Here is a 144,179-nt window from a genome sequence, read left to right on the forward strand (position 1 = left end):
GCGTTGATGCCATGTGTGCATATGGGCAAGCACCCAACACTATGTCCATACAAAAACAGAACAACGGCAAGTGAAGTGAGAAATGACACCGGTGATAAATACTAAATAGTGCTGATAGTTACTCATGATTACAGATTTGAGTTGTTTTTAGCCACCTTTTCAGGTTGAATTTGAAGGTCAGATAGTTGGAGGTCTCTCTTAATTCTGTAGGGGGACTGTTCCAGTGATTGGAGGCTCTAACAGAGAAGACTGTTTTACCAAACACACTACGTCTGATTGGCACTTTACAGTCCCCTCTGGTAGTTGCCCTTGTTGTTCTGTCACCACTGTCCCTTCGAAGTATGAACTGTCTAGGGTCAGTCCGACCCCATCCACCCACATCATGGACTGTTCACTCTGATGCCTCCTGGCAGAAGGTATCGCAGCATCAGGAGAAAAACTTTGTCCCCCAAGCCATTAAACTTTTAAAGTGCAACCTTTATCCATATATAAACTTTTAAAGTGCAATATCCCCTAACCTTTATCCCTATTATACAGTATGCTGCTAAGGACTCCTCTTGCCAATATCTATGTCTCCTATATGAACTGATGGTGTTTTTATAAGTAGATTTTAGGATTTTACTAATATAGTATTTTAGCATCTCTTTTAACTAGTAGATTGGAAGCCAGTGAAACAAAAAATTGTTCTCTTATGCATTTTATGTATCTGCTGAATGACAATAAAGATATCAATCTTACACATTTTCCACCAAGCCTCACGAGTTGTACAATAACTCTGAGCAGTTACGTTTTGTTGTTCAAAAAACATTTTATTTCCAATTTATTTATGGTAGTGATTATAATTAATAGTAGATCTTTGAATGTTGCATTCTTCCATTTGTATAACCATGGGTCTTCATGTCCATTTCAGTGAATCCATCTCAAGATGGACGACAGAGTACAGCATCTTGCAATGGGTCTGGTCCACAAGATTCGCTACAGCACCAAGATACCCATGTACCTGTCACCCACAACAAAGTTCAACAAACCATGTGCAACCCAGATTCGGCACAAACAAGGGGCTAAATTAATTTAGCTCCTATGCCACCAAAATGTGGAACGCCCTCCCAACAGTCATTAAGACATGCGGATCCCTTGACTCCTTCAAAACAGTTTTCAAAGGGCACCTACGGACAGCTGCAATTTGAAACTGGCTCCCGTACAATCTGAATCCCCCACACACCCTCACTGTATATGTTCCTTTTCCCTTTTTATCTCCTCTATGATGACTTCCTGTTTTGACTATATACGTCTCTAAATGTTTTGATGAATTGAAAATGGTGGGCCCTATTGTAAACAAGTGTAATGCTTTATGGTGTCACAGTTAACAGTTTTTATATATATATTTTAATATACACAACAAAAAACAGTTGACCAAAGAAATAGAATTTATTAACTATTTTTGTTGTTCGAAAGTTAACCCTGTCCCTGACATAATTACCGTAGGCACCGCCGATGCGGCGGAGGAAACACCTTCTCTGGCTCTGCAAACTCCTTCTCTTCAAACAAATGGTGCCTCAACACCCCTTGTACGGATTCCTTTGTCTTGTAGTTTGAATCAAGTTTAATTCTATAACGATCTGCTATTTTAATTAGTTGGTCTTTGGTGCATTGCATTAACAGCTCTTCAGAAGGACAAGGCACAAAGGTCTCTAGCGTAACCATCCTGGCTATGTGCGCTCAGAAAGTCCCCCAGCTGGTTAAAACAAAGAAACATTTACAAGTGCCCCTCTAGACTATATAATCCCAAGCTAAACTCCACCCGTCTTCATGCCGGTTTGCGGAAGGTATTTATGCACTGAAGGCCACCGCAAAGGCCTAGCTGATACTGAAAGGCAGGGAGGGCAACCAGAAACTGGCGACCCGCATGCACGTCTCAGCTGTGCCCCCGAGACGACCGTGCGTACGCACAGCGGCTACAGCCGCACCTTGCACCTGCTAAACCACCCCCCGGCCTAGACCCAGCGAGCTACTTTCTATACCCAGAAGCTAAACGCACCTACCAGAGACACTCGTAACCATACAAAAGACAAAACCAGCAAGGCAAACTTAGTTTTTGTTGTTTTTTAACTTTAGCAGCACAAATTCCAGGAAAAAACCTCCCCACTAGCACAAACTTAATCAAATTCCAATTGCAAATTAACTTGAATGTCTTAACAAATTCAAATTCCAATAATCAAACAAATCAACTGCATCTCCCAAAGTCCGAGTACACAAGCGTGTACGCTGAAGTTGAACCACATGAACAAGGAAACCCCCGGAATGGTTCCCAAATGATTTCACTCAATTCACAAAACCACGGTGCAGACGAGCCATTAATCAAGGCTAATTGACTACCGCAGCGCAGAACAAAAGGCAGAAGGACGAGTCACTTGACTCTCCAAACTTACTGCACAACTATTCAAAATTCAAGCGGACAGAGCCCCCATTTTGTTATGTACCTGGCCTAGGGGGTGCCAAGATACACAACAAAAAACAGGGGAGACACAGTTGACCAAAGAAATATAATTTATTGATTAAACAAAAATAGTAAATGTAAGGAATAAATCATGATTGAACAGATGAAGTGTGGAGATCAGTATTCAGTGGTGTAGTGCGTGTATGCATGAGTGAAATGTATGTGTGTGCGTGTTGCAGAGCCGGACTAACAATGGAACTAGGTGGAGCTTAAGCGCCAGGGCCCGAAGCTTGCAGGGCCTGGTACGAGACTATAGGTACAGCTGTTGCTTCTTTCGAAAAATATAACGCAACATAAGAACCCCCGCTAGTGTTTTTGGTCTTCTCGTCTGACAGTTTCTGTAGCAGTTTTCGGGAGGGGGGGGCAGCCTGTTTGGTGGGGTTCCCGACGGCTGTGCGTCGCTTCCTCCTCGAGGGGAAGCGAGTAAGCGACGCCGTCAGAAGCCCCCTCAATCAGGAAGGCCCCCTCACTCAGACCGACCAACGTGTGTTGTTGCGACAATAACATACAGCCTATGTAAGAGGAATATAAGACCTTGGCGCAAAACTTCATATTTACCCTGCTCTAATGCAACAAAAGTGTGTTCTTACATCCTCCATTTCACGATTCCAGCACTCGTGAGTAAATTAATTTAATTGCTATTCTGAAAGTTTTCAGTGACGTTGCACCCACCACAGGTTGCATTGTCGTCAATAATTAATCTGTTTTTAAAACGTTCTAATATTAATATAGCATATTGGCATTGTCTGTTGGTGCACACGTTATATGGACCATGTAACAACATGGTCAACAGCACTGTTTGCAAATGTAGCTACATGTGTTGGCCACAAAGACAATTTAGACAAAACATGCTGCTGCCTGCTAATGGAGCTTGTATAGATATAGGCAAATTATTTTTCGGGAAAATTGCAGTTAGTTTAGCAGAGACTGAAGTTGGAAAGGCTGTGCCCAGTGCCCAGTGCGGCAGTTCTACATGTGTCTTGTGTGTCAGCGGGCAGCGCAGGCAGTAGTGGATATGCGCTAAACGCATGCATGTTAATTAATTAATTAATTGACTGAATCTGTAGGGCCTTTTGATTTGGTGAAGCGCCAGGGCCTTGAGAGGGGTTAATCCGTCACTGGCGTGTTGTATGTATTAACAGAAATGTTGAGAAATGTGCATGGTGGAGTGCAGGAGGCAAATGAAAGGAACAGATCTGGGGAAGGACTGGGGAAGCAGGCATTTATAGGGCGTCGACACCCGGGCCCAGGTGCGAGCCACTTAGGCTGATCATCATGATTAGCTCTGCTCCCCAATCCTATTGGATACAAAGAACAGAGGTTACTATAGGGCAAACAGTAAACACAACATATACCTAAACCAGACAACCTAAGAGTAATAACACACAATAACACACAATATAGGGAACCGTCACATAGCCAATTAGGATGGAATATGACATATCGGACAGATCCGTCTTGAACACATGACTATCCACACTTTTCCTGGGCTGTGTGTGCTCCAGTTCCTGTCGATTTGATCCAATGAAAGCCAATGAAACTCGTCAGATGACCAATGATATCCAATGAAATCAACAGGAACTGGAGCACACACAGCCCAGGAAAAGTGTGGATAGAGATAGTGTGTAACAATTTGCGGAATTTTTGGACAGAATCTGTAATATCCAAAAATGTGTTTTTCAAAAGTCAGCTTCCTGGTGGCGCTATAACAGGCCGTTTTGGAAAATTTGGGGAAGGGGTTAATCGGCATCCAGGGAGTGCGTGTGCAAAATTTGGCATCGACCGGGCACGCACGCACGCGCGCACACACCTCTTCTCCCATCATGTCTCCCTGTCAGGGGTGTGGAGGAGCGGGGTTCTTTTGGTTTGAATCTTTTAATTATCGCTATCTTCAGTTACAGAGCGGACCGGAGGAATGAGGAGCACCTGAGGTACTGCTTTGTGCACTCATCCGTGCCTGAGCAACACAAACTGCATGGCGCGCACACACGCACACACACGCACACACGCACACACACACGCAAAACAGTGTGAAACTGGAGTTGAAGAATAGCAAACACTTTAAAGTTCAATAACAAGATATAGATTGGTCTTGTTCATTATGTCTTCTCAAGGACCTTGGGAATTTGGGATACGATTTTATGAATGCAGTTTGGACAAGCTTAAGAGAGCAAGTACATAAAAAGCAATAACCTCTTTGCCAAATAGTGTCTATTGATGGGCATGTCATGACGATGTCCTTGTTCCAAGAACAAAATAATGTAAGCACTCACAAGAATCCTTCTATCCAAATTCAATAGGTACACATTCCCTATTCAGACTGTGTTCTGAGAACTCAGCGAACTCAGTCAAAGCTGTACAGGAAGAAAATAATTATACAGGTGTGTATAATTATTAATTATACACTCCTGTACACCCATGAACTCCCTGTACACCCATGACTGCGTGGCTCTGTTCAGCTCAAACAAAGTGATAACGTTTGCAGACGACGCCACAGTCATAGGCTTGCTCACAGACGATAATGGAACAGCCTACAGGAGTAGAAGTGGATAACGTGGCACAATGGTGCCAGGAGAACAACCTGACCCTCAATGTTGACAAAACAAAAGAGCTGATCAGGGTGTTCAAATTCCTGGGGGTGCGGATCACTGAGGACCTCACCTGGCCAGCACAGACAGACAGCGTGGGGGTGAAGAAAGCACAACAACGCCTCTACTTCCTGAGAAGAACCCAAGAAAGCTGGCATGGGCCCCAAAGTCCTAAAAGCTTTCTATACAGTACAGAGGCACCACAGAGAGCATCCTGACTGGCTGCTTCACTGCCTGGTATGGCAGCGCCAGCTACACCGACCTCAACCGCAAAGCAATGCAGAGGGTCGTGCGGATTGTGTTCAGCCAAACGCATCAGCGGATGTGATCTCCCCCCCCCCCCCCCCCCCCCCCCCCCCCCAAAAAAAAGCAAATAAGCTTCTTTCCCCTAACAATCAGATACAGTACATGAATGAACTGATAAGAACCACCAGAGCAAAACAGGGCAAAGGAAAACGCTAGCCGAATTGAATTGTATTGTATTGTATTGTATTGCATTTGTGAAGCACTTTGGTACAATGAGAGTTGTTTTTAAATGCGCTATATAAATAAATTTGATTTGATTTTGCTACTACAGGGAAAACATTTTTTCGATTGCTCTTTCTTGCAATCTGTATTCTAACCCTTTGTTTGCTGTGTTTTAGTTGTTTTGAATGTTCTGTTATCTATGCTGCTGCATTGTCTAAAGTACAACCTTGAACATTTTCTTGGCACGGGTAATAGGACAATCGACCAAAAGTTTGTTAGAAAAGTTAGAAAAGCACAGACAGACTTAACTTAGGGTTTTGGCAGACCAGATGTGTTCCTCCGGGCTGAAACATTATGGCTTCCACTGCTGCAGTTCAGTTCTCAAAAATTCACGTGCACCCCCTCATGTGCACCCCCCTCAACGTCAGATCCGGGGGACCCCACAGCGTCCAAAAGGACCTTTGCGGTCTGTAACTATCTGAGAGAATGTGCAAATGGACTCCTTTTGTACAATTAACGCTAAAGATTACATTAGATTAGGTGTAGAGAGTGAGGTCCCAGAGAAGTAATTGAACTTAAAGATGGGGTGAAATGGCTATTTGGAGCATTTTATTTTGTAGTTTCACTCTCAAAAGGGAAAGAACGTTGCATCCCTCCAGACTATGGGACGTTTCTCTGCTACGTGCGTGATGCGTGTATGCACATGCAGAGAGAGAGACAGGCAGCAAAACTCATGGCTTAATTCTGACCTAAAACGTTTTCAGATACATATTTTAGTGTAATGATTATACGTTTAAAACGAGTAATGCACTGTCTGGATGTCACCTTGAATGAGATTGAATGAGAGTATTTCTGTAATCAAAACCACCTGTGTTTGGAGGACGACGCAGCAATGGGAATAAAACAGGTGAATGTAATCAAGATTCATGTGTGTCTCGACACGTCATCACGCAGCACGTTTTCGTTCAAAGGAAGTAATTAAATTTGTATTGACTTTTGATACACTTTTCGCATGCATTGTTAGGTATGCTATGACAACAACGGATATGGTCTAAAAGTGTGAAAAACGTCTTTAAAGAGAGAATCGCTGATTTAGTGTACTTCGGAGACAACAGAGAAACAGCCATTCATCCTCATCAACCTACAAATTGCTTTGGAGGGAGCATCCTTGTCATTGAGTGGGCGTCAGACCCGGTATGGTGAGATGAAGTTAAGGCGAGCAAGGGGGCGAGAAAGAGAGGGCTCCAGCACTAACAAAGCACTGCAACACACACCGCCAGAACACACAATACCTAGCAGTAGCAGTATTGGACTGGATTGAGACAGACAGACAGACAGACAGACAGACAGACACTTTGTACAAAACAGGCTACTCCTGAACACTTTGGAAGCCAATCTTAGACAATCAGGATGGAATATATCAGAACTCGTCTTGATCACATGACTATGGGGATTTGGATAAAATCCGTATAATAATGCACAGCAGCACAGAACACAAATAAACCAGGTTTCAAACCACACAGGATGCAGTTAATGGGTTTCACAGACACCAACATAATTATGTCCGCAATGCATTCTCAACACTGTACAGACAATGTAGGCAACTTTCATTCAGTATGGCTTTATAATCACACAGCTTAGTTATTATGTTTTACGCACACACACACACACACACACACACACACACACACACACACACACACACACACACACACACACACACACACACACACACACACACACACACACACACACACACACACACACACACACACACACACACACACACACACACACACACACACACACACACACTTCCTAACTAAACAACCCCAACCCTTCCCCGTTCCTTCCTAGTACAAGAAACTTTTCAATGCATGATTTTCTTTTGACCATGATCATCTGTGCTACAACATGAATAAAAAAAATGTAATGGCATTTCTATCTCTGGGACCCCAATGTATATTGTAAAATCAAAGTTAATTTAACTCTGAGAGTGTACAAATGGAACCAAATGGACCCATTTGTACATTTTTCTAGCCAACTCTGATGATTCACAGAGACACTGCGTGATTGTGAATCAGTTTAGCCGGCGCTTATTTCAACCACCGCTGCACTTACATTTCTTTAAAAACTCCCGGTCCGCTCCTTTGATTCCTTTCATCACTGCTACGGCATTTTATATAAAGTGCCTGTGATTGCAGAGATAACGATCTTACTTTTAGCATTAAATCCTTTAAAACATAGGTCATGGCTAACCGTGCTGCAAGGAGCATTTCTCACAGCTTATTCTCAGCATGGAGAGAAAATTATCCGAAACATATTCATGAGAATATGAAATTAATTGTAACCCTTGTGCAATGCAGATAGTTAAGATTTTTATGTAAAATGCACCTGAAGTTTCTACTGTATATCTCCGTGTGTATGTACGTATGTCTGTATTCCACGTAACTCGGGAACCGTTCGCCCCGCCGACTTCAAATTTGACACACGCGTTCCACACCGCCACAGGGAGCGCAGTGCCCCGTGTCGAGGCCGTCGGATTGCCGGTTGTCCAGAACCGGCACAAAAGCCTCTGCCCGGGCTCCGGACAGGGCCCAGATCCTGATCACCCCTAGATCTCCATATATGGAGCTGACCTGTTCTGACATCACACGATGTTCTGACATCACAATTATGCGCAAGCTCTCCCTTTAGCCAATTGATCACACCTGATCACCCCCCCAACGATGATCACTGTTCTAGTGACCATCATTTAAAATCACACCCGTGTGAAGTGAGGGGCGCTAATATATTAAAGTCTAACTCATGTTGATTAGGTGATGTAATGGTGATGTCAAACAAACGGTGCCAACACATTTCCGGGTTATCAGGGAGGTGGGGGCTGTCTGTTATGAGGAGTCATCGTTAGCATGAGCGCACACGCTTTACCTCTCATCAGAAAACGGTTACATGTCCGGAGCGATGCAAGACAAAGTCACAAATGAAATCCGATTATCGGGCTCGAAGCTTTATATTAGTGATACAGGGCTTTGGAAATCTTGCTTTTAATGGAGATTTGATTGGCTGAGAAAAGTACATATTGACGATAAAAGTGAGGGCGAAAAAATTTAAGATGCCAAAAGTGATTGGCCGGATTGACATTTGTGATGATTGGCTGAGCACGGAATGCAATGATGTATGGTTTTTGCATAAAATGATGAAAGATACAAGGTTCTGCCTGACAGCGATGAAATTCTCATGCACTTTGATTGCTCCAATGGTTAGGATTGCATGTACAGTAGTCCTAACAGTCAAGAGTCGAGGCATATTTCAAGCATGCATGGTCTCATTTAAGGTTGAAATTGGTGCAGATATTATGCATCATGGTTTCCATGGAAGAAATATTACTAAGACCAATTTGTATATGTGCAGAAATGTCCATGATAGTTAGCCGTTTGTAACCTAATTTGATTCACTTTTTTATGGCTTCCACAAAATTGGATAGCTGTATGTGAAAGAACTCTAGACTAGAAAACCAAAGTATAGACAAATTAAGTCAAAATAGCATGCTCGACAGACAGCAGACAAACTGTATGCACTTCTTTGTGCGACGCTGAGGTTTTGTCCCCTCACTAGTCCAAATTTAACTTTGAGCACAACAAACAAATGCGTCTCAGGGAGACAAATTAAAGCCTTTCAGTAAAATGTTATATGTACAGTATGCATGGAGCGAAGGGAGTCTGACTTGAAGTGAGAAGTCGTATCTATTATACATACTGCAGGGGTGAAGGATGCTTCTGACGGTCAGACCATTATGGTATTGACGCTGTGCAACTCCTGTCCTCGTGCTAATAAAGAATCTCTCATGTGATTAACGATATCACTACACTCTTCAGTGTTAAAAATATGGAAGAGTATATAATTATTTCTATTCGTCAGCTATTGTTGAGGAGCATAGAGGATATTTTGCGCTAATTCATGTAAAAGCGCCACATTTTGCACAGATGTAGCCCAGGGCATGCTCTAATGATTTAGCTATAGGGCGCCCCCGAGTCTGCAACCTTCGGGGTCGCCAAAATATGGCCACCATTGACAACCTATATAAGTCAACATTTTCTAAATGTCATTACGCTTTAAGTAGCATGTGACGTGTCAAACTAGGGGGTTTTCATGATTTTAAATCCATTCCAAGCATTAGTTTTGCCCGAAAAACTACTCCTTCGGCTAAATTCAACCATAGCCGCTTGCCCAAATGTGCCCAAATTTGCTGACCTCATCACATTTTGCGATGACGGCTATGGCCGTTTTTGGCCGTGTTTTTCATGCAAAACTAATGCTTGGAATGGATTCCGGATCGGGGAAAACCCCTAGTTTCGACACGTCACATGCTACTTCATAAAGCATAATGAAATTTTGAAAAATGTCGCCTTAATTGCCACAATTGTCATGGTGGTAATGTGGATTTGGCCACGGCTTGGGCGCCCTAGTTAAATCATTAGAGCAGGCCTGTGCAAGGTCTGTGCAAAATCTGGCACTTTTAGACAAATTAGCTACGAAAACCACTATTCTCTCTCTCCTACGAGTGGATCACTAAGATGAGCTATTCTCAAAAACAATGTTGATGAATGCTGGAATCTTTTCTCTCATGGCAGTCGCAGGCACAACATATTTTCCATATCAATTTGGGGGTCGTCGACAGGAAAATGTTCGAGAACCACTAGTAGTAGTATCCTAGCCAAGCCATTCTGTCAGACAGCTGAACATTGGAACAGCATGTTCTGTAATGTTTCAGCCAGTAACGTGTGGGGAGACTAGACGAGACACCACTCCTGAGTCAAATAGTATAGAGTCAGCATTTAACGCACTGGCTGGTGTTTGCCACATCACGAAATGTTTGGAGAATCTCTGGGATGTCTTTCATAGTGGTCAGATATAATTGGAAAATATGCAATATATAATCAACTTTGGGTGATTTACTGCATGGCATTATCTGAATTCTATTGACATAGTGAACTCCCATCTGTAAGGGGGTCAAAATTAACAAACTAACAGAATTATGGGCAGAAATATGATGTAGGTATCATAATAGGCTAGCATGGACCTTTTGTTGGTCTGTGTGTGTGCGCGCGTGTGTGCGCGTGCATGCGCATGCGAGCATGCGTGCATGCTTGCGTGTAATTGCGTGCATTTGCAAATAGTTTCCTGCAAAATACTGTAGTTTATTTTCTTATAAACACTAAGATTATTCAATGTATGCTAATCACTGTACCATTTTTCTCAATTGTTTGTTTTCTGAAAGCATATCCATCATTTTCGGAACATTATACAGCGTAGTGCCAGAGTAGACTGAGAACGCTACAGATGTTGAATCAGTCCGTAGTGCTCTTCTCTTTGCGATTGGACCGAGTGGAGATGCATATATAGTGAGGAAGATGGCCCGCTATCATGGACAACCACTCTCACAATGAGATGAAGGCAAATGAGCTCCTAGGAGCCAGCTGGGGGAAATGAGAGATTAATCTAAAATCTATACCTCAATTTAGGGTTAGACTGTCTTTTTCAGTGGTGGAAAAAGTACTTAATTTTTTTTTACTTAAGTACTGTAAAAGTATCAATACTGCGACTTAGACATTTTCTGTTTACAATTGTAAACAGAAAATTTCTAAGCCTGGAATTCAAAATGTACTTGAGTAAAACTACAAAAGTATTGGCATCAAAATGTACTTAAAGTATCAAAAGTAGAATCAAATGTATTAAAATCTTTTGAAAATAGCTGAGCTTGTAGATCGGCTATTTTCAAATGGCCGAAATGTATATAATGTAGGACTGAAGTGGTTAACGTATGTTTTGCAACAATAATCCAAATCTACAAGTAAATACTGTAGTAACTAAAGTATTAAAATAATATTTTAATTTACTCCACTACATATATTATATGTAGTGGAGTAAAAGTACAATATTTACCTCTGAAATGTATAGTGGAGTAGAAGTAAAAGTCGGAAATTGGAAAAAAAAAAAAGTACAAATTCCTCACAATTGTACTTAGGAAGTTAGGAACATTACTTATGAAGATGTAACACTGGTCTTTGCCGATAGCTATGAAGACTTAGAATGTTGATTTCCTCGACAAAAACTAAGACGAAAAATGTCCGTCGACTACCTTTTTTCACTGAGGAAAACTAAATGGAGACTATAAATGAAAACTAAGCTATGATGACTAAAACTAAGACTAGATATATTGACAATTTCGTCAACAAATAAAAAGTAGAATAAAATGTTAGGAAGTGACTAGTGGACAAGAGATCCAGCTAAGTCATTACGACGGCATCAAGGCCCGCCCAAAATATATTTCAGTCGACTAAATCAACTTTCGATTTAGTCGACTAAAACTAGACTAACACTAAAACATTCCGGGTGACTAAAATGTTGCTAGAACTAAATGAAAACTATTCAAGAGACTATGACTAAAACAAAAAATCACACCCGTGTGAACTGAGTGGTGCAACATTTAAACAATTTGAAGCTGTAAACCATTAAACTAAGTCCTTAGTTAGTCCTAACAGTGCTAACCAAACAAACAAGTGGTGGCGGTTTTGGTGACACTGTTTGCGTGTTATTGAGAGGCAGGATTTTCTCCTGAAGTACAGTACATTTACATTTATAGTACTGTACATATCAGCACGATTCCTGATAAACCTAAATCTCCAATCAGCCCGGGGAAGGTACGTTGTTATCTGGTATATAACTTTCCACCAACCAGGGGCTGCTCTGATTCACTGATCACGCACATTTTGGTTCTTTATCTCCCTATACTCCCCATTTCTCAATTATTTTCAGCCTGAAGATGGGAAATGCATGAGTGTAATATGCATGAACGGATACAGTACCACTGCTACAGCTGGCCATGGAGGATGGCAGGACGCATGCTGAGGCATTTCAGGGCACTTTATGCATTACTTTATGCATTACTTTATGCATTACTTTATGCGTAAGTTTGCCCGCTGCTTGGCCATTGAGAACAGTGCCTGATGCAGTCTTTTAGCCAGACAGGAACCACAGACAGGATGTAGCCTAGTTATTTTTATTTTGTTTAGTTTTCTATTCTATATTCTTTTCTTCCCCCCCACACTCATTTCATTACAAATTCAACATCATCCAATGTTTAGACTTTTCGTGGGGAAATAGCTTTTGTTGTATATTTGTGTTGTCTGTGTGCGTCATTTGAACAATTGTTTGATGAGCATGCGGCTGGAAACAACAATAATAATGATGGATCTATATACCGAGTTGTTTGTTTGGTTGGCATTGTTAGGACTAAATCACAACTTTAGTTTACAACTTCAATATCCAATGAAATCAAATGTACCACTTCACAGGCGAGCAAAGGCGTTTGCTGAACACATCCAATATTACCTAATACCTATAGTCCACAACATCCAACAGATACAACTATTTTGGATTAGCCCCATCTGTGACCTCCCCTGGCTCTGGTTGGCTCCGGGACTCGGTTACATAGCACTGACATCCAGAAATGGGCGTCCGGGAAAACTGCCAATTTTTTTTTACCCATTTCTGAATGTCTGAATCACATGCACCCGTGTGAAGTGAACACTCAACACTGGCCATTCAATCAATGTTTGTGTTAGGACAATGTTTGTGTTTACACGAACCCTCAAAGCTGGACATATATATAGGAGGGGCTAGAGGAAGGGGAAAAAAACCTTTTCATGTCAAGGACCCCCAAATTGACACCAATTGGCCCGCGGACCGTGTTAAATTTCAAGGACCCCCGGTTTGACATGCATTAGTCTACGGGCCCCCATTTAACCCATTCTGACCTGAGATCAGATTCATACGAGGTTTCCACTGGACACACACTGGTCTGATTAACCCATTCTGACCTGAGATCAGATTCTAAAAATGTCAGTCGTTCTTTGATTTTTCAAAAATAGCAGACCTACAAGCTCGTAGCACGCCACTCGGTGGCTTGTCGTAACTATCATTTAGCTGGGGACCCCCTGGAACTCCCTCAAGGACCCGGCCCTGGGGGTCCCCGGACCACACTTTGGGAACCACTGGTGTAAACAAAGATTGGCTTGTCACCCTTGTCAGCGATGATTTGATTGGCTGGGCAAAGTACATATCGAGGCTAAAAGTGAGGGTAAAAAAGTGAGGACGCAAATTGTGATTGGCCAGAATGAGATGATGTATGATGATAAGAGCCCCCGCTGCGCCCATCACTTCACACGGCTGTGATTAACACGCTCGTAGAAGAGGTCCATCGAGAGACAATGAACAAAAACGTACGTTTAATTAAGAAAACTAGAAAGACTAATTAAATCTGTTGAGGATTAAGGTTTACAGACTGTGGCGGGTTCATGATCCATGTCCATGTTGAATTTTGTTATCTCAGTTTTATTCCTGGTGAGTCTCTAAGTCAGTCGGTGTTTGTGTACATTTTGTCTATGACCCGTTGCCACAATTTCGTCTTTACCTTTAGTCCGTTCTGCCGAGGACGCATGGAGGAAACGACGTGAGGTGGGGCATCGTATAGTGGGACCCTCTGGCAAAATCTTGTTTGTCCCGATCCCTCATTGCTAGGATGGGGTGTGTCGGGGTTTGGATCCGCTGTTGGTTGATGGCGCTACACACAGCTGTGTGTGTTATGTCTGTTTGAGCACGGGATGGTGAAGGAGTCAAACTCTGAGCGGCGCTACACACAGCTGTGTGTGTTATGTCCGTTTGAGCACGGAATGTCCGTTTGAACATGGAATGTCTGTGACATCATGTTGTGATGAAAGGCACTGCTCACTTCACACGAGTGTGCTGATTGAATCCACATCCCCTGAGGGTCACCCCAAGGAAGCTCTGAGAAGGAAGTGAAGTGGTCACGTGACTGGGCTGCGCCATGACACTTTCTTGTGAGCCAAACTCACACAGGAAGTGCAATGAATACATGGCAGTGAATGGAGCCGGCTGGACCAGCTCATAACAATCACTTCTGGAAAATAACAGAAGATATATCACAGGTTGTTTTCTAATCACTTACTTTTCGATGTGCACAGAGTGCACAGTATATAATTTTATCTGAGGATCTAAACAGCAGCAGGTATCGTTTCTGGCTCCGAAGTATCGCGATATTTGGCTGCCAGACAGTAAACGGTGGGAAGTCTCGCGATACTTGGTGCGTTCAGAAATGTACTTTGTACTTTATGGTATCTCTATTTTTATAGAGATACCTCTATAAAAATTACAGTGTACACATCGAATAACAACACAGCAGACAATAATGTGTTACATGTCTTCTGTTATTTTCCAGAAGTGATTACTTTACAAAAGGTCTCAATTGTTCATAAATAATGTTTGTTCATGAGCTGGTCAGTGAGCTCTCATTGACTCCAATGCATTCTGCCAAACTTCCGGGTAGTTTGGCTCCCATGAAAGTGTCCATGAAAGTGTCATGGCGCAGCCCAGTCACGTGACCACTTCACTTCCTTCTCAGAGCTTCCTTGGGTCACCCTGAGGATCTAGTCCCGACTTCATCGTCATCACCATCAGGTGTGGTCAGTAGTCGTCATCAGGCGGCGCTCTCTGGCAGGTGGGGCTGGGAGATGACAGATGCTTATCTTGAGGATGACCGATGATGATGTGCCTCTCTCCGTCGCTGGATCGCGCAGTGTAGCAGTGTGCGTGCGCTTGACGCGGCGTGCCCTGGAGCTGGCACGGCTGGAGACGATGGTGGGAGGAGGGGGGGCATCAGAGGGCCTTCCCCTTCTCCTTCTCCACGTTGGCTTCTTTGCCCAGCTTTATGCTTATCAGCACCTTCTCCTTCTCCACGTTGGCTTCTTTGCCCAGCTTTATGCTTATCAGCACCTTCAGAGTCGTCATCCCCAGGTAGAAGAGCAGCACGCACACGAGGTACAGAGGGCCCTGGATCTTCACCGAGCTGTTGACCATTCTGATCAGCATCACAGCCAGAGGAAGGGAAACGAAGCCCATCCTCCTGGACACCGAGTCACTGTAGTCGTTCTTCTGCCAGCTGCTGACCAGGTCGACGGCGAGGCAGGCGCGGTACTCTCCGTACACGTCGGCCCCGATGTTGTTGAACTTGGTGATGAAGGTGTGCTTGACGATGTCCACGACGACCTTCGAGACGATCACCATGACGACGTTGGGGAACAGCACCCACAGGTGGTCTGGGTTCCAGGAGAACTGCTCCATGTTCCTGAGGCACACAATGAGCAGGCGTAAGTGGTTGGTGAACCTCTCCTTTATGTCGTCGTTGGAGATCTGAAACAGGCCGTTCTTCTCGAACTTCTTGAACACGCTCCCCTTGATATGCACAAAGTTGCTGGACATCATGATGGCGAGCAGCGACATGTTGTGCATGTTGAAGGCCACGCTGAGGGTGGTGGCCTGGACCATGATGAGAATAGCATGAAGGAAGACGTAGAGGATGGCCATGAGCAGGTGGGTGATTAGACCGCGAGCGCCCTTCTTCCGCTTGGTTTCCGTGGCCGTCCAGTAGAGTGCGTCCAGGATGTCCTGGCCGGCCGACGAGAACAGGCGGTCCGCCACCTCCAGCATGTTGTACAGGAAGTACAGTTTGATGACGGACATTGTGTGACATTTGATCATGTGGTACATTATGGCGTAGTCCACGTAGCCGACCATGCAGTAGCACACGACCAGGATCAAACATTTCAACACGTCGCACACCTGCGCCGGCTGCAGCAGCGAGCGGGAGCTGGCGAGGAGGCGGGGCAGCGCCAGCAGGACCCTGAGGGGCAGCAGAGTGAACACGTACAAGAACGCATCCAGACACAGGAAGGAGGCGAACGTCATCAGCTTCTCCAGTTCCACAGGGACGCGGAGGCAGTTGTAGACCCTCTCTCGGCTTTCGCTGTACTTGGCCTCGTCGTGCTCGAGCAGGTACCCTCTCGTCAGCTCGATGCGGAGGAACTCCACCACGGACATGTCGGAGAGGTTTTGCCATGTAACCCCTAGAAGGGACGAATATATAAGCCCCGGTTATGATGTCAGAGAGGCACTCCGTTCTTTCGTAAAACTCCCCCTTAGTGAAGCTATTAGCTTCACTATTCGTTTCCCCTGGTCAATGTGGCTGTGTCCGGCAGCTCTGGGAGCTGGATTATCCGGGCCACGGGCCGTGCACATGTCCGACTCCCCACCTGCACTACAGCCGTTCTTACGCGGCCATCTTCGCCTGGTATTGCCTCTGTCACCTTGCCCATCTGCCAGTACGCCCTCGGGAGCTGCGGGTCCATCACCAGGAAGTAAGCCCCCTTGGTAAGGTTCTCCCTCTCCGCTATCCATTTCCGGCGTGACTGTAGGTCGGGCAGGTAATAGCGGACAAATCGGCGCCAGAATTGGTCGGCCAGGATTTGGGAGTGTCGCCACCTCCGGCGGCTGAGCAATTCGGCTTCGGGGTAGATGACCTGCGGCGTCGAGGCGTCGGGCCTGCCCATGAGGAGATGATTCGGCGTCACCGGGTCCGGGTCTGCTGCGTCCGAGGACACATAACCCAGGGGCCTGGAATTCAGGATGGCCTCGATCTCGATCAGCACTGTCGCCAGTACCTCCTCGGGCACAGTTTGTGCGCCCAGGATCACTCGGAGTATAGTTTTGACGGATCTCACCTCTCTCTCCCAGGCGCCCCTGAAGTGTGGGGCCCCTGGTGGGTTGAACACGAAGTCGACCTGTAGGGGGGCCATCTTGGCTTTGAGTTCCGGCTTCAGATGTCCGAAGGCTTCTGTTGGTGACGTTGTCTGTGATGTCATCTGTGAAGTCATCTGTTGGTGACATTGTCTGTGAGGTCATCTGCTGGTGACATTGTCTGGGAGGTCATCTGTGAAGTCATCTGTAGGCGACGTTGTCTGTGAAGTCATCTGTGAAGTCATCTGTTGGTGACATTGTCTGTGAGGTAATCTGTGAACTCATCTGTTGGTGACGTTGTCTGTGAGGTCATCTGTGAACTTATCTGTTGGTGACGTTGTCTGTGAGGTCATCTGTGAACTCATCTGTTGGTGACATCAGACAGTGTCAGAGTGACAGAGTCTTCCATCTTCGCCCTTTTCTTATCTCTCAGCTGTGAGTGACAGCGGATCTAGCCGTCATCAGTTTAGGAGAGGAGAGAGATAGTGTTTTACAGACAGGAGAGGAAACTGTGTGTGAGAGTCTGGTGTGTGTGGCACGTGCAGGAGTTTTATTTTCCTCAAGTTACTGCTGCAGGTAACGTGCAAGTGTGATGTGGGGTGAATTTTGAAAACTGGATGAAAAAACAGTGTAGTGCAAAATATGCAGCATATAAATTGGGCTTTATATAAGTGATTATATAAGCCTGTGTGCATCGCTGTTGAATACGTATACAAAGCAGTAATGGGCTACTTTCAACGTCTGTCTCCAAAGCACACGGGGGAGAGAAATAATATCTTCTCGTAAACAATTAATTATTCAATTGTATTGAATTATTCAATTCAATACAATTAATAATTCAGACAGAGTAAACTACATAACTAAAACATTGAGTGGTTTATTATTGAAAAACATTTGCAACGCTATGCAGTTGTTGAAGGAAGCAGATAAATTAAAGCTCTGCTGAGCAACACCGCAAACCACAAATGTATGCAATATTACACAAGAGGGTGCATTAATGACGATAAAGCACGACCCTCAAGTGTAATATTGCGATTATACAACAGTTATACCCTTAAAAAAGACATCAACTCAATTTCATTATAACTAAGATATATTCGCTGAAAGAAATCATCCATATAGCCCTAATGCCGTTGCTGCTGTTCTGTTAGAGCAGGGACTTTCAATGAATTGCCCTCGAATGAAATGCAGACCAGCCTCTCGACTTCTGCTAAAATGAAAACGTTTTCGCTACTCACCAATACAAGGACGGTTTTGGTCATTAGAAACCTACTTTCCCCCGGTGGATGCACTCTGAGCCACACCACACATAGAAAATTATTTTTTTGTCTATGGCGATATCGATACAGTGGAGTAACTAAAAGTATTTTTCTTCTGGTGATTTTTTTTTTCAGCAGTAGTTATTCTATCCTACATTTTCCCAACCAGTGATCCTGTGCTGCAGCCAGCCAAGTTTTGTCATCAAATCGCAATATCGCATGGCTTCTTCTGTTTATTTATTACTGTCTGCTTCTCTTAATTATTTCCTTCCTTTTAATTTGATTTGCCTTCTTGTTTATTGTTATTTGTTTTCTATCTTTAAATAAAGTACAACATAAAATCAAATATATTGCATATAGCTTCTGATGTTTGGTACTTTGGTATGCATGTGGAATGATTCATATCCAACTCAATCAACTCAAAGTGCTTGGCCACCATAAGCAACAAAACAGATGAGGGGGTATTAACAAGAGGGATTAACAAAAGCATTAAGCCTCTGTAACCGAATTAATGTCTGCCCGGGCCAATGGTCGAAGACACATTCTGTTTTTACATAATGAGACATAATGACTTGACTAACAAATACACACTGTGTAACATGCATACAGTAATTCATTCAGAAATGTCATTGAATAATCTAATAATAATGAATTGAATTTTTAAGTGCTCAAAGCGCTTTACAATGGTTCATTCATTCATTCATACATTGGGAGGTGAAGCGTCGAACAGTCGACGCCAGCGTCCTCACATTCACACACCAATGGTGGCAAGCTCACACCGACCAACTCATTGGAGGCAATGTAGGGTTCAGTGTCTTGCCCAAGGACACTTCGACATGTGGACAGGAGGAGCCGGGATTCGAACCGCCGACCCAGGGATTATTGGACGACCTGCTCTACCCCCTGAGCAACAGCCGCCATAAACCTACAGTCACACTGTCCTCACTAAATGAGCACAGAAGTCACATGGGGTACATATTCTGTCGTTTTCATGGAAAGTATAGGAAAAATACCTTAATGACTATTGTTTTAACTTATATAGTAGGTTAATATGTTTAGATGTTGTACTGCATTTATTTATCTATTTTACTTTCACTTATGAGCCCTTGTGGGTCCATTCTTATTTGGGGTTGAACCAAGACTTGCAGTGTACTGTACACTGCAAGTCAGAAATCATCATGTCAGTGCCTTTGGACTGCCCCAATGCATGTTAAACCGAGCATTGATGATCAATGATCAATGATGTGGAAATCCAGAGAGTTGGAGACAGGGGTTTCATGCCCTCGATGCACATTCAGCTAGATCCTATAGCTGTACTAAAAATAAGAGTTATTTCAGTTCCAAATCGTGGAATATATGTTTCTTTTTTTAGCTATACAGCAGACTAGTGATACAACTTTCCCGAATCATTTAGTGGTGCAGTGGCAATGTGGCAACATTCCATGTTGTTATATTGATTTCTTTGGAAATAAACATAGGAGTCAGGCACACATTTGCACAAAATGCATTCATTTTAGCAAAATACCCCCCTCTCTAAACATATATATATGGGCAAATGTTAAGGTTGGCGAACCCAAACACTTATAGGCTGACTGACAGCCAGTGATGGAAAAAGTGCAGCATATAAATCGAAGAACGACTGACATAGAAACATAGCTTTTTCAGAAAACTTGTCAGGTCAAAATGGGTTAACTGTATTTGAAATAAGTGGTTTATTCATAGAAATCCTAGAAATGTAGTGTAGTCAAAAGTACAATATTTGTCTTTGAAATGTACTGAACTAGAAGAAAGATGGGGACACCCGCACACCGCCACTTGCTGGGTTCACGTCGAGCATTTATTTCATGAGCAGACCGACGTTTCGGTCTTGCGACCTTCCTCAGGCTGAGGAAGGTCGCAAGACCGAAACGTTGCTCTGCTCATCGTTCATCTTTTATTCAAACAGGTAGTGCTAGCAAAAATAAACTACCGAAATTGATTAATTATGTGGAGAACAAAAACAATGCGACGCCAACTGGAACCCACCACCGGGACCACATTATAATTATTTATATTTTCTAAACAGGATCACATGGGCCAGTTTAGAACAAAAAAACAGGCTTTCCTCTGCGGTGGAAAGGCTGTCCACCACAGTTGACAAACTTATTCCATTTCCTTTTTTGCATTTATTTTTGCTCGCACCTCTAAAACAATGGCTGCCATGTCCCAGGTGACTCCATTTCACGGCTGACCCCGGGTCAGCTCAGTCTTATGTACATGGTATATGAAAAGCAAAACTTTGATTGCCTTGACAGCTCACCCACTCACATGTCCCAGTGGTATATAAGCCAGAAAGAGAATAAAGGATGTGTCTTGCTTTAGAAACCTCAAAGGACTCTGTGATGCTCCTGGAAAGACAGAGAGACTGTGCCGGGAGTGACTGACTGTGCTGTCATCATTTTCTGTTCGCCGTCGGGCGCAAAACCTGTATGTGTCGTAACTGTTACTTTTCAGGAATGTGTGCTCCTCGGAGCCGACAAGCTGGGTTGCCCAACCCAGGGCCCGCAAACTTTGGAAGGCAGTCTTAGCCAATTGGAATATGGGATCTGAACATTCAGACTTGTATATCTTGATCACATGACCCCAGAGGTGGTGTGTGTATAACCATTTTCTGTGAGTTTTGGACAAAATCTGTAGGAATAGTAGCAAACAAAGGAGATTTGTAAATGTCGGGATTTGGCTTTTAGTGGGAACTAGAACAGTGCCCGTCGGGCACAGTACTGTCTCTTGCCCAAATATGGAGTCTATATGCAGATGTCGGAACATAATTGTGATGTCAGAACAGGCCAGCTCCATATATGGAGATATAGGGGTGATCAGGTCAGGAGCCCGGGCAGAGGCTTTTGTGCCGCTTCTGGACAACCAACCGACCGAATTTGAAGTCGGTGGGCGAGAGGAAGCCGAGACGAAATCGCTTCAACGAGTAATCAAAACTGCAGAGGGAATTATTGGATCGGATCTCCCTGCCATGGACAAACTCTAATCTATACACACAGTGCATCCGTAAGGATCCATGTCAGCACAACCCTCCGTTCATGTGGAGGGACTCGGGATACAATCGAAGACACCACAGGCCATGCAGAGAGCATCTCTGCCCACAAGACACCACAGGCCATGCAGAGAGCATCTCTGCCCACAAGACACCACAGGCCATGCAGAGAGCATCTCTGCCCACAAGACACGCTTCATTAACATTAACATTAACGTGCGGGTACTACTCACATCCAAGTGACAAAGAACAGAGAAAACCGGGTCGCACATGGGGGAGGATTACAAATGTGTATCAATGACAGAGCCAGTATAACCTTATACTGTATACAATGTGTATCAATGACAGAGCCTACAGTATACCGGTATATACGCATGGCCAGACCAGGCCATTCTACCCGAGAGCATGTATAACTAACAATGATGAGTATGTTTTATTGATAATGAACCCCAAGTGAGCATGGTAAGCTGGGTCAACCACATGAAGACACTTTTCAGAACAAAGTATGCATATCATCAAAGTCCAGTACAGGTAAAAAGAAAAGAAGTGGCAGCAACAAGTCGCTGTATTACAAAAATAAAAGCACAATAATTATATTTGAGAAAATATCAGCTATCAGACTTTACAATTTTGAGAATTTGAGGAGGGTGGAGGATCTTTTGGCTAGCAGGACTCAAGACATTTCCTCGGAGAGGACAATCTCAGACAGAACTAATTGGGTCTGTCTGGATATTGATCATTTGATTTTCTACAGTCACAATGTCAAAGTGATGCTGTGACACAGCACTCACTACGTGAGCAGTGCGTGAGCGGACAGGCATTTACGAGGATTCCCAAACTACGTGGGAATTCATGGCCATCTCCGTGAACTTGACGGTGACATTGGTTGGTCGGAAACACATAGCCGCGCCAGCTCTCATGGTAGTGTAAAGGCCATACGGCTTTAGTCTCACTTGGCACACGCTCGCATTCATTATGACATACACCTGCGTACCCGTGGTACACACCCCTCTTTGAATTGCAAGGGGAAATTCCGTAGCTTCATCGGATATCGGATGAATACGATATCGTTACGCGTCACCTTTACACTGTGGCGTATTTCTCCTTTGTGAATGAGGACCCAATATCTATATGCCTTGATTCTCTTTCTTGTATATTAGTTCAAGTCATTGGAGACATACTCGAGAATGCCACAAATTTGGGATTACATTTTATCAGGTCATGGGAAAACTTGAGCTTTAACCAATATTTGTATGTACTGTCGGTCCCAGTTGTTACTCTGGAACCAAAGCATTGCACTTTGGCTCACTTGCTTGGTGCCCAAAACGTATAGACCTGAAAAGAGATAAAAAATACAACACCACACACAAGTCATTTGTGTTCAAGTGTTTGTGCATTAATATAGAAGTCATACTATAGTGACAAGTTAGGGCCACTGACCGAACTGCAGGGTTCCCTAAAGTTGCACTCCCAACTTGTTATAGATTGACACGTCCGCCAAAAAATATTTATGTGAATACAGGTGTGTTTTTTTTAGAAGACATCAGGACAGGTGTGTTTTTTTTAGAAGATAGTGTGTGTGGGTTATTTTTTTTTTTAAACCTATCGACACACTTTTTATGTTCCTTTTCATTCCTAGGACATAGACATAGTTTTCTCATGATGCCTCTGGAAAACATTGTTGTGACATGAATGCATTAACTAACAACTGTACAGTGTGTGTGTGTGTGTGTGTGTGTGTGTGTGTGCGTGCGCGTGCGCGTGCGTGTGTGAGAGAGAAAGAGAATACATGAACATACTGGTACTGTACCTGGTGAATGATGACAGTATAGTATTTTAATAAGGCAAGTTCCACAGGCTTCTTATTACAAGCTGGCAAGTGAGAGGTAAGTGAGGTAAAACATTTTTACATCTAGGCTTCTGCACTGCAGCATCTTTGCATCTGCAGGGGCATGAGGCTGTACACGCTGTTTAAGAGCACTACTTAGACACAATGCTCTCTCCCACAGAGACTGCTGCAAGACACCGATTAAGGTTTTACATGGGGAATGTATAGTGTAAGTAACTGCAACAGAGGGCACTTTATCCGTTAATGCTCTCGAGTATGATTCCACTCAGTGTTGCAGTTAAGAGGAAATCTCCAACTACACTATACAACAACACCACACACAAGTCTTTGTGTGTGCGTGTGTGCCTGTGTGTGTATATTATTCTCACTTTAACGGAGTGTTCTTATCAAGACCATGCAATGGAGCCAGTATGGACATTTCCTACATATTGTTGTCCGACGTCACATTTGGCGTGTTGTCCGACTACTAACCTTACTGTATATACTAACTTATAGTTATTATACTAACCTTATTATTACTAACCCTTACCCTAGGTCTACTTGTTCATCTAACCGCGTCTCATTGCTGCTGCCGGAGAATGCACTCGCTGCTTCTGGTCTTAACCGGCCACGTAAGTAAACGTATATCATGTTTTTGCTTCATCGGCAGTCATTTCTCTTCCGCATTTCCTGCCCATCGGGCAACTGCAGGTCATGTTCTACTTGCCCAAAAAGTTAATCGTCCATTATAAAATGACAGGTAAAACTTGAATTACGTTCAATTTAACGCTTTTTCTTTCTGGGGCTGTGCTGAAGAAAATGTCATACGTCAAATTTGTCAAATACCTACATACTAGCTATGAATATGATTATGGGTTCACACACATTTAACATTTTTAAGTGTAGCAACAGTGAAAAACTGCATATTATAGGTAAACAGCGCTCTTATTTGACAGTCTACAGACCAGAAGAAGTTTGTGTTAGTGTTTACAGACGGTTGCGTCCCCTCTCAAACAAGAAACCTGAAAGCAAACTCTACCTGCCTTAATATTTACTTGCCAGGGGCAGGTGGGCGACCCTCAGTGTCAACGCCTGACCAGGCATAAATGGAAGGATATTGGAGCAAAATAAATGTGGTACAGGGAAGCCAACTTTAAAACGTTAAATGCTGCTTATAAGGGTCCCCACGACTGAACCAAAAACAGTTTTCACGTCAAATTGACCACATCAACTACATATCTGCCAAACAAACAGGCACAACACAGAGAGCACACTATAGCTTTATTGAAGAGACGCGTTGTAGCCACGGGCAAACACCCCAGTCCATTTATGCATAGTTAACAAGGTAATCCCAACAGGGGTTCTCCTGGTCCTGTTTGGCTGGGAAGGGAAGCTTGAAAACTTGCCCAAAATGCTTCGATTAATACGGCGATGATAGAATCAACATGCTAGTTCTAGCCTGGCAGCGGTGTTGATCTCATGAATATTTACATGCTACAGTACAGTAGTACTATAGGTGTTGCAGTGACACCACACCTCCACCAAGAGGAAATGTTGAGCCATAGAGACTTACAGTATGTCACGTTGACACTACAGTACATCATTTAAGTTCTACACACAGGTACTCTGCAGACTCATTTTTTTAAATTATGCAAATGGACCCTGTAACAGTGTACAAATGGACCCATTTTGTACACCGAGTTAAATTAACATTGAATTTACAATATTAATTGGGGACTCAAGAGATAGAAATGCCATCAAATGGGGGTCCGCAGACTAATGCATGTCAAACTGGGGGTCCTTGAAATTAAACAGGTTTGAGAATCACTGCTAGAGCCGTAAAAGTCCTTTTATGGTCCGCAGGCTAATTAGTGTCAATTTGGGGGTCCTTGACATGAAAAAGTTTGGGAACCCAAACAAGAACTATAGAGGCACGACTCTCTCTCTCTCTCTCTCTGTGTCGATTAAAAAAATACATTATAATAAATCATTGAAAACATTTATCATATAATCATACACTTCAAGGCAATTTCCTATTTGAGGTTATACCCTACACTGGATATCCAAATCATCACCTGGATCGAATTAAATCATGTTTTTTGTGATTATCTTTGAGTGATAGGTGATTATTATGTCCTTCAACCGTTCATAAATCTAATCTAGTCTCATTTGGGTTTGTTTATTTACTCTGGAGTGCCAAGATGAGGGATCTTATTCTTAATATGGATCAAAAGAGATAATTAAAATATTGCCTCTCTCTTTAGACAAATCCTGAGGTCAAACTGTGACCGTACATTGAATGAGACAAAGGTTTATTCGTCACCTTCCTACTACTACAAGTATTGAGAGGTTTGTGCGTTTGTGTGTGTGTGTGTGTGTGTTCTCCCCCATGAGAAAATAAGTGCAGTACTGAAAGCAAAGCCATAACCACACCAAAGGGTCACCATGCAACTCCTTGGGTCCAAACGGTTGCAAGGAGTTGACGCTAAAACCGTCTTGACCCTTTGATGTGGTTAGGGCTTAAGTCAAAGAAATAAATGTCCTTGCACCCCTCTGAGTTTTCCCTGGTTCCTTCTGAAAGGTCAGTGCCCTTTTGATTGGAAACCTTCTTCTGAGAATAATTACTCTGAATATGGCTGAGGCAGAGCACACTGAGAATGGTTACTTGTTCAGCACTCAAACACAGATGTATTTTTAACTGAATGGCTTCCCGTATTGCTCATTCAGTAGCTTTCTCTGAGCAAGATCTACTTTAAGTGCTATTGTCTGCAGGGGATCTGTACCCCCCTGTGTGCTATATAATAATGTAGCATGACTTGGCTTTTTCTTCTCTCTTTTTTTTATTTTTTGCTTGAATGACACACTTTTCTAGTCGATACTGTTGTCACTGTGTTGTCATTGCTGTTGTCTAACACTGACTCACCTGCCAGTGAGGAGCCCCCACAGGGAGGACGTATAGTATAGGGCCTTCGTCAGGGCTGGACTGGGACAAAAATTCGACCCGGGCATTTTCGCGTGAATTTGGCCCAGACCGGCCCACCACAACCAGCGCACAGATAGCAGAAACTCTACCGCCCGCGGCACACACAAACAAACAAGCCCTAATACCACCACTTTTACAGAACAACATGATACAAACCAACAGACAACTACACAACCCTTTGTAGAGGGTTTATTTGTCACTCACTGATACAGGTACAGTGAAATTATCATGATGGCACTGGCAGAATGGCAGCACGCCCGGACCTTTCCTGGTGGCCTGCCGCCTATTGGCCTGCCTGCCTGTCAAAAAAAAAAAGTTTGAATCATGGCGGCCCCCTACGGTCGCGGCCCACGGGGAAAATGCCCGTTATGCCCGGTGGCCAGTCCAGCCCTGGCCTTCGTCCTACTCCTCCTGCCCACTGCTCCCCGCTGATGACATGTGCCACCCCAGTCCGACCAATATCACCTTACCTGGCCGGCTTGACCTCCCCCGAACACAGCACAGGCCAACTGTGTTCGCATCTGAAGGTCGCTTGTTGGCTAAAGAACAATTGGCATCGTTATCGAGTTGGAGCCTTTCCTAAATACATTCCATGCCCAACAACAAGCAAGCTATACCTGCCAAAATAGCCAAACTGAACAGGTCTCACTTGGGGTGTTTCACGAGCTTGTCCCTGCAGGTTTTGGTCATGGCATTGTTGTTGCTGCAGCCTGTCCAGGGCAATCACCTGATGGACTCTCAAGGGGGGGGGGGGGGGGGGGTTGGCTGTGTGTGCTATGCAAGGCTTGATCCATTTATACTCACTGACTGACAGACTTTCCATCTGTGTCTCTATGTAGGTTAAGTCCCATGCAGCCAGGAGTCTGACAAGTGCAGTCATGTGTTGTTTGAGAATAATGAGGAACAAACTGCAGTCTTTGCTTATTATTCTCGAGCGCACACTAATCTGATGATTAGTTTATGCAACGGTGTCCAATCCTATCCACAGAGGACGAGACCAGAGAGGGCCCAGGCTTTCATCGCAGCTAACCAGTTGCAGACCAAGCCTAATGTATTAGGTGTGTGGGTTGTGTTTCCTTTCGCGCTGCAAAAAAAAGGCTTGGCCACGCTGTATGTTTTCAGAAGAAATTAGACATCTCTGTTCAGGCACCAGTAGAGCTACAAAATGACTGGGACAGGAGTGATCCCGTGGTTTTGCCATTGAGCAGATATGGCCTGTGATGTGACGAAGGTTTGTCCAAATGTCTGCTCTGCTTATCGTCATCCCACAACAGTCCACACAACCATCAATGGAAATCTATCACAGTCCTGAAGTGACCCTCTCCTTGCAAATTGCCACTGACAGCTTATGCTAATAATGATCTGCCTTGCTTGGCACGAGGCCTACGCTGTAAGATCCTGAAAGTAAATTTAACTCTTGGGAGGCGTCAAAATGGAACCTTATGGGTCCACAGTTAACGGTTAACTTCGATTTTGCGGTTGCGTGCAGCCACTTTGCCAACAGTTTAAATGGCCGTTTATTTGATATGCTGTCCAGGTAGATTGGGTTTTAACCCTTTTCAATTCAATTAAAATGCCCCCGTTCGGCTTCACATATATTCACAAAGCAATGTTGTTAACTTTGCTTAAATTATCCTTTTAGGGAAAAGGGAAATCTCTCAACTCATTCACTATTCATATTCACTTACAAGTCTTCCTCCTGTTCGCTACGAGCCCGGAAATCTCTCGACTCATTCAGAATTTACCATCCTAAAGGCTGGGGCTTTGAACGCTTTACAGACAATCTGGACGGAAGCCATCGGAAGTATAGAAGAGTGCACTTGGGGCACAGACACAGACCCAAGGGATGGTGAGAGTAAACGTTTGGGTTTGCTTTGGATCGAACATGGAAATGACATGCTTATTTTTTACACGCATAGGACCGCATATAGAGCATGTGACGCACGTCGGTGTGCCATGACAAATGGATTCGTCAGAGCGTGTCGTTTGCTTACAAACTACGGGTTGAATGAATGTCAGATTAATCAAAAGACGTGAGTGAGCCCAGTCTCCTGCATGTATGAAATACCAGAACAAAAGCAAGCTGTTGGATATGACTTCTGGCATCAAACAAAAAAGAGGAAATGAGAAGCCAGTTCCATATAAAGTAATAATGATAAAACTGCAGCTTGTAGATCGGCCCACAGATTGAGAACCAGTGTGTTTGCTCTCAGATCAAGCTCGTCGCGACTGCAGGACCGACGTAATCAACCGTGACCTCCGCAACCTGTAACCTCCATTTATTGGGCTCGGCAAGCTGTACCAGAGACACTGGAGCGACCACTCCAGTTAATCCACTCAACGTGTAGACACAGCAGCCTTGTATTGGATCAAGCAAGTGATTATTCATTCTAGCGGGCCTATATATGCAGTGACCTTATTAACGGCCTGGTGCAGGATGCAATTATGAAGCTTTCAAGCCTGGTTGTCCATGAAAAGACTATTTAAATCAGCCAAATGTTTTTTTTTTTAGTGCTGCAACCACTCCAAGGAACAGCAATGTCCGTCCTATGTGACTGTTTAGAGTACCAGTAGAGGCGCTGTTGTGCCAGAAACAGAGAGAGAGAGATAGTGTTGCACTGTTGCCAGCTAAATAAAGAGAGAGAGAGAGGCAGGGGGAGAGGGGAGTTGGAACACTCAGTTCACACAGGTGTGATTTACTATGATCCCAGGAAGCTCCAACAATATTCGTGAGCATTAGTATATAATATTCGATATAGATTACTTATTCGGTTTATTGAATAATCGTGTAGCATTTTTTAACGAATATATAATATACAAAGAGTGTATACAAATGTGGCACACAAACATAGCCAAAATCAATTAAATTGATTAGTTCGATTAACTATTGCACCATAAAAAAAAAAACTCGTCTTTCCCAAAGCTTTCAGAGTGCGTGTTGATGTTATCAGACTATGGTACCTTCTGGAGTGGCTCAATCACAATGAGCCAGGTGGATAATGGGCATTTAATAGTTGATGTTATCATTGATGTTTTGATTAAAGCTTAAGTTGAATAAGCTTTTACATCACAGCTTGTAGAAAGGACCTTCCTCAGGCTATAGTAGCCTGAGGAAGGTCACAAGACCGAAACGTTGCTTCTTAACCCATTTAGGCCTGACCTCAAAATTGGAAAAAAAAATCTTCTAAATCCTCCAGTTTTCTGAAATAAATATTTTCACTATTTTTCAAAAATAGCAGACCTACAAGCTCGTAGTGCGCCACCGAGTGGCGCGCTACGAGCTTGTAGATCTGCTATTTTTTCATTAGCTAAATTATAACATGATGCTTAAAGGACAACTTTAGTTTTTTTCAACCAAGGTTCATGTTTTAGGTTGTTATTAGAGAAAGTAAAAGATGAGTGTTAATTTTTTTTTCATTCTCTGCTTTCTTTCGTTTTAGTGATTTTAGCTGTTTTTGACAGGGGGCGGGGGCATTCGAGCATGGGGATAAATATGTATTTTTTTTACAAAATGTTATAGCAATTTATTACAACCTAAAACATGAACCTTGGTTGAAAAAAAACTAAAGTTGTCCTCTAAAACACCAAAAGGTGTTCCCAAATACTCTGAACCTAGCAAGTGGCGGTGTGCGGGTGTCCCTCCTTTCTACATTGTATATGCCTCGTCATCATTGCACCTGCTCCAAATTACCTACCGGGTGTGCGGATTTCATCTCTCTATATAAATACATCACAGCTTGTAACACCAATTGTAACCCTGAACACACAGAACCTCAATGCCCCGACTTTTAGCATTCTTTTGTATAAATCTGTACCACTGTATCTTTTTTTGCAAAGTGTTAATAAAGTAATCAATCAATGAAATTGCTCAACTCACTGCATGGTAGAGAGTAAGGCAAGCAATACAACTATATCACATCTGCAGTGGTTAGATCATAGAGTTATACGATCTAGAGCAGGCGTAGACAACCTTAGGTACCAACGTTGGTACCCGTTGGTTATTCTGCATGCAAATTACATCCTGCACATAATTCTACATTCATTCACTCCTAACTCTGACTGGAGAGGGAGTCATATCTGGGAGATTGAGAGGTTGAGTCTAATGATCATGCATCCATCCATCTTCAACCGCTTATCCATAGTCACTTTGCGGGGGCAACATCTCCACCAGAGAGCTACAGACTTCCCTCTCCAGAGCAACATTAGTAACTTCCTCCTGGGGGATCCCGAGGCGTTCCAAGGCCAGTGAGTCGATGTGATCCCTCCATCTACGCCTCGGTCTGCCCCCGGGGATCTCCTCCCAGTGGGACGTGTCTCGAGGACCTTCTCTAGGGAGACGCCCGAGAGGCATCCTAACCAGATGCCCGAACCGCCTAAGCTGGCTCCTTTCCAGGCCAAGACGTAGCAGTGACTCTACTCAGAGTCTCTCTCTCGCGACTGAACTGAACTTCTCACCCTATCTCTAAGGGGAGATGCCAGCCACTCATTTTGGCCGCTTGTTTTTGCGACCTTGTTCTTTCGGTCATGACCCACACTTCATTACCATGGGTGAGAGTATAGGAACGAAGATTGTCTAATGATCATTACATCCTGATCCTGATGGAAGTGCTAACGAGCATTCCATGTTAAACCCATAGGGTTAGATCATTGGTTCCCAACCTTTTTATACTGAAGTACCACCTCAGAAATTATTTGGCTCTCCATGTACCACCAACTGAAGGAGCGTATACCTGCCCTTTTTGTTCCATTCCTAAGCCAATAATGCTGCTGCTCTGACAAAACTCTGTCTAAATGACTAATCACTCAGCACATATTTCTAATGTGATGGATCCCTTCTCAAATCTTCTATTAACGGTGTGCTGTCACGCTCATTTCAGCCAAATAAAGGCTCATACATAGTCTGGATTTTCAGTGGTACAACATGACGTCACAAGCCACGGTGAAGAGCAAACCACCGCCACCGCTCCAGCCCTTCTCTGTTTTTACTCACCACTGCTCAACGTTATTTCAGCTCCGGTGGGCAGCTCACCGCCAGAGCGGTGGTCACCTCACCACCGAAAATCCAGACTATGAATGAATAGGCCTTAAGGCTGACCAAAATAAGGCGTTTCATCCAGCACGCACTCTGGGATAGCATTGGGGTGTTTTATTCTATAATTTTTATCCCACGACACCCAGTGTCAATTATCTGCTTCCTCTGCAAACCTGGGGGGGGGGGCAGCAGACTGACCTCATGCTTCCTTCTATGCATGAGAAGTCCAAGCTGCTTCTTTTCAGCTGACAGGGAGGGGGGGGGGGGGGGGGGGGGGGTTCCGCGGCCGGACGTAACGCGTGGAAGGAACACGTTTTTCCGACCAGTTCCGACCAGTTCCCCGACCAGTTTCCCCTCCATCAGGCGCCCCGGCTGGCCAGGGGGAGTTAGTTTAGAGACCAGGATTACTGCATGTTTTTTGTGAGGGTACCTACCCTAGGGGACACAGGGAGAACATGCAAACTCCACACAGAAAGGCCCTTTTGCCAACCCCGCCTCGGGTATGGAACAGTTTCCTTTTTTCCAAAAACTGTGTTCCAACTGTTTTCCATATGCGGTACATACAAATAGTGTGTGTGCGTGCGTGCAGTATGTGTCGGCATTGCATTATGAAATAAGTATGATGATTAAAGCATAACATTGCCTCATTATACGTTGATGTAATTTGTGCATCTCAATGGCAGGAAGTTGCCGGAAGTTATCAAACTAATTAACTCCATTTGCAATCACATCTCTCTTCATTACCCTCTTCCCTAATAAATCAACCATGTTTGCATAATTAAAAACACAGATATGAAAAAAGAGACAACTGGCAGGCCACAGAACATGGCCTCGATGTGCAGAGGAACGTACACACAGCTAGCTTCCAGACAATGGAAGCTTCCTTTGTCTTAAATAGAAGCACAAAGGCATGGCCTTTTATAGCACTCATCCTATTGTTGGCCGCATGGTGGGTGATGGATTGGGTGATGGATGGAAGGGGGGGTGGCACGAGATGACACACAGTGGGCAACGCATAAAAAGGGCCCTGGCATCAAAGGGCCACAACACCACCGTAGCCGTAGCCTCTCTCTGTGTCACGTCTAGTACCCCTCCAGTATCTCCTGAAAGCTTCTCGCCATGGCTCCCAAGAAGAAGGAAGAAGAGAAAAAGGCACCGGCCAAAGCCCCGGAGCCCGAGCAGCCCAAGACCCCAGACTTTGACCCCGCTACAGTGACGGTAAATGATCGTTTCCGTTGTAGAAGCCTTTTTTGATCGGTTTGGGTTCATTTGCAAATCTACTGCATGTCTGGTTGAGACATTCTGCACACTGTGAAGGAAAACACGGAATCAATGTGTTTAGTAGTAATAATACTATCATTATTATAATGATAATTTGAATGGCTAGTGTACAGCAGATCCTAGCTAATAGCCATGACATCAGAATTCTAATTAATTTAGTTTGTTTTTGTTTCCTCATATAAGTCTGCAGAATTAGGCTGGTAGTCACATTTGGTTTCAAGAGCATCAGAGACCCCATGTGTCAAGAGCAGGGCGGTGCATGCAAATATGAAAGTCCAAGAAAAAATTGCTTTGATATTGCTGGGAACTTGCATGTCAAATACATACAGATTAGAACATAATATAGTCCGCATCTTGATGTCTTTAGTGCTCTCAGGCATGTATCACAAATTATGAAATGCCTTCGCTGCAACCTGGCATCTTTGTCAGGCTGGAGTTGGAAAGGCACCAGTTGATACAGGACATCATTGGAAAGTTTATCTTATGCTGAGTTGGCCCCTTCTCAAAGGGTCAATGTTTTCCTGGTTGAGGGAGCAGCCATGTTACAATGGAGTGAGGTTGAAGCCACACAAAATGAAAAGCAGACCACCCACACCACTATTTTGAGGGCAAGAAGGGTGGGGGTGGAAAAACCAGGAGGAAGCAAAATATATATAATTACGAGTTACACTATCCAACTTTAAACATGCTTGGGTAGGCTTTTTGATAATATTGTTACAGTTTCATGACAGGGCTGGGTCTGTAGATATGCAGAGACAGTAACTTACGAGACTGTCTGAACTGAGTCCAACACAAGCATACTGAATAGAACCGTTTTTATGCAAAATAGTGGATTGTTGTTGTTGCAGAAAGACAGTGTAGTTACTTTTGTGTTCTGGTTTGTGAAGAAAAGAACCTCCAGGTTTACTTGAGAGCTATTTTTACTAGTCCAGTTGGTATACGATTATGACACATGGCGACGTGATAGAACAGGTCTGCTCAAGTCCTTATAATATATTATATTATTATATATAGAATATTAATTGTTTTCCCTAACAGTATCCCAAGACTTTGGAGTTTGCGCATCTTCATAATTGTTAAAGTTACAATTCAAAGTTTATATCACTGTGAATTTAGCTCAAATTGTGTACTTGACATTTTGTATCACTTGATGATCTACCTTTTACGTTTTTATAATTCATGTACCGTTGAAATACCATAATTATGTAAAGTGCCCTCAAGTTAGCCTGGTTAATAAACCAGACCGAATCAGCTGTTGGCAAAAAAAAATTGCCTACCGGCGGATTTCGGTCTGGAGAGGCTCAATTTTACACCCATTTCCTACACCAGAGAATGTGGGCGCCCAATAGGGACACGGTATGCAATATGGGCGGGCTTTGGTACAGTGACGTTCAATGCTTGAGACCTTTGACTGACAGTAGCTCTGACCAATTGCGTCAAAGAGAAAATGTTTCCCTGGAAATGAAATCCAAGCTGAGCCTCCCCAGACTAATATGCCGCGGATCCGTGCGATATTAGTCTGGTTTATTAACCAGGCTACCCTCAAGTAGCATCATGTAGCAGGGAGGTCATGACCATGCTAAGTGTCTTAGTGCAGGCAAAGCCTCTCTCCTTTTACGTGACCAAATTAAAGTGCTCGTGTCAGATGAAGGTGGCCCTTACGGCGTTATGATGAGCCTGAAAGCATTGTGCAAAGCAGATGGTGTTGCTCTCAAGGCCAAGGTTAAACAAAGCAGACTAAAGACTGGATGGGATGCCGTGAATAAGCAGAGTGTAACGGGAGCTGTGGAATGAGACAATGCAGGACGTGTTGAAAGGGTCCCCGTAGTGAGGTTACGGCGGTCTGAAAGACCTCGTCACAGTGGAATGGGGTCATAACGCGGCGTGTCAAAGTTCCGCTAGGTAAATCATACGCAACTCTCACTTGTTCAACCGTTAAGTTGCTCCGGGTTAAGCATTGGCTAAATGCTTCCAAATCCAAGGTCAGGGGTCGCACTTAACACTTTGCCACCTGCCTTTAAAACATTTTCACTGTAAACAATCCTGTAAAATGAACTTAATGTCTGATCTTTTGGACAGCCTCACAGAAAATGTAATCATTTACATCACTTTTTCTTTTTGGGTTTTGTTTGTTTTTTCAGCTGGAGTTTACCCCTGAACAGATTGAGGGTAAGATTGTTATCACAGTTGTCACTTGTGTTGCATGGACTGGACTGCACGATATTTATAGATGCAATGACTGTTTTGTACTCCAAGTACCAGTCTGTTAGTGTCAAATAGAGAAATACACATCCTCAGCTGATTATTATAGTAGTTTAGGGATGAGCTATATTCACATAAAAAGTAGTAAATAGTGCTTCGGACAAAACCTCTTAACTCCATTGGACCCTCAAACTGTCTGCTAAAGCAACTAAAGGCCTATTCATAGTCTGGATTTTCACCACCGGAGCTATAATAATGTGGTGAGCGGTGGTGAGTAAAAACAGAGAGAAGGGCTGGGGAGAGTGGTGGTTTGCTCTTCACCGCGGCTCAGTGACGTCATGTTGTAGTTCGGTGGTCACCTCACCACCGAAAATATTAGACTATGAATAACGCTTAATTCCACCACCTCTCCCCCAGGCAAAATATATAAAGACAACGCCAATTTTGACGAGGCAGTATTGCTTTGTTAAAAAAAAAAATCATCTCCTGATCCTTTTGAAAATCGTGACGCATTTTCGGACAATCTACAAATAAAGTAACTAGTAACTACAGTTTTCAAATAACTGTAATAATATTAGCCTCGGGGATGCAGTGGGGTAGAAGTGAAAGTATTGAAAATACCTCAAAATTTTACTTAAGTACTTAGTAGTAAGTATACACTACATGAGTAAATGTACTTAGTTACTTTACACACCACTGCTGGGAGTATACTGAGAACAAGTCTCTCTCTCCCTCTCTCTCCCTCCCTCTCTCACAGACTTCAAAGATGCCTTCCAGCTGTTCGACAGGACGCCAACCAATGAGATGAAGATCACCTATGGGCAGTGTGGGGATCTGATCCGGGCACTGGGACAGAATCCCACCAATGTAGAGATCACCTATGTTCTTGGAAAGCCCAAACCTGAAGGTTGGTATATAAATCAATTTCCAATTGACAGCCCATTCATCCAAACAGAAAAGTCCCATCTGATTGTACAACGTCAAACTCACCAACATTACTGCTGTACGAAAAGCGTGTCAAGAAATTAGTGTTGGAGTTTGGAAGTGCTCGTTATCAGCAAAGCAACGTTCTGCTGCCTCCTGGTACGCATGGGCTGAGTTTGCACTTCCTAACCCCAACACTTGCACTTGCAAGTAGCTCATAACATATCTATGATGGACTTTTATGAAACAAACACTTTGCAGATTGAAAGAGGATAATTCAAGCTTTTCGTACAGCTGCAATGTTGAGTTTGACGTTGTTTAATACAATCAGATAGGACTTTTCTGTTTGGATGAATGGGCTGTCTATGGGAAGTTGCACCTACTGTATATTATATTCAGGGAGTTACTTCCTACTGGCAGCTTACACAAGAAATATGACGCTGATCAGTCCAGTGGTTTGTAAGATTAACCTCTGACTGGACAGAGACACATACTGTGCACGAACGCACGCACGCCATGGCATTAAGAAAAATAAGGGGTACAAGTCATGTTGAAATATGCAACACATTGTGATGTCTCTCCAGACATGCAGAACAAGATGCTGGACTTTGACCAGTTCCTCCCCATCCTCTGCCACATCTGCAAGGCCAAGGACCGCGGGACATTTGAGGACTTTGTTGAGGGTCTGAGGGTGTTCGACAAGGTGGGAGATGGCACTGTCATGGGTGCTGAGCTCAGGCACGTCCTGGCAACACTGGGTGAGTCCGAGAGCTGACCCCGTAAGCCTAAATGTATACTTTGCGGGGTCGCATGTCGGGGTCACGTGTCAAAAACAGCCGAGTCACAAGCTCACAGATGCAACGCGTTGTGAGCTTGTAGGTCTGATGTGTTATGATTCCAATAAGAGATAACCGTACCGTCACTGCACTGCACCCGGAGAGAGGCCTCCCCATTGAGATCTGCATGAGACCACATTCTATGTTTCTTTATCAATGGTTCGACCCCCATCTGAAAATATGTTGTTCCAGGCACCCCCCCCCCCCCCCCCCCCCCCAAAAAGCAAAGATAATGAGTAAAAAATGATCGCTGTGAAAGAATATTATATTCAAAGATTTGCATACGTTTTCAGGATAAAAAAGAACCAAACAGCAGATCTACAAGCTCATAGCCGCGCTACGAGCTTGTAGGTCTGCTATTTTTCAATAGCTAAAGTTTAAAATAATGGTTAAAGTGGTTAGAAACTAAGGTGACACAGATACATTCCAGATCTTCCAAACTACACCAAAAGGGTCGAAACGGGACGGCGGTGTGAATGTCCTGTTGCACGTCGACCCAAGTGATTCAACTGGTTCAATTCAATGGCCCAAACCACACCAATGGGTCGCATGGCGACCCGATTTCTAGTTGCAAAAAACGGATTTCAACCTTACTACTAGTTTGTACTACTAGGACTTTGCAGAGGAAATTATGTGGAAAAAAAAGAAAGAAAAAAAAAGAAAAGTTTTATGCAAATGTTATGCACATTTATAATAATAATTATTATTAAAAATAAAAAAAATAAAAAACATTTGGGGGATATCTTTCACAAGAATAAATGTTCTAGACATTCTAATGATCACAAAAAATATATATAAATTACAGGCATTTACTTATATTTCCAGGGTTAAAGGTTAAGAATTGTCCAGAGATTTTGAAGTTGTGTGAATTTCTGCCTCTGTGGAGGGTATTTATATGCAAATAATGACCAATGGCATTGCAAGACTAAACAATGAACATAAATGAGGATGTTTACTGTTTAGGTGAAAGAAATACATTATTAATTAATAAATAACTACATTGGGGCTTGCAGGGTTAAAGCTGAATTGGTTGTGTGCATGCCTTGTGGGCCACAGGTGAGAAGATTCATTGGTTGTGTGCATGCCTTGTGGGCCACAGGTGAGAAGATTCATTGGTTGTGTGCATGCCTTGTGGGCCACAGGTGAGAAGATTCATTGGTTGTGTGCGTGCCTTGTGGGCCACAGGTGAGAAGATTAATTGGTTGTGTGCGTGCCTTGTGGGCCACAGGTGAGAAGATTAATTGGTTGTGTGCATGCCTTGTGGGCCACAGGTGAGAAGATTAATTGGTTGTGTGCGTGCCTTGTGGGCCACAGGTGAGAAGATGAAGGAGGCTGAGCTGGAGCAGCTCATGACAAACCAGGAGGATGCCAACGGATGCATAAACTACGAGGCTTTTGTAAAGCACATCATGGCAAATTAAACTGGTACGGTATACTGGATGTATCTGGTGCTGCTTGCCATGCGTGTCGGTATTGCATTATGAAACGGTGACAATGACATGAGTCTAATGACTTGTTTCTCTTTCACCAGGACACGAAAACACTGAATTGTTGACCTCAGAATAAGTTTGCATTTTGTGTATTATTATTATTATTGTATATTTCCCTTTTCCACGTGTCCCTGATGGATCAATATTTCAACAAGTTGCAAGCACATTTCAACTATTCATTGTTTTTCTATCATCCCTTTGTTGACTCTATATAAACTCTATACTCTAATAAACTAATTGATTTGCATGATGTTTTTTGGGAGGTGAGTTTTATTCAATGTTTTTATGTTTTATTTATTTAGACCAGAAAGCAAAGGTATATAGGAACAGAGATAACATCAAACACATGTCTTGTCCTTGTATTTTCTTTGAAAGGTGCAATATAAATCTAAGTTATTGTTAGTATTATTGTGCTGTATTTCAGAGCCTAGACATGTTGAGTGGCATCTGCAGTTATATAGCCTAATCCTGCAGATGGCATTGCAGAAAAGACCCCTGGGAGATGGATTGCTGAGGTGGAGCGCCACAAGTTGGGTTGATGTTTTACCAATTACCTGTGAAATGGTCGTTTGACAGTGCAGGTAGGGCTGTGTTGTTCCAGCTACAGCCTGGTAAACTAGTCCAGGCCACACAGACACCCCCGGGAGCTCGTCACTTCATCTTGAGACTGGACATCGTGAGTGGAACAGGTGCAAATGGCAGATCTGAACTTCCACATTATCAGACGCCCTTTGCTTGACCTAAAAATAGAATAGAATCAAACATTAAAAATGAATACATAGATAAGATAATTTTGCTAAATTAATGGGTTGTCGTGTCGTCATGCATAACTCAACCACTGGCATGTGTTGTTGCTGAGTTTATTATCTCAGGATGTATTGAATTATTAATCAACTTCACAATCACGGCAACCTGTTGCACCGATGCAACTGTGATGGAGAGTTGGAGACTACTGGGTGTCATTCTAGAATGGATGGGCAATGGGCTCCATGCATGCATACACACCATTTTGGAAAGAACTTAGAACCTACTTCCTTCACAGGTGATATTACCGCTGATACTAATGAACAGAGTTGTCTATGCTAATGAAGGCTCTGTTCCATTCTGGTACAGAGTCAAGGTACTGCTATTGTGCGTTTTCCTACTCTGCTACACTGCTTACTTTTTGGTTCTCAGAGCTCCAAAATTGGAACGTTAATTATGAATTGAGTGGGCAAAACCATTCCTATATTAGATTATTATCACCATGAAACTTCCCCAGTTGATTACTTACACGAAGACAATGATTTATTGTATTACAAAGTTTACATTTTTACATATGCAAATGAGGCATTATGTAGGAAAATATGCTAAATAATAGAAAATATGAAAAGCTACTACAGTGGAAGGGTTATCATCAGGCCCGAACGCAATATGCGGCCGCGGTGTTCCGATGAAAACTCAGCGGAATTTCCGAGGATTTTGAACACGTTCATGTTGTAGTTTACTTTACCCAGGCCAGCGTAATATTAACCAGTGGACGCATCCCGCCCTCATTCTGTGAGCTGGTCTGGAGGCAATATAACTTTATCAAAAGCTGTCGGAAGTCCTGTCGGGTTTACTGCGGAGGAGATGACTTTTATTCAGATGGGGGGTGTTGTTTCTTGTTTGCCAACACTCATGGATTACCTAACAAATGTTGAGCGTCTGAAGCAGCAGGAGTGCCCAGTAGCATTTATATTTAGACTACCATAGTAGCCTATTTGCTAGCTGGTTTGGTTAACATGCTGAACTAAATTAAAAATAATTGGGCAGCTTTTCGATCGCTCCGAGAGGCGAGAGAGAGCTGAGAGAGAAGGAGAAAGTGTGTGTTTGGAGAAACTGCATGCGATGTGCGTGCGAGAGAGAGCGAAAGTGTGTGTGTGTGTGTGTGTGTGTGTGTGTGTGTGTGTTTGGAGATAGCGTGCGAGAGAGAGAGAGAGATAGAGAGAATGAGAGAGAGATTAGTAGTATGCAACACTTAACGTATTCTCATCCCTCCAATATGATTAATATATAATTAATCATGTTAATCATTATTTTCTCTGACATGCGTCATTCCATTTTCAGCACCATGGACAGTGAGTGGCAGGGTCAAAGAGCAGAAGAGTGAAATAAACCATGGATCTTTCTCTCTTTCTGGGTTTTTCATTCTGATGGATAATAAATTCAGTCATGCAGTTACGATGCTGTTAAAGTTTAAATCAATTACACATAACAACAAGGAGTGCCTGACAAGCAAATCAATTTCACCGATTCCCTTCATTAACCAGGCAACAGTTGAACAGTATACATATCACATGAATAGACAAGATCCACAGTTAAAAGTCCATGGAATACGTTTTCACATCATATATGACAGATGTAAACACAAAATAATCATTTTTCGCGTGATTGAATAAAAGAACTAGCGATAGACCGGCCGTGCGGGTAATACGCTGAGGAACGCTCGATAATGTTCCAGTGATCAATGGATTATCATCATCACATTACGGTAACAACATGGCTTGGGCCGAATCCGCCTTGAACTTGTCTAAGTTATTAACCCACTTTATGATATATCACCTGCAACAAGACAAACAATGCTGTCCACGGTGTCCAGCCTGCATTATCATTCACACTCATATAGTTCACAATCAAGATGCATTGGTTTACTGTTGACGGACAGCGTGAATCTAGTTTGCGTCCGAGCATAGGCATGGTAAGCCTCCGATTGGCCTACCGACACTGCCCGTCTTGACTGTCCACAGAGGTAGATATAGCTATGCTGGATAGTCTGATGTGAGGTTAGTCCTTGGTGGGAAATAATACAAGTACGGTATGATACAAGAGAACTAGGGATGGGTATCGTTAGGATTTTTTCGAGACCGGTACCGATTCCGGTTCTGCTTATCGATTCCGGTTCTTAACGGTTCCCTATTTCGGTTCCAAAATGGTATAAAATAACTTAAATAAGAGGTCAAATGTTTATTTAACAAAAAAGCTCAATGTCAATTTGAGTATATATATAATGTACAATGAATAGTGTAACATCCTCTCCTTTATTGAGCCATTTGTGGATAATATAGTGATTATTTTAAATATAATATATCTATTCTGTATTTACCCAGGGCAATAGTGTTGTAGGCTACTTCTCTTACTACTAACTACTGACAATGACAAATAAAAGCATGTCTGAGATCTGAGAGCAACACACACACACACACACACACACACACACACACACACACAAATTAGCATCGCTAATGGGGGGGGGGGGCATCTCCAGCCGATAGGTGAGAACGGTGGTGGGTTGATATTGATTCAATGCTGTGCAGCGCACATGCATGATCATGCAGTGAGGCAACTCAAGCCCACCACACACCGGCTGCGTCCGCCGCGCGGCGCCGCGCGTCGGACACAGCCGCCTCCATTATTTTCAATGAACCTAACGCACACCGGCTCCGTCCGCCGCGTCGCGTCGCGGCGCCTGGCGCGCCGATAGAACCCAGTTCTATTTTCCAGGCGGCGCCGCGCGGCTTCGCGCAGACGGTGTGTGTCTGGCTTTAGGCAGCAGAGCACAAGACTCCTGTCCCCTCTCTTAAAAGTTGCCTCGCATAAACTTCACTTGAAAATTACGTTTAAGAAACTTTAATAATGATGTTGCTTCAATGCTTCTCTGCACCGTGCGTCTCTCTGTCTCCACTCCTCGACAACTCCATGCAGAGAAATAGCCCCGCCTCTGCAAGCCACAAGCCCACAACGCGTCGCTGATGCAACGCGGTGTAGGCTTGTCGATCAGCTCTGTTCCCTGCGCTTCTATTAAAAGGGTAGAAAATAAATAAATAGCGTGTGACCGCGTGTCTGTGAGAACCGATAGAGAGAACCGAAATTGAATTATTGTAATGGGTACCCGGTACCCAGGCACGTTCGGTTCGGTACATACTTGGTCCCGAGTTTCGGGACCCACCCCTAAAGAGAACTGTCTGTAACTTAGAAGAGGCAAACTAATATTGCTTATGCCGTTTGTGTATGAACCATTCATAAACCATGCAAGGCACCAAACAGCACATCAGGAGCAATTAGGGGTTCAGTGTCTTGCTCAAGGACACTTCGACACTAACTCTGGGGGAGCCCGGGTTGGAACTGGCAACCTTGCGGTTACCATCCGGCCACTCTAACCCTGACCCACCGCCGCCTGTAGAACATGTTACCGTCCATCTCTAGATTTAGTAGGCTACTGTAGGCAAGTTCCAAAGGTTTTCCCCCTTTCAGAGAAGTCTGAATGAGTTGTTACACCTGGGAACAATAGAGCATCGCAGTCCCGCCCCCCATCATGACGACGCCAGGCCCAAGGACTGTATAAAGAGGACAGGAAGCGAAGACCGTACGTGCGCCGCCATGTTGCTCACATGGTGCTCCATGGAAGGAAAGAAACATGCAGTTGAGACCAGGAAGTTGGACATGCATATGGCACAAATGGCCCAGCAGATGGCGTGAGGTGATTAAAGACCTTGCTGAAAGTAGGACGCTTGTATCTCGCTCTTCTGCCAGCCTATATGCTGAAGCCAGCTTGGCTCAGTGCTCACCATGAACGGACTGACTGAGACAGCCGTGTCATGATCAGTGCAACTATAATATCTATATAATTTTATGTAATACAGTGGTTTTCAACCTGGTCTGGGGACCACCAGCACCCTTGAGGGGGTTTCAGCTAGGTAGTCCCCAGCTTGGTAACCAAATGGACTCTTATAGATCTTTAACTCTTGAGAGCGTAACCCGTACATGTCCATTTGGTTTCATTTTAAACTCTCAAGAGTTCAATTATTGTTAAAGATCTGCATAATAAGTCTACACAAGATAATGTAAAATAATTGTTATTTTGATCAACTTTTGCCTGTTGTCTCTCCTTAAGTACCATCATCAATACACATGCTGTATTGATGATGGTACAAGGAGAGATTGTGGTCAAGATCTTATTAAATGAAAAGGTTTTGGGTCTGAGAGGCTACATCTCATAAATGGTGGTCCATATGGCTCAAATGCCCAATAAATAATGGGACTTGATACAAAAAGGTTTGAAAACCACTGATATAATAGAAGAATCAATTAAGGCACAAGAGTGAACCAAATGTTCAAAAGTTATGTTTAGGGTTATATAAATTATTATATAATTGATGTTCAGTATGCCAATCCCGGAAGATGCACCCATTTCAAACAGAACTGTATGCCAGATGAATAAACTTGAATAAATAGTGTTGTTGATGAATAATGGCCCATAATTGTAGCGTATTGATTTAGGCTATTTTATGTCCCTGAAAAGTGCTGAATTCGCCCATATAAAGCCTATTCCTTAATATAAAGCTCTGATGCATTGTTGTCTCTATTTGACAAAGCAAAAATAACGGTGTAGGCTATAGGTCTATCTGTCTGTCTGTCTGTCTATCCATCCATCTAAGACATCAATGAAAATGGCTGTTGAAATGGTGAAATATATGACTTCCCGACATCAAAACATGACAATATTGATTATGTCAATTAACCTAATCAATGAATGCACTGGTTCTGATTTAGTAATACACACTAAGCCAATAGTCACTGCAAAACAGGGCCGTGCAGAGAGCACTGAGGGGGCAGGGGCTCGATCTCCAGAAAAGGGTACATGTGTATGGGCGCGCACAGCGCGCGCCGATTTTTGGGGGTGGTCTTTTTGTGGAGTCCGTCCCTTGTGCCATTTCATTATTATTTAATTAATGAAGAATCATGGAACCTGTTTTCTCTTTCAGAACAAAATGCTGTCACAAGTGTTTAACGAAGACCAGATCAAATTCCTTGAAAGAAGGCAAGTATACATGTATGCCATGTACGCACATGCATGTGCACATGCACACAAACACATAAACCTCCTATATATACAGTATATATCCTTTTGCTCAACAGGCTTGTTCCCACCTGGCTGTCTTCAAGTCACAAGTGGTCAGCAAAGACGGTTTCAAGCTGTCTGGCTCTTAGGTTGGCTGTTGGATGTGATGGATACGAGTTCCTGCGAAAGGGTAATTCTTGAACGTCCATATTCTATATTATACTGTGTATGTACGTATGACATACACACATACATATAAACGTCCATATTATAACGTCCATATATACTTATACTATGAGCAATGCATTAAATATAATTGTAGTTCTAAACTATGTCTTCATCTTTCCAAGACATGAATTACCCAATTCCATCATATAAGACCATCAACAAAAGACTGGAAGGACTTCAGTGTGTCCCTGGTATCCAGTTAGACATCCTTGATTTGGTGGCAGGCAAACTGAAGTCCCTTCCCAGTCACGCACAAATGGTCGTTCTGAAGGTATGTCCCATTTGTAAAAAACTTGAAATCATTTAATTTTTAACTATCATAATCCTTTCTTTCTGATCAATGTTCTAGATGGATGAAATGTCTATTGCGACTGGCCTACAGTACGACTCCGCCACAAAGTCTGTGTTGGGGGCGGTGACCATGCCCCCAACTCCAGACAAACAAAAACATGCCAAAAAACTTCTGACCTGCATGCTGGACTGTCTTACTGTTCATTACAAACAGGCCGTAGCCTATCATTTCACTGGGTCCTCAGTGACTGGCAGAGCTGTGGGAGCTTGTACAAGCCATTATCATGGCTTGTGGGGAGCGTGGAATCAGGGTGGTTGCTGTGGTAAGAATAAACATATTATTTCTGCTAAATGCCTCAAACATAGATCTCCTTTAATTTCCACAATGTTTGTCCACTTTTAATTTAGTGCACTGACATGGACTCAAGCAATCAGGCTATGTGGCGGGCTGCAGGTCTCAACGGGGGGGGAGGCCATGGATAGATCCTTTATCCAGCACCCATTCTATCCTGGTGGCTATCTGTTCTTCTCCCCTGATCCACCACATCTAATAAAGGTGATGAAGACTGCCCTGTGCAATCACTGCTTCCAGCTACCAGCCAGTGTTGTCCAGAAAAACAACTTGCCAAGCAACATGGTGAGCCACACAGTTATACAATGTATGCCAAGAATACTATTTGTTGTCAGTATGAATCTCTACACATTTGCTTGTTCTGTGTTTGCTGTTCAAAGGTCACACTCAAGCCAATACAGAAAGTCATCGACATCCAGGAGGGAAGTCCCGAGAAGTTGGTGCCTGGAATTACATTGAGTGCAATCTCCAACAAGCAGAGCTTTGAGAAAATGAAGGTATGGAAATAAAGATTATATTTATTTTGGGCAACCATAAGATGCATGTCTACACAGCACGGTCATGACTGCAATTTGTGCTTATGTTATTTCTTCCAGGTCTTGGGAACATAATGTAGCCTTTTGAATTTTATTTCCTATGAAATATATCATCAGTTAAAAGGTTTTCCAACTGTCCACCCAGGTCGCCCCTGCATGCAAGGTGTACTCGAAGTCGATGGCGTCCGCCATTCGTCTCCTAATTTCGGCAAAAGTCCTACCCCCCGAGGACGAGACAACGGCGTGGTTTCTGGAGCTGGTTAATGATTGGTTCGACCTGATGACATTGCGGCGTCTTTATAATGGTAAGCCGACCAAAGTGACAAGTACAACCATAAATGGCATTAGCACTACCTTAAGTAGGATTAATGTGATATGTTGTATTGTCAGTGAGCTGGGAATATAATGCCCTAACCCCCCACCTCTTCCTCCCCACTCACAGCATTGTCATCGCCAGACACGACCATGGCACGTGCCAAACTGGAGCGACTCCAGGAGATCCTTGTCACATGGACCCAGACACGGTTCCTGTCTGTAAAGACAGGTGCCATCGGTAAATGGAAACCGAGCCACACCGGGGTTCGCATGGTAACCTGTACATGTTGGTGATGGTTCATCCCACCAAACCCCAACTGGTTGTCACACCTGATGGACACTGGTTCCCTGAACATGCCCTTCCTCTTCACTGGGCGTGTGTCAACTGATGCAAATGAGAACCTGCACTCACAGCTGAGAGCTAACAACAACATGCATCCTCAGGCCAAGCAGTGTCGTGCACGGTTGAGACTGATGATACTTGCCCAGTTTGAGAAGTCTGGCTCTGATGACGGTGCGTTACTGATTGAATACAGTGACGACCTGAGGAGCAAAGAGGAAGGACTCAAGGAACCGGTGGAAATCGAGGATAGATGTGACAACCCGGTACCCCCACTGCCACTGCCACTGGTTACATCCCAGACATTATATTATCTGACAGGTTGGGCAGTATTCAAGACGTTGAGACGGGGCTCTTGTCAGACCTGCAAGGACTTCTGTCTGTCAACTGCAGGTTCCATCTCCATAGACCACAGCTATGCCACTACGCACTGTGATGACCCATCTTTGCTGACCATAATTCACAGCAATGGTGGTCTGAAACATCCCAGCAAGCGCATGCATGAATACCATCTTTCACTTTATGAGTTAATGCAGAGGTCTTTGCCAACCCTTTTACAATATGATGACCCCATCGGTCAAGTGATGACCACTCTTGACAGAGACACCGAATGGCACCCTGTCTGCCACAGGATCTCTAAGAGAGTGGTTAAAAGGTTGGCAATGTTGAGACTTCATATGCTGGTCAAAGAGGCATCAGCTGTGTCTGTGGCTGTACAGCATGACAGCAGGTCTGCCAAAAGAGCCACGTCAGTCAACTGAAAGGTAATATAATGGTCAATGGGTATTGCCTTATGGGGAATGGACATGTGCCGGTTTCTTCTTGTGGATCTCCCCAGCTATGACGCCCACCAGCCCCAACACGCAGGGACCCGGCACTTGCCCCTCCTATACCAGCTATTAGTGTAGATTTTTGTGGTAGGTGTGTGGTAGGTGTGTGTGTGTTTTTTGTTTTGTTTTTTTGTGTCTCCTCTTATGGCCAGCACTAAAGTGTTATTTATTTATTTATACACATACATTTATTTTACCATTTGTCAATGGTAGGCTACCTTTCCAAGTGTCTCCCGTTATGGCACTATTTCCTATTATGGCCAGCATGATTTTCGTTTAAAATAATTATTTATTTTGACTGTTTTTCCGACTATCCTTGGGATTGTGGGTGGGGGGTGGGTGGGATAGGGGATTGAGTTATTATTGCTACATATTTGATATGTCTACTCTGTTTAATACTTGCCCCTGGGTTTGTCACAAAAACTTTAATAAAATATTTTGAAAAGAAAAGAAAAGTGCCAAAATGACTGAATTCTGTGCCACGTCAGCCTACTTTTATTTATCTGTTTGGAAATGTGTCTGCATTTATCAAATAAATGACTGGATGTGCCACAAGTCCCTTTTCTGTACTTTTATGTCCTACGCAATATAGGCCTACATGTTGTATGGTCTACTCTAAACTCTAAAGGTTTCTCCTAAAGTCCACGAAGTGCAGTAGGCTAGCTGAATGATATTATAAAGGCAATTATTAGGGTTATGTGCTCTCAAACTATTATAGGCTTCAACTCTATTCCTTACAATGTGATGGTAGGCCTATAGGGCTTCTTGTATTTTCTACTGAATGCCATGCAAATGATACCATGCCAAGCCTGAATGATCACACCGTGGTGCCCTTGGGGAATCCAGGCACATGCTACAGGAGGCTTCAATTATTTTGTACAATACAATGGGCAAAATCAATTTTACATGTTGATTTATTCATCGGGCATACAGTTCGGTTTGAATAGTGTGTCCGGGACTGGCCTACTGAACATATTATATTCCTAAACATACGTTTTGATTCACTCTTGTCCCCTTAATTGATTATTCTATTATATAGATATTATAGTTGGGAGTTGCACTGATCATGACACGGCTGTCTCAGTCAGTCCGTTCATGGTGAGCACTGAGCCAAGCTGGCTTCAGCATATAAACTGGCAGAAGAGTGAGATACAAGCGTCCCTACTTTCAGCAAGGTCTTTAGTCGCCTCACGCCATCTGCTGGGCCATTTGTGCTATATGCATGTCCAACTTCCTGGTCTCAACTGCGCATGTTTCTTTCCTTCCATGGAGCACCATGTGAGCAACATGGCGGCGCACGTACGGTCTTCGCTTCCTGTCCTCTTTATACAGTCCTTGGCCAGGCCCAGGAAATAATTCCCAATGCATTTTTCCCATAGACATTTCAAAAAGTATTTATTAAAGACCTTTTAAGCGTCGTACAAAGCCAACTCGAGTTGTGACAAATCATGACAACAAACACAATATTTTGGACCAAACAAATAATTACAAAGAAGAAAAACAAGAAAAAAAGTGTAACCTGCCGTTTATATTCTTCTTTCTAATTATTTGTTCGGCCCGAAAAATTGTGTTTGTTGTCATGATTTCTCACAACTCCAGTTGGCTTTGTACGACGCTTAAAATGTCTTTAAATAAATACTTTTTGAAATGTCTATGAGGGAAATGAACGGGGAATCATTTCCTGGGCCCTGGACTCTCTATACAGTTACCGCAGCTGCAGCTGCAGCAAGGTCAGACACATCTAAAGCATACTGTATAACCAACATAAAGCATTACCTGCACTGAAGTGTACAATAAGTGTGCAAACTTATAAACATATTCAATCATCATCAATGATCAATCAAAAACGGATTGCCTGAACTGCAGCCAGTGAGCCAGGAGTCAGGACACCACATTTTCATTTTCACAACAAGTTCCAACATTATAATTATACAAGTAAGACTCGCAAACGCGGGAAGCGAACGCAGCTCGTGTGTGTGTGTGTGTGTGTGTGTGTGTGTGTGTGTGTGTGTGTGTGTGTGTGTGTGTGTGCGCTACAGCTGCGCCCTCTGGTGGCGGGCGTGTGGTGTCACAGCGAGACAGACACACAGACACACACACAGACAGACATGATCTGCAGGGTCTCATAGTTAGTGCTCACTGTGTTCGCAAAAATCCTGCATCTGTCAATGTGGCCATGGCGGAAAAACTTCATGGCTCAGAGGGAGAGAGAGAGAGAGGTTGACAAAGATAAAGAAAATAAAAAAAGCTACAGCTACAATGATACAAAAAATAGAATAGATTAAAAAAAATGAATTAATAAGCCTTAAGCCTATAGCATAGGCCTATAGCTTTAAAAATAGCCTGTTTCAGACAGACATGACAAATAAAACCAGCAGAACAAAATAAGCCAGCTAAATTCCAACTTGAGTAGAGTTCCAGGTGTGTAGGCTACCTGGCAATTAGTAGGCCTAGGCCTACCATGACATTTCCGACATGGAAAGCAAAAGGCAGCACCATGCAGCATTGAGCAATCACTGAATATTCAAGCCACTGCCACTCCCGTTCATTAAACCAGCTTCTGCTAAATTAGCGTGTTTATTGTAAAATATTCTAGTTGGGTAGGATTGTAGCTCCTGGGCTGGCTTCTCTGTCCCCAAATAAAATCAACCGGCGGCGGGTGTGGTGGTAGGCTTACCGCGGGGCGATGTGGAGGGCTGTACGGGAGGAGAGGGCAGAGCTTCGGTCTGAATCACGCGTGGGCTCGGTGTTGCTATTGTTGTCAACTTGTCAAGGTCGCCATTACTACTGCTACTTAATTAATTGCCTCCGCACGTACAGGTATAGTGTCACAGCTAGTGTTTTCTTTATTATAGGCCTACTACCAAACCACTTTCTGATGTCCATACACTTACGGTAAGGTAGGAACCGACTGGAGCGAACTTTGTTTTGATTTGTTTTGCGCGCTTTTACTTCCCACAACAAAACAAAACACAGGAGTAGGTGTCAGGACGAGGTGTAACTAGGGTCAAAATTCAAATCACTACGGCGCGTTCGGAAATAGTGCACTGAGCGCACTGTGCAATGCAAACTAATAGGCGAGTGCGCTCCCGGTGCCCATTTCCGAACGCACCCTACATCACAGGAAACGCTTCCTCAATACGGAAAGCCTTTAGGGTAAAAAAGAAAGTGTGTGTGTGTGTGTGTGTGTGTGTGTGTGTGTGTGTGTGTGTGTGTGTGTGGTAGTTTGTTGTACAAGGTATGTCCAGCAGATGTCAGCATAGACGCTCATTTACACCCAGGCTGCCCTACAGCTGTGCCAAATAAAATATGAATGAAGTGTTCGTATTCCTGGAAAAAGTACTCGATTTGTTTTACTTTTTTTTTTTTTTTTAAACATATGTTTATTGATTTATTTTACAGTACAAAGAAGTATTTTCAAAACAATTGACATATATTCCCCCCCCACACATCCCCATGGCAGAACAAATACAAATAAAATATTATCACGAAATGTTTTGACAATAATAAATACAGAACACAAATATAAATAAATAATGACAAAACGAAAAATAAAACGAAAATAAAACACATTACATACAGTTAACCAAACAAATAATTTGTTTTACTTATTAGTTATTAAAGTATCAATACTTCAATGTAGAAATACTCTGTTTTAATACAAATACAAGTCTGTAATTCAAAATGTACCAAAAGAAAAAGTATTAATTACTCATCATGCAGATTGCAGAATGTCTCATTTCAACAAATCTATTGAAAATAGCAAATATACAAGTCACATTGTGAGCTTGCAGAGGCTATAGCTTTAGGATTTATAAGTCGTTTTTAGAATCTTCCTCCTCAGGAGCATATCCACGGCTTCCCAAGCCGTGCATGCCTATTCCCACTATAGGCTGAGGAAGAAATGCCACTTGACAGTTTTCAAATCAGCCTCATGGTGGCGCTACAACAGGCCAAGTTGCGTCTCTCTCACACACACACACACACACACACACACACACACACACACACACACACACACACACACACACACACACACACACACACACACACACACACACACTCCAAACATCACACACTCTCCTATTAGTCCTATCCTCCTGGTGGAGACCTGTTCCCAGAACGGGAATTTTTCTAGTTCATTTCTGCATCTCTTGGGGCCCATTTAACCATATAATGCATTTGGATGGCAAAAAATGGCAGATCTGCAAGTTCAGTGCTGTGAGTTTGCATATCTGCTATTTTCCAGCATAGGACCGTTGCACAGTGAAGTATAAACAAGGCTAAAAGAGCTGCTGTTTTCAAATCGCTAAAAGGGCTGAATTAAGTGGTTGATGTACGCTTTGCAATAATAATCAAAGTAGCTATAGTAACTATATTAACGTGAGATTTGCATCACATTATTGCAAGCCACTGAAGCCAGACTGGCTGATGTGCAATGCTTTGTACGTATTTGTACTTTGAGTATTTCCAATTTCCAATTATTTTACTTCTGCTCCACTAGGCCTACATCTCAGAGCCAAAATGTGCACATCTACATATTGCAGTATTGATCCTACTTAAAAGGATCCCTGGCTAATAAGACAAATATGCCTTAAAGCATTATACTTGCCCTCTATAACTAAAAATAAATAAATAAAAACACCTTAAATATTTTATTTCTTTAATAATTAGAGAATCTTTCACTCAATAGGAACGGCTCCCATCGTAATTTGATTGATTGATTGATTGATTGAAGTATGGGCCGTATGGGCATATGACATCGTCAACTTGGAGTAGGAGCAGTTCCTATTGAGTGAAAGATTCTCTATTTATGAAATAAATAAAATATTGAAGGTGTTTTAATTTATAATGTTTTTGTTGTAGAGGGCACGGGCACGTATAATATTTGGCTTATTTGTCTTATTAGCCAGGGATCCTTTTAAGTAAAACATGTGAATACTTTTTTCCACCACACTGCCCATTCTACATATACTGTGAAATAAAATCAATCAATCAGTCAATCTCCTCCACGCACCTGTGTCGCCCTTTAAATGCAGTCTCGTGTTGGTGACGTGTACCCTCTCCATCCATTCACTGTTATCTGCTGATTCTGCTCCTCTATCTGTATCAGCTGAGCTGAGTGTCCTGTGGTCCCAACTCCCAAACCGGCCGCTACAATAATAATACCACAGCGTTTCTGTAGCCTACAACTGTTTCTGTGAGTACATTACATTCCACATAATATTTATATATACGGGTTTTGTTTGCGTAAAGGGGCTTCGATTGGTTGGGGTCGTGTTTGTAAACGCGCTCTGTTAAGAGTCGATTCTGCTGCTCCAGATTTGCTGTTGCAACAAATGAATACCCATTAACTTGTTATAATATCAAACCGGTTGCCCCGAATTGTTAACTCGCGCTTCGGAGTCTTTGTGCAACGTATTAGTCTGTATTTTCCCAATATGAAAAGTGTTTTAATCACGTCTGTGTCGGATTCTGTCGGACGCTCCCCATATAGTCTTCAATGGGCGGCGGTAACTCGAGGGGGCGCTTCCGGTGAAGCCCGGAATTACACGCAATGTAAACGGGAAGTAAATGAGGGGGAATAAACTTTGTTCGGCCACAAACGAGATTAAAACTCATACATATTAAATAATATGGACTAATACATTGCATAAAGACTCCGACGGCCGAGTTATCATTTGGGGGAACCGGTTAAGCACATAATCATATATGTTTTTGTACATACACGGAGAATCAACGGGCTGTACTGGTGACTGTGCACGAAGCACTGGCGGTGCAGGCCAACACTACCGCAGTTACGAAAGTAAAAACTCGATAAAAATGCATCTATAATGCATTATTTGAGTGTCTTATCATATCACCAAGGCTAGAGGCGGACTAGAGCACTGGCATGTCGTTTTGGGTTTGATATTAAGCAGAAACTCAGCGTTATTAGTTTAAGTTTATTTTGAACACAATTCTGACGTTCTAACCTGCATTTTGTGTGTGAAGTGAACCGCTGCCGGTGTAGGCATGTAGCAAGCCAAGCTGTAGCATCATATAGCTCTGGTGGTCCATAGTAGAGTGGTTCTCAACCATGGACTGTAAAAGTTCTCAACCGTTGGTCAGTCCAGTGGTCCGTGAGGGGGTTTTAGGTGGTCCCCAGCTAAATGATGGAGAGTTTGGTAACCAAATGGACCATTATAGGTCTTTAATTGAGTCTCGAAAGCGTGAAATGAAGCTCATTAACCATCAAGAGTTAAATTATTTCGCCATTTGAAAATAGCCGATCTACAAGCTCAGTGTTGTGATGTGGCACATTGTGCTTAAGTAGATCTACCATTTTCAAAAGATTTCTATACATTTGAAAACTTCTGAAACAGAAATGGGACATTCCTCATAATGAGTAGGCTACTTAATACTTGTGGTACATTTTAGTGCCAATATATTGTACTTTTTACATTGCAGTAGGCTATTCATACTAAGGACTATATATATATATATATATATATATATATACCTCCCCTCGTAAGTAAGACATGAGTTTTTCCACCACTGGTTTTTAACATGTTCTAAAGTGTTTTGTGGTTGCACTGCTTGCAGGTGTAGCACCATCGCCATCTCATCATGGCCTCCTCGCCCTCCTCCACCTCCACCCCGTTCACCTCCAGCGGCCGCTCTTCACGCTCCGCTCCCCGGTCCTCCGGTGGCCGTGCGTCCTCCCATTCCTCCCCGTCCGCCACCGGCACCGGGGTCAGCCCGGCTCGTCTCTCCCGAGTCCAGGAGAAGGAGGAGCTGCAGCACCTCAACGACCGCCTCGCCAACTACATCCAGCGCTCCATCGAGCTGGAGAGCCAGAGGTGAGATTGATTGAAAACTAGGGTTGTTCCGATCACCCAAAAAAAACGTGATCGGGACATCCGTAGTATCAATATTATACATCCATATCATGATATTAGACTGGATATTGTGATTTTGGATATTGTGATATGGCATAAGTATCTGGATCGGGAGCAAATTACATGTGATCAGGACATCCCTATTGAAAACTTTACTAACAGTTTGCAGAAACGGGCACAGGAAAGTTCAAGTCTGCTAAGATGATTAAAACCTAAGAAAGCACTAGGCTTGTTTCCATTGTGGTCCTTCATATTCAATTCATCAGAACATTTAATGACAAATATACAGTACTATGCAAAAACAACACAAACTGTTGGAAATCATTTACTTTTATTTCTACAGGGGCTAGTTTTGAATTGCAACCACCCATAAGGGCTCTTTGAGAGCCGTTTTGAAGGAGAGTAGGGATTCTATACACATCGCTCTGTTTTTACTAAAACTACCGTTTCAGTGGTCACCTTATCACCTAAAACTGGAGTATGTACAGTACAGTATAGGCCCTTAAATCCATCTCAACCTATCAAAATGTGCTAGTAAGTGTGTTGTAGGGGTGAGTCCAAGCAGTATGTCATGACTGTCATGAATTCTCTGTCTCTAGTGCCCTGTTCTTAGATTGTATTGAATGTTGTTTTTTGGTGTATTTTTTACTATAATCTGGCTGCAAACCAATTTCCCGCAAGGGACAATAAAGAGAACCTTGAACCTTGTACAGTAGCCTGGAGTGACTAGTTTGTTTTTGCATGTCAGGTCGTCCATGGCGCTGCTCCTCGACGAGAACGAGGAGTCGAAGACCCGGGAGCTGAGCACCGTGCGGCGGCTCTATGAGACGGAGCTGGCCGACGCTCGCAAGTCCCTGGACGAGACGGCAAACGACCGGGCCCGGATGCAGATGGAGGTCGGAAACCTGTCAGAGGAGCTCACCAAGCTCAGAGCCAGGTGACCGATTCTACGAATGTATTAACCGTTTGCGAATGGCACGTTCCATCAATCCATCCATTGAATCCATCTTACTGCTTATGCAAAGTCTGCTTGCGGGGGCAACAGCTCCAGACTTCCTCTCCACACAACATTAGTAACTTTCAATGTTCCATGAACTAAACATGGTGAACAACGTTACGTATCATTAATGTGGAGGGAAAAAAAACTGTTTAAAATTAAATAACTGTTTGCAACAAAAAAAGCACATTGGTGTGATTTATACAAATGGTGCTAACCACTTCAACTCCGGTCAGAGGCCAAAGTCTCTTCGCCAAAAATAGCCGATTTTACAAGATTTTCTTTTTTCTCAGGAACCAGAAAAAGGAGAGCGACCTGGCTCATGCTCTGACTCAGTGGAGGAATCTGGAGGAAGCGTTCAACCAGAAGGACGCAGACTACAGCACCCAGCTAGCGAAGACCAAGAGGTTGACCACTGACGTTGATGAACTCCAAGCTCAGCAGAAACATGTATGTAATGCATGTCTTTTTACCAACTTTCCCCAGTGCTGTTAAAGGGTAAGAGCACTTTAGCAGAGGTTGAGTTGTGTACATGCCTTGCCATGATGCAACTCCAAATGTGGAAGAAAGTTTAAAAAAAAATTGCTCCATTGATTAGAAATTGATAATTCAAAATATGCTCCTCATTGACTTACATCAGGGGTATTCAACTTAGATTTGGCCGGGGGCCACAACTGTAGAATGATTGTGTGTGGGGGGCTGCAAAAATGGACCTAAATAAAACCTGAACCCATTGCTAACATTTTTAAAGATGCTTGGTAATAAATAAATGACTAATTGTATTGTGTTACGTGTGTTAGTTGGATGCAGTGTTGGCGGACACCAAGACCCAGATGAACTCTGAGATGCTGAGGCGGGTGGACATTGAGAACCAGATGCAGACCATGAGGGAGTCGCTCGACTTCGAGAGAAACATCGGCAAGGAGGTACGCCTGTCTGTCACCAGTATTACATTGATCATTGATCATGGTCGAGTCGGTCGACTGTTGTCCTCTCTGGACTGTTCTGACATCATTCTGACGTCTGCATAGACTCGAAACTGCGTCAATGTAAAACTAGCTGTTGCAGGTATAAAAACAATACAGATTCCGCAACATCATGACATATTTACCTCAAACTGTATGTATCGTTTACAAACTAGCTGTCAGAGATTCTATCCAGTGTGTAATTAGTTTCCTGCCGTGCGAGAGGGCAGTTTCGCCGGGCATGGCCGCTATGTCGGACCTGGGAGTTGGAGCTGTGACGCACGCATGCGTTCTGCAAGTTATCTCCATATTACAGATGGGATGGTTGTATTGTCAAGCAGCAGTTGGTAGGGCCGTTCCTATTTAAATTTCTGTCCCACGATGTTTGTAACCCATTTTTGTTTTTCACCCGGTGCCAATTGTAGTGCTGTAATCCTGGGAGCTACTCTCCCTCTGCCAACCTGGGGAGAGCCCTGAACTGGGCTCATGCTTCCTCCTTCAATGCATGAGGAGTGAGCCAGGCCACTTGTGGTAGGACGGGCCATTGCAGCATCATCTGATTATTTCTATTGTGCGCGTGCAGGAGATTCACGAGATCCGGCGTAAGCATGAAAGCCGCCTGGTGGAGGTGGATTCAGGAAGGCGTGCAGAGTTTGACACCAAGCTAGCCGAGGCCATGCAGCAGCTCCGCCAGGAGCACGATGTACAGATCGGTCAGTACAAAGAGGAGCTGGAACGCAACTTCAATGCCAAGGTACGAGAGGCACGCACGCACACACGTGCACAGAAACGCACACGCACAGGCACATACACAATACTGTAACTGCCAATGCCAAGGTACACACAGCAACGTTAAAGGACAACTTTGTTTGTTTTTCAAACTTAGGTTGGAGGTGACAAACTGACATATTGAGCCTACAACACAGTATGGTATCTCGCTAGTATCCCCCTTCACATTCAGTAGATCCCATGTTTTGTGGCCACATGTAATTTCCTGGGGTCTAGTAGGACTAAAGTAAATGATAAAGAAAACGCCAACATTTTGTCAAATATTGCTAAAACGAAAGCAGCAAATGAATAAAAATTAAAAACACTCTAAATACTTTCTCTATACAACCTAGAACATGAACCTTGGTGGAAAAAAAAAAGTTGTCCTTTAACTCTATCTCTACCGCTAGCTGTTAGCATAAACCCCAGCTCCAGGGGCCAGCATACACGCTCACTTTAAGACGACAGTGTTTGCCCGCCCCCCACACATTGTTAGAGTTAAGTGCCTGTCGGCTCAGGATGTGAAGGCTACTGCAGATTTCCACGAGGTGTACACATACATGGCTGTGCTTACTTGTTGGAACGACGCGAGATGACATGGCCTTGGCCTTGCATACAAACACGCATCACACTTTTCTTCCAGATTCTTTTAACCAACTCTCTTTCGAATGTTTTCAGTTTGTTACTTTAACAATTATCTTTCTAAGCTCTCGTGTCAAGGAGCCACATGCAGCAGGCATTTTGTGCAGGAAAACATTAGAGCACAAGGCAGTGCAGTCAGCCGAGGCAAGATGGCGGTGACGGCAGTAAAAGAGGTAGTCAACGTGACGCCGTGTTCACACTAGTGGCGACAAAGCACCGCGCTACGAGCTGTTTTCAATGGAAGTCGGTGACGAGAAGCTTCAAACTGATGCCCGGCACTTTATATTTTGACTTAAGACTAGTGGCTACAAATAAGTTCAGCTGGCTTTGACTTTGTTCAGTACTCCAGTTTTTCATTTACACATTGTGGCTTGTGCAACGCTGATCTTTTGGCCCGACCGTTCACACTGCATTTGCAAGTGACTAGATCGGATCACAGAACTTTGTGTTGCAGCCTGAATCAGATCTGTGTCACATCTAGATTGGAATCCCATTTATTTAAATAAGTCTAAACACAAATGAGTCACATGGAATCCGATTTAGATCAGGTTACTGCGTTCAGACTGAGACGGATCTCCTGATATTAGTTTTTGAATCTGATTTGAAACCACCTCTGAATGTGGCTCGAGTCGCATTTGTAAAAATCTGATTCCATGTGACTTGTGTTTAGAGTGGACTTATTTAAACGGATTCCAGTCTGGAGGTGGCACAGATCTGATTCAGGCTGCCAGTGTAAATGGGGCCTTAAACGGGGTTAAACTTGGAGACAATGTAGCTGAAAAGGCGTTGGTTGTTGTGTTGTCGCCACTATTGTGAACGCCGCATTAAGAAGTGAAACCTAGGCCAGAGAGTCTGTGTAAAGGAAGACTGACTGTATCATGTCTGTTTCCCAGCTAAAATGCTCAATGATATGAATCCCATCTTGTCACGCACACAAATGTATTTTAGTTTTGAGTGTTTCAGAAGCAATCATTGATGTGTATATATGCTGTATGTTTGCTTCCAACCCTCTGCGTACCGCAGCTGGAGAACGCCCAGCAGACTGCGCTGAGGAAGGGCGATGCCGTCAACGCCACCCAGGATGAGTTGACCACAACCAAGGTCCGCATGGAGACCCTCAGTGCACAGCTGCAGCTCTACCAGAAAGAGGTTGGTAGCCTAAACCAGGATAGACGGGAATAGTTGTAAATCTGGGACATTTGTATGCAAAAGTTCAAAACATCGTACTAGTGCATGCTACATTAGACTTAGAAGCTCAGCCAAAGTATTTCAATTTTTCAAAACTGCACAATAATTTAGAAACTGTAGATCACAAGGGCTATGCAGGTAGATCACATGACATGCCCCTAAAAAAGTATCTGACACTTGAATTAAGGTGACTTGATTCATTGATCAAAAAGGGCCTGTCAGCTCAAACCCACAAAGCAATGTTTTTTTTTCGAGTGTTGCTGTGCACAAACGCCAGTAGCATTACAGATAAATACAAAACTACCTATTCCAAGTGCATTTGACTTATATGTAACACCAGTATATATACAGTAGTTTAAATATGGAATATAATATTCCATATTTAAACTATTTTCAGCAATGGTATAATCTTTTTTCAGTAGGTAAAGGTAGGATCTTGTTGAGACAGTCATTTTGAAAGTAGCTCTCAGGTCAAAGTGTGGGCATTTTAAAATGTGTGATGACAGAAGGTATGCACGTGACATCATCGTACCCGGACGTTATGTGGGAACGCCTACCGATTGGCAAAACTACTTTCTGGCCTTGACAGCCAATACATTCAAACAGAAAAGTCCTATCTGACTGCATTTAAATGACCTTCAACAACATTAAACTCACTTGCATTGGCAAAAGGGGGGTAGGAGTTTAATACTTCATCCTACTCCTTTTTGGACATGGATTTATTTATTATTTATTTTGACGTTTGAAATGCAACTCATCCATTCTTCTGTGTGCAGAAAGCGGCCCTGGAGGGCCGGGTCCAGGACTTGGAGCGGATCCTGGACAGAGAGAGGGAGCTGTGGAGCCAGAGGCTGGCCCAGAAGGAACAGGACATGCAGGGCATGCAGGCCAAGATGCTCCGACAGCTGGAAGACTACGAGAGCCTGCTGGACGTCAAGCTGGCGCTGGACATGGAGATCAACGCCTACCGCAAGATGTTGGAGGGAGAGGAGCAGAGGTAATGACCTCTGACCCTGGAGGGAGAGGAGCAGAAGTAATGTTCTTTAACCCAAATTCTAATACCCAGAATCTCGGGTATTGGAACACTTGCTCACTCGCACTCGATCGCTCCAGCCTGGCGGTGTTGTGGTGAAATTGGTGACCTGCCGAAATATGTGACCATCTTGACAAATTAAATCAAAACTAAGCTATGATGACAAAACATACTGCCAAGAAAATGGCCGCTCTACAAGCTCAACGTGTCGCTGGAGACTCCCTTTTTTGCTGAGTGTGCGTGGGAATCGATGGTCGCTGATGGGGCTTTTGTTTTACAGGTTAACTCCACAAAAACAGGTTAGGGTTAAGTTTAGGCATAGTTTTTGTGAGGTTAGGGTTAGGTGTCACTCTCAGAAAAGGGCAGATCTAACTGTACAAGCTCACAACATGACACGTTCCCATGTCTTCCAGACTGCAGCTGTCGCCGAGCCCCGCCCAGCACTCGGCGGTGGCGCGGACGCACGCGCACGGTGCGCGTAGGCTGAAGGGGAAGAAACGCAAGATGGAGGAATCCAGCGGCGGTACGCCGGCCTACAAGATGTCCACCAACTCCACGGCCTGCGGTCCCGTCAGCATCGATGACGTCGACGTAGAAGGCAACTACGTCGTACTGAAGAACAACTCTGACACGGTAAGATGCTCCGTCAACTGTTGTGTGGATTTTGCGCCGTATGGTTGCAACTTACTCCGTATGGTTGCAACTAGGGATGCACCGATGTATTGACCACATATCTGTATCTGATATTTTGCCGTTATCAGTCAGTATGTGCAAATAAAACTGACATTAACCGATGGCAGTAGCCAATCTTTATCTGTTGTTGATAAGCATACATTTTTGCGTTGGCTACGTTGGGGTGTGTGTGTGTGTATTTGTTTCCCCTGGCACAAAAGGGGGAAATAAAAACTAAAACTTATATCTGTATACTTATCGGCATCGGCTAAATTGTTATTTTAAACATCTGTATCGGCCAAGAATTTCCATAATTGTGCAACCATACGAAAGATGGAACTAGGGATGCAACATCTCAGCTACCTGGTCTCTACACTCTCCGTCTCCGGTCTAAAGCAAAGACTGAAGTTTGTCATCAGTTCTGGATGATTATGAATGTTTAAACGTAACAAACCTTGTTTTAGAAAAGAAGAAATGTATTGGGTTCAATTCTGTCTAGTTGGTGTGTGTTAACCCCTAGTCGCCTGCTAACATTTCCAGGAGCAGCCACTAGGGGGATGGGTGGTCAGAAGGACTCACCCGAGCATGGAGAATGTGTCCTTCCACATCCCTCCTTCCTGTGTCCTGCACGGAGGCCAGACACTCACTGTAAGTTCTACTGTACATCATTGTACTGGCACTCACTGTACTCTTCTAAGTTCTAACCCAGTGGTTTAACTCTTTTCATATCAAGGTCTATTATTTATTCAGCATTTGAGCCATGGAACCACCATTTGATGATTTTGATTTAGCCTCTCAGACCAAATATGATGTTGTCCTTGGAATGATTTTTGTCCACAATTCCATGCTGTATTGATGTTGGTACCATAAGAGTCGTAACAAGCTAACTCTCTAATTGCATGGACATCTTGTAAATTAAGTAATGCAGATCTGCTTAACAATACTTTAACTCTTTTGCATAATGGGATTTACTGTAATGCTTAAGAGTTTGTGTGTGTGTGTGTGTGTGTGTGTGTCAGATCTGGGCAGCAGATGCAGAGGTGGAGACTGACCTTGGGAACATGGTCATGCAGGGTCACACAAGCTGGGGTCCAGTCACTGATGTAAGGGTGATCCTCCTCACCCCCGACCAGGAGGTAAGGTTAAAACGTTCACTTAATCCTTTTTGCAAAAGAAAATATATGTTAATGACGTTTGACAACTACATGTTGTCTCAGTAAGACAGCCCTCCCCCTATCCACAAGGAGCTGTGCACCAAAGCATTATGGGAATTGTAGTCCAGCAAGGAAGTGAGCCCAGTGTCTATGACATCAGACACTGGGCTCACTGCTAAAATATCAAACCATATATTACCCTCAGGAAAGTGTTAAAAATCTTCTAAACCTCATTAAAGTATATTGTTTTTGCAAAAAGGGTGAAGTGTCCCTTTAAACTTAAAGGTTTCATGACCTCATTTACACCCAAACAACCTGAACTTTATACATTCAGGCCCCTTTTCCACCGGGAACCGGTTCAGTTCTTAGTCCAGGAGCCAGGGCTCCAAAATTGGAACATTAATTATGAATTGAGTGGGTAAAACCATACCTAGATTATCACCATGGAACTTCCCCAATTGAGTACCTATTACAAATTAAATGTTTTTAAATATGCAAATGAGGCATTATGTAGGAAAATATGCAAAATAATAGAAAATATGAAAAAGCTACTATTGTGGAAGTGTTATCATGTATTAATTTACTTGTATTGATCCTAGTATAAACAATTTAATATAAGACTAGTTTTTCCCACCAATTTTGGAGCTCTGGCTCATGGACTAAGAACCAAAAAGAACTGAACCGGTTCCCATCGGGAACCAACCAGTGGAAAGGGGGTCTCAATGGATTTCTGTAGTTTTCTGAACCCTTTTGAGCTGCAATGAAGAGGCAAACATGCCTCAACAGTGACATCAGCTGGCAAATCCCTATGTCATATATATATATGGGATTTGTGGAGTTTTACCAGACGCCACAGGCAAATCAGAGCACTTGTTTGAGCCAGAAAACTACAGAAAATCTACTAAATGTTAAGTTCATGTTTTTAGGGTGCACTTGAGCTCAGAAAACCATCTCTCTTGGCGCAGTGAGCCGCAGCCGCGACACGCTCGGGAATCATTTGTAGTCTATCTAACCTAATCTATGTTAAAAACAAATCCGGATCGTATCTGCTCTTCTCTGCTGACATCCAGGAGACAGCGGAGCGCCATGTGGTGTGTGTCCAGGCCACGGGTGAAGAGGAAACCGGCATGTTCCGCGAAGAGTACATGGAGGGGCATGATGTACAGCATTTAAGGAGACCGGTAAGCACTATGCAGAGTACATGGAGGGGCATGATGTACAGCATTTAAGGAGACCGGTAAGCACTATGCAGAGTACATGGACGGATGTGATGTACAGAGTTTAAGGAGACCGGTAAGCACTATGCATACATGGACGGATGTGATGTACAGAGTTTAAGGAGACCGGTAAGCACTATGCATACATGGACGGATGTGATGTACAGAGTTTAAGGAGACCGGTAAGCACTATGCATACATGGACGGATGTGATGTACAGAGTTTAAGGAGACCGGTAAGCACTATGCATACATGGACGGATGTGATGTACAGAGTTTAAGGAGACCGGTAAGCACTATGCATACATGGACGGATGTGATGTACAGAGTTTAAGGAGACCGGTAAGCACTATGCATACATGGACGGATGTGATGTACAGAGTTTAAGGAGACCGGTAAGCACTATGCATACATGGACATACATTACCACTGTGCTCTGCTCTGGTGTGATATCCACTAGGATCAACAATACTGTAAAAGTAGTGGGTCGCACTCAGAGTGGCAAGAGTGAGTTGGGGAAGAGACAGCGGAGACGGCACTTGTTTCACCTGACGAATATGACTGATCATTTCTTGTTTATATGTCAGATAAACGTTTCAGCTATCCAGCAAGTAAATAATAATGTCAACGCACTCTTGCAACTCTGAATGCGACCCATTACATTTATTAAGGCATGCACATAAAGCCATCCAAACCCAAACGTAAACACATTAAACTAATCTCTAAAGCCAGACTTATCGCTTCCACGATGTTCGAATGCTACGTTTGTAGTTCCGCCCCGTAAAGGAGAAACTCGTCTGCTCTTGAGATCAGAAGTATTATGCAAACAAGCAGTGCGGCATTCACAAAAATATATGGCCAGGGAGATGGCACAGGACATCCATTTTATTTTGTACTCCTCATCGGAGCTTCCGAGGTCGACTGTTAGGCGGAAGCGTTTGAAAATTGTGGAAGTTGTATCTCGAGACTATAGGCATCAACAACAGACGGTGGTTGTTGGCAATCGAAATGTTGACTAATTTCCACTGTTTACCGTCCCCTGCTGCGTGCTGTGAAGCCAAAGAAAAGGAAATCAATCTGTGACGCGTGTTCTGTGTCTTGAGGTTAGTGCAGGGGGACAAGCAAGCACTCTGCTGTAGTATGATAAGCGAGGAGGGCTGGGCTTTGCTTAATTGTCTATTCACAGCATGTATTGCCCCCCCTTCCCCCTCAAGTGTAATAGATTTTCCTGAAAAATGTCAACAGAACTAACTCATTCCATGTGGTTTTATTACATTCCATGATTTTTTTTTTTGCCAATCAATAACCCCCCCCCCCCCCCCCCAATGCTGTGCTGCATGTGCTATTTTAATGGTCATTGCTTGTCAATCAGTCCATGTTGGTGTTTATTTAGTTTTAGTCAGTATTTTTGAGTAACATACCAGTCGTAGTTTTAAATCGATACGTCCATGTGTCTAATGTGTTGTATTTTTCTAGGATTCATCTGCAGAGGCGAGCTGTGCCATTATGTAATATTACCTGGACCCCCTTCCACCTCGCACTGAATCTTTGTACCTGGATGGGCTGCCTTTAGCTTTGGAACTTTTTATTCCTTGTGTGTGAACATATTATACAATTTTAATGGATGTTGTTGGTTTGCATAATAAAGATTTTTCTAACGCAAATTCTGTTCATTCATCCATCGTCTTGCTGCTTCATTGGAACTGCAGAGGTGTAACGGATTTAGTGGCATCTTTGTGAAAAAGATTAGTTCTAAATGGATCCAACCATAGAGCTTAGATCCATTTAGAACTACAACCATGGAGGTGTGGAACAGGTGGCTGTACTCTAAACACAATGTCCTGTTTCACAAGTTTTTAAATGTATAAGAATCATAATGAAAATGGCAGATTTATTTATTAGATAGGCTATTGTCAAATCAATGGCCAAAATGTATATATACAGTGCCTTCGGAAAGTATTCACACCCCTTCACTTTTACCACATTGTTTTGTTACAGCCTCATTTCAAAATGAATTAAATTCGTTTTTTTCCTCATCAATCTACACACAATGATGAAGTGTAAAGTTTTCTCACATATTTTGTTAATTTATTAAAAATAAGAAGCTGGAAAAACACATGTACATAAGTATTCACACTCTTGACTTATACTAAGTTGAGGCACCTTTGGAAGCAATTACAGCCTTTTTGGGAATGATGCTACAAGCTTGGCACACTTGAATTTGGGGTATTTTCCCCCTTTCTCTGCAGATCCTCTCGCTCTGTCAGGTTAGACGGGGAGCATCGCTACACAGCTATTTTCAGGTCCTTCCAGAGATGCTCAATGGGGTTCAAGTCTGGGCTCTGGCTGGGCCACTCAAGGACTTTCACAGAGTTGTCCTAAAACCAATCCTTCGTTATCTTAGCTGTGTGCTTGGGGTCGTTGTCCTGTTGGAAGGTGAATCGTTGACCAAGTCAGAGGTCCTGAGCGCTCTGGAGCAGGTTTTCATCCAGGATGTCTCTGTACACTGCTCCATTCATCTTTCCCTCTATCCTGACAAGTCTCCCAGTTCCTGGGAGACTTGTTCTCCCCACAGCATGATGCTGCCACCACCATGCTTCACCGTAAGGATGGTATTTGCCAGGTGATGAGCGGTGCCTGGTTTCCTCCAGACTTAACGCTTGGCATTCAGGCCAAAAAGCTCTATTTTGGTTTCATCAGACAAGAGAATCTTGTTAATAATGGTCTGAGAGTCGTTTAGGTGCCTTTTGGCAAACTCCAAGTGCGCTGTGACGCCCGGCTGTCATGTGCCTTTTATTGAGGAGAGGCTTCGGTCTGGAGAAAACCAGGCACCGCTCATCACCTGGCAAATACCATCCCTACGGTGAAGCATGGTGGTGGCAGCATCATGCTGTGGGGATGTTTTTCAACGGCAGGAACTGGGAGACTTGTCAGGATAAAGGGAAAGATAAATGGAGCAGTGTACAGACATTCTGTCCTTAGCGCTCCAGAGCGCTAAGGACCTCCGACTTGGTCAACGATTCACCTTCCAACAGGACAACGACCCCAAGCACACAGCTAAGATAACGAAGTATTGGTTTTAGGACAACTCTGTGAAAGTCCTTGAGTGGCCCAGCCAGAGCCCAGACTTGAACCCCATTGAGCATCTCTGGAAGGACCTGAAAATAGCTGTTCAGCGACGCTCCCCGTCTAACCTGACAGAGCCAAGCTTGTAGGATCATTCCCAAAAAGTCTTAAGGCTGTAATTGCTGCCAAAGGTGCCTCAACTTGGTACTAAGTCAAGAGTGTGAATACTTATGTACATGTGTTTTTCCAGTTTCTTATTTTTTATAAATTAACAGAATATTTGAGACAACTTTTTTCACTTCATCATTATGGGGTATTGCGTGTAGATTGATGAGGAAAAAAACGAATTTAATCCATTTTGAAATGAGGCTGTAACAAAACAAAATGTGGTAAAAGTGAAGGGGTGTGAATACTTTCCGAAGGCACTGTATGTAGGGCTGAAGAAATTCCTTTAAAGAGGGAGTGCCACAATTTTTCTATGATGTGACAGTACTTCATTAGACACCTTGGAGTCATTTTTATGTGCAATGGTGCATTAACTTTGTATTTAGGGTTTCTTCCTGGAGGCTGAACCCTTGACAGACCTGATGATCATGTTTTAGGGTGGAAAGAAATCACGGCACTCCATCTTTAAAGGGATTGTCCAGAAAGTGGTTACAACTGTATTAATTGAGTGCCGTGGTGAGAGTTCTGCTCTGGTTTTGGATCTGTCATTGTAGGGGCTAGCGCCCCTAAAGAAGTCTTTGATTATGCAATGGAATATGCTGGGGTTTTATTTGAATTTGTGGTGAAATTGCGGGAATTTGCTAAAATATCCAGGACGTTGTGAAAGTTGCCAAAACCATTTAAAAAGGTGATTTTCCTAAACCCTATGGTATTGCTTCTCGAAGTGTGGTCCGGGGACCCCCAGCAGTCTTTCAATGGGTTACAATTATCCATATTCAGACCGCAGCCATCTTGCCAGCAAGGTGAGAGCCCATTCATCCAAACAAAGTCCTCTAATTATATTAAACATCAAAATCACCAACATTGCAGCTGTAGGGAAAGCTTGAATTAAATTAAATCTACACTGATATCCAAGCTGCACACTGACTACTTTACATTGCATCTCAGTGTTGTGATCATGAAGTGATATAATTATCTTTTTGCAGAAATGCGAGGGGTGTACTCACTTTTGGTGATTGGTGGCTCTGGACAACTGGTTCTTCATAATATGCCTATGAACGAACAAACATTGGCTTGTGATTGGCTGAGCAAAGTACATATTGAAGATAAAAGTAAGGGTGCAAATTGTGATTGGCCAGAATGAGATGTATGTTGCTGTATAAGAGGCGAGCACCCCTCACTTTACACAGGTGTGATTTTTGTATTTAAAAAACTGGGAAAATGGCCGACAAAGAGCTTGTAGATCTATTCACTATTGTGCGACACTTTCATAATGAAGATATTACTTTACAAAATACAATGGTATGCTATAATATGAATAACAAGTAATTAGATATTTAATAGTATAACAAATTATGCTTTTATAATGGTTAGTAAAATATACTTTATCGTCTTTCAAATGAAACCTTGGATGTCCAAAAAGAAATAGCACAATTACAAGCTCACAACGCATCGCAATGTGACACGCTGTGACCTTGTAGATCTGCTATATTCACTAACAAGTTTAACTAGAAATGTCGCAATTTTGGAAGAATTGCAAAGCGTGGTTGCCGCAATCGCTTATATAGGCCCCTCCCACACATTTTTGCTAGCCAATTAGAATGTCACGTCACCCCTGTGATCATGCAAGTAATTTGGAGGGGATTTATCCCCCCCCCCCAAAAAAGAAATAAATCTGCAACAAACGGTTACACTTTTTGCATTTGCTGTGCAAATATACAACAGATCTCTTAGCAAAATACAAGCACACGATTCCTGATGAAGCCGGTCGATTTGACATATGGCTCGAGTGTGTGCGGCAAAAACTGTGGGAGGAGTAGCGCAGCAAAGTATCCTCATTTACAATAACAATAGTCTGGTTGCCCTGTTAGGGCAACCACACTAAATAACCACACGTTTCAGATAGGATAAAATATGTTTCTTTTCTTTTTACTTAAAAACAAATTTCCTTTTCATCACAGCCAAGTTAAGAAATGGATGAATCATTAATAAAAACGTTCTTGAAATGCCTAACTGGGTAATTAAACATTATGGATCAATCATAGCGACATGATATTATGGCACAAAACCAAAGACATGGAATCTCAGAATGGCAAAGCCAAAAAGGACTAACAAAAAGCATAATGAAACAAATCATTTACCGTATATCATACTGTCTGCAGGCCTCGAGGGTAAGCATATAGAATGCTTATAAAGTGCTATCATGTATATTAAATTAAGACACAGTACATAACAACTGCTCTATATTCTGTTATTCTTGAGATGATTTCTTTTTTTGGAAGCTGATCGAAATCACTTTCATTCATTTGCTCCTTTTAATTTTTCCTTGCAAGAATAAGCCACAGTATTTCATATAAATATTATATCAACAGTGTTATCCTCGGTCCTTCAGATCCTTCTGTCTTTGAAATGACAAAAAAATAGCATTTTGATGCACGATAATTGTACACGTCTGGGCCCCCGACGGGAGAATGCTTCAGTTCCCGCCAAGCGCGTTCAGCGGATCGTCGAATATGTTGGCCGGAGGAGGATCCTCGGCCGTAATCGTGTCCTGCGATGATGATGTCGGGGTTTTCCTGGACTTGCTGGGAGCCTTTGTCACGGGTTTTACCGAGAAGATATCATCTTTGGAGACAAAATGAACATGAAATAGTCTGTTAACCCATTTTGGGAGGGAACCCCTTTTGGTGTTTTAAAGTATTATTGTTATGCTTTAGCTATTGAAAAATAGCAGATCTACAAGCTCGGTGCCGCGCTACGAGCTGTAGGTCTGCTATTCTTTTTTAAACGTGGAGGTCCTTGACACGAAATATTTTGAGAACCACTGACATAGAAACATGGGTTTTTCAGAAAACTGTCCGGATTTAGAAGACATTTGTAGAATCGATGTTCATTTAAGTTGTTGATGTTTAAATTTTGAGAGTGTACCAAATGTACCCGTTAGGGTCCTCTCAGAGTTACAGACCCATAAGGGTCCATTTGGTTCCTAACTATCATTTAGCTGGGGACCACCTGGAACTCCCTCAAGGACCCCTAGGGTTCCCCGGACCCCACTTTGGGAACCACTGGGTTAGCATGCATAAATAGAAATGGCCAAAACTGCCTAGAGAGATAATGTCACTGGTAGAATCAGGGTTCTGACCACAGTCTTCCTCTGAGACGCAGAGTAGACAGAATGGGTAAGGGTGTCCTTTGACTGACTATGGCTGGATTGCCGAAACGTTTGTATTCAAATCTAAGGCATAATATGGAGAAATAATATTTAAAAGCGACCCTTCACTTGTACTTGTACTTACCCATGTCGTCGTCGAATATCGACTTGGTCTCCATCTTCTTCTTGGACTTGTCTTTTGGTTTTGCGCTGGGCGTCAGGTCAGCAAAGATGTCAACGTTGTCGTCGAACAGGCTGGCGTCGAGGGACTGAGCGGTCTGCTTCTTATCGAACAGGCTGGTGTCAGTCTGCTTCTTATCGAACAGGCTGGCGTCGAGGGACTGAGCGGTCTGCTTCTTATCGAACAGGCTGGCGTCAGTCTGCTTCTTATCGAACAGGCTGGCGTCAGTCTGCTTCTTATCGAACAGGCTGGCGTCAGTCTGCTTCTTATCGAACAGGCTGGCGTCAGTCTGCTTCTTATCGAACAGGCTGGCGTCAGTCTGCTTCTTATCGAACAGGCTGGCATCCTGAGCGGTCTGCTTCTTATCGAACAGGCTGGCATCCTGAGCAGTCTGCTTCTTATCGAACAGGCTGGCATCCTGAGCGGTCTGCTTCTTATCGAACAGGCTGGCATCCTGAGCGGTCTGCTTCTTATCGAACAGGCTGGCGTCCTGAGCGGTCTGCTTCTTATCGAACAGGCTGGCATCCTGAACGGTCTGCTTCTTATCGAACAGGCTGGCATCCTGAGCGGTCTGCTTCTTATCGAACAGGCTGGCATCCTGAGCGGTCTGCTTCTTATCGAACAGGCTGGCATCCTGAGCGGTCTGCTTCGTATCGAACAGGCTGGCGTCCTGAACGGTCTGCTTCGTATCGAACAGGCTGGCATCCTGAGCGGTCTGCTTCTTATCGAACAGGCTGGCGTCCTGAGCGGTCTGCTTCGTATCGAACAGGCTGGCGTCCTGAACGGTCTGCTTCTTATCGAACAGGCTGGCATCCTGAACGGTCTGCTTCTTATCGAACAGGCTGGCATCCTGAGCGGTCTGCTTCTTATCGAACAGGCTGGCGTCCTGAGCGGTCTGCTTCGTATCGAACAGGCTGGCGTCCTGAGCGGTCTGCTTCTTATCGAACAGGCTGGCGTCTTGAACGGTCTGCTTCGTATCGAACAGCCTGGCATCCTGAGCGGTCTGCTTCTTATCGAACAGGCTGGCGTCCTGAACGGTCTGCTTCGTATCGAACAGGCTGGCGTCGTCCAGGGACTGAGCGCTCTGCTTCTTGGGAGCTTTAGGCACCGAGGTAACTTCATCCTGGGGGACAACAAAACACACAAGAATCCAAAACACTTCTTGGTTAGTCTGTTTTAAACATGTGTGTCAAAAGGTTAGCACCAAAATAACAAAAATAATAAATAATAATATTTAAAAGTACTATTTAAACTAAAATGGATTATTTGTTATAATCGATTAAATGGATTAGTCCTATTAACAGTTAAAGTGTAGGGTTAGGAGCTACGTTTGGTAACTCTGTTATTTATGGGGGGTGCGTGGTCCTTTTTTGGGGAGAATCACTGCCCTACCTGTAAGATGTCTGGTTGGGTCAGAGCACCGCTGCTCTTGGCTTCTTTGTTGAGCGTGAGCGCCGGGGCCCCAAAGATGTCGCCATCGTCTTCCTCCAGGAAGGACGACGAGGCCTTGGCCTTCTTCACCGTCGACCTCGGCTTGACCTTCCGGAAGAGATCGCCCTTGCCGTGGTCATCGAAGATGGACGGAAGCGCACTCGTCTCCGTCTTCGACTGCTGCGTCGCCACAGGTTTCTTGGCTGCGGTTCGGGAAGCGGGCCTGGCGTGGTTAGTGGCAGGCGTGGAGCCAAACAGACCGTCGGAGGCGAACAGGTCGTCCGGTTGGGGCGGAGGCGTGGCCTTGTGGTCGCTCCCCGTAGAAGAAGGCTTCTGTCCAGAGTGTGTGGACACTGGCAACGTGAGGACAGACGGTCTGCCTGGAGCAGCTACTGTTGGGTTGGCACAATCATGGCATTTTAGTTGATTTATTCTCCTCACAAAAAGTTTGGATAGTAATTACTATTGTATTTTATATCATTCCTATCGTCGATTAGTCGCATTTACAAACGAGGTATAACGTAGGTAAGTATTGTGCAATTGTGGAATGAGTAACACAATAATTTAAAATCACCCAAAATTGACTTCTGGTAATCATTCTCGTTTTGAGCAACCTGCCAGCAGCAGACGCCTGCCAGCAGGCGTCTGCTGTTGGCAAAAAGGTGCAAACATTTTGAGGAGTTTACTTGGTGATTAACGATTCATGTGTAGCGGTTTTTGTCTTTGAATATTTGGATTTTACTTTGTAAACGCATTGCACAGGACAGACTAGAATATACAAAGAATATGCTACTGATGGACGACCGGTAACCAATAATCAACATAAATACAGTACTATGGTCCAAACAAGCCATATATATTATACTTAATAATTGTATACTTTCAAAGAAATTGCTGTAATAGCCGATCTAGCGTGCACTGCAGATCATCTATTTCTGCAATGATTATGAAACTGCGTTTGACTCAAATAATTGCAATCAGGGGATTATTATTGTGGTCTCGGGTGGAAACCTCATGTTTGTAAAACTGTTACTTTTCAGGATTCAAATTCCCATGAGAGAAGATTCTTACGGCTCTAGCAGTGATTCTCAACCCGTTTAAATTCAAGGACCCCCTGTTTGACATGCATTAGTCTACGGACCCCCATTTAATGGCATGTCTATCTCTGGGACCCACAATTTATATTGTAAAATCAATGTTAATTTAACTCAGAGCGTACAAATATTTTGTACACTTTCAGAGTTACAGGCCCATAATGGTCCATTTGGTTCCAAACTATAATTTAGCCGGGGGCCCCCTGGAACTCCCTCAAGGACCCCTGGGGGTCCCCGGACCCCACTTTGGGAACCACTGCATTAGAATATGGAGATAAGAGGTTCCTGCCCACCTGGAGGTTGAGATGGCAGGGCGGTGCTGGAGGCGGAGTCAGCTAGAGTTGGACGGACAGTGGGCTGGACCTGAGGAGACGAGGCCATGGGGGACAGAGAGGGGGCGCGTCTGTCCTCGTCCAGGCCCAGGGTGTCCTCCTGCCCGTCCTCCCCAGACGTCTGCACAGCCTGTTGCCTCGCTGCTCTGGACTGGGGCCTCCGGCGCACCGAGCCTTTGGCACGACTCTGCCAGGGGGGGGGGGGGGGGGGGGAGAGAGAGAGAGAGAGAAAAATATGTAAGTAATATGTAATAATTTGGGGACCCCCTCCCCCCCCGGGTGATCACTGGTATAACCCATTTTGGGTGGGAAGCCCTTTTGGTGTTATGCTTTAGCTGTTGAAAAATGGCAGACCTACAAGTTCATAGCGCACCACTCGGTGGCGCGCTATGAACTTGTAGGTCTGATTATATTTATAAATCGGGAAAATGAGGTGCAAATCTTTAAATATATATTCTTTCAGAGCAAACGTTTTTTTTTGCTTCTGGTGGGGTCCCTGGAACAACATATTTTCAGATGGGAGTCCGCGGCCAAATACAGATAATTCTGGGGGTCCTTGGCATGAAAAAGGTTGAGCACCACTGACATAGACACAGGTTTTTCAGAAAACTTTTAGGATTCAGAAGACTTTTTTTCTCAGGTCTAAATGGGCCAAGGCTTGCCAGCTCCTCCCCGACCCACCTTGTTGGCGCTCTGCAGAGCAGCAACCTGGACCGGGCTCTCGAAGCCGGTGCCTCCCTCCCTGCCGTCCGTCTGGGGGGTCCTCACGGGGGTCGTGGGGCTGGGGGTCAAGCTGGAGCTGGACACCCCGGAGGAAGAGCCCGCCGTGGCCGGGCCCGGAAGCACGCCGACGGCCCCGGCGGGGACACGAGGCACGGCGCCGGGCAGTAAGGCAGCGGGGTTGATCGCCAGGTTGGCCTGGATGGGGAAAAGGAAACAAAACACCTCAGTGAAATATGGCCACTGTATAACTCCATTATACACACCATAATGAATATACGAGACACTGGAGGCATGCACTGGAGAGAAGAGGAACGACAGTCAGAAGGAGTAAGACAGAATATGTGTGCGTGAACAAGAGAGAGAGGACAGTGGAACAGTGAGGATGTACCGTAAGGAGTAGAATGTAGTGAAGGTGAAGGAGGTTAAATACCTGTGGTCAACTATCTTAACACAATTTGGGGCGGGAACCCCTTTTGGTGTTAAGCATTATGTCATGCTTTAGCTATTGAAAAATATTAATATATTTGAAAAATCGTGAAAATGTGGTGCATCTTTGAATATATATTCTTTCAGAGCGAACGTTTTTAACGTTTTTAACGGGGGGGGGGGGGGGGGGGGGCGGTGGGGGGACACAACATATTTTCAGATGGGGGTCGACGGCCAATTACATTAAATTTTTGGGGGTCCTTGGTCATGAAAATGTTTGACTGACATAAAAACATAGGTTTTTCAGAAGACATTGGTAGAATGGTCCTCAGGTCAGTGTGGAAGAGAGGTGAAGAAGAGAGTGCAGCCAGGGTGGAACAGATGGAGGAAAGTGTCTGTAGTGATTTGTGACAGAAGGGTGCCAGCCAGAGTGAGAGTGAACATGTAATAGGACGGTAGTGAGACATACTGTAAAGGCTTGGAAGCAAAACGGTGGCACTGACGGAAAGAAAAGGAGGCAGAGTTGGTAGAATTCACCCTTTGTCAAGTCCCGCCTTGTTCAACATAAACCCAACCAATTTCAACATAAACAAGGCGGAACCAGGGTGGAACAAAGCAGAAAGAGCCTGCTGGTTAGTCAGTCAGGGTAATCAGAAGTTTGCCAAATGGTGAATTGAGGCCGCCACGATTCTCATTAGTAGTGACAATATCAGAAATGACTACATTAAAGTAGACGATTAGCCAAGGTTAGAAGGTTGGGGGATGAAACAAGAGAGGAGATCTCAGGAGAGGTTGAGATGGTTTTAGCACAGAGGAGGGATGAGAGGAGGATGCTGAAGATGGAGCTGGCAGGTAAGAGGAGAGGAAGGCATTGATCCTCATCCTTTACATACTAACTACATGGATAACAACTAAGGAAAGCTGATCTTTACAGTGTTGATTTCGTCGACTAACACTATGACGATTTTCTTTTTTCACTGACAAAAACTAAATAAAAACAAATACAAACTAGACTTAAGTTATGGAGGGACTAGTGGGTAAGAGATCCAGTAGAACTAAAAGACAAGTCGTTTGATTGTGTGCAGGACAGGTGTCACTCTCCGAACATAAGTGTGAGCTTGTAGATCTGCTATTCTCGGCACACAGCAGAGTATAAATCAGACATTTCAACGCCATCACGGAGGGCCAAAATACATTTTAGTCGACTAAATCAACTGTAGATTTAGTCGACTAAAATCTCATGTTATTATTAAGACAACTAAAACATTTCAGGTGACTAAAATATGACTAAAACTAAAGACTATGATTAAAACTACATACAAAGTCTGGCATAAATCACATGAACAAAAAGAGCATTGTTAACCCATTCTGTTTTTTTAAGCATTGTGTTATACCTTAACTATTGAAAAATAGCAGATCTACAAGGGGGGGGAGGGTTTCTGAAAACTTTTTTTAAAGAATAGACCTCAGGTCTAAAATGGGTTAAGTAGAATTACAGCCGTGCTGTCCTGTGTGTAAACTTTAAATTCCATGTTGAGGGAGTCCACAGAATCGTTGCTTCAACAGAGAGAGCTACAAGGTGTAAACGTGCGGAGGAAACATAGTAGGAAATATCAAAGTCTTTTCAGATGGAATAAAAGCAGAGAATGCTAAAAAAACAACACGTTACTTGGAGTTTTCCAATCCTTGATGAGGGCTCTTTAGATTTTACAGAGCTTGCTGCAGGCTTCTGTGCAGTTAAACAACAACATAACAGGTTCAGAATTACATTGTCTAGTAACATCATTTTTTAAGCATAATATGCAAAATAAATATAATTAATAGCTTTCTCTTGATCAAAATGACATAACCATACATACATGCCATATATTGTATATCGTCGCTGTCCGGCAACTACCAGCTATCTCTCATTATTCAACTTATAATATAAATAATTATGAATCAGTGATATTGAACACCATTTACATCGGTGTGTAGGTTTTACAAATATCTTACCAATAAAAAGCATTAAAAAAGCACTTCTGACTAAACCTCCTAACTCCATTGGATCCTCAAACTGTCCATCCAACCACCCAACTCTAACTTGTGGAGTTAGCTGGTTTGTCCCCCATTGATTAGGATGACAAAGTCAGACAGGGAAAAAACCTATATCCACATTAATGGTCAAAAACCTCCTAACTCCACTTGAGCTGTATTTGGGTAAGGTTATCATATAAGGACACATTCAAGTATCTGACAATGTATGAAGTCACCGTTCCGACTTTGATGAGTGTTGTTCTAAAAACATAGTTTTATTTTTTTCATTTCCTCAAATGTTAATATTTTGGACATAGCTGGTCTTTTGGATAGCAGAGAAATGCATGGATAATGAGGTTTCCAGATATGCAACAAACAGTCATACCTCATTCTCTGGCGTGGATGCAGGGCTGGTGGCCGGTGACGTGTGAGCGTCTGGTGCAGGACTGGTGGCCGGTGGCTTGTGAGCATCTGGTGCGGGGCTGGTGGCCGGTGGCTTAGGGCTGGTGGCCGGTGGCTTAGGGCTGGTGGCCGGTGGCTTGTGAGCGTCTGGTTCAGGGCTGGTGGCCGGTGGCTTAGGGCTGGTGGCCGGTGGCTTGTGAGCGTCTGGTTCAGGGCTGGTGGCCGGTGGCTTAGGGCTGGTGGCCGGTGGCTTGTGAGTGTCTGGTTCAGGGCTGGTAGCCGGTGGTTTCAGAGGTTCTGGTGCGGGGCTGGCAGCTTTCAGAGGTGCGTCATCTTTAGGTTTGCTGGGCTTCTCTGCTATTTTCTGCGTACGGAAACAGGACGTTTATTAGTCCCCCTTGAGAAGACTCGTCTGCTTTTCAAGGAGGTCCTTAACTCATCTGAGATGACTAAAACTAAGGTCACATTCTCACCTAATACTTCGGTAGACTCAGATCCGTATGGGATTTTTGCATATTTTTTGCATATTTAATTGGCTGCGGTTTGCCTTCACACTGTCATTCGCAGCAATTGGAAACGCAGCAGGGGGGACCTTTATCAATGTGTTCCATTCATAAACTATAGCCTACACAGTGAAATCTATGGTGATAAAATTACACTCATAACGTGCATGTGTCGTGCCGTCTGGGACCCCCCCCCCCCCCCCCCCCTCTCTCTCTCTCTCTCTCTGTATACGCACGCAGCCGCCACACACTGTTCTTTTGGGCATGCAGCACAGCGCTGCATGAACGCACTGATATAACTCCCCAGTCCCACACAGTGACAGCACTCCATGTTTACGGCACGCACAGACAGACAGACAGACAGAATATGATGTAGGCTATAATACACTGCAGTGTTTTTATGTGTTTTCTTAAGCAATTGATTAACGTACACGTCCTCATTTCGATCAGGGCTTCAGTCTCCTTATTCGACCACGTCTATCCACAGTAACGGGACATCTTTGCGCTGCGTAAAATATGCCTTCTCCGTCTCCAACTGTGTTCAGCTCCTCACCCGCCACATTATGTTTGCTTCATTTCCTTTATTTACTGCGGATTGCATTCACACCTGCACCGAATCGTAGTCAAGTGCGATTCGAAGCGAAGCGAAACCCACGTTTTTGGGCGGAGTAAAATGCGGTTATTTGCTGCGCATTAGGATTCGAATGAGCCTTCACACCTGCCAAACGAAGCGCACTTTCTGACAATGCGCAGCAGGATTCGTTTTAATCGCAGCAAAGCTCTCTGGTATGAATGCGACCTAAGATGAGAGAACCTATTGCTCCAGTTTTAGTTTCACTGCAAATTATTTTATTTGGTCTCACACCTACCTTACATGACCGCTAGCCCCTGTCGGGACCCTCGGTTACCTTTTCAGAATTTTGGACTTTTTTTTTAAGTTTTGGCTTCTCTGAAATTCTCTCTTCCTCACTTCCCATGTCCCGCCTCCCAAGACACAACAGCATTAAAAACATCCTGCATGTACGCGGTTGGCCAATCAGAGGCAGTAACTAGGACGTGCAGCTAGCCAGTCTCGGTGTGGGAGGCGTGACATGGAAGTGAGGAAGAGAGAATTTTAGAGAAGCCAAAACTTTAAAAAAACCATTACAAATACTTAACCGCTGTCTCCTACTGCTGCTGTATGCATCTTTGAAACATCTCACCAACCCCCCCGTGCGGGTCTCCGTGAACAGACATTAGGTAAAGCTGCGTCCTATGGGGAGTGGAATAACTAGGAAGGGACCCTAGGGTACCGCCGTCCAAAATTCTGAAAAGGTAACCGGGTCCCGAAAGGGGCTACATGAATGCCTGCCTAGATATGTCCCAAACCGCCCCTCAGGCCCTCCACTGCTGGCCTGCCTAAAAATGGCAACTAAAAAAACACGGTGAAGCAGCTTTCTGCTTCTACGGGCTGACGGCGTGGAACAAACTCCCACGAGTCTAGGGCTGTCAGAACGAATTTCATAATATGAAAGAAATTCGAATATTAAAATATATATATATATTCGAAAGCTAAAATTGCCATTCGAATGGAGCTTTTATCATTTATTAATTCTATTTCATATTTTTATTTTGTTTTGTTATTTTATCCGCTCACTAAATGTATTGAGTAACGAATCTACCGCTGTGAAATCTCCCCGGCCGCTTCCACTGCATGTGAAAACGTGCACGTTCACGTCTCGAGCGAATGTGGGCCGGGTTCCGGCCCCTGTGGCCTCGCGACCGTAATAGAGACGGCTTAGTGGCCCGGTGATAAATGAGCGGAGACTAGCCAGCTACACGAAGGTGACAAGGGCACCGATTGCAAAGGCTGATCACGCGGTCAAAAACGTCGAAATGTCTCGAAAATATTTTCGGAGGCTCGATTTTCGTGCGTTCTAGGCCCCGTGGCCTCGCGGTACTGCCGCTGACAAGCCCGCGGTTCCGTGGGTCCTGAGCGGGCCGACGAGGGCTACTCCGCATGGTCAAGCCCGTCGCGCAGAACCCAGGCGGTACCCCCGAAAAGTTCCGAAATGTCCGGAGGAGCGGCGGCGCTTAGAGTGAGCTAAAGCTCCCCTGGTGGCCTGCTCGCAAGCCACAACCAGGGACGCTGGCCGCCCGTCCGAGACGAGTCACGAGAGTATTGACATGATATGCATAACTACGCCTTGTCAGAGCGGACTAGTCCACTGGTCCCAACGTACAGGGGGACGGGGACACGTGCAGGACAGACAGACATAGCGCCTGTCAGGGCCACGGTCACGTCGTCGTCACAACTACACAATCACGATGCTATGACCGTCGTCATCATGATGAGCTACTGGCTTTGCCGTTTGGAAGGGGGGGCCCTCTAGTGGACAGAACGTGCATCGTATTATATTCTGTGTATTATTATAGGCTAAATATGAGCTAAAATAAACAATGTAAATATTCGAATATTTTCGAAAATTACAAATAATGAAGCAATGAAATTCAAATTGGATTATAGAGGTGAACTGACAGCCCTACACGAGTCCCACTATGCCTTCGACAGGCAGCCTCTGTAGATTTTATTTGTTATTTTTAAGATGACATGCAGTAAAGGCCGTGTCGGGCTCGGGAGTCGAACCCGCGGCACACTGCGACACTAATACCGTTTTATGCCTTTGCTTTTCCTTTTTTATCTATTCTCTGTTTGAGCTGCATTTCATGTCATGAAAGGTGCTATACAAATAGTGTTATTATTTATACCACGTGTCACTCTCAAGAGTACAATGATTGTTAAACATCTGCATGAATTAATTTACAAGACGTCTACACAATTGGAGAATGTATAATAATTGTAATTTTAATCAACATCTGCCTGTTATCTCTCCTAATGGTACAAACATCAATTCAGCATGCAATTGTGGACAAAATTGTATCCAACAAAATATTCTACGTCTTGGGTCTGAGAGGCTAAATCTCATCAAATGGTGGAAAGACATGTGTACCGGTGGAGCTTTAGGCTTGATGGAGGTGAAGAGGTCATCGTCATCATCATCAGCGAACAGACTGGGTGCTGCTGCCTTTGTACTCTGAAACAAAAACACGCACACACATTTTAATCATTTATAAATGTCCACATAAGAGATACAATACAAGGACACAAATATTTACAAGGTGCTATGCAGAATGCAATCAGCAAATATATATATATATTTTATTATTATGAGTTTACATAGTACACATAGAACATGCATAAACTTTCCTTAATGATTATATCTACTTTCAGTATTCATATCTGGTTTCATTATACATTTATGATATCTATGATTATTATATATATGATTATTAATGATTATTTTTGCAGTCAGTTTGTATTGGTGGTGGGGAGTGGGGGCGGGGCGGGGCGGGGTTCGCATTTCCGGGGGTCCCCACTGCCAAAAACGTTGAGAACCCCTGCATTAGCAGAGACTAGAGATGTGCAAAGATTTCAGTACAGAGTTGAAACATGGAAGGTTTGACAGTGTAAAATGTTTAGATATGCCCTTTGTTATGACATAAACTGTTCTGTCGTGGCGTGCTATGTAAAGACCTTTAAAGGCATAACAGCCATTCAGAATGTGTGACATGGTTTCTGTAACGAGCCCTGTGGTGTGATGCAAGCAATGAGGAGCATGTGTGGAGGGAAACCAGAGGGAAAGGTTGAGTCTGGTGGGAGGGGAGAGAGAGAGAGATAGAGTGTGAACTGACCACAGCTCTCCCTGAGGTGGTGAAGAGGTCAACATCTGGGTCGTTGTCTCTCTGCTGCGTCCGGCTGAACAGCAGCTCCTCGTCCTGGAAGACCCCGGTGGTCTCTGCTGCGGCCTGCATGAGAGGGGGGAGGGGGGGGTCAAACACACACACCTCTATACCGTTAACCCTAACCCTGGTGGTCTCTGCTGTGGCCTGCATGAGAGGGGGGAGGGGGGGGGTCAAACACACACACCTCTATACCGTTAACCCTAACCCTGGTGGTCTCTGCTGTGGCCTGCATGAGGGGGGGGGGGGGTCTAACACACAGCTCTGTATCGCTGCTGTCAGCTCCATATTCTAACGTTGTGTTTTTGTTTTGTTAAATTAAACAAACCTTGAGTGTGTTCTTAGGCCTCACTGTGTCATGGCCGCCTCAATGCATTTCCATTGTGTGTTCTTAGCAGCCTGGCGGCTGTTCTACAGACCTTGAGTGTGTTCTTAGCAGCCGGTGTGGTGGCTCTTCTACAGACCTTGAGTGTGTTCTTAGCAGCCGGTGTGGTGGCTCTTCTACAGACCTTGAGTGTGTTCTTAGCAGCCGGTGTGGTGGCTCTTCTACAGACCTTGAGTGTGTTCTTAGCAGCCGGTGTGGTGGCTGTTCTACAGACCTTGAGTGTGTTCTTAGCAGCCGGTGTGGCGGCTGCGCTTCCTTCTGCGTCCTCGTCTTGGTCGTCCTCGTCTTGGTCGTCCTCGTCTTGGTCGTCCTCGTCCTGGTCGTCCTCATCCTGGTCGTCCTCCTGGTCAAAAAGACTGACGGCCTTCGTTTTGTTGGCTTTCTTCTCTTCCCTCGTATTGGGGGACAGCGGCACAGCTGGTGGCAGATGTATTTATATATTATTATAATTATTATAATTATTATTATTTATTTATTTTCACTATATTGGAGTATTTCCAATTTTCTTATACTTTTCCTTCTACTCCACTACATCTCAAAGGCAAATATTAGTTACTTTCCGTCTTTAGATTATTATTACAAAACATAACCACTTCAGCCACTTGAAAATAACCAAGCTCACAGTACATCACAAAGCGACACGTTGTGAACTTGTACATCTGCCCTTTTTAAAGGTTTTTTATACATTTGAAATCTTGTGAAATGGGACCTTGAATCCTCATAATGACTACTTTTACTTTTGCTACTTTAAATCAGTAGTATTTCTAACATTGCGGTATTGATACTTTTATTGAAGTAAAAAAGAAAACATGCAAGTACTTCTTTCATGGCTGGCAGGCGACGGGGGGCCGTCCCCCCCGGACAGGATGCTCTCACTGGGCTCAGCCTGGTCCGACACCAGGCTCTTCTTGGGCTGCTTGGAGGCCAGGACGTCGATACCCCCGAACAGACTAACCGCTCCGGGGGGCTTCTTCCTGCCCTCACTGACCCCTGCTGGCAGGCCTGAACCGTTGAGGCAACAAAAAAAGGAGTTTGAAGTTAGAATGGGTTTGTATAGGATGGGAATAAAAGAGATAAAATGAATATCAAATATCTAGTAAATACGGAATCAAACACTATCTGGAGTCCATTGAAATGACCCCAATCATGTTTAATTCATGAATTATATCCCTTTAACAGCTCAGACCTACCCCCTGGTGTTGTTGAAGGGAGTTGCGCCTCAGTTCTCTGGGGCAGAGAGGGATGGGCCGGTGTTGGGGGCGGGGCCGCAGCACCACTCTGGAGGAAAGAGGAAGTACAGGGTTTTGCTCAACAGGGGGGGGGGGACAAAAACAGGAAATTAAGAAACGCCTTTTATTGGTTTTTGAAGGGACAGACAGTAGGCTGACTGGAAACGGGAGAGAGATGGGGGATGACATGCAGTAAAGGCCGTGTCGGGATCGGGAGTCGAACCTGCGGCACACTGCGACTGGATTACCTAAAATAACTTTCTTTTACACAAATGTAGTAGTATCTCTTTCCCAAACAGTTGATCGGACCCATAAAAAAACCCAGGTGTGCTTCCCCTGGAAAGTGCCCTTGGTTGAGGCAGTAGGTGCTCAGCTTTGATAATAACTTAACTCATAAACCAACTAAATGGATGAAGCGGCACTCCAAAATAAAAGATGCAAGACTGGCATGGTTTGCGTTGTTCCAAATTTCTTTCAAGATCTTATTTTGAAGAGCAAATGTACACAGTAGTAGTTAAAGTGGTTATACTCATATTAACGCATTATTAACCGGTTTTGCTAGGGGACTCCCTGGAACCCCCCCTTAAGGACCCCTCAACACCTTGAGAAGCACAGATCCAGATAGGATGGACTCCTCCCACTCACCTGATTGGCTGAAGTGGCAGCACTGATGACATCAGCAGGTTTGGAAACGAACAGAGATCCTTGACCACCATCGTCATCATCATCACCACCCTCATCTTCAAACATCAGCGCCACCCTGTGGTGTTTCTTCTGACTGCAGCAAGGACAGTAATGGAGACGTTAATACACCAGTTGGTTTTCAACCCTTTTCATATTAAGTTCCATTATTAATTTGAGCCACGGCCCACCGTTTGATGAGATATATAGGGCTCCATTTTTGTCTCATCTTTCTAAAGCCACTATTTGGGGATTTAGGAGTGGGGAAAGGGTGTTCCCCACTAAAGTTGGTATTTTGGTTACCTGTCTAAATCCCTTAAACACCTCCGTTACCCGTTATATTATGCATAGGTGTGGTTTGGGCGTTACAATAATTAAACCAAATTTAACCAATCACCAGTCCACGTCATGCCATTGCCTTAAATAGATCCCTTATCCGTTAGTGCTATATTGCTTCATAGCCTTACGGTCTAAAGCCCATGGAAGAGTGTTGCGTTACGGGTGATTTTAAACTCCACTGTCGCTTTCCCAAATGTGTGTGACCAAATTAGCAATTTAGGGGAAAGCGTGCCAACACGCCCATGACCACACCTCTAGGCGCAAATACCGGTGTCGGCAAAAAAGATAGCGGGTGACGCTGGACGAAAATACCATTAAGGGACAGATAAAGCTCCTATATTAGTATTTTCGGGCAACGGCTGAATTGTGGGCCGCGCTGCGGGTAAAGTCTGAGACGAAATTGGAGCTCTAAGGGCCGATTCATACTCCTATTTTACTGCTGTTTCGGCGCTGTAGTGCCGAAATGATTTCGGCTCGTCAGAAATTTTCAGTAGCACCGAAGAGCCGACTTTAGGACGGTACCCGCCCCCCTGAACCTCAAATGACGTCACATTGTAGGCTCTACAGCGCCGAACCGACTTTTATTCGGCTCTAAAATAGGAGTATGAATCGGCCCTTAGCCTCTCAGACCCAAGACTTAAAGGGGGTCACTTCACCCCTTTTGCAACCAGATCTTATTTTAATGATGTTCAGGACACAAGAAAACACTTTCCTGGGTTTGTTTCGTGTGTGAAATAATGTGTTTTTCACTTCCTTCCTGGACTACACGTTGTCTCAGTAAGACAGCCCTCCCCCTCTCCACAAGGAGGAACAGTGCACCAAAGCATTATGGTCATTTTAGGAATTCAGCAATCCAGTCAAACACACAGACTACATTATTGTTCTGGCCATAGGATGCACATTTCAAATTGTGCTACTGTTATCTACTACAATGAGTGACTGCAGTTTCTTCCAGCGGTGAAATGTCCCTTCATGATTATGTCCACAATTCCATGCTGTATTGATATAGCAAACCTTGATCAAAATAATCATTCTTCTACATTGTGTAGATTCTTTTAAATTAAGCAATGCAGATCATGTTTAACAATAATTTTACTCTAGAGAGCGTAACATCAAACCAAATGGACCTGTAACGGGTCCATCATGTTTATTTCATTTTATACTATACTCTATACTATACTGTCCCAAAGGATTTGGTCAGAAGTTACCAGCTGTTATTAATTAACGTAAGTGCACAATGATCATTATTATTGATTGCTTCCATGTGAATACCTGGACACTTTAGTGGTAGCAAACAGGTCATCATCTTCATCGTTATCAAAGAGACTGCCTTTCTGGGATGTAATGACGCTGTGTCATTACTGACCGCCCACCACACTCAACAAACTGACCACATTCCCGGTGCGCATAGCCGAACGCGCCCTTCGGTTGCCACTTGCTGAATGAGGTGGCCCGTGACGTGACAGTTGTACCGGCAGCAGGTGATTGTAAATTGGGAAATTAGACTGGAACAGACTGGGAAAGGAGTTGTGGGAGAAAATGTAAAAAAACGAAGAGTCGTATTCTCTTTCTGTGAAAACTGCATATGTCAAACGCTTTGAATAAAATTTACTTAAAGAAATTTAAAAAAACAAATAGACTGGAACTGCATTGCAACGACAACGAGCAAGATAATATAGGCCCGCAATAGGCTGATTGATTGATTGAAGTACATTTATTTACAGATTGGGGAATTACAAAACTCAATACAAAACTGTTAACTGTGGACGACAGTGCACGACACCATGCATAAACACTTGTTTACAATAGGGTTCACCATGTTCATTTCATCATAACAGACTTACAAATATATACACTTGTGACTTCTAGCCAAAAGCAGGAATTTAGGAAATCATCATAGAGGAGGTAAAAAGGGGAAAACACATAGGCCTATAGCCTACAGTGAGGGGAAAGGGGGTGGGTGGAGGATTCAGGTTTTACGGGGGCTATATATATTTCGAATTGCAGCCATCCGTAGGTGCCATTTAAGAGCGGTGTGAGGAGTCAAGGGATTCACATGTCTGTTGGTAGGGCGCGTTCCACTTCCACATTTTAGTGGCATACTAGGAGCGAAAATAATGTAGTCCCTTGTTTGGGCCGAATCTGGGTTGCACATGGTTGTTGAACTCCCTCTGGTGTTATGGGTAAATAAAATAATACTCACATTGCTGTAATATGAATTATCCTATAAATACGACTGGAAATGAAAATCGATCCAATTTGAAAAATAGCTACACATCTCCTTTATAACCAGTAGAGGACACTGCTGCTCCACTAATCCAGAGAATACGTTTGGAGCAGGTGAAAACATATTTGCTAGAGATTAAGGTAATAAAATAAATTGGATATATGGTGAAAACCATAGCTCTGCACATATTGTGAGATAAAGCATGTCTGAATATGGTACAGAAAACGATGTGCCCAAATCAGAGCTGGAGCAAATACTGTAGGTCTATGTATGTTTGTTTATGTTGTATAATAAGGCAAGACATTAATATGAACAGGAAGGATTATAAAATGTCAGTTTTCCATTCATTTTGATACATGTGTGTGTCATATAATCCCATATGGGCCAAAGTGGCATGACACGAAAATAACAATTTGATTCAGTCACTCAGTCACTCACGTTAATGCTTGCAAATTAATGACTGGTGAAATTAAGCTTAATAGGCCTACAGCTTGAGGGAGACAGTCAAGATGGAGTGCAGATGTGCAGTTTTGCCTGTAGCAGAGTAGATTTCAAAACATCAGATCTTCAGTCTGCCCCTAATACAACTGCCAAGCATCAAAATGATTAATTGTCCAAGCAAACCTTTATTGGGCTGCATCTTGTTCCCAGCTAATTGTCAGGGGATGTACTGTATATCTCATACATAAGAGAGTCCGGAGGGGTCTGGGCATAGCACACATTTTCTGCTCCACTTCACCCTAGCCTAGCCTTTAGCAAGGGCCATGTGAAACTCCACATGCATATTACATAACCAAGCAGGAACGCTTTCATTTCGCCCGTCTTAAAATACCCCAATGACTAAAACATTGTTTGGGAAAAGAACTGTGCACTACAGAAATAACAACAACAGTTGACTATCATATACTTCCATCACAGAGATAATCACCTGATGAATTATACTTTGTTGTATGACTGCCGGATATCAGGCCTACATTGTTTTTGGCCAGCAATACGGCTGTACATCAAAGTATAAATTAGGCTTAAGGCACACTTAACTCATGTCATGCAATGCTTTGAAACAGAAGACAAAAATCTTAGATGTGCATCAGGAAAACATCCCATTAGTGCAATACACGGCTAGAGTTCTACAGCTCAGCATAACTCAATCTGTGTAATCCTTAGGCCTCAACGCATCATCAAAAAAGATACTGATGCCATTGAATCCTTTAAAAACATGTAGAAGAGTATCTATTTTATTTTTTTATGTGCATGTACAATAAAAAAAAAGCATATCACTCACATAACCAATACGTGATTTGCAGAGATATAATTTTCTTGTCCACAAAAACAATGCATTTTCCACTTATTTATAAGGCAACATGGGTTGGTGTAACAAATGAGTTTCAAGAAAGTCATTATAGGTCAAATGTATCAATGTACAATAAATTATTAAATCTGACATCACAAACATAAAACATTTCAGCGCAGGGAGAAATGTTAAGATTTGGTCTCCACAGTGCAGTGGAAACAGTAAACTATATGCACGTAAACATGGTTTGTCTCTTTGGTGAATTATTTATTTTCTGTTAGCCTACTATATATATGAGATTATTTCACAGACCTTTCACAGATATTCTGGTTTTGTTTGCTTTCCCATGATGATCATCATGGAAGTGTGGTATCAAATATTTCATATCTAAACTCATTTGACAATCAAGACTTGAACCCACACAATAGAGAGTATGCACATGCATGATTTTCCCATCAGGACACGCCCCACTCATCTAGACTGAGTGGCAAAACATTGAGCAGCATGGAGTGTTGGAGTTTGGAAGCGCTCATTGGAAATCACTCTTCCAAAACAAAGCACTTCCAAACTCTGACACTTAATCAAAGGCAGGGCATTTCTTGACAGAAAGTAGCTCATAACGTTTCTATGGTGGATTTTTATGAAACAAAAACTTTGCAGATAGAAAGAGGATAATTCAAGCTTTCCGTACAGCTGCAATGTTGGTGAGTTTAACATTGTTTAATCCAATCAGACAGGACTTTTCTGTTTGGATGAATGGGCCGTCAAGGCTATAAAGTAGTTTTTTGCCACTCAGTGGGCGTTCCCGCATAACTTCCAGGTACGATGATGTCACGTGCTATACCCTCTATAAGCTGCAATCCATAACTTTGATGTCCTACGACTAGTGATTGGTATCCTGGTCCCCTGCACAGCTGAGCCACGTCAGAGATCCGGTTTGAGCAGAGGAGATATTGCACTTTGAGCTTCATGCAATACATCTTGTCAACCAGTGGTGGTCCTATCCGGCCACTGGATATACACTGTTCAATAGAGAGCAGGGAGACCACCAAATACAATCACTACAGTTGCGTTAGCTATATTGTATAACAAATGTCCTACTCTACCGTACACTTTGGTCAAAATAACATTTTATTTCATTTCACAAAAATAAGTTATGGATCGCCCTATTTTGAATGGTCAACAACAGTACAGCAACACAAAAGCAAGTCATATGTTGTAGCACAGTATTTGTACAAAATACAAAAAAACAGTTGACAATAAATAATTATTGAATGATGCATTTTACTGTAGCATGTTCTGTACAGTAGCCTAACTATAAACGCTAAATGGCTCTATGTACACTGTACAGCAGCCATATTGGCAATAAATTGGGCTACTTCTATAGAGGGTATGCGCATGCATAAAGTGTGTGGCAAATCGAGTGGCACAGTGAGTTTAACGTTGATTAATGCAATCAGATAAGACATTTTCTGTTTGGATGTAGGCCTATGGACTAGAAGGCCAGAAAGTCGTTTTATTTCTCCACTCAGTAGGCGTTCCCGCATAACTTCCGGGTATGATGATGCCACGCGCATGCCCTCTATACTTACTACTTCTGTTACCAATGATACTGTACTAATTAAGGCTGTGTTTCATTTAGAGCCTTTCCAGTGACCAAAATAGCAGCACCATGACTCTGTTTGACCAGAATGGAACATATAACCTTGATTGCTAAAACCTAAAAAGGATAGAGAGGATGTGCCTGATTGTGTCTGATTAATAGGCAGAACCCATGACTTTTAATTCACGCTGTCGGAAACAATATGTTGCCTAAAGCAACATAAAATGTCACTGTCTGGGAGTTATATTTGTCTAGAGGTAAAACAACATAGCCTTGCTTGTTATGCAAAGATCATGACTTGAGAATCAAGTTAAGTTGTAATAAAGTTAAATCCAAAAGTAACACGTCTGAGAACAACCAAGGCATTTTTTTGTCATGACACTAATAAACACGCAAGTGTGTTGTTGCAATTTAATGCAGGCCTATACCTGACACAGACCTTCTGAGCTCCACTGTTCATTTCAGCATCTGCTCCCTGAATTAAATTAAATATATAATGTGAATATTTCAATGTCAAATTGCACAAACCTTTTTTCTCCTTTATTACGGTTACATGCTCCCACCATATTACATAATTACGGAGCAGACAGCTGTACAATGTACTAAAGGCTAATAGTTTAACAAGATAATTAGTCTAGCTTTAGTTGACTAAATATCATAAGATTTTAGTCGACTAAATCTACAAGTTGATTTAGTCAACTAAAATGTATTTTGGCGGGCCTTGATGCCGTCTTAACCCATTCTGGGCGGGCACCCATTTTGGTGTCAGCATCATGTCATGCTTTAGCTATTTAAAAATAGCAGATCTACAAGCTCGTATCGCGCCACCGAGTGGCGCGATACGAGCTTGTAGGTCTGCTATTTTTGAAAAATCGAAGAACGACTGACATTTTTAGAATCTGATCTCAGGTCAGAATGAGTTAATCAACCAGTGTGTGTCCAGTGGAAACCTCGTATGAATCAGGTCAGAATGGGTTAATGACTGATTTGACGCATTGTGAGCTTGTAGATCAGCTATTTTCAGCATGAAACCAAGTATAAAATGACCTTTACTTGTCCACTAGTCCCTTCCTAACATTTAGTCTAGTTTTTATTTGTTAACGAAATTGTCAATATATTTAGTCTTAGTTTTAGTCATCATAGCTTAGTTGTCATTTAGTTTCCATTTAGTTTTCGTCAGTTTCTTTTTTGTTACTGTAATATGAGCCGTACCATAGTAATAACAACAAGTGCGGTCTTGTATAAGGCTCTCAACAGTATGAAATCCATGTGAGAAATCCATCCGCTCCAACAAACACTACAAATAATCCAGTCCAACGTATGTGGTACCGTACGCCATGCTGGAGAGAGACATCGTGAACTTTACAGTGATTTCTGGAAATCAGTCTCCTGTATACAAATCACTTTGGGGTTAAGCGCTGCACGAAACGACGAAGCAACGCGTGAAGGTCCAATGCATTTTGTGTGCACTCATCTGTTTGCTCCTTCCAAATGGGCAGGGGGGTCCTGTGCGGTGCGCGTTCCTCTGATCACACACCTGTGGTCTGTTTGATGCTGTGGAAGCTGAGCCTCGTGGGCGAGGTAGGGATGGACATGGCTCGCGCCACTCGCACCTGAAGCGAGTGATTGTCCTGCCAGCGATGCCACCTTTTTCTCGTGGCAGAGCGCACCTAACAGAGGAATGAAGATGTTACTACTGCCACTTTGGCCCCCTTTGACATGATGATATGCTGTACGATCTTAAAATGACTACAAAAACATTCAAAATGACTACAAAACGTGGTTGTGTTTGTGTGTGTGCGTGTGTGCGTGCGTGCGTCATTGTAAAGGAGTTTGTATAAAGCACTACAGTTAAATAAAAGCACCATTTAACATTCCTAATAATTATGATTCCAGAGTTACAGGGTAACCCTTCATTTTACGGTACGGTAATTACCTGGTAACTACATGGCAATAGTAGGTTTTACCTGGTAAGTACCCGGTAACTAATATGTAGTTATGCAGTAATTACTAGGTCATTACCAAGTATTTTCCCTGACAACTACTAGGTAATTACCCTGTATGTATAACTATTTACTGTATAATTACCTGGTAATTACATGGAACTTACCATGGTAGCAGAGTAAATACTTATAAATACTGGGTAGTTACCTGGTAATTACATAGTAAAAACCTATAAATACAGGTTAATTACCTAGTAGTTGTCAGGAAAATACTTGGTAATTTCCTAGTAGCTACTGGGTAACTTGCATGGTAGCAGAGTAAATACTTATGAATACTGGGTAGTTACCTAGTAATTACACAGTAAATACTTATAAATACAGGGTAATTACTAGGTAGTTGTCAGGAAAATACTTGGTAATTACCTGGCAACTAGTGGGTCATTCACCATGGTAAGTTCCATGTAATTACCAGGTAATTATACAGTAAATTGTTATACATACAGGGTAATTACCTAGTAGTTGTCAGGGAAAATACTTGGTAATGACCTAGTAATTACTGCATAACTACATAGTAGTTACCGGGTACTTACCAGGTAAAACCTACTATTGCCATGTAGTTACCAGGTAATTACCTGGTAGTTAAAATGAAGGGTTACCAGTTAGGGTATGGTATTGGGTACCAACTTTCAGACAAATAGTAGTGACAAAGATTGCAGAATATCTAGTTCAGTAGAAATGGGCCTGGTCTATCCAAAGAAGCAGGTTAACATTCAGAGGACATGTTTTCATCATATGACCCACGATGAATCCGTTTAACCCGTTTAACGGTCGGGAATCCCTTTTGGTGTTGTAAGCATTATGTTATACTTTAGCTATTGAAAAATAGCAGATCTACAAGCTCATAGTGCAGCACTGAGTGCCACGCTACGAGCTTGTAGATCTGCTATTTTTGAAAAATCTTGAAAATGTGGCGCAAAATCTTGGAATATATATTCTGTCACAGTGAACATATTTTCAGATGGGGGTCCGTGGCCAAATACAGATCATTCTGGGGGTCCCTTGACATGAAAAAGGTTGAGCAACACTGACATAGAAACATAGGTTTTTCAGAAAAGGGTTTTCTGAATCGTCCTCAGGTCTAAATGGGTTATAGAGATTTGGGGGCCTAGTGTCTTCCTTTGCCTACTGGAAGTGGGCATGCAATGTTTGACGGCGATCGACTCACCTCTCCATTGAGGAAGCAGTAAAATACGGACACAAAGAAGCCCTAAAAACAAGACAAAATACAGTGATAATTACTTAATTACATCAAATTAATTATTATTTTTTACAATGAAAGATAGAAGATTCAGATACCTTCATTAGCCATTGTGTGTACACACATAGAACACTCACAGTTTCTGTTAACCGATATATGCCGCTCAGATTAAAATATCAATCGGCCATTAAAATATAAACAGCCGGCCGGCCAGCGTGGCAGGTTGGGAAAATATGATTTGACGAAGTTAAAGATATATTTGATAAATATTTGATAAACATTACAATATGTGGTTTACAACCATGCATTAACATCATATTTTCACTATTTTGGAGCTTACACTGATTGGCAAATCAGCCTAAATCATCAGACGCACTGCAATGGAGTGGTGGAACAAATTGGTGGCACATTGCCGTTGACTACCTTACCTGCATCAAAACAAAAGCTGATGATGTAAGTTACTGCGCATTAAAGGGATAGTTCAGATTTTTTTAACTTAAACTGTATGAAATACTTGCCATTAATATAGTGGTTGCAACTGTATTAATTGATTGCCTGAGTCCCGTGGTGGAAGTTCTGCTCTGGTTTTGGTGAAAGTAGTTCCAGTCATTTTGTGGGGGGCACTGGGGGCCAGCATTAAGAATAAATTAACCCACAAAACTAACGTCATTTGTATTGTTGACCTATTTATAAAATATTAGTGCAACTTTCGTTCATTTTTTACCCCTCTATCACACGGAACTAGGTTTTTTGTGTCCATATCACTACGCACAAAAAAGATAGTTCCATGTGATAGAGGGGTCAAAGTTGAATGCAAATGATACAAACTAAAACGTTAGTTTTGTGGATTAATTTACTTTTAATGCGTGGCCCGAGCAATCAATTAATACATTAAACTGTTTGTTTGTACTGTTATATCACTCATCCATCCTCTTATATTCTGTTCTTTTTGGCAAGCGACACCTGTATGATGGAGTAGATATATGCTTCAAGAAACGGTAACAGGTACGGTCGCCCCTTTTCCATCTCGCCCCACTACTCTACCTAGCTGTAAATAACAAGCATAAATTCATGTTGGTGATTATATAAAAGGTATTATTGGAAGAAATGTGTTTAATAAAACGAAATTAACTTCTAGAAGGTCCTAAATTAACTTAAGCAGTCACCGTCTCTGTCTCATGTTATTCTTCCTTGATTTTACAGAGTATAGAGATCGACTACTATACATAATTTCAGATTTCAGGGAGGGTGGGAAATACTAAATTAACTGTTAACTACATTAACATTTTCCGCGAGGGGAGAGTTGGTAAAGGGGCGAGTCGTCTGGTATTCCAATAAACTATATAAAGGCAGGCACATATTGCATCTGTGATGAAGTGGAAAGCACTGCAGTAATGTGATAATATTACACTTTGTGTAATGATCGGTCGGCGGTGGTTAACTGCACCATGCATAGTATCTGCAAACAAACACTAATATATTATGGCCGATTATTAATTTATCCTTTGGCCCGGGCGAATAGAATCTTGCCAGTCATGGTGGCTGTCTAAAAAATTGTCTAGCGGAAACCGCTGACCCACAGAGAGCACATCAGGCGCACATGTCCCCACTTAGCCTAATCGCCCCACTAAGTATATGCTCTGACAATATCATCTCTGTCGGGCAGGAGCCTCTTATCTCCATATTTCAAGCTTTTATATAAATATATTTTTTATTTATGCCCCTGAGCCTACTTCATCATACGCAAAAATGTAGCCTAATCTACAAACTCACAACACGTCACGATGGCTGGATGTAATAGCCCAGGAACTTAGAGCATGTAACGTGACATTGGCACAAGCTCAACACCTTGCCCATGACAGACCCAGATGGAGAGACCTGGTTGCTATGGTTGGCTCTACGCGCCCTGAAGTGCAAGAGGACTAAGTAAGTAAGTGTGCTCCACTACAATAATTTGAAAGCTTTAGTTACTACTTTTTGTAGATTTTGATTATTATTACAAAAAAATACATTACCCACTTCAGTCCTATATACATTTCGGTTTTCGGGCCATTTGAAAATAGACAATCTACTGGGACATATGCTGCACAATGAGTACTTTACATGTGGATGCCAACACATTTTGAATTCCGGACCTTTACGTTGCAGTGAATTTCTGCATTGAAGTATAGTTACTTTTACTTAAGTAAAACATTTGAGTCCCTTTTCTACCACTGTTTCCACCAGTGTTGATTTCGTCGACTAATACTATGACGAAAAATGTTCGTCGACTATCCTTTTTCACTGACGAAACCTACATGGAAACTACATGAAAACTAAGCTATGATGACTAAAAGTATTTAAAGATAAATACGTCAACAAATTAAAACGAGACTAAAATGTTAGGAAGGGACTAGTGGAGAAGAGATCTAGTATAAGTCATTTTACACTATTTTCAGCAAGTGTAAAATCAGCCATTACGACACCATCAAGGTCTGCCAAAATACATTTTAGTCGACTAAATCAACTGTAAATTTAGTCGACTAAAATCTTATGACATTTAGTCGACTAAAACTACACTAACACTAAAACATTTCAGGTGACTAAAACGTGACTAAAACTAAATGTTTTATTCCAAAGACTATGACTAAACTAAAATGCCAAAGACAACACTGGTTTCCACCCGACAGTGACGACATGATATTACAACTGACTCTTCCTCTCGAGAGCTCATTATCTGAAAGGTTGAGTGTTGAAACTCTACGAAAGGACGATGTTCAGAATTACGAAATTCTGAACAATTCATATGATTGAAGATCTCACATTTTGCTTCAGCCTTCATTACTCTCACCTGAAACGATTGTAAAAAGGAATTGAAATAGATGAAAACTATTTGGGAAATGTCATCCTCCCCCGGATTCACAAAGAAGAGCATGTACGTGATTCCCAACAGGGGTAGTAACACCAACGTTGCTTTCACTGCTTTCCTGTGAAGACAGAGATATAAAACATCGGGGTGTGAGTGATGAAAATGTCCTTGCATCCATCATCCACTTGATCGTGATGTCATTCCTCAAAATGATCTTCAAAGCTACAATACGGGACTTATTTGAATGTATAAAACAATATTTTAAAGTATGGTAATAGAGTATGTTAATGCGATATAACGAACAAACACAGCTACATTGGTTGGAGAGGTTCTTCTCTCCCTACTCTTCTGTTGAGACATTTCAACCATGGGTCAAAAAAGTCGGTCAAATTCAGTAGAGGAATTATGAAGATGGACAGAGAGGAGACTGAAAGGACAGAGAAGGTATAGTCTCAAATCACCATTATTGTTATGGATGGATATGTTGCCCAGCCATATCTGGAGATATGCAAACAGTAGTTTGCGATGTCTGAATTGGAAGCCAGAATATCAGCAATGGCACAGATCTGAGTCAGAATCAGTCTATTGGTCAAGTATACTTACATTAATATTGAGCAATGCATTTGAACAGTAACTTGCTTTAAACCAAACAAAATGGGAATTACTTTTTTTTATAATCCTGGGTCCTATTATTGGACCATTTGGAGGGATGATGGGTGTGAAACAAATATTGGAATCGGTCCATTTGTTTGCTTCTAAGCGTTTGTGTAGTTGCTCGACAAAGCTTGATACAAAACTATGTTTTTTTAGTTTTTTTTTTAAAATACTTTTTTTATTTGACATTTTGTATTTTACATAACTTCAGAATATCATTGACAGATAAATGAGTAAGTAATATAAAACTAAAAAATTATAATAGTGACAGGTAGTGTACATGTTCCAGATACAATACAAATAAAAGTATATAAATGCGATAAACAAACAAAAAACTGTTAAACAAACAGTGACAGATGGTAACAGTCAGACAAACAAAACAAAGACAACAGGACAGACACTCTTGCTCTCAAACTTTCCCAATAAGTTGTTGTTCCCTCTTAGAGGGGTATATCAACTGAATTACTTTTTTTTTTTTTTTACAGTTTATGTATTTTCCTTTCCAATTTTGTATTATGTTATCTATTGTGTAGGAGGGGTTAGTGTGCACTTACTGAAAAATCTGTCTTCACTCCCTCTCAATTCAAACTTTATCTTTTCCAATTGCAAATAGTGCATAACATCTAACCTGTGCTTGCTTCCAATATGTCTTTTTTTAATACAAAAACAATCTCCTTTGCCCAGAACCCCTAACAGCAACACCAATGCAATGTTAGAATGACAGATAAGCCCAGAGACATCTGGAACAATGATTTCAGACACATACAATAATGTGAGCCTGTATTTGGAAAGAAATGGCATAGTTTGAATTTGAAATAACTTTTGGAAACTAATGAATGGCCCAATTACAATCATTTTCACAGCTATCCTTCATTTATGTAACCTGACTCCGCCAGATTGCGGCAGAATTTGAGTTCACAAGTTCCCTCCTCCTACCTTGATCTGGTCTCTCTCAAGCAGAAACGATGAACCCGGAAGCAGTGGGACAAAAATCAGATATCTCTATAATAATTTCGTGTTGTAGTCTTAGAGTATATATATTAATAGAGACGTCACCGGATTTCTCCTCCCATCCACTTGCCTTAACCCTGTAAGTCCCAACGATGCTTTTTGGTAACATAGAAAAGGGTGTTACAAGGTTAAGTTGATCAAAAGCGCATGAGGCGATTTCACTCCTCTTTCCGGGTAGGAACAGAGTGCATTCTGGGATGGATTGGGCCAAATCGTGAACGCGCTGGCCGTTGACTATGATTGCACACGTTCACGTATGCAACAGCGCTCACGTGTCATTGCCCCAATAACATGAACGTGCGCAATGATAGTCAACGGCCCAGCGCAGGCTCGAGCTGCAATACCACATTCGGCCACTATGTCCAGTTCGCCTCGGGGTTTCCTCTCGGTGACGTCTCTATTATAGTTATACTCTAAGGTTGTAGTCTTGTTAGCTTGTGTTTACATTTGCGCTGTGGCACAGCTACAATACGTCACCAGTCTCGTGTTGATTCCGCCTCTAGCGTTCGCATTGGAGCCCTCAGTGTGCGAGCGTTTTCTTTATTTTTGAGTGGTGCAACCACTCCAAGGAACAGCAATGTCCGTGTTCACCTATGTACCTATGTGTCCGCCTACGTGTTGGTTAATGAGCACCAGTATATGACTATGAGTACCAGTAGGGGCGCTGTGTGCCAGAAATAGAGGGGTTGGGGATGTTGTGCATGTTGTGCATGTCTTTGCTCTCTTTTCATGAATACAAATCACAACATATAATAGCATGGTACAGTATAACAAAAATATAAATAATTATAATAATGAGCAATGGGCCACCTTATATAAAATGGTTAACTTCACTTCCATTCAGAATGTTTGTTTGGTGCAGTGTATAAGGGCCATATATTTGGCAGCTGATTGACGGAACCAATATAGGATTGACAGTCTTCTGAAAAACCTATGTTTCTATGTCAGTGGTGCTCAACCTTTTTCACCCCCAAAATTAAATGTAATTGGCCACCGACCCCCATATGAAAATTTGTTGTTCCAGGGACCCCCCCCCCCCTCCCCCAGAAGCAAAGATTTGAGCTAAAAACGTTCGCTCTGAAAGAATACTGTATATATTCAAAGATTTGCCCCACATTTCCACGATTTCTCAACAATAGCAGACCTACAAGCTCGTAGCACGGCACTCGGTGCCGCGCTATGAGCTTGAAGATCTGCAATTTTTGAATAGCTAAAGTATAACATCATGCTTAAAACACCAATAGGGGTTCAACGTACAGAATGGCTTAAGACATTTAATTAATATAAGTACTGCAATCATCTGCAGTAGGAACTCACCTATACTGTATTGTTTCAGATGTCGTAGAAGCTCTCAGTTTGGTCATGAGAATTCGTACAATGTTGAAGAGGAACACGAAATTTATCTGGTAAAGAATGAATATAAGCATAAACGTTAATCTCGATTAATTTCTAATAAATTAACCTGACAGCAAATTTGGGTAGTGAGTCATGATCAGCTCTATCACCGTTCTGGGACTGGTAATTCATGTGCACAATAAGAAAGTATAGACAATACAATAAATTCTCATTTCCATAGAGCGATTTGACTGTTAGTAAATGTCTCTTGTAGGCCAATAAATCAACCGTATATGATTATGATACATGTTGACACAGTGCATTATGATATCAATGAATGCTTATTTTTTTTATGTTTTGTTTTTGTGGCTTTTGCCTTTTGCCTGAGAGATGGGGGGAAGACATGCAGTAAAGGCCGTCTGGATCGGGAGTCAGACGGGCCATTACCAGCCAAGGTAATGGATGCTTTTGATAAAGTATATAATAGAGGGGCAGGGAAATGCAGCACAGGTCTCCAGCTGGAAACAAACCTATCGTAATTACAGTGTGCGGTGGACACCTGCAGCCATCTACTGGCCAGGAAAGTGAAACGTTAAGTGAAAAGTTGAATTCCCCCGTTTTGCTCACCAAAAGGACAAGAATAACAGGCCCTTGGTAAATGTAGTCAATATACTTCCCAGGCTCCTTGCCAAACCAGCATCTGTTGGTATAAAGAATAATTGTATATGAAAATCAGTGTTTAAAAAGATTTCTGTGTTTAATTTGTATTGTTCAATGTCAATGAATAATTAGCGTAAATGCTTACTGTTCATTCTCATAATATAGCTTGCCAATAGCCCAAGCAATAATGATAGGACATGGAATGCCTGAAATAAATAGGATTATTTGAGTTGTGGCAGAGAGGACTTATACATTGTACATTATGTAAGGCAGGCTATCATCTTGAAAGGAAATCTGCACAAAAAATATTAATTTGCAGCAGTATTAACAGCTCTAAAACTAGTAGGGGTGGGCAAAAGATTATAATCGATTCACTCAAATATCACGTTTTGTAATGCCACGATTTTGTTTAATCGATTTTAAACTCGAGGCAATGTAACTTGGGGGGAATATCGTAATATAGAATCGCAACAATCATTGAATCACAATATAATTAAGAAACGCAATATAAATCGAATCAGCACCATAGGTATCGAGATCGTATCGAATCGGAAGGTAAGTGAACCTTCCCACACATATTAAAGGAGAATTCCATGCTAGAAGGCTTTATTACCTTTATTTGTAGTTGTTAGGTCCCAACCAAAGAGGTCCAGTTGTTATTTTGTGCAAAAGTGCATTATTGGCTATTTCCCCTAATATAAGCCCTCAATGGGGGTTGGGTTTTTGTGCTAATTCGCTTATTTCCATTGAAATAAGTAGTAAAGTGTGCCGCTTGGGATACTATTTACATTATGAAGAGAGTATAATATTAAAATAAAAAAATGTGAGCGATGGAAATAAGCGAATTAGCACAACACCCCATAGCCCCATTCAATTCAATGCAATTCAATTCAATTCATTGAGGGCTTATGGTAGGGAAAATAGCCAATAATGCACTTTTGCACAAAATAACACATGGACCTCTTTGGTGGGGACTTAACAATTACAAATAAAGGTAAGAAAGCCTTCTAGCATGGAATTCTCCTTTAACTATACTGTATGTATGGTAAAGGCTGCACTGTATGTACACAATCACACTCAACTGCTTCAGTAAAATCAAGGTCAAGTACCAATAAAATTAAATGAAAAATGTAACCCAGCTCCAACCCACTAAATTCTACCAATAAAGGATGCCATTTTACCGTGTATTTTTAGAGCCATGTGATTTTATATGTTTTTTTAACACAGCAAGATTTGTATAGTGTGTTCCTGCCCCCACCTCTTAAATACCAGTGGTGGAAAGTAACAAAATAAGTACATTTACTTAAAGGTATATTCAGTGATTTCACTCAAAAAACCTTAGGTTTCGTTTTTGGCTGTGGGACCCAGCCTTTCGTCCAATCAGGATAGAGAGTCAAAAACTTTTGAGGGTTTTTTGACCCCCAGGGGTTAACTGGGGACAGGGAGGAACTCCTTATATGGCCAGCACACTCTATAGTAGGGAGGATTATCACAACAAAACAAAAAAATAAGTGATATTTGAATTAAGTGAAATCACTGAATATACCTTTAAGTACTTCACTTAAGTACAATTTTGAGATATTATTACTTTACTTGAGTATTTCCAATACTTTCACTTCTACTTCACTACATTTTGGATCCAAACATTGTACTTTTACTCCACTACATTTATTTGAAAACTTTAGTTACTAGGTACTTTGTAGATTTCGATTATTATTACAAAACATACGTTAACCACTTCAGCCCTATACATTTCGGCCATTTGAAAACAGCCGATCTACAAGCTCACAATGTGTCTCAATGCATTGTGAGCTTGTAGATCTGCTATTTTCAGAAGATTTGTATACATTTGAAAACTTGAAACGGGACATTCTGCGCAATGAGTACTTTTACTTTTGGTACTTCAAGTACATTTTGATGCTAATACATTTGTACTTTTACTCAAGTACATTTTGAATTCCAGATAATTCCAGAGAATTCCGTTTACTTATGACGGAGTACTTCTATATTGCAATATCAATACTTTTACTTAAGTAAAACATTTGAGTACTTTTTCCGCCACTGTTAAATACAGCACACCTGATGTCAATCATACTTTACCTGGCTAATCATAATTTCCCTAGTGTTAAGACATTTAAACTGTTCTACTTCTTTCATCATTGAGGATCATACACGAGAGAGAAGAGAAGAGAAGAGAACTTCTTTCATGTCCTATTAGATGATAATTAGCGATCACAAAAGAGTGATATAAGAATGGACACTGACACTGACACTGCCCAAAAGGTGGAGTCACCCAAGATTTCAAAATATAATTAGAATAGCAGGAATATAATAATATGCAGCGTCACATCAAACGATGTATGTAGTTGTGCCCCCCGGTTCTATGGGTGCCCAATCAAGTTCATACTAGCTATTTCCATTTCATAGGGCTAGTATGAACTTCCTTTCACAGCCGTTTATTCTGAAGACGTTTGGTGTGAGTCAATTTAACATGACCTACATATTTTTCCCCCAGTGCTCGTTCTATCAGTGTGAAACAGGAAGTCATGCATAACCGCAAACATGACCATTGTCCACGCTTCACTGCTTATACCATCCGACCCGTACAATCCATCCTTTAAACCAGTGCATCTCAAAGTGGGTCCTTGAGGGGGTTTCAAGGGGTCCCCAGTAAAATACGGTACAGTTTTAACACTTAAGCCCTATTTGGTTTTGACTATTATTATGTCTGCAGAATGACTGGTAATTTAGTTTTCTGTAGCAAGTGTAGGCAGCTGACACATAATTTAGTTTTCAATCTCAAAAATAATTCCTTTCCCTGTTTTGGTGGACATTTTTCAATTTTCAATTCACAATCTATCATCACCAAATGACAAGAGCAGAGAAGAAGATGAACTGGAACCAAAAATAATGATGGCTCTAACAGTAATAACAGTGTGACATTTGGCCAACAAGAGAAGTTTTATGAAAGCATGTCTAACTCAAATTCAAACACATTGTGAACATAGATGTACTTACACCAGCCAATGAAAAGAAAGACCCACTTTCTAAGCTTGTCAGTTGAATAAGTCATCACAATGGCAGTATGAAGGTAGCATCCTTCAACAAACATCCAGAAAAAGTTAGTCACCACAAAATAGTTGTATATCGTGGTAATTAAGCGACACCAGGGCTGAAAGAGAAAGCGTAATTTAGTCACTCAAAAGGTTGAAGCAAAAACAAATGCTATTTTCATTCTTTCAAGTCTCTGGGCATACAACACTTATAAATCATGGTTGTTACCTCATTGCTCTCATGGATGTTGTGGTCAATCAACTGAAGCAGAAACCACATAACGTTCCTTAAAATGAAGGTGGTGATTAGGTTCCAGTGGATGATGTTTCGAAGACATCGTATGCTTCTATAGTGAAAGTCAAGTGGAGGAGATGTCAAAATGATCTATTAGCGTAAGCTCATTCAGGAGTTACTTTCATAATGTGCTATAATATAGTATATTAGATAATATCACTATCACTTACAATATGACTTTCTGTGCCACGAAATGCATTATATATATATATATATATATATATATATATATGTATTATAGTAAATGCATTACTTTCACACTGAAGCACAAAGGGATTAGGGAACTATGAAATGGAAAAGGGAAGGCTGAATAGAACAGAGAAGAATGCCACAATAGCCATAATTTAGCTCCTACTGTACAGTATGCAAGACTCATACGTTATAGTCTGTACTGTTACATCATGTAGACATGATGCAATACTCCCAACACTGATCCGTGTACTGTACAGCAGTGGTTCTCATTTGCATGTCAAGCACCCCCAAATGTGATACAGTATTTGGCCGTAGACCCCAATCTGAAAGGATCTTGTGATGCGCAGCGATTCCCGGAAGAGAAGAAATCCATTTTAAATAATTCCAAAATGTTTCCGATCTTTTTAAGATTTGTCTAAATTGCCTTAGTGTAAAACAGGGTTAAAGTGGTTCAACTGGCTTTGATGCTATATTAACTCATTAGGACCGCCTGGAACCACCTCAAGGACCCGTGGGGGTCCCCAGACGCCACTTTGAGGACCACTGCTGTACCAGACATGAGGCCTGATTTACAGTATAAATCAGCCCCCCCCAAAAATAATTGTCAGTGTTAGATGCACAACCTCGAGCCATGCAGAGCCATGGTGAATTCTGCATTGTGTGTAGCACATTTACAGTTTATCCGCCTAAACCGTCCCAGAAATAGTTTTTGTGTGTGTGTGTGTGTGTGTGTGTGTGTGTGTGTGTGTGTGTGTGTGTGTGTGTGCGTGCATGCATGCGAGTGTGCGTGAGTGAGTGAGGGGGGGGGGGGGGGGGGGTTATGGGTGTGCATTGCAAACGGGAAAATGGAAAGGAGTCATGTTGGCTAAACATGATTTTTTGAAATGCACAGCACGGCATATGTACAGTACTGTGTCTCTCAAGTCTGGATGTCTCTCTCAGTGCTGAACGGGAAGGCGGGGGGGCTATATATATATATATATATATATATATATATATATTCATCTGACATAAACAAGTTAATGATAAGCACAGCTGTCCAAAGCATTGCATGATTTTCTGTGATTGATTTGTAAGTGGCCACTTGTGCATGAGAAACATTTCGAAAGGCAACTATTTGTGTACTTGCCTTAAGCACAAGAAGAGAATGAAGGCCACGACCAACGCGCCCACAGATATGCAGTGGCCAAGGTAGTTGATGATGAGCGCTATCTTATAATGCATGGGATACTTCCTCTGTAGAGACAACAATATGAATCCTTTCATTACATGACATGACATGCAATATAAAACACACGCCAACTTCAATGCAACGTGAATGGGCAATGGTGTACAGCAGGGGTGGGCAACTGGCGCCCCGGGGGCCACATGCGGCCCCCAACTTCACTTAATGTGGCCCTCAGGTTATTGTCAGAATACTGATATAATATTGGTTTCAGCTGTTACAATTCCACAACATGCAAAACATGACCCGCTGTAATTACTTCAGTCTAAATTAGTAGCTCATTGCTCAACACAAGTATAATTAAAGGCATTTGAAATTACATAAAAATGTTAATTTTCAGGATTCAAACTCAAAAATAGAAAAAAAAATATGAATCTAGCAAAAAAAATTGCTACGACAATAATATATGGCCCTATGGAGTGAGTGTGGAAATATAGTGGCCCTCTCCATCGTCAAAGTTGCCCATCCCTGGTGTACAGCGTGCATGCATTAACCGTTTCCGTGCGTAGGACGGCTCCGTGCACGCGCCCTAGGGAACCTAATCGACGCGTTCATAGGACGTGTGTACACATCAATGATATCAGGCGAGAGAAGAATATTCAGAATTCTTTCCTTCATTTTTTTTTTGGAGTGAGCCACCTAAGGCACCCGTCGCTTCGCTCTGCCTTCATATTAGCTTACCGTTCGAATAGCTGTTAGCGCGGCAGCAGAAAGAATACCTCGTCTCTCCTAATCCAGGGCGGCTCTCCGCGGTTTTGATCTGATGGATATACAGTACTACGCGCTTCATTTCTGACTTTGGAGCTTCTAGCGATATAATAGACTCGAGACCAAGGTAACCTAACAAAACATTTCTCCGGATTGTTTCTACTGTGCTATTGTACAGTATGCTGGCGTATGCCGAATATGCATAATTTGTCATTTAATGAGTATACTGTACACTGTATACAGTGAAGTCCCATCAAGGGAGGCAGCAGGTAAAATGGCAGTGCAGAAAGGAATCTGTTATTGACACACTTTTGTCGCTGCTTAAAATTAGATGGAAATAGAGCATGAACCACATAATCAGGGGCCATGAGGAGAGGTAATCAGGCCAAAACTCATTAGATACGATATGGGAGTTTCACCTATAATTAGTAGATTAACTGTAGAACACTAAACCCAACTTTTGTCACACCATCACTAAACCAGCCGGGTGGGTACCTGATGTAATATATTCCATAAAAAATAAGTACAGCAATACATGGCAATCTTCTTTAATATTTCAACATGAAATTTCACACCAAAAGAAAATATCATAAAATCGGTAAAAATCTATCGTAAAACCGGTGAAAAATGTGAGTATTATTTTTTAAATATTCCTTAAAAAAAACCATTATGGAGCTGGAAACTTCTCCTTTGGTCCACCCATTCCTGGGACATGTGAGGATGGTCTAGTACAAAAACATCTCCCCCGTGTGAAGTGCTCTCATCATCGTACATCATCAAAGACTGTGATTAGGCTCTGATTTGATTTGCTCAGACACATATGACGTAAATTCTCCTTTCATTGTCAATGGCAAATGTGACACGAGTTAGGACAGAGAGCTAGTGCCCCTCAAAAAGCCCTGTTTGGGAGTTCTATGGCATTTCCTTTTTTTAGTTTTACCCTCTGTCACTAAACCCGGGCGAAATTCACCCGAACACCTGCCTGTAGAAAAAAGCCATGGATGTGAGCAGGTAAACAAACCTATGATGCCACTGAGCATCATGAAGCTACCCAAGGACCCACACACCTCAGACATCAGCAACATTATGAAAAACCACATAAACATCATTGTCCGGGTGAAAATCACCCAGGTTTAGTGTTCTAGGATATAAATGGAAGATAATGTATTATTTGTGATGTCGCACAGACAAAGTGTAAAAATGTAGTGTACAACTGCACTATGCATGAGTGGAAAAAAATATTTTTATGCAATAAAACACATCTGATTAATTTTATTTGCATTATGCGATAGCATTTTCAAATAATGATAAGGAAATGTGGAAATGTCTTAGCCTGGCTTCCAGTCTGATTCGCTGTGGTGCGGGTTGAGGAAAAACACCAGTTTGACGTATCAATGCGCACTGCGCAGCTACTGCAGTTATCCTGTAACGTCCCCTTATCATTCACTAAACTCACCTCACACAGCTACTGCTGTTGTCCTGTAACGTCCCCTTATCATTCACTAAACTCACCTCACACAGCTACTGCTGTTGTCCTGCAACGTCCCCTTATCATTCACTAAACTCACCTCACACAGCTACTGCTGTTGTCCTGCAACGTCCCCTTATCATTCACTAAACTCACCTCATACAGCTACTGCTGTTGTCCTGTAACGTCCCCCTTATCATTCACTAAACTCACCTCACACAGCTACTGCTGTTGTCCTGCAACGTCCCCTTATCATTCACTAAACTCACCTCACACAGCTACTGCTGTTGTCCTGCAACGTCCCCTTATCATTCACTAAACTCACCTCACACAGCTACTGCTGTTGTCCTGCAACGTCCCCTTATCATTCACTAAACTCACCTCACACAGCTACTGCTGTTGTCCTGTAACGTCCCCTTATCATTCACTAAACTCTTTTTGTACAACTGAATCTGACAGTGGACTACGTTTACTTTTTACCGTAGGTTTTTACTCTCAAGTCTCGAACGGCGCTATTTTCTCACCAACAGTGAGAAGCATGGACAAAGTGGAGCTGGCTGATGACGTATAAGCAACAACGTGGCTATACGTAACAGTTGACGTTATGAAATGCGAATCAAAAGCAGCCTCTGTCCAGACTTAGTAGCGCAGTGACATTTTCAGATCCGCGGAACGCAGCGAATCAGGCTGGAACCCAGGGAAAGCATGTCTGTTGCTGATTACATCTACGTACATAATGAGAGGAATACAGCAGTGGATTTCTGGATACTAACCTTTTCCTCTAAAATGGGTTCACAGCTGGAGTAATTGCTCCTCATAGCCCAGGTCCCATTATCTATGCACTCTCGGTATGCACTCCCTGCAAAGGAGAAGAAGATTATTTTATTAGGTATATGCACGATGTTATCGGTAGCATAATCGGCCATATCGGCCATAAAAATGCCATATCGGATTGGTCTAAAAAAAACAGAATATTTAATCGGTTTTCACCAGCAAAAAAGAAAAGAAAATGTAAAAAGTTCACTATAAATCAAAAGTGTCTAGTAGGCCTACCTCTAGTCTAGAACAAAAGCCAAATTAAATATGAATCTTAAGTTTCTATTTCTGTCAGCCAGGCTCCAAAGTCCTTGTAAGCACTTTAACCAATCATAAATAAACCAGCCATCCACCACCATTTAGTCACTAGAATGTAGTAAGACCATCTGTGTTTCTGAAATTCTTTATTAGGAACAATCCCTGGAGATGAACCATCTCGTTCTCAAGGGGGTCCCCAATTTTTCAAGGGGGTCCGCAATTTAAAACGAATGTACAGAAAAAAGCAGTAACTATCAGTCAATGCTTTGTCATACTTTGCCCAGTCTGTATTGTTTTTACCTGACATTCATCAGGGAATTTAAAATACATTTGGAATTGCAGTGGTCATGAAGTAAAGTCCCAAATGACAGCTGTGGTGTGTCAGGGCTTTGGAGTGTGTTGGAGTGTGGACTCAGTTAAATCCTTTGGCAAATGGATCTGAGAGGAGGAGATGATGTCTCTTCCTACATCAAGCTTCTACACACTGAAGTTTAGCAGATTGGGGCATAACTAATTCTCCCTATGTGGTGAGGTACTCTATACTCATACTGCATCATAACACACCCACCTGTTGTTTGGGAAAACAACATTTTACCACTTAGATGCATTACAAACTAAACGGGAGAGAAGCCTGTGTTCGTATCTTTTGAACAGATGGATTTTGTTTTCTTCCTTTTGAGTACTTATAGTTTGTACTCAATGCAGATGCATTCATATTTCATAATGCTATTTCTGTCTTTTTAGTTTGACGTTTTTTCCAGTATTATACTGTACAGTACTGCACTTTAGAATGTTCACTTCTTGATGTTTACTGCCATAATTGAGCCACTTACAGTAGGTGACTACTCTATTACAGTCTATGTGATCTTACAGACAGTTCTCAGGAGGACATTAAACTGGACTGTCAGAATATGATTAGTATAGCCTAGTTATGGGGGGGGGGGGGGAAGAGAGAGAGAGAGAGAGAGAGAGAGAGAGAGAGAGAGAGAGAGAGAGAGAGAGAGAGAGAAAAGCATGTCAACATTAGAAGGAGAATTGTATTGGCTTAAAATAGGCAATCAAAAGGCAATAATTTGATGCAGTTACCAAAGAAGAATCATTATTATTTATCGTTCCACCTTAAAATACAGAAGAGCATTATTTATGGAACATTAAAGACAGATGTATCGGATTCTCTTTTACAAAAGGCTCACGCCTACTATAACTATAGATAGAATATTACAGCACACATTCTGCCAGGTTCTGCACTGCCAGGACCAGTGCCAGTCTTATTACTGTAACTGTGTCATTTTCTCCAAAGACAGCTATTTCTTGATGATCTGTTCGGGTGCCATTTGTTGATGACGCGTACTACACCACATTTTGTTTAGTCTATTCTTCTTTCTTTCTTATAATGCATCTATGCAAACAGGATCTTTTTTAGTCAGCTGTGTTTAGTCAGTGTCTGGTGGATATTGTAGTCACAGCAGCAGTGCACTTTGCACAGTGTACAAAAGAAGGAAAAGTTTCACCAGTTGATCCAGAGTTGACAAGTGTCAGACTGTGACATATATCACAGCAAAAGCCCTTTGGTCTCCCTGCGTTACTGTGACATCACACTGTCTTCTGATGGCGCAGACAGAACTGATGGGAAAGCAGGGTGTGTGACTATTCCTCCAGCGAGGAAGAACTAATTCGAGGCAGTCAGCGGTGCAGGGAAAGCATTACTTACATCTCTGACTAACCATCTGTACATTACACATGATTAAGCTACTCTATTCACCAACAACATCATGAATAATGTCATATTCCTGAAAAATAGGTTCGTCAGTTTCTACCAAATTTGCATAATAGTCCTTGATAAGGGCTTGTTAAGAATGCAAGAAAACTACAAAAACAATGGCAAGACTCCACAGGCATAGACGAATGACTTGACATGCCTTATTAAAAATGAAATAAACATGCAATTAGCCTGTGGTTTAGACCCCTGCCAACATCGCCCACCTCCTCTGCCACTTACCTCAAAAAATGCCTCTTTGTACTCTCAATACACATTATCCATGTGTCATAATGCATTTGTCTAACCATTTCTGTCAATTCTACATAAAAGATTGACTCCACCAGTGCTGTGTTTTTCTCCTAGACTATTTCTGAAGTCATTCACTTGTTCACTACAAGCTACTCACTTGTATGAAGAGGACAGAAGGAAGAGCTTTCTGCACAAATGTCACTCAGGCGGATGCCAAAAATAAAGTCTCTGAAGGGAAGCCTATTAATTATCCTTTGATATGTGGTTATTTTGGGTTTGTTATTTTGGGTTCAGCGCCTGCACAATTAAAACATTACATAGTGAACCCCTTTAGGTGTTAGCATTATGCTATGCTTTAGCTATTGAAAAATAGCAGATCTACAAGCTCATAGCGTGCCACCGAGTGGCGCGCTACGAGCTTGTAGGTCTGCTATTTTTGAAAAATTTAGGTCAGGCCTAAATGGGTTGAAAAATATAATCATGTACAAAAGCTTGCAATGCTCTCTATCCTCTCATCCATCGCCACAATGGTACATACACTATTCACAATGCATTGTATGAGTCAATGTTAGTAGTGATCACAAAAGTGAGGACGCCAGTACAAAGGGAGGGACCGTTGTAAGTGAATAAATGGTGGTCTGCCATTCACCGCCGCACAATTGAGGACGCCACAGTACGCCAGTATAAGATGTCATCTGAGGTGCAAATTGTGTGAATGGATGGAGGCTTATCCGTCATCATCTCATTATGGAGGAGGTGCATGTGAATAGAGCAGGGGTATTCAATTAGATTAGGCCGGGGGCCACAACTGTAGAATTATTGTGTGTGGGGGGCCGCACAGTGTGCGCGCGAAGCGCGGAAATTTGTGGGTTCTCAAAATGCTTTTTGTGCTCAAACACGAAGATTTATGTATATTTCCGCACAGTAATGAGCAGGATAATATGTCTATACAGGTATATGCCACCTTAGAATAGATGTAGGCCTAGACCTATTTGACAGTGCATAAACAGCATTGCTTTGACATTAACGACTGGACGGACACACACACACACACTCACTCTGCTGTGGGCAGTTCAGAAACCCGTCCACGACCACCAGTGACATCATCGTTAGGCAGATTGTTTTTTTAACAAGATTTATTTACGTGAGAATAGTTTATCAGACTATAAAGATCAGATTACATAGAGCAGTGATTCCCAAAGTGGGGTTCGGGGTCCGGGGACCCCCAGGGTCCTGGAGGCAGTTCCAGGGGGTCCCCAGGGAAATGATGGTTTGGAACCAAATGGACCCTTATGGGTCTGTAACTGTAACTGTGTACAAATGGAACCAAATGGACCCTAACAGGGTTTATTATTGTGAGAATGATGGCTTCCATTTTCGCATTGCAACTTTTCAGGACTAGAAAGCCTGCAGTTTCTATTAGCTTGGATTCTCCATTGATGTCACTGTTGGGTGGGTTTCTGAACTGCCCACAGCCCTCCTATGTGACACAGACCGAGTAGAAAAAAACGTGTCATTTTATCATGATTATTAGTGAGGACCTATTATATGAAGATAGGTTGAAAAGTGGTCCTTTAATGATTACCGTCATTATGGTAATCAAACAATTAATATCGCACACACCATACCTGTAACTTTTATTATCCCTCTTATTATTCTCAAAGAAAAAAAAAAAAAAAAAAAGATTTTTTTTTTTTTCTTTTTCAAAATTCTTCCAGGGGCCACGAGGGGGCGCTCCGCGGGCCGCATGTGGCCCGCGGGCCGCCAATTGAATATCCCTGGAATAGAGGCTCATCATCTTTGTGAATGAAAGGCTAAGGCCTAACAAAAGAAAACGTTGGTTTCCGATTGGCTGTCATTTTTGGGCTGAGTAGGTAGGGAATTTATTTTATTTTATTTTTTTATTACCTTTAAAAAATAATATCCCACGATTTTGTAACCCAGTTTTCTTTTCACCCAGTGCCAATTGTCTAATGTAATCCTGGGCGCTACACTTCCTCTGCCAACCTGGGGGGGCAGCGGACTGACCTCATGCCTCCTTCTATGCATGAGGAGTCCAAGCTGCTTCTTTTCACCTGACAGAGGGGAATTTCCCCGGCCGGACGTAGCACGTGGAAGGGACACGTTATTCCGACCAGTTCCTTTCCCCTCCATCGGGCGCCCCGGCTGGCCAGGGGGAGGTAGTTTTAGAGACCAGGATTACGGCATGTTTTTGTGAGGGTATCTACCCTAGGGGACAGGGGGAGAACATGCAAACTCCACACAAAGGCCCTTTCGCCAACCCCCGCCTCGGGTATGGGCACTGATGACGCGGAGGAGGGAACACGCTGCCAGTGCCCACAGCGTGGGAATTATATATATTTTTATTTTATTTTTTCGTGGGAAGGATGGGTAGCAAGGATTATTTTTCTTTTTTTTCCCTACGGCAATGATGGATAGGCTTCTTTTTTAATAACTTCAATATTTGCCTGAAATACCATCTTTTAAATAATGAATGGTTCAAGTACTCATAACACTGTATGCCTACAGCTGAACATTTGAAAACTTTGAATAGAATGTCCACACACTGGTTGAATACTTTAGAGCAGGGATGTCAAACTCAAATACACAGTGGGCCAAAATAAAGAAATTGGTACAAGTCGAGGGCCGGACTGTGTTTCAACACACGGGCCATTTTTGTGTAGAGGGGTAGCTGAAAGTTGACCACAAGTGATATACTTTCACTGCTGATCAATAGTGGAGAGAAGACGCATGCTTGCGCTTGCGGGCCCTCGATACGTGACAATGCACTCGCAGTGCATTGTGGGACTTGTAGTATTATTACAATATTACCAGAGGGCCAGTTCTAATACTAATTCAATATCATCCCGCGGGCCAAAGATAATTCATTCACGGGCCTGATTTGGCCCCCGGGCCTTGAGTTTGACATATATGCTTTAGAGTTTTAATTCAACTCCAAAACAAAGTATAAAGTGCTGCATCACTCACATACCAAAAGGTTGGAGGTTGGTTAATTTATTTCTGTCACAGTTGCCAACAACCCAGAACATCCCATCGTCTGCACGGCTTGGCTAGTCGAGCAGTTCTGATTGGCTGCCACGTCTCCAGCCATGTTGCCTCAGAATTCTTTAGGGGCACTAATTTGAGCATAACTGTGGAGCGCATCTAAAAAGTGGCGTAAAGTCAGCAGCAGACCCGCAGATTTAATGGGTAACAGACAGTAACACATTTGAGTCTCTGTCACTGTACTCGCAGACCCCCACGCAATCACGCATGTCATCGTTGCGTCTCCATCGCGTCATGACAACGTCAACGTCACGCTAGAGGTGCACCACCGCGGGCTTTTGAAAACTGCGCGTCAGCAAAAAAATGTTATACATGACTGGACGCGTGCGTCAAAAAACGAACCGGGACAATTTTTTAGTCACCGAACGCAGCACAACGCAACGCAACGCGGGCAGTGGAGCCACCCTCCATTGATTAAAAGGGAACATTCCCGACACTGACGGAGACACGACGCAGACGCGCCCAGTGGAGCCCTGGCGTTACTCGGTCGTATTCTAAGCTTTTTTTTCTTTTTTTTTCTTTTTTCACCAAATGCCAATAAAATATGGGTCGTGCATATTTAATAGAGTCGGTCGGCAACTGGAAACCAAACTTTTTTTTTAGTAGGCCTAATCACGTCGATGATGCATATTTATTGTGAATGCATTATTCTATATCAACGGAAAGGCAGAGATGAGTCCAACAGGTTGGTATGCATGGGGATGGGATGGGCAATGGTTAGCCTACCATGTATTCACACAATTGCATCTCCTCCTTAAATGGTTGAAAATCACTGCTAGAGCCTTCTCTTATGGGATGGGGGTCCTTGGCATAATTATATTTACAAATGGGGGGGGTCTGCAGGCTAATAACTTAAGTGTCAATTTGGGGGACCCCCTGTCATTTCAAGGGCCCCCGGTTTGACCTGAATTAGGCTACGGTCCCCCCATTTAATGGCATTTCTATCTCTGGGACGGCAATGTACAGTATATTGTTAAAATCAAAGTTAATTTAACTCTGAGCCATTTGTACACTCTCTACAGACCCATATATAAGGGTCTCTACGCTCTCTACAGACCCATAAGGGTCCATTATGGTTCCTAACTGTCATTTGACTGGGTAAACCCTTGGAACTCCCTCAAGGACGCCTAGGCGTCCCCGGACCCCACTTTGGGAACTACTGTCCTATATGACCTGTGTGAAATGCAGAGTCCAGGGCAGGGATTTCAGGGGAGGCCACAAAGGGAGGCCACAAAGGCCATGGCCACATTCGACCCTCAGTTTGGCCTTGTATTGTGTCTTGTAAAAATAAATGGCATGCCCTGAGGCCACAGTGTCCTTAATGCCCCCAGCTGACTGTACTACTTTCTCAGCTGTCTCTTTCAATATGCGGACACTACAGTGTCTCTTTCTTGTCAATATGCGTAGTGTCTTTTGTGAATTCTCTGGTGTAAATTATGTATATGCAACCGATGTGGACAATAACATTGTGTAACTCATAATGTTTTGGTCCTGTCCTCGCTTACTAGATTCTTGGACAGATATTTTTAAATCCCATATATTGTGTCATATGGGGTAGAAGTCCCACTCAGCCATCATACCAGCCCTGTTTGGTGTTCCCGTCTTAATAGAATTATGCCCTTAATTACCACTCTCTTAGCTAGATGCCTTATACTCCTTAAATGAAAACACTCCAACCATAATTAGACGTATTTTTTTTACTCAACCTAAATTAGATTTTCGCTTGAGAACTTCTGAACAAACATGGACACCTTTTGTGTGCACTTATGTAAAGACCTGTCACAGTTGTTCTAGAGAGGAGACTGACAATTTCAATCATGACATGTTGGACTTCGTACTGTACAAACGTAGGCCAGAAATGGAAATGGGAAAAAAACTAAAAAAAGATCTAAAGATATTTGAAAATATATTTTCGTGAATGGAAATGGAAGCTTCCTTACTCCGATTTTGGGAGGTGTACTTCCAGACTAGCGTTCGAAGATTGTAGAATAGTTGTCTGGCTATACACGAGACTAGTAGTAGGCTAATGGCTATAGGATATTTTAATATATTTATTATTTCCATATGTTTTCAGATCCAAGCATACCATCTGGCACAGGGCCTTACATTACAAAGTTATATACAAGAAAACAGGCCTGGGCCGTGGCTCAGTGGTCCAGGCACCTTGGCTGGTGATCCAGTCTGGCAGTGTGCCGCGGGTTCGACTCACGATCCCGACGGCCTTTACTGCATGACACCCCCCCATCTCTCTCCCCATTTCCTGTCAGCCTACTGTCTGTCCCTCCATAAAAAATATAAAATAAAAAACCCCATCAAAAAATAAAGAAAACACTACCAATTCCATTTCCCCCCCTGTCTTATTATGTAATGCCAGCACCGCTCTTCCAAAGCCCCCTCAGGTACAACTATTTTCAGCAAAACATTGGTGGGTAGATCTGGTCATTTTGAAAGTAGCTCACCTCACAAGTCAAAAAAGTGTGAGCACTCCTGATGTAGATGGATCCTATATCTTAGAGTCTAATTGATCTTAACATGTCATCTATCTGTCTTTTTCTAAACGGTACAGAGGATTGGATTAAACTATATTTGGTTTCAATTAAGCATTGACAACTTAAGTAGAGTGAAAAGGAACATGGAATTGTGAAGGCCCCGCCTTTGGCCGGTGGAGTAGACCATCTACAACTACATGTACTATAATGCAACCACACACTATAAACCTGTCTTTATAAGATCTACTTGGTATCCACAAATGTGTATCACCTAAACCAGAGGTTCCCAACCACTGGTACTAGTACCACTAGTGGTACTTGAGCCCCCCTCTGGTGGTACTCAGAGGAGTCGCCCAAAAAAGACAAAGGTAGAATGAAATATTTATATTTCTAGCTTGGTTAGAAGAACTAATTAGTTCTTCTAACCAAGCAATTGGTTGAAATAGGCTCTCCAGTTGTGCTGAAATGAGCATGACAGCACACCTAGCCGTTAATAGAAGATTTGAGGATGGATTCATCACATTAGAAATATTATCAGTTGTGCTAATTAGACTAATTAGACAGTTTTAGCAGCAGCAAAATTGGATTGGGAATTAAAAAAAAAAGGTATAAATTACATTTTCCTCTTGTGTTAATAGCTGAATAGGATGAGGCAGGTATACGCTCCTATATATATATATTTTTTTAAGATATTTTTTTGCGGCTTACGCCTTTATTGTTTTTTTTTTTAAGGGATAGAAAGTGGGCTGACAGGAAACGGGAGAGAGATGGGGGGATGACATGCGGTAAAGGCCGTGTCGGGTCCGGGAGTCGAACCCGCGGCACACCGCGACTGGATCACCAGTCCGGTGCCCAGACCGTTACGCTACGGCCTGGGCCAACGCTCCTATATTTTAACATCAGTTATTATGGTGGTACTTGGAGAGCCAGATATATTCTGTGGTGGTACTTGGTATAAAAAGGTTGAAAACCCCTGACCTAAACAATCAAATTAACCAATGTAAGGTGACCTTCACACCAGAAAGCTTTACTGCGATTAAAACGAATCCTGCTGCACATTGTCAGAAAGTGTGCTTCGTTTGCTCCGACCAAAAACGGGGGTTTCCCTTCACTTCCAATCGCACTTGATTACAATTCGGTGCAGGTGTGAATGCAAACAAAGGACATGAAGAAAACAATGTGGCGGGTGAGGAGGAGCTAAACACAGTTGGAGACGGAGAAGGCATATTTTACGCAGCGCAAAGATGTCTCGTTTACCGTGGATAGACGTGGTCGAATGAGGAGACAGAAGCCCATGTGGTCGAGTACATTCATCAATTCAAGTCTAGAGTCTATGCCCAAAGGATGCGTGCGGAGAGAGGGAGAGAGAGAGAGGTGGAGGTCCAGCTGTCCCCGACGGCACGACACATGCACATTATGAGTATAATTTTAACACCATAGATTTCACTGTGTAGGCTATAGTTTATGAATTGAACACATTGATACAATTCCCTGCTGCGTTTCCTTGCTGCGTTTGACACAGCCAGTGTGAAGGCAAACCGCAGCAAATGAAATATGCAAGAATCCCAACTTCTCCGCCCATACGCACTGATCGTATTAGGTGAGAATGTGACTTAAGTGTGTATGTTCCAAGTTCCAATTCCAAAATCAAGTAGTCAAGCACAGTGCATTGTCAGCCTTTACACTAGGTCGCAGGTTACTATGAAAACCTGCATAGTAGTCACGCCACCATATGACGGTCAGTCCGTCACGCCTCGTGACATGTCACGCCACCATATATCACCGTCAGTCCGTCACGCCTTGTGACACACTCCATATATGGCCATCTCCATATATGAAGATCAAAACACTGACCTCATCAAACCCTAGATAGCCATACAATGGAGAAGACTGGATCATCACCTAGATCTGCATATATGGATATCTCAAACCCTTAGATCTCCATATATGGAGCTGACCTGTTCTGACATTGATCCCTTCCCCACCCGTCATTCCTATTCGATACCTGTCCATTCAAACTCTAGACGGGCCCGCCCCAAAGCCATTAGTGCAGCCGCGCCCGGCGGCCGGCAAAAACTACAGTTCTCAACAGGCCCGAGTATTAGAGGTGCAGTGAAATGGCTTTTTGGGGCCTTTTATGTTGAAGTTTCAGCCTCACACAGCAAGATCTTAGTTTCTGAACCAATCAGGGTTTTTTTCAAGTAAAATTGCCATCCATTGTTTGCCCATATGATGACCACGGATATGGTCTAAATGTGTGTAAAACATATTTTTCATTTCAATACACCTTTAAGGCCTGGCCCTACCTGGGCCCTCATCAAACCCTGTACACAAGGAATTGTCGAAACTCCTGCCGAAATGGCGGTACAGTATGTCGGAATGCCGGCATGTAGTCATCAAGTTTGTTCCACATCATCCCGCATGAACCGAATAATGTCTTGCATTAGTCAAGTCAAGTCAAGTCACTTATAAAGCACATTTAAAAACAGCCAACGTCTGACCAAAGTGCTGTACACCAAAGCATCACATATGTTAGAGAGCTAACGCAATCTCAGGAAGATCTAAATAAATTCACTGATACAACCATGAAACAGCCTACAGGAGACAGTTGGAGAACGCAACACAAAGATGAAAGAAGAGCAATGGTGTGAAACATGGAGATACAATAAGGAGTCTGCCCGACAGCGACGTTTATCTGATCATTGGGTCAGTGGCAAGGGGCCCTGAGGTTGCACGCATGAGAGTCGAGAGACCGTTAAAATCTCAACTGCTGACTCAAGCCTGCAGGCTCGACATGACAGAGGCATTAGGTCACTTACAGTATAATGTGAAAGGGGGAAATCCTATGTCTGTATGCACTATTAAAGGACCACCCTTTAATAGTAAGAAGACCTTCCAACAAATTTGACAGGCAGGCAAAGTGAGTGACAAATAAACCCTCTTCTACCTTGAATCCTTTTGCCAGCATTCTTGTGAGAGCAACAGGTTAAATGGTAAATGGTGCATTTATATAGCGCCTTTATCCAATTTACAATTTACAATTTAGGCATTTAGCAGACGCTCTTAATCCAGAGCGACTTACATTTAAGCAAGAACAAAAGCATGGGAATACATCACATAAAAGCATTTATCATGAAACATGCGTAAGCTAAGAAGGTAACAGTGGAATATCTATATGATGAAACTATACATACACTATACATAATAAACTAGAAAAAGTGCCCTTCCGGGCACAGGTCTCCACCAGGTTATCCACAGATCCGTGCAGTTAGAGGTAAAAACACTTTTCGGCCAGTTATAGCGCCACCTTGAGGCTGAGTTGAAATTGTTCATGTGGCATTTCGTCCTCGGCCTAATGGGAATGTGGGTGCACAATTTCACGGAAATCACGCGATGTGTTCATGATTTGCAGCATTTTGTTTGAAACTGAGCACTCCTGTGAACTTTGGAAGCCAATCTTAACCAATCAGGATGGAGTCTGATAAATGTGAAAAACCCATTTCGTTGAATGGCTCCAGAGAGACTGTGTACCAATTTGCGTGATGTTTGGACAAAATCTGTAGGTGTACTGTGCAAAAACTTGTTTTGCACAAAGCGGCCTCCTGGTGGCGCTATAACAGGCCGTTCTGGAAAGTTTGGGGCAGAGGTTCATGGTTGGCATCCAGGGAGTGTGTGTGCAAAATATGGCATCGACCGGGTTAACGGTGGCCGAGATTAGCTGTTCACGGACACACGGACGGACGGACGGACGGACGGACACACACACGGACGGACGGACGGACGGACACGCGGACGGACGGAGTGCAAAACATACTCTCCCCACATGCCTTCGGCCTGGTGGAGACAACTATACATATTCACTACTATGATATACATATGTACTATGGCGTGCTATGACTATATACAATACATCCAAGGCGCTTTACAGAGATTGTGCATTACATTCACCCATTCACACACACATTCATACAACGATGGCAGCGGAAACCATGCAAGGCACCAACTAGCACATCGGGAGCAATTAGGGGTTCAGTGTCTTGCTCAAGGACACTTCGACAGTAACTCTGGGGGAGCCCGGGTTCGAACTGGCAACCTTACGGTTACCATCCAGGCACTCTACCCCTGAGCCACCGCCGCCCCGCACAGGTTAGTTGTCTGTTGGTTTGTATAATTTATGTTGTTCTGTGAAAGTCGTGGTATTAGGGCTTGTTTGTTTGTGTGTGCCTCGACGGAGCGGGCGGTAGAGTTTCTGCTATCTGCACGCTGGTTGTGGTGGGACCCGACCGGTTCCAGCCCTGTGAGTTGTTTATCCTGCTTTTTGTTAAAAGTGCCCATGGGGCTACTTCTATTGTGATGTGGTGCTAATTCACCTGGTGACTAGGGGAAACACTTAGGAACCACTCTAAAAGATCACGGGCCGTTTGTGTTCTATTCATTCATAAAGATTAAGGAAAAACAAACGGAAAAAAATGCATGGAAATGAATGTTTATTTAATACATAAATAAATAACCACAGTAGAAAGGAGTGCTCTGTGGTGCACACATTATCTGCCATCCAATTGCTTTTAAAACAAGCTTGTAAATGAACTGTGTTTTGACTTTGAATTCAGTGGTTGTATTTCTTGGAATGAGCAGCATCTGTAAAGTGTTTGAGCTTGCCTGTGGGTTTCATAAATTATGTTAACCAATGAAAAATATAAATAGGAAGTGTGACTAAATAACTGAATGGAATTCACTGGAACTGGTTATTTTTTCCACTTCCTGAAAAGTGGTTTTGGACAAGCTCTGGTACCTAGCTCTAATGCGTTGCTTTTAGAGCTATGCTACCGATGAGTTCCGGGGCTCGCATATATGCAGACCAGCCTCTCATCTTTAGCGCTAAATAAAAACAACGTTTTTGCTTCTTACCAATACAAAGGCGGGTTGTGTCATCAGAAAGCCTACTTTCCTTAGTGGAAACCACCGCACGTATAAAAGGTACTTTTTGGCCAAAAAGGGATTTTTTTTCACCGGAGGGAAAATATTCTGTATGAGGGTTTTCTCTTGGCAATATCGGTAGAGGGCGCAGTGGAGTAACTAAAAGTATTTTTTTCCCGGGGGAAAAATAATCCCCTTTTGGTCAAAAACTACCTTTTATACGTGTGGTGGGGGGCTCAGAGTGCTTCCACTAAGGAAAGTAGGCTTTCTAATGACACAACCCGCCTTTGGGTTGTGTCAACTTGTTTGTCTGGCTCACTTGTTTTGGTCATGTCAATGGTGCATGTGCCATACTTGGCGATTGTAGTAATAAAAGACACATTCGTGCAATTTTGCTTCTACTACTTTCTGTGATTAATTATCAGGGGTCGCCATAGCGGATTCTCCCCCATCTTTGCAGTTCTACTTGATTTGCTTATTTGCTGTTTACTACAGAACCAGAACCAAAAAGACTTGACATTATACTTAATTTATCCTTTAGTAGTCCTAAATACAATTTCAAACATTGGGTTTGATTTGTATAAACATAAAAAAATAAAGAAAAATGTGTTTGTGACGCATATTTGTGAAGTTGTTGATATGCTATTTTTGAACATAAATACCTTGTTTTATGTTGAAAGATAGATAGAGAAATGTTGACACATTTTAACATACATGTTTTATTGTATTGTTAAATTGTGTTATTATAAAACAATATAAAACATATCAGACACTCATAAGGAAATCAGTCTGACCAGAAGCACGGATAAAACATATCCCCACTGGAGATAAATTCATTAATGGAGGGCATATCCGGCATATATACCCCCAGCCCCAGCAAATCTCACCCTGCATGAGCTTATTAGGTCACCCTGACTCTCACTGTGTTTGCAAATGAAGCAATAAACTCTATATAACACAGGCTCATCCATGCATAGTTATGTTAATAATTGATGTTCATAATGATTACACCGCATTTGCATGCATCAATGACAACAATCTATAAGGCAGGCCTTCCACTATTACTGCCACGTAGCACATCTTGACTCATTGTGAAGCAATGTTCTCATAATCTAAGTGTGAAATTATGTGTGAAGAATGAACATTCATTAGTAAATCAAATAATGTTAGAATGTTACTGAGTTAATACACATTAATTTGCAAGTGAAAAAATATGAGTAGAAAAGAGAGCTCCTCGGAGCACGGCATGGTCATCTGAAAATCAAACTTCTACATCTTGATCTCACAGATTTGTGAGTTTTTGACCAAATCTGTAGGAGATTGTACAAGCGGGCTATTATTATAGCGCAAGCATAAGGAGATTAGAACATTTTGGGATGGAGATTCCACCATGGGTTAGTGGGAATGTGCAAAGTCTCCCAGCAATCGGGCACTGCAATCACGATGTGTGGAATACTGTGCCTAACAGGCAGTGCGAAGCTTTGTGAGCTTGTAGTTTGGCTATTTTCACCATGTTTATCTGTGGAACCGAGTTAAACTAAATGTAATGCCTACAATTCGTATGCTTGTCAGGGTGGGTCAAATATGATTATCTTGGGAGGTTGCAGCCTGAGAAGTTCGGGAAGTCTTGGCCTCTAATGGAATATGTGCCTGCAAGGTTTCACGGCATTGAGGCATTTTGTTCAAAACGGACGACTCCTGCAAACTTTGGAAGCCAATCTTAGCCAATCAGGATGGAATATGGAAACTTGATCACATGACTATATAGAGATACTGTGTACCGATTTGCATGATGTTCACACAAAATCTGTAGTAATAGGCTATAGTAAAAAAGAGAGAGAGGGGGGGGGGGGGGGAGAGTAATATGGTGCTGCTATAACAGACAGGGTAACAAGACTACTCGCCCCGTTTCTGTTTTCCTCCCAGAATTTTCCCCAGTGAGGGGTGGGAGAGGCTGGACAGCAGACGGCTGGACTTTGAATTTCTCTAACTATAAACCTTCATGACAGCAGAACAGCCTAAGTACAAATAAAATGTATGAAAAGCTACTACAGTGAAGTCTGTTCACAGAAGTTGTAGGATATATGTGGATTATCTGACGAGGTACCATTTGAGGGGACAAAACCTTACATATACTAAATAATACTAAATTGTTTATAGGTTCAATATAAGTCAAATAATATAGCCTTTCCACAGGAGTATCTTTTTATATTTTTCCAAAAAGAATACAAACAGCCAATAGCATATTACAAAGTTATCCCCCTCACTGGGGAAAGTTCCGGGAGGAAAAACGGGCAAGCACCGGGGCGAGTAGTCCAGTATTCACAGACAGATGTGAAAGTCTCCAGGGAGTGTGTGTGCACAGTTTCACGTAGGCCTAGAAAGTCTCGGCCACGCCTTCCGCCTGGCAGAGACAACAAATGGATGCTCAGTGAAATACACGGTGGTGGAAGCATAACACGAGATGTACTGTATGCAGTATTCATTCAGAATGTGCAGTGACCATTTTTTGAGTATCTCTCACTAACTAACTCTCACACTTTCCTTCCGAAAGGGCAACATGTTGTTAACTTGTTTAGTATAATTATTGTCAGTGTTGAGCACAGCACATTACTGCTCCATTTTGAAACAGTCACACTCACAAGTGATTTAATTAGTTGCAGTCACAAGTGTCCTCAGTGATTTATAGTTATTTAGCTCAGCTCATGCAAACTCAAGCACTTTTTTGTCAGCAGCCTCAGCATATACTTCAAGATCTTCAGATTCATACAGTAGAATCTTCACTTGGTGGAGGCCTGCTTAGTCTACAGAGGTTCATCTGCATGTGTTATTTGAGATTGCAACCTTGCAAGAAGTCTAGATGCCTGTAAAATGTGTTGAACCCAATTATTGTTTATATTAGTTTGTGACAATAGCACATGTTTTTCTGCTTTGTTTTCCCTGTGCATGTTATTATTTTTCTGAAATGAAATGTGACATGTGATGCTGACTATTAGTAAAATAGTACTCTTTCCCATGAGAAAAGTAACGGATCTGTGCAGCCTGGGGGTGATTGACAGGTGACAGAGACCGATGTCGCCACCCACCCAAGGTTACATCTAGAGGAAGTGACACACGGAAAAGGGGGGAAATCTAAAACAGTGTGTAGGCCGACATGGGAGAAGAGGAGCGCCAGATAACAGTCGGATTATTGACAACGTTTAATCTCGTTATCTGCTGCCTTTAATAAAGAACTGTCGGGACCGTCGGGGGAATTAAGAAACCGCTTAATTGCCACCGACGTCGGGGGATCGGCGTTGGGATTTGAGTCGGTGTTTGCTGCCAATGGAGTCTGTATACCGGTGAGATCGAACCAAAGGAATTCTGGATTATAAACTTTAAGGGGTACCCCATTTGTATTTTTTGTTTGGCCGTTTAGAGAGGAAGAGCCGTTTCTTTGGATAACTCGGATAACGAACTGCTAAAGACTATCGCAGGCACGCTGCGTTCAATTAAAGAAGAGGACGTGGACTTTATTATTTAGTTAACAGCACTGAGCGTGGCTTTGCACCGTTGACTTTGGGGGCTTGTTTATTGTTTGTAGACGTTGTAATGCAAGACGCTACAGGGAGCCTTGGGACTGGTTTGGAGCGGGAGGGGGGTTTGAACGTGATTATTGTTTTGTTGATTTAAGATTGTTTTCTTGTTTATTTCTTTCACTTTATAGGGAGAGCGACAGGGACAGACGCACTTTGCAAAGTGTATTGGTTCGATTGAACACTGTTTTGTCAACGCATTTGTGGCAACTCTATATAAATAATATAAACTATAACCCTACGATCCCGTTGTTTATTTTTCCTTAGTTAATGATTTTCCCTAACGCATAAAGGAAGATTGTTATTATTGGACTTTATGTACGATAGACTGGACAATTGTACGATCCAGATAATTGCCCTCCACTTGTCTACACAGTAAGATATTTTAAAATGAATATTGATGGAAAAAGAACCACCGCTCATCCACTGAAAATACTTGAGGTGCTGGAGCCACAAAGGGAACATGAGAAAAAAATTAAGGGAAGCTCCACACACTAAGATCTGCGCACAATCAATGTATTTATTTAGCAAGCTTTCGGTCTACTGACCTTCTTCAGGCATAATCAAAAAGTGACATAGGACAGAATATGTTCATCACTTGATAGGATGATTGATCACACCTATGTCAAAACATTTCAATTTGAATGATAACTCATGGGAGTTGTAGTTCTCAGTGAACTACAAGTCACCCAAAGACACCAAGTGTCCATTTAGACAAGAGAAAACATCATGAGGAAAAACATTATTACAATTATTTACAAACGAAGTAAACAAAAAACAGAATAAACTAAAGCCAATAATGCAATCAAATGCAAATGCATTACCGGGCCGGTAATGCATATTACCGGCCCGGACGGTTAGCTCAACCTAGTCTGAGCCAGCCTGACGACGTGCCGCGGGCTCGACTCCCGATCCCGACGGCCTTTGCCGCGTGTCTTCCCTCCCCATCTCTCTCCCCCTTTCCTGTCAATCTACTTTCAACCTATCAATAAAGGCAGAACAAGCCCCAAAAAAACTTGCCAGGAATCGGGCTGGCACCCTGGGCATGTTCCTGTGGGTCTGGAACTTCCGGGACATATAGAGCAGTGATTCCTAAACTTTTTAGCTTGTGACCCAAAAGGGAAATTAGATTTTTCCTGGGACCCAAACTTGTAAAAATAGTTTTCTAATTCATGGTATTTCTTAGCTTTGTCTTTGCTTTCTTCATGAAATCTCTGAAAATCTCTGTTTTAGATTCATGAACGTTTTTTAAATGTTTAAATTTTAAATGTTTTTAAAGGTGATATATGTAGACAAGTTTTAAGCCAAAATGTAATATATAAATCTATTTTGTTGGCCTTTCTTCCCTCTATCTTCCCCTATATTATGATGCTGAGGTGTTCTCCTGCAACAACACACTCTCCCTTTGGCTCCCTGTGGCTGTTTATATCCACTGGTGTTTACTGCTCAGGACGTCGCCTCGGGGGTTTTAAACTTTAAGCCAATTGCAGCGCGAGTATGTTCAACCCAGCACAGCAGTTTTATAATGAAAACGCGGTGCGATTGCAATGAATTATATATATATATATATATATATATATATATATATATATATATATATTGTATATATCCCCATATCTTAGTTTTACCAACATTGTTCATGTGAAATAGTATGTTTATGATTATTTATTGAAATTATGAGACTGATGTATCGCCTGGTCTCGGTGGTGTGAAAGCAGCAGCAGCAGCAAGCACCCCTCAGCCCTCACACAAACCGATTGCACCCCGGGGAGAACTCAGAGGATCTGACAGAAGTCACAGAACGTCGGACACCCCCCTTCCCCACCAAATCCCCCGGTTACATCAATATCATTCATGTGAAGTGGGTTGTATGTGCTTATTTGTTGAAATGGTGGAAGTCGCTATAGTGAGTCTGTCACCAGCCGGCTTGAAGCCAGTCACCGTCGCTATGATGATACTAGATCATTATAGCAATTTTGATCATTGCAATGAATAACCTTGGACAGAGTAGTTCACATGAACGATGCTGTAGTGGCTGGGGTATTTCAGGGGCAATATATATTTTATATGCAATTATGCACCCAATTACAAATAAAAGATAATTAATACTTTGAGTCGAGAGCTCGGTCTCTGCCTCCGCCGCCCACTTCCTCATTTGCGACTGTTTGGAAACATCACTGACTTCTCACTGACCAGACAGTGCCCTTGTGGTTAGAGTGTCCGGCCTGAAACTGGGAGATCGGGGTTCGATCCCCGGCCGGGTCATACCAAAGATGGGACCCAGTGCCTCCCTGCTTGGCACTCAGCATCAATGGATTGGATTGGGGGGGTCAAATCGACTAATCAAATTATTCCTGAGCGCGGCACGGCTGTAGCTCACCACTCCTTGGCTGCGGCTCACCGCTCCAAGAGATGGGTCAAATGCGGAGAACAAATTTCACTGCAGTAACGCAATGTGTGACAAATCATACGACTTTGACGTTGTGTACAAACACTGGAAACTTGTCTATATCTCCTTTTAATAATAATAAAAGTAGAAAACAAAAATAGAAATAAAGGGACTGGTTCCGCGACCCACAAATAGGTCCCACCCATTGTTTGGGAACCTGCAGTGATATAGAGACACTGAGGTCATATTTGATATGTTTATCTTGCTAGCTCAGAGCAGAGGTTGGGTGACACAGTAAGGCCCCTGAGGCCCAGACACTGAATGACCTTGTGACACATACAGCAAATACGATGAAGTGCATCTTCTATAAACCGTTGAACTGGATGAACACTCGCAAAAGGAGGACACGTACGGGGGTTTAAAAATGCATATGCCTCTTATCAAGGCACTCCACAGGCATTCATCTTTTATTTATATGTCCAACGAAATGGAAATGGAAATTTATAGCCCTGCGCACACCTGATGGGGCCATGCGGATCTGTGTGAAACCTTGGCTTGGACTTTAAGTGACTGTAAAATACACAATTCCCCAACATTAAGCCCACTTAGCTGTTCATTTGACAGGGTTACTGAAACACTCATTAAGGTCAAGCATTATGCTTAACAGTTCATCTAATGTCCAACTACTCTGGCTATAGAATAATGGCCCAATACAGTCCCTGTAATCCCTTGGTTTGACCTATTGTTCTAATATACTGGTACAATGTTACAGAACGTAACCCCTTACTGCCCTGAGGATTCTCACGGAAGCCATTTGAAAAGCAGTACAATGTGCTAATATTATTCGTCCCATTAAGTCAAATAAAGTCAGTGTTTAGGTCTACCTGTAATGTAATAAAATAACATGAATGAACTGTTTGTTGGGAGATATTCTCAGCCTAGAACTGTATTGCCTTTTGTTTGCGTTCATCCTGAATACAGTAGTAAGACAAGGATAACCACATCATGACGCATCATTCAAAACCCCAATAGGGGTACTTGCTTAAGTAATTCCACTGCATGAGCATATGCAGTAGAATTACTTAAACAAATGGAAATCAATAAAGAACTCTTGACGGTGTAACCTTAAGGCTCATTCATAGTCTGGATTTTCGGTGGTGAGGTGACCACCGCTCCGGTGGTGAGGTGACCACCGGAGCTGAACTAACGTTGAGCGGTGGTGAGTAAAAACAGAGAGAAGGGCTGGGGCGGTGGCGGTGGTTTGCTCTTCACCGCGGCTTGTGATGTCATGTTGTAATCCAGACTATGAATAACGCTTTAGAATCACTCACCGAGATAGTGAACAGTTAAGTAGCATATTTGGTAAAGTTAAGTTAAATCATGGACAAATGAAAAATGTCTTACTATAACCATATGTAAAACAGATGGTATCCGGAGAACTCACCAATTTACCAAGTCGCCGCGATTTAGTGCATTTTGGTTTTACTTCACCTTCATTTAAATTTCATTGATTTGAAAGAGAGAGAGAGAGAGAGAGAGAGAGAGAGAGAGAGAGGATAGTTGTTTAGAGTTAACACTAGAGAAAGTAGGAACACTAAAAGTTTAAACACCAAAGTACCGAAACAATGTAATTCATTAGTAAACAATATCCTGAAATGGTAGGCCTACTTTTCATTGGTATTCACATATTCACCTTTTTGTCTCCACCAGGCCGAAGGTATGGGGAGAGAGTATGTTTTGCACTCCGTGTGTCCGTCCTTCCTTCCGTTACCAGCTAATCTCCGGCACCGTTAACCTGGTCGATGCCAAACTTTGCACACACACTCCCTGGATGCCACATTTTCCAGAACGGCCTGTTATAGTGCCACCATGAGGCAGCTTTTCAAATGTTTTACCTAAAACTGCACCGATCTGCGTGAACCGTTGCATGCACACTCCCTACAGGCCAAGGACAAACATTCGCATCTGCCTTTTATAGCGCCACCAGGCGGACTTTTGTAAAACAATTTTTTTGATATTACTCCTCCAGATTCTGTCCAAAAATATCACAAATCGTTACACAGTATCTCTATGGTCATGTGCTCAAGTCGGATCTGTCTGATATTTCATATTCCATCCTAATTAGCTATAATTGGCTTTCAAAGTTTGCAAGATTGCCCCGTTTTGAACAAAAGCCTGAAATCATGAACGCAGCATGCAATTTACGTGAAATCTTTCACACATTTTCTTACTAGGCTGAGGAATATATCCCACCCTTTTCACATTGGCCTGTTATAGCGCCACCAACAGGTTGATTTTTGCAAAACACATTTTTGGAACAAAATGTCTCAAATCATCCAATTGCCATCAAAGGCGTATGAAGACATTGGCCTATTATAGCGCCACCAGGAGGCCACAACCTGACCTGCCCTGGTGGAGACCTGTGCCCCGAGGGGCACTTTTTCTAGTTATCATTATTTAGCTGACCATTTCATTGCACAAAATAATTTGATCACTTTGGAAATGAACTATAACATCTGTGGGTTTGACATACTAACTACACTGATGGAGACAACATGTTAGCATAACGATGAAGACATTGATGATGAATTTTCGCCCCAGCGACTTGGTAAACCGGCGAGTTTTCCGCTATCCAAAAAGATGAAGGCTATTGAGACCACAGCTCAAAGATGGTCATGGAATTTGCATAGCTTATAATATGCCACCAGAAATCCATTTGCATATTGCATATACTGCATGTTGCAGTATATGCTGTCGAAGTTTAACCTGAAAATGTGTAGCACTCCTGTCAACGTCCACCAGATGTATGTTGTATAACGTTAGAGCAAAGCAATATGACTGTTGTGTAAATATAGTCCATGATCATACATAATATATGACAATCCTAAATAGCATATAAGCAAAATTATACGAGGCATTTATCATTATTCCTTCTTAAAGTGCACATGCGATTAACGCTGTAAATAAGGAATGTTTGAACTTATGCATGATCTGTTTTCAATATTCAGCTTTGGTTTATTTATTTGACCCTGACATTTCTTTTCCTCTTGGTTTGTCTGAGTAAAAAGTGCAAGTTTAAAGTCCTGCTCTTGGACATGACTTTGTTCTCGCCTCTAAACCTCCGGTCACAATATTGACATGCAACACAACATGTGATCTAATTCAGTTATATCTGACTCAATTGTGATTTTGGCAGCATATGGTCTGACTGCCGTGAATTATCCAGTCACATATAGTAATCTCACGTGCAGCAACGCATGCAGAAAGTCAGAGGAAGTAAACATGACATCTCAGACACTAACACAGCACAACACACCACAGCATGTCAGAAATGGTTTCTGCATGCATGACTAGCACAAGCCCATCATCTCTGTAGGCATATACTCTGTGAACTGTAAGGGGTATAGCTATAGAGGTGGGGTGGGAAACTAACACATTGACAACATAATAAAAAAAAGTACATGTAAATTCAGGTAAGTGACAATATGAACTGCCTCTCACCACACAATTTATTGCATAGCCTGGCATCACCGAACTGTGGCCAATAATGTAATTAAATTCTATATCTTATATATGTCCAGCTTTTAGTGTGCGTCACAGTGCGTGTAAACACAAACATTAAATGCCATTGACAAATTTGAATACAAACATTGAAGATGAAGCTGAGGACGCAATGATGTATGGTGATCTACATGATAACAGCGCCCCTCACTTCACAGGGGTGTGATTTTTTATTTGTTTTTGTTACACCCTTTTAAACTTAAACTGGACAATTGAGCAGCTTTAATTGAATAATTTGGGAGGACCTCCCATTATTGTTATTAATAATGGGAGGTTATTAATAATTTATATAATAATAATTATTAGGCTATTATTATTATTATTATTAGTAGTAGTAGTATGGACGAACCACATTTGACTGTCAACTCAGAATACTGTCAGCTATTGCGTTACTTAATTGCAGGATTGATTTTGTGAGAGTAGAGCATAGCCAAGCCCTAATGCTCCCTCAGTCAACGCATTCCAAAAAGATGCGCGCGGAGCAACTTACTTGTTGTATTGTACTTGACGCCGTTGATGTACTCTGGACATGGTCTCTCCACGACGCGCCCAGCGCTGCTCCGTGGCCAGCACGTTCCGATCTCATCGGTCGTGGCATTGCAATAATAAGCACCTTGGGGGGGGGGGGGGGGAAGCAATCAATACGCTTATATTTGCTCTGAATGCACTGAAACGGTGCAAAAACATATATGGCTCTCTAAAACGTCCACAAAAGAAACACGCAATGAATGACAGCTTACCGTCGGGGTTCATAAATAAGAGGGACGCGTTTTCGTAAAAAGTATCTTGGAAAGCATCTATCAAACTACAGTTTGGGTCGCCAAACTCTCCAAAAAGGATTTGGTAAATTGTAGCATCCATAGCGAAAGCTGCCAGCTGTCCCAAAGATAGCCTATAATTGGGCCAAGAAAAGTGGACACCAAGCTGGCTGCTCTCTCTCTCTCTCTCTCTCTCTCTCTCTCTCAGCGGTGTCCTGATTGTGAATGGAGCATCTCTCTCACAGCTGACTTCGACTGTTTAACAAGATCCTGCAGGCCAATCAGCACAGCTGCGCGTGAATCCACATAAGTGCACAGGCTCGTGCCAGAAAGTGCCAATTCTCGTCTGTCAAAATAGGCTACTACTCATCGGTCAGTTTATAACCTGTCTACAGGCCAGTGGTCCTCAAACCTTTTCATGTCATTTAATTTAAATGACAGTTATTTGGAGACTGCTATTAATTTGAAAGGACCACTTTTCAACCAATCTTCATTTAATTGGTCCACTCCTCACTATTTGGTTCATGATAAAATATTTTGTTCCTTCCTACTCAGTCTGTGTCTCATAACAGGGCTGTCAATTCAGAAACCCGTCCACCAGTGACATCATCATTAGGCTTTTTTTTTTTTTTTTTTTTACTGTAGGCTGTACTCTATTGTCTATATCCTACTTGGAGAAGAATAGAACAGACAATACTCCATTGAGAAGGGAGGATGCAGTGTAGGTTAACAACAGCCTATAGCCTGGTTTACAGTTAACTTTCATGGGAAAAACACACACACAGCGCTCACCATTTAATCAATGGCAGTATGTTGGCTAGACCTCACTCTCGGAGCAACTCTAGTCTGTTTTATAGATCGAGCTACGATCTCATTGTGTCATTGTACAATGAGATCGTAGCTCAATATAAAACATTGATCAAACACTCTTTTATACAACTATACTATATAATTTCATTTCAGTTATGCCACATTTCTTCTACAATGAATAATCTCACGTGTAAGCTGAAGAAGTTTAACCTCTACAGCAATATCATTAATGTTATGAGGCAATACACAGTGATCCAATCGAGCCTATAAATATTTGTTTTCAAAATACAATGGGAAAATGTCCCGGATATGAATATGAGCAGCCGACGGATATTAATGAAACAAAATACGAGCCTGATATTTTGCGAATCAAGTAGATTGTGTGGGTCATTATTATTATTATTAAGAGTCTGCACCGGCAAGATCTCTGAAGTCCTTATCATTTTTCAGTAAAGCTATATCAAACTGTGCCTGTGTCTGTGGCCTTGCTTCTAATTGGATTGAATCAAATAAACCAGTGGAGCGGAGTTTTCATACCGGTGTTGCGGACTCTATTTTTTTCCTCTTGTACTGCCTTTTGTCCAGCACCTGGGCTAGAGTGGAGGTGCAATATGCTCTTTATTGCTCTATCACCTTTGTTAGTGTGGTGTGGCGGTATGAATTGATATAGCCAACTACGCCACCTGGGGAATTGCACCCCAGGAAATAGTTAAAAGATCTGATTAACACCTGAGTTACTTATGACTCACAGATTCGTTGTACATTAAATTAATAAAGGCAGACACGGGTTTACAAACCCGCCCAGGGTAGTGGCACCCCAAACCATAGAACACGACAAAAACAAACTCAAGGCACACCAAAAAGGGAGGGGGATACCACTGGGACAGGCGTCGCCTGGTCCAGAGACCCAGAGGCCTCAGCACCGGAACTAGCAAAGAGAGAACAATGAAAACACATTCATGAGCATCCAGACAACACAGGGTTACACAGGTCTCCATAAACAGGGTCCAATAGAACATTCCCAGTTCATACATAATTATAATGTTTTTTCCTTTGATTAGTGGATCAGTGATTGGTCAGTGTTGAGCCATTATTCAGGCAAGGCAAAACAGCAGCGTGGCTTCCTTTCACCAAGCCCTGGAAACACAAGCCGCAGTGTTACCAGGCCATTTCAATAAGGCGTAAGTTAAGTTAATCAATTATATTACACAACAAGGAACATCTACACAAACAAACCTACCACTCATTTAGGGGCAGGATGCACAGGCAGCCTCCAGGCACACAAGGGGTAGACAACCTGAGAGGGGGGGGGGGGGGGGGGGTGCTGTCCGTGCAGAGACGGACGGTAGCACACAGACTACAAAGCAAGAGACAACCGGTCAATTTCATGACCATAACTCTAGTCAACAATACACTGACTGCAGGCACGAGAGAGGCTTACCTGGCTTGGGCATAATGAAACAAACAATACTGAAGCCCATTAGGCCAGCCTTGTTTGAGGGATAATTGTCATGAAGGGTCCTTCATGACACATGCTGTGGGACTGCGTGGCATGCTGAAGCCCAAAGGGCCAGCTCTGTTCGGGAACACACACCGACTGAGGAGAATCTGACACAGGCAGAGTGTGTGCTGCTTAAATACTGCAAGCAATCATACTTTGCTGGGAGGAGGATGGGCAGAGTAGAAGTCGACGCCCATACTGCTACAATCGCTTGCTTCTAATTGGACCACGTACAGCTTCTGTGAGCGCTCTTTTAAATAATGGTTGATGCTCTAAAGGTTTTTTACCATAATCATGAACCTATACCTGTGGATTATACCAGTCAAGTAACGTTTTGTGGACTATAGTCTATAGCCTATGTGGTTGAACTTGACGCTTGGCGATTCTCTGCACCTATAGAATCTGATACTCTTCCTGCTTCATTTCATGAACAGTATATACCAGCGAGCTTCTATACTCACACAGCTAGCCCCACGTGATGTTTGGATGCACGCTATGTGTAAATATGTAGTAGATGATGTCTCTTTTGTATTCCTTCCTTAAGTTCCTTCCCTTGCCCCTTCTGACGCGCAGTGTCTATGACCTTGTCATCAGACTCTGATGACAAGGACATCTTTCTCTTTCTGGAAACAGTCCTCTCTGATGATCAGAGATGATCAGAGATCCTCTCTGATCATCAGAGAGGATTGTTTGTTGTTCATCAGAGGTCATAGACAGCACGTCAGAAGCTGTATCCTCAAGGAAACATGCTGATGTGTCAAAAATGTAGCATGTGCTTCAATACCGGTGTTTCTGTACACCTCTATACACTGGTGGAGGTTAGACTGTGGTAGCAACTACCAATATCTTTGACCAGAACCAACACTTGGAAAAAATATATTAAAAAAAGAAATGTTGGTGGTTATAAACAGGAAATGAATCAAACCTGTGAGAACATATACGGTAGAACGAATATAATCTGAACCTTTGTAGACCTCAATGAAATGGGAGAGATTTTAATATAGAACCTTTGTTAACATAGTTACCAAAGGGGGGGGAATCTAATGGAGGACCCAAACAAAACAAGATAGCCTTGTCTCTAATCCAATTAAAGCAAGAAAGAATGTAGCATACAGCAGCTGAACTGTCCTTAAATAGAGCCATGCTCAATCACGCTGGTATTATTAGCATCAGGCCACCCCTCAGATGTATAGCAATAGAAAAGTACAGCACACGGCTTTCAGGTAAATAACCTTGGGCCTGTAACAGATGTTAAAGGTCATTGCATGAGGGGATTTTATATAGGGTACACAGTGCTGCATAACACACTTATATTGCAAATGTGCCATTAAAAAGATATACAAGAGTAAATTTGTCCTTGGGAAGTGAGAACAAATATACAGTTAGCATCTATTCAGAAATAAACAACATTCAAAGCTATTTCCACTCTCAAGAAAACACTATATCCCCCATCTCTGCTGAAAAAGGCCCAGCAGAGACTTTACTTGCTGAGGGTGCTCAGGGGGAACAACATCATACAGAGACTGCTGGTGTCCTTCTATCGGTGCTCCATAGAGAGCATACTAACGTACTGTATATGTGTGTGGTACACCAGCTGTACAGTGGCGCAGAGGAAAAAGATCCAGGGGGTCATAAATACAGCACAGAAGATCGTTGGCTGCCCTCTCCCCACACTGGAAGAACTACACAGAGACCTGTCTTAAAAAAACACAGAACATTATGAAAGACACTTCCCACCCCGGTCACTCACTGTTTGAACTGTTGCCATCAGGCAGACGGTACAGAGTGATCAAGTCAGGGACCAACAGATTCAGTGCAGCTTCTATCCCACAGCGGTAGTTGCACTCAATGCTGCTAAGAAATGATCTGTTGCTGCGACACATGTTTCGTTTTTCTGCAACACACAGGTTGAGAACCCTGGCCTAATCAATGGTTTAGCTTTAGCAGCTTCTTTTCCAGTTGTTGCAGGCTCCCCCTCCTCTGCATCAGTGTCTCATTGTTCTCCTCCTCTTCTGTTTCACTTCAGGTCATCGTGTTCCTGTTTCATCTTGTTCCAGGCACATTATTTTTGCATCTGAGTGTTCACCACTGCTCCATCTCAACCCAGTAGTTTTCCACCAGCAAAGGGCTGATGGGAGTGTCACTCCCATTTGCTGCATATTATGTACCATACCAAGTCATCATTTTTGTAAGAAGACAGTGACCCTTTTTACGCTATATATATAATATAAATATCTCTAATCCTACTATACATGTGCCACGTCTCTGTCTGCGTGTGTGTGTGTGTGTAACGCACGTAACTCGAGAACTGTTTGCCTCACCGACTTTAAATTCGACACACACGCGTTCCACACCCCCGCAGGGAGTGCAGTGCCCGGTATCGAGTCGGTCGGACCCGCGGTTCTCCAGAACCACCACAAAAGGCTCTGGTCAGGCTCTGCCAGTGGGCCTAATGAGGACAACCCATTTCACCTGGGCCAGTCTCTGCCGCGACATACCAACGCCTACACGGGTTGTGCAGTCGACGCGCTGTGATTGGCCAGTCGCTGTGATTGACAGCCTAAACCTAACCCTAACCCTAACCTCAAGAAAACTATAAACCTAACCCTAACCCTAACCTTAACCTCAAGAAAACTATACCTAAACCTAACCCTAACCTTAACCTCAGGAATTATGTAGCGGCTCTGCCAGTGGGCCTAATGAGGCCAACTCCTTTCACCTGCGCAATTTCCAGCCTCTGCCTCAGCCAGTGTATACGTATGTCTGTTGTTATGTATGTTTGTTTGTAATGTCTTTGAGAGCTTTTATTGTCTGCTGTAAAACGAAGTGCCCAGTTTGGGACAATAAACTTGACCTTGACCTTGAATTAGCCAATTGAGGCTCAACCAATCAGGCTCCGGACGAATTGATTGCCAAGTACACTTTCCACAGACAGTCAGTTTTCCCACTCCTCACCTGCCACTTCACACACAGGCACACAGCCCCAGAGATCTCCACCTATGTGCTGTGTCAAATGCATCCAGGCTGACAACAAGCCATCGTTACATACATAGCAGACACAGCAACACACGTCTAAAATTAAGGACTTCCGTTTGACAAAGCAGCAGCAATTAAAGGTTGGTATAGTACACTTAAATTTGACATGCATTATGGTCAGTTATTATTTCAGTGGTCTATTGTGGCCAGAAAAAGGCCTGTTCTGACATCTTCTTTACTTACTGTACCACCTTTCACACACTGCGACGGGCACGTACAGGTCTAGTGTCATAAATCGAGAAAGTCTTGCGAGATGACAGATAATGTGTTTTCTAACAGAAGAACTTTTCTGTATACCTATTATTAACTACTGTACACCTCTAGCAGAAGATTGATGCAGCTCAAATTGTAAAGAATACAAAGAAATAGATGCCAATGTTTGAGTCTGTTCTCATTTTCCTAAATTACATCTGTGCTGCACTCAAGAGCCTTACACAACAATTTCACCCATGAAGGATTTCATAATTTTTTAACAAAGCAACAAAGCAGCTTAAAAAGCTGCCTGAAATTAGGTTTCACGGTCAGGTCAAGTGAATTCAGGCATTTTATTCTGTGAAATCCCTGGTATAAATTTTATGAATACCGGTAATCCATTTGCGGTGCTTTTAAAATTACTTTCGGATAAGTAGGCCTACTCATCATTCATCACATTTTGACCACGGTCAAGATCATGGATTTCACAATGCCACGCCAGACTTCCCGGTCCTTCATTGCCATCCCCAGTTCCTGCTTACTGATGTATCAGGGAAGATATAACCTCATGATCAGCTCTGTAGCAGTGGTGCGCTAACTGTGTTCTTCTGGATCGCCGGGATCGGACTAGTGAAGAAACACAGGGAAGGTTGTCGTATATTAGAGAACTCGATGGGTGGCTCTTCCAAGAGAGATTTTGCATTAGAAGGCGGTGTAAGTGCCATCCAGCCATATTTAAAAAGAATAAAAAAATAAAGATTTGTTTTAGGCTTTTCTGCCTTTATTTATATTATTAAGTGAAGATGAACAGGAAAGAGGGAGAGAGAGAAGGGGAGAGACATGCAGCAAAGGTCGTCATGAACGGGACTCGAACACACGACACGCTGTCAGGCCACAAAGCCTATATGTGGCATGCGCCTGGACCACTTGGCTAGCGGGCGCCCCTGCCATTTCTTTCATTTCTTTGAAAGTGTCCATGTCTCGGAGCCAAGATAAGTACTACAATATACTGTGAAAATGACTGTCATGAGCCTTCTGCTATCGCTGAGTTCACTCTGGAAACAACTCTGCTTGGCTCCCACAGAGATGTACTGTACAACTGTACTGTACTTTTTTTTTGCACAATCATGTAACCCTGCTACTGTGTCTATGTTTAAATGATAGAAATGTGGGTGTTGCTCTATTTTACTGCACGAAGGTTTTGTTAACCATTTCTGTTTTCATGCATACCCAAAATACTATTACATGTCGGTACATATCTTTTGCCATCAGCAATGATACAATATGCAGAGATATACACGTTTTACGCACATGCAGATTGATGAAACTCATAATTTGTTTAATTATCATAATTAACAACATATGGCATTCTGATCACATTACTGATATTGGCAGAGGACTGGGCTGCATGGGTACTGTACACATTAACATTTAGGCATAATATTATATAACCCATTCTGACCGGGCACCCATTTTGGTGTCAGCATCATGTTATGCTTTAGCTATTTAAAAATAGCAGATCTACAAGCTCATATCGCGCCACCGAGTGGCGCGATACGAGCTTGTAGGTCTGCTATTTTTTTTTTATCGAAGAGCGACTGACATTTTTAGAATCTGATCTCAGGTCAGAATGGGTTCATCAGACCAGTGTGTGTCCGGCGGAAACCTCGTATGAATCTGATCTCAGGTCAGAATGGGATAACTCCCCACCCTTGTGCTGGCCTGGCCGCTGTGTTACAGAGCTCAGAACGTGTGGCGGGAAATCGGGGAATGCACATTGCGGTACAGACTAACAGTGACACGGAACAGTGCTCGCGGGAGATGAGAAAACCTTGCCAATAAAAAGGTCAAGCCTCCAATTGAACAGGTAAACGAGGGGGATATTAGAATCCGCCCACACGGGCACTTTAGCTGGAATGAGAGCGTATATCCCGCAAGCCAATGTTGAACAGTGTCTTTGAGCAGTTCTGTGTCAGCATCAGTATTATAGGGACATGAATAATAATAATAACAATAATAAATGTAATAATAATAATAATATTTTTTATTTGTATCGCTTTACATTTGACACTATGCTATAGCAGCACTATACGTTAAAGGAGAATTCCATGCTAGAAGGCTTTCTTGCCTTTATTTGTAGTTGTTTCGTCCCCACCAAAGAGGTCCAGGTGTTATTTTGTGCAAAAGTGCATTATTGGCTATTTCCCCTACGATAAGCCCTCAATGAATTGCATTGAATTGAATGGGGCTATGGGGTGTTGTGCTAATTCGCTTATTTCCATCGCTCAAAAATCAATTATTTTTGTATATATCCTCTCTTCATAATGTAAATAGTATCCCAAGCGGCACACTTTACTACTTATTTAGATGGAAATAAGCCAATTAGAACAAAAACTGAGGGCTTATATTAGGGGAAATAGCCAATAATGCACTTTTGCACAAAATAACACCTGGACCTCTTTGATGGGGACGTAACAACTACAAATAAAGGTAAGAAAGCCTTCTAGCATGGAATTCTCCTTTAACATTTCAGAAAGAAGCTCAGATGAGGGACATTTCATCATGGCTCCATATGGATGAATAGGACTGAGATGTAACAGGGCCTAGCAGAGTGAGAGCAGAGACCTATAAAGGCCCCTGGGTTTTCAAAGACCACAAAGCTAAGGGGCCTCTGATGTGGCGACTGATGTGACCTCTGATGTGGGGGGGGGGGGTGTATTGATTCTGGAATTCTGGATTCTGGAATTCTCACAGTAAGTTCAAGTGTAACTGTACTTGTAGCCACAGTTATACAGTAAGGTCTGGGAATAGTATATGTAGCACAGATGATGGCAGAAGAGATGATTTTCTTTTATTTCTGTTGGTTTTCTCATGGAGGTCGCTGAGAATTGCTTATAAACGCTCTAGTTCACAACTTAACAGTCACAATGTTGTGAAGGCCGTCTCCCTATCCCTATTCATTTCACACACACAGACACACGTGCACAGACATGCACGCACGCACACACACACACACACACACACACACACACACACACACACACACACACACACACACACACGCCTTGTTGTGTCCAGTAGAAACAAACAATGCAAGCTATATACACATCTGTCTTCAACATCAGCCTGACAGCCTCCAGCGATGCAGAAGCAGCGTTTGTCTGCAACTGGTGAGACTCGTGATCAGAGCGTGTGTGTCCATGCACAGCATGTGAACCATGGCATTATTGTGCAAGGTCAATCTCTGGCTCACAATTTCATTGACTTTGTTTTAGAACATCAGAATGTCAGCATATATAGTGCAGTTATTCTCTATGAGCTTTCTATGATCGCCAGCAATTATAAGTGTCGACTGTTTTCCTCGATATCTTTCAGAAACAAAGAACGTTAGAAAACCGCATGCTTTGAAAGACTGGAGAACATGTCACCCACAGAGATTATACACGTGAATAATTTGGGACCGTTACAGAATATGCGAATGCGACCCCCTCTCGAGACCCTCCATTTCTTTCCATTTCTTCTTTTCTGTTTCATGTCCATTAACGGCATGTCAATGCAACCAAGCACAATTCTCTGGAGTCTGGAGTTATAGTTGCCCTAATTCTACCCACTTGTCATTTCTGCGAGCCAGCCTTTATGCTGGTTCAAAGTTCTACACATATGCACACACAGGGATAGCTTTAAAAATGTGATTGCTTGTCAGGGAAATCCAACAAGCAACTTTATTTTCTTTGATAACTATTTCCCCCCCCAAATGCATTGAGTGACGTAGTCTACTCGCTAGTCTAATGAATGATATCAAAGTTGCTCTCCTCCAAATGCTTGCCCCCTCCCTCACTGGAGTATGTCACAGTGGACAAACGCATCCGGGTCTACCCCAACCAGAAGCCCTGGATGACCCGGGAGGTCCAGCGGCTGCTGAAGGAGAGGTACACCGCCTTCAGGTCTGAGGGTAGGGCTAACTACAGCACAGCCCGAACGAACCTGAGGAGAGGCATCAGAGAGGCCAAGGCTGACTACAGGAGGAAGATCGAGGACCATCTGGACAGCAACAACAGCAGGCAGGTGTGGCAGGGAGTCCAGCAGCTTACCAACTACAGGACTACCGTCGGAGCTGTCGAGGGTGACGTCTCGTTGGCAGAGGAGCTAAACACCTTCTTTGCCCGCTTCGAGGCAGAGCCACCAGAGGCAGCAACGTCACACCCCACGGTCCACAGCAGCTTCACCTTCACAGTGGAGGAGCACGAGGTGAGGCGCACGCTGCGGGCCATCAACCCGAGGAAGGCTGCGGGTCCTGACGGCGTCACTGGACGTATACTGAAGGACTGCGCGGACCAGCTGGCTGGGGTCTTCACCAGGATCTTCAACCAGTCCCTCGCCCAGTCCACTGTCCCACTCTGTCTGAAATCCTCCACCATAGTCCCCCTGCCCAAGAAGCGCAATATCTCCAGTCTAAATGACTGGCCAGTCGCACTCACACCAGTGGTGATGAAGTGCTTTGAGAAGCTGGTCCGGGGTCACATCACATCACTCCTGCCCCGTGGCTTTGACCCCCACCAGTTCGCTTACAGGGCCAATAGATCCACAGAGGACGCCGTGGCCACAGCCCTCCATGCTGCACTGTCCCACCTGGAGCAGCAGGGGAGCTACGCGCGGATGCTCTTTGTGGACTTTAGCTCTGCTTTTAACAACAGACTGGTGGATGTACTGGGGGAACTGGGTTTCCCACACAACACCTGCATGTGGATTAAAAGCTTCCTGTCTGGTCGCAGTCAGAGGGTGAGAGTGGGACAGCACATGTCTACGTCCCTCAGCCTCAGTACCGGCTCCCCACAGGGCTGTGTGCTGAGTTCGCTGCTCTACACCCTCTACACACACCAATGCACCCCCGCCCACCGCAGCAACACCATGGTGAAGTTCGCGGATGACACCACAGTAGTAGGGCTCATCTCCAAGGGAGATGAGTCAGCCTACAGGGATGAGGTGGTGCAGCTGACGGACTGGTGCAGAGAGAACAACCTGCTCTTGAACACATCCAAGACCCAGGAGCTGATCATCGACTACAGGAGGAAGAAAACAGTCATTCCACCCCTGTTCATTAATGGGGACTGTGTGGAGAGGGTGTCCTCCTGCCGTTTTCTGGGAGTCCACATGGAGGAGGGCTTGACCTGGAGCACGAACACCTCTGAGCTGCTGAAGAAGGCCCAGCAGAGACTCTACTTCCTGAGGGTGCTCAGGGGGAACAACATCACACAGAGACTGCTGGTGTCCTTCTATCGGTGCTCCATAGAGAGCATACTAACGTACTGTATATGTGTGTGGTACACCAGCTGTACAGTGGCGCAGAGGAAAAAGATCCAGGGGGTCATAAATACGGCACAGAAGATCGTTGGCTGCCCTCTCCCCACACTGGAAGAACTACACAGAGACCGCTGTCATAAAAAAACTCTGAACATTATAAAAGACACTTCCCACCCGCTCACTCACTGTTTGAACTGTTGCCATCAGGCAGACGGTACAGAGTGATCAAGTCCAAGACCAACAGATTCAGTAACAGCTTCTATCCCACAGCGGTAGTTGCACTCAATGCTGCTAAAAAATGATCTGTTGCTGCGACACTTTTTAGTTTCTCTGCTATCTTAAGTACAATAAGGGTTTGTTGTGCGATAACAGCTGAAATTACATGTTTGTGCATTAGTGCTGCTGGGGTTGTGCAATAACAAGAAGTCATGTGTGTTTTTGTTTTAGCTTGTACAGTATGTTGTTTTGTGATATGATGCACTGATTGGTTGGCACTTTTAATTTCGTTGTACACGTTGCAATGACAAATAAAGATCTATCTATCTAAATTACTACCAGTAATGGGGCGCCAGAAACAAAGAGAGGAATAGTGGCTGCTCTGTTGCCTGCTAATGAGAGAGAGAGAGAGAGAGAGAGAGAGGGGGGGTGGGGGGTGGGGGGAGGAATTGCACCACTCAGTTCACACAGGTGTGATTTTTTTTGGTAAGTGATCTAGATTTTAGAGTAATACACCCAGCAAAACTCCTCCAATTTAAAACATTTTAAAACTTTTTGATGTCAATTTGGTGGATGACGCAGCCAAACCAGCGCGCGTACACGCGTGCACGTGTGTTTACCGCAAAGCTCTATGAGAAGCCGAGCCTCACAACACTGTTGAAACAAACCTGAGGAAAAGAACAGATGCCAGGAAATAAGCACCCTTCAACCATCTGTGATTCGATCATCACAGAGCAAACCGGCCACAGAAACCATGCTAGAAATGTGTTCAGGTGATCTTGGGTATTTTGCATGCACAGTAACACAGTGAAACACGTAGACTGGGGAAGAACTGGCGCCAAGCTGCAGACAGGCCTGGCTCTTTTTTTTTTAAAGATTTATTTATTGAAAATGCAGATATTAACAACGAGTTACAGAATCATGATTTCTTTTTCTTTTTTTTTAAACAAGACAAGACAAACTCAAAAAAGAAAAGACAAAAAACAGTAAAAACAAACCCCCCCCACCCACCCCCCACCCCAACCCCAGAAAGGAAAACTACACAGCTCTCATTATTCAGTATGTACACAACACCTCTTGACAGCAACAACTCGGATAAATACATGAAAATAACAATATAAATAAAAGAAAACTCAAACTAAATCAACTCAGAGGAGATATTGAAGGTAGAGCCTCAAAGAAACTGCCCCATATCTTTTCAAAAGTGGCAGGCCTTCTTCTTACATTGTACAGTATCTTTTCAGGGGTACAGTATGATGAAAGCTCATTCAGCCAGTGTCTCTGTGAAGGTGATTTTTCAGATTTCCAATTAACCAAAATGATTTTCTTCGCAGCTGTACTGGCGAGTAACACAAAGTATGCTTTGTTGAAATTTGTGTTGATCAATGTAACGTCACCCAGTAACCAAATTCTTGGATCATGTGGTATTTCAACCTCTATGATATCAGAGACCGTAGACAAGATGAACTTCCAATAATCAATTAAAAGTGGGCAGTTCCATAACATATGTAATAGGCAGCCTTCTGTTATCTTACATCTTTGGCACATAGGGGAAATGCTTCTATCAATCTTGTGTAACCTGAGCGGAGTAAAGTAAGTTCTGTGAAAAATGTTAAATTGCATCTGTCTATGTTTGGTGGAAACCAGAACCCTCTGAGCTCTCTCTAAAATTATCTCCCAATCCACATCATCATAGGTGCATCCCAAGTCTGTCTCCCATTTATGTTTAATGTTCAATGTATTGTAAATTGGTAAATTATTGTTTAGAATACTATATATGGAGGAAGTTAATCCTTTAGTTGAGGTGATAAGGGTACAAAACATGTGATCCTCCAGGGGGGATTTTTCCGGGATATTCGGGAAATCTGTAGATTTTGCTTGAATCCAATGTCTAATTTGAAGATATTTAAAGAGGTCATGGTTACGTAACTTAAACTTGGCTGATAATTGTTGAAAGTTTGATACTACATTATTGCTGTATAAATCACCCACAGTCCTGATTCCATTATTAACCCATCTCTGCAATACACCATCAGCTATGGGGTAAGGAATATTAGGGTTTTCCCATAATGGGGTCTTTCTCATTAGAGATGTATCTAACCCCAATAATTTATGAGATTCCTGCCATGCTTCAAAAGCGCTCAAGATAATAGGATTTTTAGTAAGTAAAGAGAGGTTCTTCTTCGTACCCAAAAAAGGTATGATTTTCAGGGGAGTTAGGCCCAGGTCTAGTTGTTCTATATGTAGCCACCTAACCTCACCAATCTCAGGGTGCAACCATATCCATAAAGGACGGAATTGTGAGGCCAAATAGTAACATCTAAAATTAGGGAGATTAAGGCCACCCTTATTGTAAGGGGCTTGGAGCGTACTTAATTTGACCCGCGGCGTTTTGCTCTGCCATAAAAAGGAGGAAATAATTGTGTTAAGGTCTTTAAAAAACCTTTTAGTTATAGAGAATGGGATGCATTGAAATAGATAAATATATTTTGGTAACACTATCATCTTAACTGTATTCACTCTTCCAATTAGAGACAAAGGCAAACCAGACCACCTTAAAGTGTCGGACTTAGTCTTCTCCATAAGAATTAAGTAATTGTCTTTAATTACCTTATCCCGCTCTTTTCTGATATTAACTCCCAGATATTTGAACCCGCTAGGACATATTTTCAAAGGATCGATAAGATCCCCTACATTCAAATCTTGTGTATTTAGAGGTAAAACCTCACTTTTAGTTAGGTTGATCTTATATCCTGAAGCTGCGCTATATTCCCGTAAACACTGGAATAGAGGAGGGACCGAGTCAGCCAAGTCAGTCAGGTAAATCAAAACATCATCTGCATATAAGGATATTTTGTGCTCCGTTGTACCAAATTTCACTCCAGAAATCTCATCATTAGTTCTAATTGCAAGGGCAAACGGTTCAATGGCAATTGAAAACAACATAGGTGAGACGCAGCATCCTTGTCTTACACCTCTAGAAAGCAAGAAGGGGTCCGATAACAGCCCGTTAGTGAGAATTTGAGCTTTTGGAGAAGTAAAAAATGTTTTAATATATTTTATAATTTTTTCTCCAAAGTTCATTTTTTCAAGAGTCTGAAACAGGAAGCTAGGTTCAATCCTATCAAATGCTTTTTCGGCGTCCATAGATATTATTAATGTGGGCTCCTTAGTCCTCTGAGTAGTGTTCAATATATGAAACAATCGACGTACATTATCCGACCCTTGTCTTTTTTTAATAAACCCCGTTTGATCTGGATGAATTATTTTTGGTAAAACAAGTTCCAATCTGGTTGCTATCATTTTAGAAATAACTTTGTAATCTGCATTTAAAAGACTCAAAGGTCTATAGGAGCCACATTGTTGTCTATCTTTCCCAGGTTTAGGCAGTAATGTTATAGTTGCCAGTTCTAGAGTTGGGGGTAGAGCCTGACCATCCAATGCGTCCTTAATCATATTTGTCAAAGGAGGCAGCAATTTGTCTGCGAATGATTTGTAATATTCAATCGGAAAACCATCTGGTCCAGGAGCTTTATTATTTTGTAGAGAGTTCATAGCCAGGAGAACCTCCCCCTCCGTTACATCAGCATCTAAGCATTCTTTTTCTTCTATATTGATCTGAGGGAGAGGTAGGCCCTCCAGAAACTGCTCCGCAGCAACATTATTGTTGTTGTTATGATCAGATTTATATAAGGTTTGATAAAAGCGTTTGAATTCAGAGTTGATCTCTTTCGGACTAGTCAGCACTCCACCCCCTTCAGTAACAATGGAGTCGATGATCCTGTCTGAATCCTCCTTTTTAATCTGCCAGGCTAGAAGTTTTCCAGTTTTATTTCCATATTCATAATAGTGATAATTGGTCCTGGCCAAAGCAGCCTCCGCCTTATTAGTGCACAAATTATTGTATTGAATCCGCTTAGCAGTCAAAGTGTTAAAAGTATCCGTCCCATTGGTTTGAGAGTGTTGTTGTTCTAGCCCTCTTATCTCCTCTTCCAACTTCAATAGGATTTGTCTTTTTTCTTTTGTTTTGTGAGCACTATATGACAAAATATGCCCCCTCATATATGCCTTTAGAGCCTCCCATATATTAGCGTGAGACGCTGAATCTACATTAGCCACAAGAAATTGATCAATTTGGGAGTTCATAGAAGAAATGAACTGGGGATCCTTCAGCAGAAATGATTTAAATCGCCATCGAGGTGAGGAGGGGAGTACAGACTCCATTTTCCATGTTAATTTAACTGGGTTATGGTCAGAAAGTGCAGCCGGTAAATAGGCACAGCTCGTTACCCGTGTAAGTAAATTCCTCGGGGCTAGAAACAAGTCAATACGGGAATAAGATTTGTGCATATTACTGTAAAAGCTATAGTCCTTCCCATTGGGATTGAGGGAACGCCAAATGTCACACAGACCTAATTCTGCCATGCCTTGGTTCAACACTAGCGCCGCTCTGGATAGTGTGAATGTCCTAGGATGTGAGCGGTCAAGTGCTGGAGAAAGCACCAGATTAAAGTCACCTCCAACAAGGCATCTGCCATTGATGGCCGCCATTTTCAATAGAAAGTAATTAAAAAAGGCTGGATCATCATGATTAGGACCATATAAATTTACCAGAGTTACCCTGTTTGTGTTTAAAACACAGTCTAAGAGCAAAAACCGTCCATTCCTATCTTTTTCCACTGAGATCAGCTTGAACATTACATTTTTGTTAATAAGTATGGCAACTCCCCGTGCACTGGAAGTATAAGAAGAAAAAAAGACATGGCCAATCCAATCCCTCCTAAGCTTCATATGTTCCAGATCTGTAAGGTGGGTTTCCTGTATAAAGGCAACACTAGCGGATGATTTCTTTAAATAGGTAATTATCTTCTTCCTTTTAACTGGCGAATTAATTCCCTTTACATTCCAGGAAATGAAATTTAGTTCACTAGCCATTTAAAAGTGTTAAGAGTATATTATCATGGATAAGTTCACTCAGGAGTACAGCGCAACAGAATTCCAGTGTATTTGAATAGTATTGTGCTGTCAATAAGGTGCAGTAGTTTTTAAGATTCATTAGAGAGCCAAAAAAGTAACCTTTCAAAAACCCAGAAGCCCACAAAAGAAAACCCCCCAAAAAACATCCAGTACAAAACAATAACAAAGACAAGAAAACAAACATCAGATGGGCTACTCTTACCTAGCGTAAGGTTGCCCTCACAGTTACTATTCATATCTCTATATAACAACCTCAGTATATGAGAGAATATAAATATTTCTCATAATTTAGTGA

The 144,179-nt window shown here is 42.8% G+C and overlaps 5 protein-coding genes across 5 annotated transcripts; 2 read left to right on the forward strand and 3 right to left on the reverse strand.

Moving 5' to 3' along the window:
* Positions 1-15,291: 15,291 nt before the first annotated feature.
* On the reverse strand, positions 15,292-17,333 carry LOC310871254 (transmembrane anterior posterior transformation protein 1 homolog; the record flags this gene model as incomplete). Its single annotated transcript, XM_083782743.1, has 2 exons — positions 15,292-16,538; positions 16,709-17,333. 2 exons carry the CDS (start codon positions 17,331-17,333, stop codon positions 15,292-15,294), a joined length of 1,872 nt encoding a protein of 623 aa, XP_083638869.1.
* A 15,086-nt stretch (positions 17,334-32,419) lies between these two features.
* myl13 (myosin, light chain 13) lies at positions 32,420-38,230 on the forward strand. The gene is made up of 6 exons (XM_083781449.1): positions 32,420-32,556; positions 34,761-34,788; positions 35,579-35,728; positions 36,330-36,503; positions 37,896-38,006; positions 38,113-38,230. Exons 1-5 carry the CDS (start codon positions 32,458-32,460, stop codon positions 38,000-38,002), a joined length of 558 nt encoding a protein of 185 aa, XP_083637575.1. The 5' UTR covers positions 32,420-32,457; the 3' UTR covers positions 38,003-38,006; positions 38,113-38,230.
* A 6,695-nt stretch (positions 38,231-44,925) lies between these two features.
* Positions 44,926-63,851, forward strand: LOC310871255 (lamin-B3-like; the record flags this gene model as incomplete). The annotated part of the gene is made up of 17 exons (XM_083782744.1): positions 44,926-45,087; positions 45,183-45,299; positions 45,484-45,643; positions 45,781-45,926; positions 46,068-46,259; positions 53,415-53,665; positions 54,453-54,641; positions 54,995-55,151; positions 55,502-55,627; positions 56,250-56,420; positions 58,100-58,225; positions 59,020-59,261; positions 59,711-59,930; positions 60,510-60,617; positions 60,989-61,105; positions 62,194-62,304; positions 63,816-63,851. 17 exons carry the CDS (start codon positions 44,926-44,928, stop codon positions 63,849-63,851), a joined length of 2,631 nt encoding a protein of 876 aa, XP_083638870.1.
* A 3,622-nt stretch (positions 63,852-67,473) lies between these two features.
* LOC310871256 (uncharacterized protein) lies at positions 67,474-83,590 on the reverse strand. The gene is made up of 14 exons (XM_083782745.1): positions 83,516-83,590; positions 81,869-82,001; positions 81,185-81,272; positions 80,814-80,996; positions 80,209-80,411; positions 79,562-79,675; positions 78,820-78,903; positions 75,310-75,690; positions 74,578-74,637; positions 72,441-72,677; positions 71,721-71,946; positions 70,295-70,725; positions 68,867-70,025; positions 67,474-68,195 (listed from the first exon to the last, which is right to left on the reverse strand). Exons 2-14 carry the CDS (start codon positions 81,971-81,973, stop codon positions 68,047-68,049), a joined length of 3,420 nt encoding a protein of 1,139 aa, XP_083638871.1. The 5' UTR covers positions 81,974-82,001; positions 83,516-83,590; the 3' UTR covers positions 67,474-68,046.
* A 5,303-nt stretch (positions 83,591-88,893) lies between these two features.
* LOC310870145 (corticotropin-releasing factor receptor 2) lies at positions 88,894-127,954 on the reverse strand (the record flags this gene model as incomplete). Its single annotated transcript, XM_083781219.1, has 12 exons — positions 88,894-89,034; positions 90,533-90,574; positions 93,396-93,531; positions 96,396-96,481; positions 97,041-97,113; positions 97,219-97,279; positions 100,092-100,245; positions 100,356-100,473; positions 101,743-101,849; positions 104,788-104,873; positions 127,584-127,706; positions 127,834-127,954. The coding sequence occupies 12 exons, from the start codon at positions 127,952-127,954 to the stop codon at positions 88,894-88,896; spliced, it is 1,248 nt and encodes a 415-aa protein (XP_083637345.1).
* Between the last annotated feature and the right edge of the window lie 16,225 nt (positions 127,955-144,179).

The sequence above is a fragment of the Protomyctophum parallelum genome, assembly GCF_964188405.1.
Source record: "Protomyctophum parallelum genome assembly, chromosome: 14".
In the NCBI taxonomy this organism is placed as follows: domain Eukaryota; kingdom Metazoa; phylum Chordata; class Actinopteri; order Myctophiformes; family Myctophidae; genus Protomyctophum; species Protomyctophum parallelum.

Bases quoted from the DNA above. Each gene is read 5' to 3' on its own strand.
- LOC310871256 (XM_083782745.1), bottom strand. From the start codon at position 81,973: ATGTTTGAAGATGAGGGTGGTGATGATGATGACGATGGTGGTCAAGGA. The intron at 75,691-78,819 runs GTACACATGTCT...TTCCGTACGCAG, and splicing joins TCAAGCCTAAAGCTCCACCG to AAAATAGCAGAGAAGCCCAG. The intron at 68,196-68,866 runs GTAAGTACAAGT...TTGTCTCCAAAG, and splicing joins GATATTCGACGACGACATGG to ATGATATCTTCTCGGTAAAA.
- myl13 (XM_083781449.1), top strand. From the start codon at position 32,458: ATGGCTCCCAAGAAGAAGGAAGAAGAGAAAAAGGCACCGGCCAAAGCC. The intron at 35,729-36,329 runs GTTGGTATATAA...ATGTCTCTCCAG, and splicing joins TGGAAAGCCCAAACCTGAAG to ACATGCAGAACAAGATGCTG. The intron at 36,504-37,895 runs GTGAGTCCGAGA...TGTGGGCCACAG, and splicing joins GCACGTCCTGGCAACACTGG to GTGAGAAGATGAAGGAGGCT.